Source organism: Haliotis rufescens, unplaced genomic scaffold, assembly GCF_023055435.1.
Source record: "Haliotis rufescens isolate VD_foot unplaced genomic scaffold, xgHalRufe1.0.p SCAF_11, whole genome shotgun sequence".
Classification (NCBI taxonomy): domain Eukaryota; kingdom Metazoa; phylum Mollusca; class Gastropoda; order Lepetellida; family Haliotidae; genus Haliotis; species Haliotis rufescens.
In genome coordinates, this window is record NW_025963791.1 from 12,707,656 (window position 1) to 12,851,834 (window position 144,179).

The 144,179-nt window shown below is 40.2% G+C and overlaps 5 protein-coding genes and 1 long non-coding RNA gene across 8 annotated transcripts; 3 read left to right on the forward strand and 3 right to left on the reverse strand.

Annotated features, from left to right (window-relative positions):
* Window positions 1-26,535: 26,535 nt before the first annotated feature.
* LOC124141146 (mitochondrial cardiolipin hydrolase-like) lies at window positions 26,536-31,146 on the reverse strand. The gene is made up of 2 exons (XM_046509058.2): window positions 30,648-31,146; window positions 26,536-27,061 (listed from the first exon to the last, which is right to left on the reverse strand). Exons 1-2 carry the CDS (start codon window positions 31,075-31,077, stop codon window positions 26,781-26,783), a joined length of 711 nt encoding a protein of 236 aa, XP_046365014.2. The 5' UTR covers window positions 31,078-31,146; the 3' UTR covers window positions 26,536-26,780.
* Window positions 31,147-31,334: 188 nt separating this feature from the next.
* LOC124141145 (Golgi apparatus membrane protein TVP23 homolog B-like) lies at window positions 31,335-38,913 on the forward strand. Its single transcript, XM_046509057.2, has 7 exons — window positions 31,335-31,448; window positions 32,050-32,123; window positions 32,448-32,602; window positions 33,365-33,444; window positions 34,285-34,410; window positions 35,080-35,208; window positions 36,905-38,913. Exons 1-7 carry the CDS (start codon window positions 31,431-31,433, stop codon window positions 36,953-36,955), a joined length of 633 nt encoding a protein of 210 aa, XP_046365013.1. The 5' UTR covers window positions 31,335-31,430; the 3' UTR covers window positions 36,956-38,913.
* Window positions 38,914-39,285: 372 nt separating this feature from the next.
* Window positions 39,286-50,995, reverse strand: LOC124141144 (pentatricopeptide repeat-containing protein 1, mitochondrial-like). Its single transcript, XM_046509056.2, has 9 exons — window positions 50,875-50,995; window positions 49,361-49,950; window positions 46,755-46,872; window positions 46,071-46,211; window positions 44,759-45,076; window positions 42,597-43,325; window positions 41,509-41,625; window positions 40,805-40,987; window positions 39,286-39,648 (listed from the first exon to the last, which is right to left on the reverse strand). The coding sequence occupies exons 2-9, from the start codon at window positions 49,921-49,923 to the stop codon at window positions 39,469-39,471; spliced, it is 2,349 nt and encodes a 782-aa protein (XP_046365012.2). The 5' UTR covers window positions 49,924-49,950; window positions 50,875-50,995; the 3' UTR covers window positions 39,286-39,468.
* Window positions 50,996-55,060: 4,065 nt separating this feature from the next.
* LOC124141143 (40S ribosomal protein S24-like) lies at window positions 55,061-60,531 on the reverse strand. 2 transcript variants are annotated; one of them, XM_046509053.2, is made up of 6 exons: window positions 60,460-60,531; window positions 59,337-59,405; window positions 58,778-58,987; window positions 57,713-57,826; window positions 57,218-57,241; window positions 55,061-55,131 (listed from the first exon to the last, which is right to left on the reverse strand). In XM_046509053.2, exons 1-5 carry the CDS (start codon window positions 60,460-60,462, stop codon window positions 57,236-57,238), a joined length of 402 nt encoding a protein of 133 aa, XP_046365009.1. In that variant the 5' UTR covers window positions 60,463-60,531; the 3' UTR covers window positions 55,061-55,131; window positions 57,218-57,235. The 2 variants fall into 2 exon arrangements, with proteins under 2 accessions (XP_046365009.1, XP_046365011.1); XM_046509055.2 differs by lacking the exon at window positions 57,218-57,241 and having other exon boundaries at window positions 60,460-60,530.
* A 16-nt stretch (window positions 60,532-60,547) lies between these two features.
* LOC124141142 (poly(ADP-ribose) glycohydrolase-like) lies at window positions 60,548-95,073 on the forward strand. Of its 2 annotated transcripts, none has more exons than XM_048392251.1 (20): window positions 60,548-60,664; window positions 63,591-63,692; window positions 64,553-64,646; window positions 71,969-72,039; window positions 72,853-72,988; window positions 73,699-73,801; window positions 74,889-74,984; window positions 76,543-76,668; window positions 78,627-78,710; window positions 81,207-81,281; window positions 82,457-82,549; window positions 83,392-83,552; window positions 84,208-84,290; window positions 89,366-89,508; window positions 91,038-91,185; window positions 91,375-91,453; window positions 92,029-92,137; window positions 93,185-93,290; window positions 93,586-93,717; window positions 94,482-95,073. In XM_048392251.1, exons 2-20 carry the CDS (start codon window positions 63,608-63,610, stop codon window positions 94,742-94,744), a joined length of 2,187 nt encoding a protein of 728 aa, XP_048248208.1. In that variant the 5' UTR covers window positions 60,548-60,664; window positions 63,591-63,607; the 3' UTR covers window positions 94,745-95,073. The 2 variants fall into 2 exon arrangements, with proteins under 2 accessions (XP_048248208.1, XP_048248209.1); XM_048392252.1 differs by lacking the exon at window positions 60,548-60,664 and adding an exon at window positions 60,719-60,888.
* A 4,748-nt stretch (window positions 95,074-99,821) lies between these two features.
* LOC124141141 lies at window positions 99,822-103,521 on the forward strand. Its single transcript, XR_006862013.2, has 2 exons — window positions 99,822-102,067; window positions 102,258-103,521. It is a non-coding gene; the product is annotated as an uncharacterized LOC124141141 (long non-coding RNA).
* Window positions 103,522-144,179: the final 40,658 nt, after the last annotated feature.

Below are 144,179 nucleotides of genomic sequence, written 5' to 3' on the forward strand. Positions count from 1 at the left end.
GTGAAGCGCTAAATTGAATTCGGAACCGAACGCGCAGCGTGAGGTTTCAAATGTTAAATTTAGTGCGGTTAAATCTACAGGTAACCTAGCTCTACATTGAAAACACAGTATGTTTATCTCCTAATTACATGGGCCATTGAGAGCCTTATTATACATTGACCTTTCAGTACCGTCATCCCCGAATAATTGTGCTTTTTGTGTTCATGAAACGGCTGAGAATGCCTTGTCTATGTAGGTCAAGGTAACGGTATAGCCAGGAAATGTTCTTGGAACATTAAAACTAAATCCCACGAGAAATATATAACGAACAGTAACGGTTCGTACACATCACAGGTACAATGTGTGAAACCTATTTATGGTGTTCCCCGCCGTGATATTGCCGGAATATTGGTAATGGCGGCGAAAACTCACTCACTCACTCACTCACTCACTCACTCACTCACTCACTCACTCTTTGCCCAAACTCCTTGATCCTTTGTTATAACACTAACCGCTGTCATGTTTGTTACCTTACCTTATGGGTGGCCCATTTGTCTAAGTGAGTGAGTGAGTTGAAATGTATCGTAACATCAGCAGTATTTCAGCCCTATCGTGACTTTCAAATGTTATACAAAATAATTACATTTAAACTTACTATAAAAATCTGTAAAAAAGGACAGGGAAATAAAATCACAATTTTATATCTAAAACTGGCATAAGATCTTAAAAAATATATGACAATACATAACAAAACATTATATTATTTAAAAAATGGTTACTGATCACCCCCAACCACAGATAAGCAACCACACTAGGAATCATAACTTTGTACATCAAAATGTAGGAATTAGTTCAATTTCTTTTTTACAAAACGATAAATAAATGAGAAGTAACATTATTAAAAAGGTCCTTGACTGTTTTACATTGAAATAATTATCCCTTGTGATTGAAAAATCAAAACAGTCAAGCAGGACATGCTTGACCGTGATTCTGTCACCACAAGGGACACAAAATGGAGGACACCTTTTTAATAAATACTCATGTGTGTATCTATGTTCTCAACTAACTAACTGATAGTTGGTTTAATTTGATGTAATTTATTAAGACCTATTTGGATGTCCCACTTTTTTGCATTAGATCTCTGGTGTAACTTCTCATCACAGGTTTATAATCACTCTGTGAGATCAGAAGCGGTGTCACATATTTGTTGAGTGCTGCTTTGGCAGAAGCGTCGGATATTGTGTTACCAATGATATCAACATGGCTATGTAACCAACAAAAGACGATATGGATGCTGACACAAATTATTTTTAATAGTCTGACAACAGGACAGAGAGAGTCTATAATGAATTGGTTATGTATAGACTGTTTATTGAAATATTCTGGAGCTGGTAAAATCGCTATTGATTCGGCTGTAAAAATGGAAAAAATAGCTGTTAATGTAATCAAATTAATCTGGTAACAGTGCCACCATCCTTTGATTCATCTGTAAATATCGATATGTAAGTATTACAAGTACTTCTGAACTGATTATATTCTTGTTGATACCTATTTTACCAAGGTGCCCTGACTGCAGGTCGTGGTTTCATGTCCCAGATTTACTGAGTTTGATCAGCATTCATAAATGTCTTTCCAAACAAGGGGGAGAGTGTCCTTGTCGTCAAAGGCGCCGCACTTCGTTGCGCAGAGTTGGGTCCCTTAGGCGTCCCAGGAAGCTATGATCATGAGTTCGAATCCCAGATTATGCTTCTTGGTTTGTCAGCACCGTGCGTATTTGTTTCACCAAAGTTGTAAAAAGCATTTCATCCCTGATCAAGTTGACGCGCTGTGACGTAACTGAAGTACTGTTCAAAATCCACTCACTCACTCACTCACACATTAGTTGGACAAAATCACACAAGTAGACAAATCCCACTGAGAGCGAACAGCGTGAGATGATGCTCAGAGAGCGAGGAACGTCCACTATCTTTGTAAATGCCATGGATGGTAAGTAACGTGATATGTTCCAGATTTGTTTTCTGAGATGTTTCCGGACACGACATTCTTAAATGATTCTTGCACAAATACCGGACACTGCTTTCACGTATGAAAACAAAGGCTTCGGGCGTTCGAAAATAATCACTCTGTGGCTGAATGAAAATTGATAGCAAGATAACGTCATTAACGGAATAAGAAAGATGAGGAAATCTGACTCATTTGCAAGTTAATTACTTGTTGATGGGAAGAGAGTGTTTCGTTTATAAGTACTCGTGTCTGATTCAGGGCGGGGGTGAAGCCTAGAGGCTAAACCTTTTGCTCGACACGCTGAAGTCCTGGGTGCATTCCCTTGAATGTTTGAAGCCTATTATATTTATATTTAAAAGACTAACTCAACCAATCAATCAATCAACCAATCAGTCATGCTATGTAGCTTTGTCAAAGAATACGCAATTACCATTTTATTACTTGAGATATTAGCATTTAACGTACACAGGTCAGTGTATATTGTGTACTTTCTCCCTCTTGACAAATGAGGCGGTGAGGTAGTGGTTAAAGCATTCGCTCGTCGCACCGAAAGCCTGGGTTTGATTCCTGACATAGGTACAATGTGTGAAGCCATTTTCTGGTGTCCCCCGCCATGATAGGCTGGAATATTGCTAAAAGCGGCGTAAAAACATACTCACTCACACAACACAACACAACAAAACACAACACACAGTGTTTTCATGCCAAATTTATCACCATCCCTTGAGACCACAGAGGTTTGATACATGATTCCTGTTAATTACACCCCATAGAGTATTAGTATTCCTTATGAACTGTGATTAGAAGGGGGGGGGGGGGGGGTTATACTGACAGCAGTATTGTCTCACGCTGACCACATGGTTCCCATACCCACCTAGGGTCGCCCCGTAGGGGTTCCGGCTTAGATCGAGCCCCCAGCAACCTACGAACAACCCCGTATTCGTTTCGTTCGATGCGACTCAGTGCACTGGCGAATCCAGAGGGTGATGCAGTGAGTGCTGACACGCCCTCTTTTTTCAGACACCTGGCATGTTAACAGCATCCCGCACCCCACACACCTCACACCCACACCCACACCCACACCCACACCCACACCCACATCCCACCCTACCCCACCACAACCACCCCCACACCGATCCCCTTCACCCCAATTTCAAAATCCTGGATCTGCCTCTGCAGTGGATAGGCTCGGTAACATGGTTGCCTGCGTGTCATCGTAACCGGAAGGAGTAGATCGATGCTCATAATATCAACCACTGATTTGTATGGTCCAGGTCGGTTATTTATAGGCTGCTATCATATTACTGGAATATTGCTCAGCGCGGAGTCAAGCAGCAAACAAATTTACGGTTTTGACGCTGGTATTTCTGTTGATGTGGTCCGTATGGCGTTGGCCTCGCTGACCATGCTGAGGTGTCACTACTATTCCCAAGCTCGACAGTAGGAGGGATGCTCTACTGAATACAGAATGGAGGATTTGGACATGTTTGCCAGCCAGGGAAGAATTCACACTGTGAGAGGAACGAGGTGTTTTTCAAATAACTGGAAAGAACATGCGTTTGGTACTGGTGCCTTGATATTGTTACAGTGTTACAGATAAAAGGTTTATTCGATCGTTACTTGGAACCTAAATTTAAACCACCATCTGGGACCATACACACGTACTTCTGAACACAAGACTGATAATTGGACAGCGTTCAAACTTACACCAATAATTCCCTACCCACTTCAAAGATACACAATAATCGTTCCCGATTAAAGTTGGGCTGGTGACATTACCGTGGCTAATGTTATTATTGCTCTTCTGGATCGTCCGTATCTCAGCAGTCTCTGGGCTTTGTATTCAGTGACACCAATGGCGGATTATGCAGCTCAAACACGCTCCATGTTCAGACTAATTCCTGCAAGAGCGCCATGTTTCCTGCTGGATTCCCATAACGTGATATTTTGCTCTTTACTTTTTTGCAGAACAGAACCATTCATGCCAAATTCTCTGGAATCCAATTATTGAGTTTTAACGCTTCCCTAGTGAAGGGAAAACCCTCCCCACTGACTTTCCTTTGGCCAAAATAGCGATGTTGATATTAAATTTGTCGCGATCGATTTTGATCAATAGCATTCATTGTTGTGAAATAGACTGACGGCGATTCCGACCGAAATCGGGTCTTTCGTCGGCAGAAAAAATCTAAAAAGTAAGAGACGAGTAAACAGAAGTAGAATTGTATGCATGTTTTAAACAATGATTACTAACTGCAACCACGAGAATGTAAACATCGTCTATCGATGTGGGAAATACAAAAACTTAACTCCTGTAATGAGAATAAGACGAATGTGAAGCTGGGGATTGAGGAATGAAGAACGTCATTTCCTTGGATAAAAGTCGATGTAAGTACGTAATCCTTTTAAATGGGCACAGCACTGATACGGGTAATCACACATAAGCGTGACCAATATATTACAATAAATGCAGATGGGATTGCATAACGCGACCCTGTTTCACTAAGACTTCGTAGCGATACGACTGTCGTAATTCGTAGCTAAATATTGACGACAACCGTAGCACCAGATCCAGTTTTTGAGTAATTGAGTAATAATGTGCTTGATATGATGAAAAGCGCCAAACAAATGAACTATTATTAGTAGTATTAGTTTTGTGTACAGAATAAAATAAATAATGCAGCAAAGAGGGTTTAGGTGATCATGGCACAGTCACGCAGCCCACCCCCCACACGCAGCCCAGACAGCGAATGGGACTTCTCCCAGGAAGCGCTGCCTAGTCAAACCCACCCAGAACTTTTCGGAGAATGTGAAGACTCCCCAACACTGTAGCCTTCTGCATTACCCAGATTGTCAGAAGGGCTGTACTCCTGATAGCGAACCCGCGTACTCTCCCAATGTCAGTCAACAGATTGGAAGGTACCAAACCTAAGGTACCGAGAACAATGGGGAGTCGGACAACTTGGTACTTGGGATGCAAGCGTGACATTTCGAATGCGAGGTCTGCATATTTGCCATGTTTTTTCCTGAACCTTGTCAATCACATAAGCATCAAAAGGGATAGGAAATTCAATGATGTAAATTATTTCACGGGATTTATGAAAAAGGATAAGGTCAGGATTGTTGGCCTGGATACGTCTGAGGCTGTATACGGGTTTATTCCAAAGACTTTTGTGTTTATCATTTTCCTAATGCCCTCTACATATTCTGGGTCGTAACATGGATGGACCTCCGCGTTAAAACCACAAGCATTGCGAAGACGGCAATAAAATGATCGAGCCACTTCATCATGTCGCTTAAGATACTGTGTTTGTGCCAAAGCTGGGCATTCACTGACAATGTGTTGGACAGTCTCATTAAATGTATTGCATAATCTACATTTCATATTTACCTTCTGATGCAAAATCACACATTGGCGGTTTCGAGTGGGAAGTGACTAGTCCTGAGCAGCAAACGGAAAAAGCCTTCTGTTTCGCTTTTCAGGCCAGCCGACTTAACCCAAGCGAAGGACTCTGTAGGGTTGCTGATCTTCTCAACACATTGCGCATAAAATCGATGCAGTAGTCCTTCATACAGCCTCTCCTGGAAAACCTGAGGCTGGGCCGATTTAGGCACTTCGCTTGGTTGACACTTATTTCTGTACCGTCCAGCAGTACAGAATTATCAACAAAATCAACACTGATATTTAGATTATGTCCCACATCCTTGGCCAGTTTAAGGAAACTTTGGAATGCCTTGTTTTCATCAGGTGTCATGGCATGATTCCAAGAGGATCATCAGACCATTAAATGTGTGCAAAAGTGCACAATACGTTCTAGCATGAAGAGCTTCCGCGTTAATCAAACCAGGTCCTCACATTATAATTGGTAAATATAAGCGATTGAGAGAAGAGGGGGGGGGGGGGGGGGGGTCTAGTGTCTGACATTATTCTTCGTGTGAGTTTGTCAATATTAAAAGAACGGGTACAGCATAAGTACTTTAGGCTGTGACTTTATTGCGAGCGTTCAGCTCTGAACTCCATATTTTCTTTAGCCTACATTTTTATTCTGCAAGTTTTTCCTTGATATGGGCATTCTGAATTTGGTCCCTAACCTGCATCCATAAGTACATATAGGCCTGACCTTCAACGAGATGGTCAATTACCCCTCCCCCCAAATAAACTGACTGATCATTCCTCTTCTACCATGACACGTTTAAGAAGAAAAATGTTGCATTTGTCGAGCCCAAAGGACATGTAAAAAAAACTCTTTTGTTTGAGTATGGATCCTCCATTGGCAATAACCTCAAGGTCATCCATGTGAAGGAGGTGAGTAAGGGGTATTGGGGATCTGTAGTAGTAGTAGTAGTAGTAGTAGTAGTAGTAGTAGTAGTAGTGAGTGAGTGAGTAAGTTTGGTTTAACGCCGCTTTATCAGTATTCCAGTTATGTTGCGGCTTGTCAGCTTAATGTGGGAGGACAGCCCGAAGTGATGCAGGTCTTTACCACTTCGGTGAAACCCACGAACACGGGTATGGTGCTGACATACCTAGAAACATAATCGGGGCGAACCGGGATTCGAACCCACAATCATAGGTTTCTGGCGTGCCCAAGGGACGCAACAATTCAGTAACAGTAAGTGGGGTTCCGCTCTGGAGACTCCATCACTCAAAGCAAATCTCAAACTACAGCTGCCTTATAAATGGCTCTTATAATATCATATTTTATTTACTAGCGATTGAAATATCCACATATTTAAGATATAGCCAATCAATATATAACGACCACTGGCTATAGCAAAGGGGAGCTACTCCCCCAGAGACATGGTAGTCATGGGGATTAGTCTTGTGGTAAGATTTATGATTCCTTGTAGACACTAAGTCCACTCTACGTTATTTTTAATCGAGGGCTTTCGGAGAGACGCGTGTCATGCTTCACTCACGGTCTGGAAATATATGAGTACTTTACTTTTTGTTTACATGTTTGTGTAGTCCAAAATGTACATAAATTATGAAAATCTGACAAAATGAGGACTTGGAAGGGGCCGAAGATCACTGTTTGTAAGGTACCATGTCTGAGTGTACGAGAGAGTTGGCTGATGGCAAATGTTTTCTTTTCTCAAATTGAATGCCGTGAGCACTTAGTTAAAATCCGTGATACAACTCAATTTGTAAGCTTGGTAAGCGTGAGTCGGTGAGATAGGGTTAACGCTGCTTTGAACAGCATTCCACTTATATCACGGCGTGTCAGCTTTATGTGGGAGGAAACCCCGAAGCGACGTTTACCACTTTGGTGACACCAACGAACACGGGTATGGTGTTGACAAACCTAGAAACATAATCGGGGCGAACCGGGATTCGAACCCACAACCAAAGGTGTCTTGCGTGCCCAAGGGACAGCGAACCGCGACGCCTTAGGCAACTGGGCAAGCCGTGTTCACATCATGGCTGATGCTATGTTGACATCCATTCTACAGGAGACTGTATATTGTAAAGTCTGACCTCGTTCGCAGTGACATGTATTCAACAGGAGAATGTATGCTATACTGTCTGACCCGACCTCATTGACCTGTATTCACGAGAACACTGTATACCATCATGTCTGACATCACCCTTGTTGACATGTATTCTACAGGAGACTAACAACCTTGTCTGACATCAGCCTTATTGTTACATATTCTACAGGAGACAGTGCATCATCATGTCTGACCTCTACATGTACGCCAGAATTCACTTATTAAATACAAACGTTCTCAAATCTCATTTCAGTGCGTGGTCAATCGATACTGGACCTGTACACACGACAAAAGAGACAAATGTGTTCTGATAATGTGTACGTAGACTATGATTAATGTGCATCTATACGTAAGAGAGGGTTGGTAGGGAGAGGGTGTGGAGGGGGGTGAGCAGAAGCCTAACAGTCTACGGACAAAGACTACAAATCCGTTCTTCGGCATAGCGCTGCTTCTTACACTCAACACATTATGAGCATTTTCTGCTAAGTGAGAAAACGACAGAACTATGGCACAATCACATTTGTGGAAGTGGGCAGTTAAATTATAGAACTGCTCCGTCTTGCTGAGTGAAATCGATTCAAACCCATTAATACACAACACACGTAAGCCAAGACAATTTCTCAGACGCCCTAAGGTGAAAACTCAAACTCTCTTTTTAGACTGGTGAAGACAGAGAGATGTTTATGCTTATAGACAGAGGTGAGAAAGAAAGTCAATCAATTCTGATTCTTGGTGTCTTGCCTCCATGTTGGAGAGTGTAGTCACAGAGGCATAGGGAGGAACATGAGTAAAGATGGTTGCTAAAAAGCGGTTGAGCTGAATGAAAACACAACGGTCGGAGTGCCGGTCACACTTAATTACCTGCTAAGAAAACCACTTCCCTCTTCTATGCTTTGCTTTAGCCTTTTTCCAAGGCTCTGCTTATCAGAACTCGAATACACCAATTTCCGGCCAATTTGATGAAGATTAGGTCTGAAACGACAGGAGTTTTTGTATAAAGGACATAGGCGTACGTAGCTTGATGTTTAACCCTCATAAAGAGAGACATTTTCTCCAGAAGCTTGCTCTCCTAGACAAGAGAGTGTGCCAGCGTTGTGATCAGCGAGTTTGACGGTCTTGATGTGTTGGGGTACACTACACTATCACCAGCACTAACAGTACTACCACCACTACAATATGATTGGGAATCAAACCCGGATCTTCGGTATGCCAAGCCAACGCACTTTAACCTGTAGGCTACCCACATCGCAACGAATCCGGTAGTATGCAGATGTTTGTGGCAGTTAACTGGGGTAGTGGTTGTAGGTTGTGGTCGTTAACTGGGGTAGTGGTTATAGATTGTGGCGGTTAGCTGGGGTAGTGGTTGTAGGTTGTGGCGGTTAGCTGGGGTAGTGGTTGTAGGTTGTGGCGGTTAGCTGGGGTAGTGGTTGTAGGTTGTGGCGGTAAGCTGGGGTAGTGGTTGTAGGTCGTGGAGGTTTGCTGGGGTAGTGGCTGTAGGTCGTGGTGGTTAACTGGGGTAGTGGTTGTAGGTTGTGGTGGTTAACTGGGGTAGTGGTGTTTAACTGGGGTAGTGGTTGTAGGTTCTGGTCGTTAACTGGAGTAGTGGTTGTAGGTTGTGGTGGTTAACTGGGGTAGTGGTTGTAGGTTGTGGTCGTTAACTGGGGTAGTGGTTGTAGGTTGTGGTGGTTAACTGGGGTAGTGGTTGTAGGTTGTGGTGGTTAACTGGGGTAGTGGTTGTAGGTTGTGGTGGTTAAATGGGGTAGTGGTTGTAGGTTGTGGTGGTTAACTGGGGTAGTGGTTGTAAGTTGTGGTGGTTAACTGGGGTAGTGGTTGTGGTGGTTAACTGGGGTAGTGGTTGTACGTTGTGGTGGTTAACTGGGGTAGTGGTTGTTGGTTGTGGGGGTTAACTGGGATAGTGGTTGTAGGTTATGGTTGTTGGGTTCATGTGTCCTTTACGTTATCAGTGACATTTGCAACAAAGTTTTATTACATACCATTAACAAAGGCATATTCAAACCAATCAATTTAAATTTACACAAGTTATATAATATAAGTTTTCAAAGTTTTAAATTATATTGTCGCAATTCTAATGTTTTTTATATATATTTTAGGAGTGATTCTTTCACTTTTCGGCTCATTGAAAAACATTATTTTACATTGCAGTCACTGCGGTAAACAATATGGGGTGAAGAGAAAAGCCAGGAAGAAAATCACGCTCCATTATGAAGAATAATATTACAAACATAGGACCATTTAGAATCTTACCCTCGTGGGTTTTTTTATATCAAAACCTCGAAGCTTTAAATTGTTATCAACTCGTGTTGATATATTTGCTATCTAAAGACACAAATGTGATATTCACTATTCATTTAACGATTTCAGAGAACTGGGTTTGGCGTAAAAACTCTGTTTTAATATGTATGGGCATTACGTCCATTTTGATATTGAGAATAATGTTTGTTTGTTTGTTTGTTGTTTAACGCCGCACCTAGCAATACTCCAGCTATATGACGGCGGTCTGTAAATAATCGAGTCTGGACCAGACAATCCAGTGATTTACATCATGAACATCGATCCACGCAATTGGGATCGATGACATGCATCAACCAAGTCAGCGAGCCTGACCACGCGATCCCGTTAGTCGCCTTTTACGACATGCATAGTCGCCTTTTACGGCAAGTATGGGTTGCTGAAGACCTATTCTACCCCGGATCTTCATGGGGTCTTGAGAATAATGAAAATCTTACTTTGGAACAAATACATGTATGAATGATCTGCTGCGCGAATGACCTTTCTCGTTGTTTTGACAACATATATAGTTCTCGTGAACACCTGGTGTCATCACTGATTTACAGTGGTCCACTCATATAATTTTCATCACTATTTTGCCTTTTGCGCCCAGTCGTCTCTGTTTCCACAGACAGTCGAGACTGAAAATTCTCTGCCGTTGACGTTGTATATTGGATTCAGTGCTAACAGATGAACGGATAGAATATGCCAAGGTGCGCTAAAACATTTCAACGAGCAATGCGTCGATTATCACAGATGTCAAAGATTTGCTCCGGGCCAAATGACATTCGCATAACATTGACATCATTGATGGCATTTTTGAATTGATACTTCACATTTTGCAATAGTTTCTCAAGTATACGTCATCCTTGGTTGCATCACTTGATCACCTAATGGACATTTCAAAAGTTATCATATTAGAATACATTGCCCGTCACTGTAATAGCTGAAATCATGCATCAGTCCAGTCACCATTCACAAATTTGTGATTCTCTGCGGGCAATGTCGACCGAAAGATGCTCCATAATTTGAAAAGTGATTCGTCATAAGAATGACTTTTGATCTTTATGACCATCAGTAGAAATAATAAAAGATAGGAGGTGATTAATAATTCACCCTTGATGTTTTGGAAGGCATTGGCGCTTCGTCGCTTCCTACGAGAACCACAAATCCATTATCGTTGGTCTCTTGGGCAGCAACGTTTACCATCAAGAGAAGCAAATGTGTTCAATAAGAAATGAAAATAATGTGTTGCTGTTTCAGAGCCGACATTATACGAAACCGTTCCCTGGGGGCTCAAGTATAGAAGTTCCTTTTCAACCGAAGAATCTCACACATAATACTGTTTTAATGTATTTTTACAACGCAATTTCCAAGTTTGGTGAAATTTAACTTTTACGAATTTCAACAGACAACATATCGGGAATATAAAGTAACTCAAAGAATACTGGATATTTTTAAATAATTTTAATTTAACCTAAAAACAAAATTGTTTTAAAACTAACAAAAGTCGACCGTTATGGATTAGTTGACAAATGGCATCAAAGTGTGCGGTGTTTTTCTTTGATGAATCACATTTGTTAATGGCCTTCGGTGTTTTATCAGTTGTGCTTTGTTTGGCCCATTGAAATCCTAATTACAAGAAGTACGTACTCCATCAGTACGCTGGAAGTAACGTCAGTAATAATAACTTGTTGTACTGAGCAATCTTTCGGCGCAGCGGACCCTGAATTGATTCACAATTGGATGTTTTGTTTGTTGTTGTTATTATTATTAGTAGTAGTAGTAGTCAACCAAGTCAGCGAGGAAGATCAGTGGAGGCAATCCAGCACATGAAGATCAGTGGAGGCAATCCTGGACATGAAGATCAGTGGAGGCAATCCAGGACATGAATATCAGTGGAGGCAATCCAGGACATGAAGATCAGTGGAGACAATCCAGGACATGAAGAACAGTGGAGACAATCCAGGACATGAAGATCAGTGGAGATAATCCAGGACATGAAGATCAGTGGAGATAATCCAGGACATGAAGATCAGTGGAGGCAATCCAGGACATGAAGATCAGTGGAGACAATCCAGGACATGAAGATCAGTGGAGACAATCCAGGACATGAAGATAAGTGGAGATAATCCAGGACATGAAGATCAGTGGAGATAATCCAGGACATGAAGATCAGTGGAGACAATCCAGGACATGAAGATCAGTGGTGACAATCCAGGACATGAAGAACAGTGGAGACAATCCAGGACATGAAGATAAGTGGAGATAATCCAGGACATGAAGATCAGTGGAGATAATCCAGGACATGAAGATCAGTGGAGACAATCCAGGACATGAAGATCAGTGGAGGCAATCCAGAACATGAAGATCAGTGGAGACAATCCAGGACATGAAGATCAGTGGAGGCAATCCAGGACATGAAGATCACTGGATGCAGTCCAGGACATGAAGATCAGTGGAGATAATCCAGGACATGAAGATCAGTGGAGACAATCCAGGACATGAAGATCACTGGATGCAGTCCAGGACATGAAGATCAGTGGAGATAATCCAGGACATGAAGATCAGTGGAGACAATCCAGGACATGAAGATCACTGGATGCAGTCCAGGACATGAAGATCACTGGATGCAGTCCAGGACATGAAGATCACTGGAGACAATCCAGCACATGAAGATCAGTGGAGACAATCCAGGACATGAAGATCAGTGGAGACAATCCAGGACATGAAGATCACTGGATGCAGTCCAGGACATGAAGATCAGTGGAGATAATCCAGGACATGAAGATCAGTGGAGACAATCCAGGACATGAAGATCAGTGGAGACAATCCAGGACATGAAGATAAGTGGAGATAATCCAGGACATGAAGATCAGTGGAGACAATCCAGGACATGAAGATAAGTGGAGACAATCCAGGACATGAAGATTACTGGATGCAGTCCAGGACATGAAGATCAGTGGAGACAATCCAGCACATGAAGATCAGTGGAGACAATCCAGGACATGAAGATCAGTGGAGACAATCCAGCACATGAAGATCAGTGGAGACAATCCAGGACATGAAGATCAGTGGAGACAATCCAGGACATGAAGATCACTGGATGCAGTCCAGGACATGAAGATCAGTGGAGGCAATTCGGCACATAAATATCTGTGGAGGCAATCCAGCACATGAAGATCAGTGGAGGCAATCCAGCACATGAATATCAGTGGATGCAATTCAGCACGTGAAGATCAGTGGATGCAACCCAGCACATTAAGATCAGTGGAAGCCATTCAGCACATGAAGATCAGTGGATGCAACCCAGCACATGAAGATCAGTGGATGCAATCCAGCACATGAAGATCAGTGGATGCAACCCAGCACATGAAGATCAGTGGAGGCAATCCAGCACATGAAGATCAGTGGAAGCAATCCAGCACATGAAGATCAATGGAGACAATCCAGCACATGAAGATCAGTGGAGGCAATCCAGCACATGAAGATCAGTGGATGCAATCCAGCACATGAAGATCAGTGGAGGCAATCCTGGACATGAAGATCAGTGGAGGCAATCCAGGACATGAATATCAGTGGAGGCAATCCAGGACATGAAGATCAGTGGAGACAATCCAGGACATGAAGAACAGTGGAGACAATCCAGGACATGAAGATCAGTGGAGATAATCCAGGACATGAAGATCAGTGGAGATAATCCAGGACATGAAGATCAGTGGAGGCAATCCAGGACATGAAGATCAGTGGAGACAATCCAGGACATGAAGATCAGTGGAGACAATCCAGGACATGAAGATAAGTGGAGATAATCCAGGACATGAAGATCAGTGGAGATAATCCAGGACATGAAGATCAGTGGAGACAATCCAGGACATGAAGATCAGTGGTGACAATCCAGGACATGAAGAACAGTGGAGACAATCCAGGACATGAAGATAAGTGGAGATAATCCAGGACATGAAGATCAGTGGAGATAATCCAGGACATGAAGATCAGTGGAGACAATCCAGGACATGAAGATCAGTGGAGGCAATCCAGAACATGAAGATCAGTGGAGACAATCCAGGACATGAAGATCAGTGGAGGCAATCCAGGACATGAAGATCACTGGATGCAGTCCAGGACATGAAGATCAGTGGAGATAATCCAGGACATGAAGATCAGTGGAGACAATCCAGGACATGAAGATCACTGGATGCAGTCCAGGACATGAAGATCAGTGGAGATAATCCAGGACATGAAGATCAGTGGAGACAATCCAGGACATGAAGATCACTGGATGCAGTCCAGGACATGAAGATCACTGGATGCAGTCCAGGACATGAAGATCACTGGAGACAATCCAGCACATGAAGATCAGTGGAGACAATCCAGGACATGAAGATCAGTGGAGACAATCCAGGACATGAAGATCACTGGATGCAGTCCAGGACATGAAGATCAGTGGAGATAATCCAGGACATGAAGATCAGTGGAGACAATCCAGGACATGAAGATCAGTGGAGACAATCCAGGACATGAAGATAAGTGGAGACAATCCAGGACATGAAGATTACTGGATGCAGTCCAGGACATGAAGATCAGTGGAGACAATCCAGCACATGAAGATCAGTGGAGACAATCCAGGACATGAAGATCAGTGGAGACAATCCAGCACATGAAGATCAGTGGAGACAATCCAGGACATGAAGATCAGTGGAGACAATCCAGGACATGAAGATCACTGGATGCAGTCCAGGACATGAAGATCAGTGGAGGCAATTCGGCACATAAATATCTGTGGAGGCAATCCAGCACATGAAGATCAGTGGAGGCAATCCAGCACATGAATATCAGTGGATGCAATTCAGCACGTGAAGATCAGTGGATGCAACCCAGCACATTAAGATCAGTGGAAGCCATTCAGCACATGAAGATCAGTGGATGCAACCCAGCACATGAAGATCAGTGGATGCAATCCAGCACATGAAGATCAGTGGATGCAACCCAGCACATGAAGATCAGTGGAGGCAATCCAGCACATGAAGATCAGTGGAAGCAATCCAGCACATGAAGATCAATGGAGACAATCCAGCACATGAAGATCAGTGGAGGCAATCCAGCACATGAAGATCAGTGGATGCAATCCAGCACATGAAGATCAGTGGATGCAATCCAGCACATGAAGATCAGTGGAGACAATCCAGGACATGAAGATCAGTGGAGGCAATCCAGCACATGAAGATCAGTGGAGACAATCCAGGACATGAAGATCAGTGGAGGCAATCCAGCACATGAAGATCAGTGGAGGCAATCCAGCACATGAAGATCAGTGGAGACAATCCAGGACATGAAGATCAGTGGAGGCAATCCAGCACATGAAGATCAGTGGAGGCAATCCAGCACATGAAGATCAGTGGAGACAATCCAGGACATGAAGATCAGTGGAGGCAATCCAGCACATGAAGATATGATAACGGCGAGAAAAGCGATCGTGGGCATGACACATTTTCAAACTGTATTGTATTCCTAATACTCTGCCAAACGCAATCTACGGGCGTCGCGTCCTTGAAATTAAGAGTAACGTTTCAAGTAGCATTACATTTTCTAACAGGCTTTGACGGGATTAAGCTACACATTGAACAATCTTATTTTTCCAACTGTTTTCTGCGTTGCAAGTCTGTAGTAACGACGTCCACATTCAGTTTCTTATCAAAGCAAATACTCCCATCCTCGATTACCCAGTGTACTGCATCTCTATTCCGTTATGATCAATACCCTGGATCCATTCGCCGCCATGGCTTCGTTTGGGAAGTAATGTCGCCAGCTCAATCTCTCTTATCGTCAACTTCTGTCGTTCATGAGCTTCAAGAATTTAACCAATCTAAAGGTCTCATCTGAACGCGAGTTCGGCATTGTTCTATATTCAAAATCACAGCCGATAATCCGTTCCCCATTTATATCAGTGTTTTTATATGTCACCACTAAGGATTGTACCGTAAGAAAAGTCTGCCAATGCGCGCTGTTGGATTTACAGCGCTCGTCTACATCTCCGATTAGCTACAAGTCATAAAATACTTTGCAATCGATATACCAATCTCTTTCTTCATCACCTACCTCCAAATACGTATGTTTTATTTCATCGAAATGAACATTGAATAAGGGTTCCAGATTGAAAACAAAAAAGTAGATTTTTCGAGGGGGCCGCCATCTTGATTCCATACCCAGCACACAATGTCTCAATAACAATAAGAACAACTCTAGATAAAGACTTAAAATAAGTCCAAGGGAACATATATAGCCTTCCTTTAACTGACATATCTAAAATACTACAGAGTAGTTCCAACAGAATCAGGTTAGATGTGTCAATTTCATATCCCTAATGGCTATGTGGTGTTCATACTGAAATAGCAGCACTACACGGTCTTAATGGTAAATGACAGTAAGCATCATTCTCCCTCTAATACCTCTCTTCTGCATCCTCGGATGCCCATGCCTTTGATCCCGCCAGTCAACCTATCCTGGATCAGAGCCGTGAGCACTCAGGAATAAAACATCAAATTTCAAACAGTACCGATAAAGAAACCATAAAATTACGTGTGAGTGGAGACCACATATCTTCTTTGATGGGACGAGACAAAACGGGATTTAAATTTTTCTGAAATGCTCGCATAGAAAGTATTATTGAAGTTTCCTGGTTTACTTTGTAGTTTGCTTCTTGGGAATGGCTTCTAATGACCATGTATAACTTTTAATGGATATCTGCAGTGTAAGTACGTAATTATCCTATATAACTTCCCGGATATCTGCAGTGTAAGTACGTAATTATCCTATATAACTTCCCGGATATCTACAGTGTAAGTAAGTAATTATCCTATGTAACTTATAATGGATATCTGCAGTGTAAGTACGTAATTATCCTATATAACTTCCCGGATATCTGCAGTGTAAGTACGTTATTATCCTATATAACTGTATTTCAAACATTGAATGCCTTCAATGCATCTAAATCGAGGAGCGTGATTTCATTGGGTTCTTTTTATCAAGAACCTTAAAAATTATATATTACACCATATAATAGTTTTATTATTTCGTCATAATTACAGATAACTCCGAGTTTGATAATGACAAATATCGAAACAGGACTCAACAAATACATGAACGGCAATGTCGGAATGATTTGAACGTTAACTATGTAACATATATTTGAGAAACAAAATAATATACTATTCTTAAAACATAATTACATGATATTATGGACGGAGCAAAAGCAATGTGTTCACATAACCAATTCATTTCAATCCCTCTGAATGGAAATACGTTAGTTATGAAAATTCATGAGCAATGTTTCAATGGGAAGCCGTGACGCTTGTGTTCCCCACAGATCGAGCTGTTGTCGTAAAAGGGTAATTATTCATTACAGTTCTCAAATTGGATAGGGCTCTTCAGTTTTTTCCACATCAAGTTTTCAAATATTTTTGTTACGCAAAATGTCGAAAGTATTGCCTTCCCATTAAACACTACATCAATTATGTAAATTTTACAGCGAAATGGAAATCAGTTTCCAAAATAAAGTAATGTTTCCCAATCTCTGTGTATTAGCATATTTGCCTGCTCGTACATCCGGCGTCTTTCTTCTGATGTGTTTCTGGTTTAGGAAACCGACACGGTAACAATGGCCGCGTTGGGCCCACACGGCGATCTCCTTGTGCAAATCATGGGACGTATTGATAAGGTAAATTACATGAAAAGAAAACGAACGGTTATGATGTCAGATTTTCTAACACCGAGGAAGGCCAGCAGCGTGGATGGTTGGAGAGAGAACCCAAGAGATACGCGCACGTGACGACCTGGCTGTAACTATTTAGCCCAGAATACCAAGTGGTGTTAAAGTTCAGACTATAAAGATATATGGGAATCCGTTTGCCACTCTCGGTCTGAACCAAGGAAGGACAGAGAATGATGGGTTGCCATTGTCCATCACTCACCCTGGCATTGTTTTCTTCAATATTCATTGTCTGTTTACTGTCCCTGGCACGCAAGAAAGTGCTGTGTCTCCAGGCTTTGCCTATCGACCCAATACTATCTTCTGCATATTCATTGCGAATTTGAAGCTCAAATAACGCATTGATCTGCAACGTAAAATGAACTTTTTAACAGTGTTGGCACGCGTTCCTGCTTGCTGGCAAGTCCGACCCTGATATAGGAGAAGGCAGGGTGAATCACTTACAGTATCTCCCTCAATAACTGTCTACTATATGCAGTCTCCCTCTTGCAGTCAGTGTCTGCATTACTGGATCCTACGAAAGCCTATTAGGGCCACAAAATATATTTTGTCATCTTGAAAATTCAAGATGCTATCTTGATAATTTAAGTTGTTATCTGGCAGCTCAAAGCAGAAGGTGGAAGTTCATTTGTTGATTTCAGTTTATCTTGAATTTTCAAGATTGTTTTCACGAGTTAATGCTTCAACTTAGTTTCTTGAATTTTCAACTTATAAGTATCTTGGATTTTCAAGATAATAAATAATGGCATGGCCCTAATTCGTTTCCGTAGGGGCCACCAATGTATGGCAGGGTGTTCTTCCACATAGCGATCTGCCACCACTGTTACCATACACGGCAACAAGATCGCTTTGTGGTAAGAGTCCTAGGTCCCCGGTTTTCACATTCGTGACTCTTCGTGTCATCCCTGGACAAGCTGAATGTCGGAATTGGACTCGTGCCTCTCTCCGAATAGGGCCGAGTGGTGACGAATGCAGTATTCCGTTACACCGGATCTCCGATATACTGATACATCATTTCAAATACTTAATCAGCTACATAACATAAAGTAGTGGGCTATGTCACCTTAATAGCAAGGGGGGTGTATGAGATACGATGTATATTTGTGTGTGTGTGCTTGTACTAGTCCGGACTAATGACTTTATTGTGCTAGTCCAACGAGTTACCATATACTTACTTCGAGCCGACCAGTCCTTGTTTTAGCCCCTTAATGCCGAGCGCCAGACAGGGTAACAACAAGTGCCATCTTTTAATGTCTTTTCATATGACGCCGCTTTGTTCGAACCCCCGACCTTCCGCTCCCCGGGCGGACGCTCTACCACTAGACCACGGAGGCGGTCGCTCACTTCTGAAGTACCACAGGGGTCGGTATCTTATTTCTGTTTAATATCAATGACCTTGACAATATTCGGAAAAAAACTATTGAACTATTATGTCCTTACAAACAGTAAACGCTTTTTAAAAATCGGATCACATGAATCAGATTTCAATCAGAGTGTGTACAAGATCACGAAACTCTGAGGAATCACTTGAATCTGATGAAATCGAAATGGTCCATTCAAATAAACTGTGTCACGAAAACAACATCCAGCATTATTTTTATCCATGTGAAAAAGACCGCCTCCGTGGTGTAGTGGTAGAGCGTCCGCCCGGAGAGCGGAAGGTCGTGGGTTCGATCCCAGGCGGTGTCATACCAAAATACGTTAAAAGATGGTACTTGTTGTTGCCCTGCCTGGCGCTCGGCATTAAGGCATTAAGGGGCTTAAACAAGATCTGGTCGGCTCGGAGTCAGTATACTGTGTCTGAGTGGGGTATTCATGTTAAACTGCGGCATGGTATCTCAGTGGGCTAGCACTATAAATCGGCATTAGCCAGGACACACACATGTGCATCTACGTTGCTGTATAAGTGCAATAATCTTGGACGCGATATTAAACCCCATTTCATCTCACCTCCATGTGAAAACTATAGCATTTGCTGAAATGTTTATTAGAAACACAAACACCACTCTAATTTTCTGAATTCACACCGTCTCGAATATATACATTTGGGCTTTTTTTATAAGCCAGTCTGTATATTTTTATCAGAGGAACTACTGTATGTGGAAAGTACTGTGTGGGACGAGACAACTTGAGACGTCAGAGGCTGTCCCAGCGATGGAGGGAGAGCGCCAAAAAGCTTCTATATGTCACGCTTCAAGGCGCTCTGTGATAAGACCGCAATTCGATTAAGAATATTAGTGATAGAAAAAACGTGATAGGCTGCCTTACTGCTCTCCAAAGACCAGATGAAAGGCTTTTAATCCAAAATGGCAATGACATTGGCCCGTTCGTTGCGGGGCAACGTCAAGTAAAGAGATTATAAGGGCATTCTACTAATTTTAGGCGGTCACAAAACTGGCCACTAAAAACTCACTTTCGTGATAGGTTTTGAGGAATGAGGGAAACGAAATCCATTTGGGGGTAAGTATTGTCTCGGGGGGACCCTCGGCTGTTTCAACTTTTCACCAAAACGTTATATGATTTTGCAAGGGCAGTATGTTGTGACTAATCAAAACTGTCTTCCAGAAGACTACTCTCTACTCTGATGTTGGCGTTGTGTGGACATTCCATTGAATCTCGGTGAAATTGTCAGCAGGCTGAATATATCTATGATGGACCTTTGGGGGATTCTCCTATAGTTCCGATGCTTCATTGGTCGGAACTATAACATTGCGTGGATGCATGCCGAGCTGATCCATGAAATTAGAAAGTGAACATGTCTTTACCAAATCCCATTAGGAATAGGGTTACATGTAAAAGAAGGAAGAGGTGATATACAGGTCGTGTATGGCCTGTCATAAAAAGTCAATCTGTAAAGTTACGTAGAGCTTTAAAACATTGTGATGGAAATTATCTAACTTGTTAATATGCGCTGCGTGTACCATCTTGCCAAGGTTTGGAATATGCCATGAGACAGCAGTAGAGGATAGTGGAAACTTGGAGGAAAATAGCGATCTTTAAAACACCGATCATGTCCACGATGACTCCAGAAGGCATTTTCGCCAAGTTTCATCTGCCTTCACAGGGATCTGCTAAGAGACCCGTGAAGAATAGGTCTTCAGCAACCCATGCTTGCCGTAAAAGGCGACTATGCTTGTCGTAAGAGGCGACTAACGGGATTGGGTGGTCAGGCTCTCTGACTTGGTTGATGCATGTCATCGTATCCCAATTGCGTGGATCGATGCTCATGCTGTTAATCACTGGATTGTCTGGGCCAGACTCGATTATTTACAGACCGCCGTCATATAGCTGGAATATGGCTGAGTACGGCGTTAAACAACAGACACTCGCTCACACTGGATATGCTAAGAAAATCACCTTGGTTTGAGACTTGGTCATGTTCATACATAAACACGCTACATGAAGAGATATTCTATCAGTTTTGTTCATTCCTGATATACTGAATTCTGTATCTACACCCAGTGCTGTCATGAGTACTGAACGTGGGAATACAGAATATAGCCTAATTCTCGTTCATATGAACACATCTGATACGTTGCTTTAAGCTTTCTAAAGGTTTTGCTTGTTTCTCGAATTATAAAGGTTTGTGGGATCACGTCCTCAATACATGTTCCTTCATAACATAGCTTCAGCCTCTCTACACGTCACTTTCAATGGCAAATTGAAAATATGATTATTATTTTTTACATGAAACATTTTAAGAAGTCGAATAAGTTTCCATCGCTTGTCTAGCGAATCACGGAGTATTCCAATTTTTATAAGGTTTGAAGATGATGTTGGAGAAATGAAACAATTTACCATGAAACTGATTTCTCAGAGATGAGATATTTGTTGATGTCGCCTGTTGCTGTGGTTGACATATCAACTGGTATATCTTGTTTCAGTGAATATATCCCATGTCGATGGTTGAGCTATGGTTGAATATATCGTGTGTCGATGGTTGAGCTGTCAGTGAATATACCTTCTATCGACGGTTAAGCTATCAGTGAATATATCTTGTGTCGATGATTGAACTATCAGCGACTGTATCTTGAGAAGTATTAAATATCTTGTAACGATACTTGAACCATCGGTGAATATACCTTGTGTTGATGTTTGGGGTATGGTTGAATATATCTTGTGTCGATGGTTGAGCTATGGTTGAATATGTCTTGAGCTGATGGTTGAGGTATGGTTGAATATATCTTGTGTCGATGGATGAGGTATGGCTGAATATATCTGGTCTCGATGGCTGATGTATGGTTGAATATACCTTGTATCGACGGTTGAAGTATGGTTGAATATACCTTGTTGACCGTTGAGGTATGGTTGAATATATCTTGTTGATGGTTGAGGTATGGTTGAATATATCTTGTGTTGATGGTTGAGGTATGATGGAATATACCTTGTGTCGATGGTTGAGGTATGGTTGAATATAACTTGTTGATGGTTGAGGAATGGTTGAATATACCTTATATCGATGGATGAGGTATGGCTGAATATATCTGGTCTCGATGGCTGATGTATGGTTGAATATACCTCGTATCGATGGTTGAGCTATGGTTGAATATGTCTTGAGCTGATGGTTGAGGTGTGGTTGAATATACCTTGTATCGATGGTTGAGGTATGGTTGAATATAACTTGTTGATGGGTGAAGAATGGTTGAATATATCTTGTTGATGGTTGAGGAATGGTTGAATATATCTTGTGTCGATGGATGAGGTATGGTTGAATATACCTTATATCGATGGTTGAGGTATGGCTGAATATGGTAGAATTGGTATTCCTTGACTTCTTTTCAGTAGTATATATTCTGGGCTGTGGGTGAATATCTGTCATATGCCTCACATTGCGGTAACGGTTGTCTCTGTCGCTGTCATTAATCAATGACATGAAACAAACAGGACATGTCCATTGTGACAGCATACATTACAATCGGAACCCCGCTGTTCAAGAGTTGAACACAATGTTTTGCCACGGATTTTAACATGCATGCATGTCGATCAAAATAGAATCAATACAGTAGATGATGGTTTTCCTGCTCTGATGTACGACGTTACGTACAATGTGTCGCTGCATGGGTTTGTTCACTGGGAAGATTTCCAACGATAATTGATCGTTAAACGTAGATCGTGGTTTTACATATTTTGCTCCCAACAACATCAATAACGTATTTGTAGACCTGTGCCTGAGCAAAGTGCGCATAATATGGGATCTAGGACAACGTGTAGAACAGTCTAATATTTGATTATATGAAATTATATTTAATATGAGTTGGTTTACAAATGTTTTGGCCTTAAATTCAATTTAGTTTTTTTGTTTGTTGTTTAACGCTGTACTGAGCAATATTCCAGCTATATGATGGCGGTCTGTAAATAATCGAATCTGGACCAGACAATCCAGTGATTGACATCATGAGCATCTATCTATGCAGTTGGGATACGATGACATGCATCAACAAAGTCAGCGAGCCTGACCACCCGATCCCGTTAGTCGCCTCTTACGACAAATATAGTCACCTCTTACGACAAGCATGGGTTGCTGAAGACCTATTCTCTACCCTTCAATTTAGGTGGTCGGAATAAAATACTTTTCAACTACAAGATTAGTACTCCTACTAATGAATGGAAAACAAACAAGTTCTAATATGGCAAGATCCCGAAAGATAATTTATTGTGTTTTTGTTTTGTTAGAATAAAGATTTTGTATACGTATTTTTTTCCATTTCTTACGAACAGCGGTGATAAAATCTGGTAGGTTTTGTACGTATTTTATCTGATTTTAAAATAGTGTCTGGCAAAGGTCATTATATTCGAATTTCTGTTGGCTTTTGTCAGTCGGTTTCGTAAATCAACTAAAAGGTATAAGGCCTATTATATTTTTTTTTAAGTTACCCGGATCACCTCTTTTTCGTCATATTCTGTTTCACTGAAGCGCATAACTAGAATAGGCTCTCTATAGATTTTCATTTCTTTAAATTCAAACAAATTCAAAATCAGCCTATAGCAATTGTTGTCTTCTATAACACACATTACACTTAAATGCCTGGATATTTCCATCATCTAGCTATGTTCAGCAGTTTCAAATAGATAGAGACTTTATATGTCATTTTCCTTTGGTCGCCATCACGCATTAAATCGGCATGTGCAATGAACCAGAAGTATCTATAAATTTGTACGTTTTCTTATATGATGGCGGTCTGTCAATAATCGAGTCTGGACCAGACACTCCAGTGATTGATGCAATTTGGACACGATGACATGCACTGACCACCCGATCCTATTAGGCGCCTCTTAGGACAAGCATGGGTTGCTGAAGACCAACTGTAACCCGGATGTTCACATGTTTCTAACTTCATTGTTATCCTGCCTAGCGCTCGACATTAAGGGGACAAAACAAGGACTAGTCGGCTCGGTGTTTGAGTGGGTTGTCCATATTAAACTGCGATATGGTATCTCAGAGAGCAAGCACTATAAAACCGGCATAAACTAATAAAAAATAAAAGGCTTCCCTTGGCTACGGTGGTTGAATAAATCATTTTACAGCATCACTTCAAAGGGAAGTGAATTGCTCGGAATGATGACACGTTTGAATGATGTCTTGCTCAACGTTTGATGCACTTTGGCATGCACTCACAATACATTAAATATGTAGGTGAGGTGAGGTGAAATGTGGTTTAACGTCGCGGCCAAGATTATTGCACTTATATAGTGACGTGCATGCAGGTGTTTGTGTGTGCGGCTGCTTGTACCAGTCCGAACAGATGCCGATTTATAGTGCTAGCTCACTGAGATACCATGCCCAGTTTAACAGGAATACCCCACTCAGACACAGTATACTGACTATGAGCCGACCAGTCCTTATTTTAGCCCCTTAATGCCGAGCGCCAGACAGGGTAACAACAAGTACAATCTTTTACCATCTTTTGGAATGACACGGGCGGGGATCGAACCCCGGACCTTCCACTCTACAGGCGGACCCTCTACCACTAGACCACAGAGGCGGTCCATTAAATATGTACGTAGTAATAAGAAAATGTGTTGTTGGAGAACTTTCTGTCCATGAACAAGACTGGAGGAGTTATCTCCCTTGTCGTGGCTGGGATTTTTGTTTTGAGAAAGAGCAATCTCATTAATATCAGATCTTAGATCTCGTTATGCTAAACAAAGTTTCGCGGCAGCGAGAAGTTAGATCTGATTTTAATGAGATTGGAGATAGAGTGAGTGTGAGTGAGTTTGGTTTTACGCCGCTTTTAGCAATATTCCAGCAATATCTCGGCGGGGGACACCAGAAATGGGCTTCACACATTTTACCCATGTCGGGAATCGAACCCGGATCTTCGGAACCCGGATGAGCAAACGCTTTAGCCACTAGGCTACCTGAATATTTCAAAACTTACAAACGGTTAGCAATTATTTTTATCAGTTTTTTTCTAATATTAGAATATGAGCAAGTGTTTGACCCTCGCTGACTTTCTTTTGAAATGTAAACATAGCAGTACAAAAATGTTCAAATAGGGTCACAGATTTGATCATCTTTAGATGTTCTAAAGTGAAACAAAGAGCCCCTTTTTTAATACTTGTATAGTACAAAACTTGTCAGTGTAAGAAAGTGTAAAGAAATGTGTGATTTTTTTTTATTTCAATATGTCAAAGTTTTCTGCAATTTTACTATTCTCGTGAGCCAGTTAGGGCCCTTAATCTACCTAGTACTATTGACACACGCAGTACATAAATTTGCGAGGCGGTCAGGCAGCCTAGTGGTTAAAGCGTTCGCTCTTCACTCCACAGACCCGGGTTCGATTCCCGACATGGGTACAATGTGTGAAGCCCATTTCTAGTGTCCCCCACCTTGATATTGCTGGAATATTGTTAAAAGCGGCATAAAACTATATTCACTCACTCACTCACTCACATAAATTTGCAGTCTGGCTTTAAATAAATAAACCAACCATAGAATCAAAACAAAAAGAATAAATTAAGATTTTATTTGGCATTTTCAATGGTAAGTCAGTTAAAGATGATTGTGTTGTGTTCAGTGGAATATCTCATGGTTACTGTGGGTTCTCATTTAATAAAATGAACCCTTGGCATGATTATATATATTTAACAAATAAATTAACTTTTCCATGTTCTCAAGAAGACTAAAAAAACATTTACATGTGCCTGGTTTCTAAAACCTATTAAAAAAAGCCTATTGGCAATTTAAAATGAAATATAGAATTTGACAAAATTAACCATGGAAATTAAAAAGGTCCATGTAAAATGCTAAAGCAATTTGATAATCACCGACAGCTGTCAAATATGGATAAACTACTCAAAAGAAGTTAAAGAACACACAATCTGTTAATGACTATAGTTCATCTGACATGGTCAGGACCATGATAGCGGTCAACCATCATGATTAGGGTCATATGAAACAACTGGATGTTCTTTAAGTGCTCTGGAGTAGAATATATTACAAGTGATGCAAAACTGAACATCATCTTAATAGCATCATGTGAACCTATTTGGAAGTGCACCAGACGAAGCTGAGCCTAGAAGAAAATAATGCTGATGACTTCAGTAAACATAAAATGAAACTATCAGGTCACATTTAGACCTTAATTTCTTCTCTTTAACTCTGACACTTCTTTTGACATTCAATTCAATATTTGTTGAATAATACAACATGGAATATGGATTGGAATGTGTTAAATGATAAAACAACAGACATCTGGTTAATTCTGGCATGTGAGAAGCATAAGGCTGATTAAGCATGTTAAGTAGGGCTGGTATATTTCTATCAATCAATGACACTCCATTGTCACACAAGGACAATATCCCACCAATGCAAGTATATATTGTGTTTACCAGGTATTCATGAATTCCCCCAATGTTGGTTGGTTGGTTGGTTTGTTGTTTAACACCGCACTCAGCAATATTCCAGCTATATGACGGCGGTCTGTAAATAATCAAGTCTGGACCAGACAATCCAGTGATTAATGTCATGAGCATCGATCCACACAATTGGGATCGATGACATGCATCAACAAAGTCAGCGAGCCTGACCACCCGATCCATTTAGTCGCCTCTTACCACAAGCATAGTCGCCTTTCACAGCAAGCATGGGTTGCTGAAGACCTATTCTACCCCGGATCTTCACAGGTTCCTTCAATGTGATTAAAACAGGTAAAAATGGGTTAAAACATATAAAAATGAAGTGGCTGCAGTTGAATGATCATGTGATAAGAATTCTAAAAGGTGACAGCTAAAATTGCAGCTCAGCCTAGCATCAGTCCCAGCTAGCTGTTGAAGAGTTGGGCGGCTGATTTTTCCTTCTATGCAAGTCTGATTTATTAAAGTTTCTTGGATCAAATTCTTTCCAGAGTTTTTCAAACTCCTTCTGGTATGCTACGACAAAGTCAGGGTTGTTTGTGATGAGCAGATTCTCCTGGTTGCCTGTGATGGCGATCCTTGTCCAGTTGAAGGAACCATTGATGAGAATCTTCTTGTCCACAATAACAAACTTGTGGTGCATAAAGAATGATGAATGATCAGTCCGAACACTGATACCTGCAACAATAAAGGAACATCACATAAAACAAAGCTTCATCTTAAAATGCCTCCTAAACTTACATTGTTACAATAGCTTTACTGGGGCGGTCAGGTAGCCTTTTGGTTAAAGCGTTTTGCTCGTCACGCCGAAGACCCAGGATCGATTCCCAACATGGGTAAAATGCCCCCCCCCGCCGTGATATTGCTGGAATATTGCTCAAAGCGGCGTAAAACCATACTCACTAACTCACTCACTCATTAGCTTTACTTGCTATCATGTAATAGGTCTTCAGCAACCCTTGTTTGTCGAAAGAGGCGACTAACGGGATTGGGTGGTCAGGCTCGCTGACTTAGTTGATATATGTCATCATATCCCTATTGCTGAGATCGATGCACATGATGTCAATCACTCTATTGTCTGGTCCAGACTTGATTATTTACAGACCGTTGTGATATAGCTGGAATATTGTTGAGTGTGGCATTAAACAACAAACGAACAAAACACAGGAAGAGTTGAGTTGAAGATGGAGTTGGAAATCATGTGACATTGTGACATTCAAGAATATCAATAGGTAATGTCTAAATGACTAAGCAACATATAACCAAATTTTGTGGCCATTTTCACTAAAATATGGGGTCATTGCCTCCAAATTGTCTGGGGTCTTTTTCTCCTGCACCCCTAAGAAAAAACTCAAGCCCTTTGGTCACAGAACATGAGTCTATGCAGCAGCTATACTTCGGTATTCTCTCCCTTACAACATCAACAGTCTCCCTTCCTCTTTCAGTCAGTCCTAAAACCTATGTCTTCAGATGTCACTACTTCCAATCTATTCTTAATCTCTAGCTTTGCTTTCAATTTCATGCATTAATTAAAGGGGCACTGATCTAACGCAATTCCCCGGGACTGGTTGTTGCCTTTGTTATTGTTTTTTCCCAGTGAGTACCCGGATGTATAGCAGAAATCTAGACTAGTTCGCGACCTCTGCTGCGCCATTCGTAAGCGCATTAGTCACTTTTATGGGTAGTAATAAGGGCGTATGGTCACATTGATCAACAAAATGAAATACAGTTTTCGAGATAATAAGGAAATGTAGGTATCTTTGTGGGTAGCATCGGTAATGGTGACGAAGTTTTGATAAGTCACTTGCTTGGTAATTTTGCGATTTTCGTTTACACTATTTTGACTTGCATCACAAAGTAAATATTTCACCTGAGCATTGCTTTTTTTATAGTGTGTATATTTTTTTACTGTCAAATGGGTAACAAATTTATTAAACGTCTAAATATTCAGTTATTTTACAAAGTGACTGAAAAACATTTCCATCTGTATTATTATGATAACGAATTCCAAACATTTTGATGTATAATGTCATCACCAAGAGACTGAAAATGTTACGTTGAAAAGTACATTTCTATGTTGTTTGGCTTCTAATCCTACATAATAATCTGTTGTGATGTTTGTAGGCCCTTTTGATCGTCTTAATCAATCTGGGCAGATTTTTTAGTCAAAATGACTGAAATATTTACACATTTTATAAATTGCCTGAGAGAATCACATTTTACAAATTGACGGTAATATATACACGCTTACAAAGGAAAGGACCTGTGAAAACAACGTCTATCGCGCATTGAAGAATTTCCCAACCAAGACGTAGAGAAACAAGAACGAATCTGTTCAAATGAAGGAAAACAAAATGCAAATTTCATAATTACAACCTACCAAATTTATGTGTATAAATTTTAGGTAGCTTCCTTGTTCGAGGAATGTATCCGTGAATATCCACACAAAGCAACAATATCCCACTCGTCTGCAGCTGTACAAAGAAACTTATTCGATGTCACGTGTCTCAGTAACAATCAAATATTTTAAAAGATATATACCGTTTCGGGATATTATAAGCCGTGTTCGTTTCTCAACTGATCACTTGGATTGTTTCAGGTGTTTTACATAGGTGTCAAGTATCAATGGTCGGCTGAGAAAGCCCACGTGACAACTATTTTCATAACGTCCACGGTTCCTAAAAAATCCATTGAGTGATAGCTAACAATGATCAATCAATCAACGTATTATCAGTTAACCCTTTGAACAAAGTATGTTGTTTTTACATCGGCACTTCACACCATGATATGAGTGTATTCCCTTTGTTTTAGTAAACCTAGACATGTAAACAATCTCTCTTGACATATCCACTGTACAAGATAACAGTGATTAATCAATCAACGTATTTTCTGTTAATCCTTTGATGACTAGGAACGATCCGTTGATTTACAAAAAACGTAAATCAACTGATCATTCATCTCTCGCTGGGCTGCCACGTGCATATTACATAACACACATTTCACCTCACTTCAAACCTGGATTTAGATTGAATAATTACCCCAGACACAATAAATGCCAAATGGGAACCTTTGTCAGGTAATCTAAGTGGCGCTACCACTAATTGTACCTGTAATAAATTCATTAACTGAGCATCAAGTGAATGACGACAAATACACAAGTGTAGGGTTATACGAGAAAACGTGGATGACAACAAGGGAGTAGTAATCGTATTATCGCCGCAAGCCGAAATCCGAAAATGCTTTCACTGCATGGATACTTTTTTTAGTATTAAACTATAACCATCTGGGGTATTTCCAAAAGACGACATCCGATGAGCTCCGCTGTTCTTTTTGTCTGTTTGTTTAGGCTGAAGAAATTAATTAACATGCGCCCTTTGTCGAAATCTCTATAGATCACAGTTAACCAATCAGTGTTTATGCAAAAATGCGTAAAACAAATATTGCCTCCAGCCTCCAAGTTTATTTAGCTGTCCTTGCAGACGGTAGCCCAGTCTCTGGTCACGCTCAGTTGCGTTGCGTATCATCCGGGTACTCACGGGGGAAAAAACAATAACAAAGGCAACAACCAGTCCGGGGAATTGCGTTAGATCAGCGCCCCTTTAAGTAGTATTATAAGCATGCACTTGAGGGTGGATATGGAACAAAAGAAATATCCTTTATTATTGTGAAGAAATTATGTGTCGTATTTTATGGCTGTTTGATGATTAAAATTTCAATTTTATGATCCATACCAATCAGCAATAACTGCATCAGTACCCTAAAAGTGTAACATTTTACAAAAGGCATTAATTAGTCTTAGAAGGAAAATCCACTTGCCAAGTCATCTTACATATAAAAACATCACCTAAAATATACCTTTAACGATGAGGAAACTAGGTGCTAGTATCTACCCCTGTAATGTTTGAACCTGACACTTGAAATTATTGGGTGTGGCATTCTATGATCATGCTGATCGTGAGTGAGTTGGGTTTAACTCCGCTTTTAAAAGTATTCCAGTTATATCATGTTGTGTCAGCTTCATGTGGGAGGAAAGCCCAAAGTGATGCTGGTTTCAGACGTTTACCACTTTGGTGAAACCCAGGAGCACGAGTACGGTGCTGACAAACCTAGAACTGGGATTCAAACCCACATAGGTTTCTAACATGACAAAGGGACGAAACTCTGCATGGCGAAGCGCGGCGCCTTAGACGACTGGGCCCCCGATCATGCTGATATATGAAATTGATAACGTTGATAAATGTTAATCAAACTGTTGGATGCACACCTTCTTTCCTGAATCGCCATATTTGTGAACCCGGCATCTCCATCTGTTCATCATCCGTGATAATCCTGACCATCTTCCCTTGCTTGTGCAGCTGAATCAGTATGTCTGCCAGATCCTTACAACATATCACAAACACACACACATCTAGACTGTGTTCAGCCCTGCCAAGGTGCTTGTAGAGTTCACTGAGCGATGTGTCCTTGTGGGAATATCTGCAGTTTACATGACTACAGCCTTCTCTTGTTTGAAAGTGAGCCTTACAAGCTACTTCTCTGTCAGGGAAGAATAAAACTTTTGAAAATTGGTTCTTTTCTTTCCTTCGTGTTCTCCACCATGTCAAACCTTGATAGATAATCTCTGTTAACACTCCTATTGTCAGCGTCGTTCCAAAAACGAAAGCGCTTTGAATAATGAAGGATCGATCAGGCATTCTTAATGTGTGTATCACCCAGTGAGAAACAATATTTTTGACGTACTGTACAACCTTGTCACGTGGGAAAGGGGAAAGGGGATTTCCCACTCAAAACACGATTCGTACTAGATACGAAAAACAAATCGACTAGAAAAAGAAAGTTTATCTATTTGTTTGCAACTCTTACTAACATCCGCATTATAGTATTTTGCTATAGCATGGGACTATCATATGATTATGATTTTGGATATTTTGTAACATCTAGAAGAATACATATAAGCTATATATTCGTTTGTGTATACAATGGTATTTCGATAAGCTCTACTTCCGCTTTGAGGTGCTCACTTCCGGTGTGACGTTCACGGTTTACAATGACAGATTCAAGCTCTGTAAGTAACCGCTGATATTCTTTTATTGCATCTTGTAGACGTTCTTCCATTTTAACCGAAACGTGTAGTAAAAGGTCGTTGTGTCATATGTTTGTTGTCTTTAAATCGTGAAATAAACACTCACGATTATTTTGACTAGTGAATGGCGGCGAAAAAGAACCCCAGTTTTCGTGCACTTTTATTCAGTGCGCTATATTTCTTCTTAAAATCTCCAGTCCTACGTTACTCCTAAGTAAAGTGCCTTACTTTCGTGATAAATACTGAGGCATGAATAAACAATGTTGTCATGAAGGACATCTTGTTCTCCAAAATTATGAAGCAGGAAACCAAATCATTGTCAAGCAGATGTGACATGGCAGTCTTGTGAGTGTTGTGTTGTGAATGCTGAATGTTAGGAAAACGTGGTTACATGGACATGATGGATGTGAAACTTTTTCCTGAATCTTCCCACATAATGTCTGGGAAAGATTACCGAATCATAATAGAATGGAGATGTGATATAGTGGAAAATCAAGGATGAATTTTCTGAGGTATCCGGTAAAAGTCAAGCTATTCAGGAATTTTAGTGGTGATTTAATTGCTTTTCTGATTATTTATATAGGTTATTATGGAGGAAACAGAAGTTCCACTGAATTTCGGTGAAGAGGATGAACTGGATCGAAGAAAAAAGTTGAAGTGAGCTATGATCAGATTTTCATTAGCATGTATATCCAACTTTGACGTCATTTTAATAATGACAATGGTGATGTGAGGTGCAGACCTGAACCTTGCAAGGCTTGCTTGGTCTATTTTGAGTGTGCCCACTTCATCAGTTCATGTTGGCTTATAAAATAGCTGTCACTTTCACTGTCAGCCATATATGAGAGTAAAGTACATTTAGACACTGTTTAGGCATATATTTGTTTGGAGTCTATTATTATGTTTCCTGAATTCAAAAAGCCAACCCACTACAGATGTATTTATTGTATGTTTTGTCATTGTCATGGTCATGTTTTACAGGCATCCAGCGGCAGTGTTCTTCCACATGATATTCCGTGGCAGTGCTATTGTTGCATACCTGCTTTGTGGACTGTTCAGTACCAGTTTCATCACAAACTTTGTCGTCATTGTCATTCTACTCTCAATGGACTTCTGGACAGTGAAAAACATTACAGGTAGCTCTGACGTATTCATTGTAGTATCTCCCTGTGGGGATTTCAGGTTAGAATAGGTCCTCTGCAACCTATGCTGGTCATAAGACACAACTAAATGCTGGTCATAAGACTTGGCGACTTGTTGTCTTGTGTGTCATTGTACTCTGACAATGTTGGACGTTGCTTGTAATATCAATCACTGATGTGTCTGGTCAGACTTGATTATGTACAGGCTTCCTCCATGTAGCTGCAATGTTGTTGAGTGCAGCATTAAACAACAAACAAGTATGATCATGAAACACATTATTTTATTTGGCCTTACTTTTTCAGTGGAGGTGAATGTCAAATCATTTCTGCTTTCCATAAAAATAATGGAGCGAAGGCCCATTACTTAAAGGAATGGAGAGTTATGAGAAGATTCCCCTACTTAAAACACATCCCTACTCTTACACCTTGACAAAACATTCCAAAGAGCTATGTACCATGCATTGTAAAGATCATCCAGCGACAGAACTTGGCGCACATGCAACAGCTACAGAGTACGCAACCAACTGTCCATTCCGGAAATGTAGTGGAGCATTCAAACAATAGAATGACGTGACAGATGTGTTTTAAAGTTCCCTCATCAGTACTATTTGTATCATTCTGTATCATTCTGTTTTATGTACTTATCAAATCATCTTTCAAATAAACATAAGCTGTTAAAAATCCTCTTGAACGTGCTGCACATACAATAGAATGTCATCTGTTTTTTCTTTACCATGCATGCTATTCCTCTTTCAGGCAGACTCCTAGTTGGCCTAAGATGGTGGAATTATGTTGATGATGATGGGAAAAGTCACTGGATATATGAATCTCGGAAGGTCAGTTGACATTTGTAATGTACCAATGCGCGGACATCCCACCTAGTATTCAGCCTTTGAAATTCATGCCAGTCTATTAGCCTGAGACTACTAACGGGACAAGAAAAATCCAATAATGGTAGTCCTCATTGACTAGTAGTAGTACCATTTGAGGGTTATAATTCTCAACCAGTTTTCAGTGCTTCAATTTTGCTTCAGACTGGAATTGAATAAAACTGACGGATACTGTAAACATAGTCAACATTTTGTCTTGTTCAACTAGGACTAGGCACAAACTCTGAGGACTAGTGAAGTAAGGTTAACATGAGTCCAAATGGGCAGAAAAAGTAAACAGTAATCATTTGTGTCTTGTTCAAGCAGGATGGGTTACAAACTAGAGATTAGATTAGAGAAATAAAAGTGGACTATTCTTTAAAAAAAACATGCATTTCTGAGGTTGAAGACACCAACCTTGTGTGAAATAATCTTCTTGGTCAGATGTTGTCCTGGGAAGCATAATATCTGATCAAGTAGTACATTTTTAGCCAGATTAAGGTACCACAGACCGTGTGTTAAATATGACTGTGGTGACCATGCAAACTGCAAAATAGGATATTTAGGTATGACACTCACAGATATTGTATGAACACTTCAACAGGACATGTTGCACATATTGTGCAAAAATTACTCACTGGCTTCCCTTTTGCTGGAACCAGACCTTTGCTGATTCGTTTGTAGAAGCTAGCGACTACATCACAAAGCAGCCCTATGTTAGTAAGTATTGACGGGTGAGGGAGGAAATGGTGTACACAAGCCCATGAAGTACTGATGATGCTAACACCCAGACTGTTCACATTTCAGGACAAAGGTGGCAGCAAGGTGTCGGCAGTGGAGTCCAGGCTCTTCTGGCTGTCTCTAGTTATCAGCGAAGTTATTTGGATGATCCTTTTCTTTGGCACAATATTCACCTTTAACCTCAAATGGATTGTAAGTATTGTGTGTTTGTCAATGTTATAGAAAATTACCTTGTGGGAGTAAGTTCAACTGGAAAAAATGTTCATTTCTGTATTGTGTATTAGCTTTCTGTATATTATTCTAAAAAATGAAAAGTAGTAAGATTGTAAAATATTTAGAAATAATAAATTAAAATGTCAAGTCAGATGTGAGAATTTAACACACAAAGTGGCTGATACAGTGATAGTAATCACCATGATCATAGTAATCATAGATAGTATTTAGTTGTGTTTTTGGCAACTACATCTGTGATCACTTTTGGGATGGGTGACACACTAGTGTAAGGCACTGCAGTACACTGTGCAGAGTTGAGTCCCTTGGCTGTGCCAGGATATGATGATCAAGATTTTTGAGCCCAGGTGTTACCCTCATTATCATCTTTGTTCTCTTACATCATACCCAAGTTTGGTTCCAGCAGAAAATGTAACCAGTCCCTTTTAGCATTACTCACACATGAAGATGTCTTGCCATGATATATAACTGAAATATGGTTCAAATTGGAATCATTCTAACTCGGTCGATTGATGAAGCCCTGTTGTTTCCTGTGGAGATTCTCCAAGGAAAGACCTATAGTACCCCATTGTCCAGCTAGTTAAAAGAGGCAACTAGAATTAATTGTCTCACATTTTTGTTTGTTTTTAGATGGTTGTGATAGTGGGAATCATCATGAATGGAGCCAACCTTTATGGATACATCAGATGTAAACTTGGAGCCAAGAAGAAGCTGTCCTCTGTGGCATCAAACTTCCTTGGTGCTCAACTGTTTAGATCTGTAAGTAAACAATATTTGGGTTTGCTGGAGATTTAGCTGCTGTTTTCTGTAGTCTAACCACTGTCTGAATTCATTGCATTAATTGTCCACACCATAACACTGTTGTCAAGATGGTTTTGCAGGGTAACCTATGAGCAATGATGAGTACACACAAATGCTGGTCATAAAGGTGTGTTAAGGTGGTGCCAGGGCAGAGTACTGGTAAATCCCTGTACCTCATGCTTGTTACCATGGTTACAAGAGCTGGGATCGTTGTAACAATATGTGTCATGACTGATTGTGTGTCACACCCAAAACCATGGACAGCAGTACATTATTGCTATTGATTTTGTTTGTCTAAATGTGAATTGTCAAATTTCCTCAATGATGAGTACACACAAATGCTGGTCATAAAGGTGTGTTAAGGTGGTGCCAGGGCAGCGTACTGGTAAATCCCTGTACCTCATGCTTGTTACCATGGTTACAAGAGCTGGGATCGTTGTAACAATATGTGTCATGACTGATTGTGTGTCACACCCAAAACCATGGACAGCAGTACATTATTGCTATTGATTTTGTTTGTCTAAATGTGAATTGTCAAATTTCCTCAATGATGAGTACACACAAATGCTGGTCATAAAGGTGTGTTAAGGTGGTGCCAGGGCAGAGTACTGGTAAATCCCTGTACCTTATGCTTGTTACCATGGTTACAAGAGCTGGGATCGTTGTAACAATATGTGTCATGACTGATTGTGTGTCACACCCAAAACCATGGACAGCAGTACATTATTGCCATTGATTTTGTTTGTCTAAATGTAAATTGTCAAATTTCCTCCTTAAACAAATGCTTAAATTACATTCACTCACTCATAAGAGGCATGGGTGGCCCAGTCGACACACTGCAGAGTTATGTCACTTGGTCACACCAGAAACCTGATGAAAGCTGATGACCGTGGGTTCGAATACTGGTTCGTCCCCATTGTGTTTCTAGGTTTGTCAGTACCATACCCATGCTTGTGGATTTCACTAAAGTGGTAAATTCCTGATACCTGCATCACTTTGGACTTTCCTCACATGTTACACCATGATATAACTGGAATACTGTTAAAAGCAATGTTAAACCCAAATCACTCATAAGAGATTAATGTGTAACCATGGTAACTGTAAATATAAACATTGCTGGTCTGTGTCACATGTTAAAGTGTGTAACAGGATGACTCACTACCCATACTGTAATCATGATGTTTAATCACCAAGTTATTTACTCTCGGTACCATGACACATGTTGTCATGGCAATGCTGTAGTAATGATGTGACGGCAACCTAAATCTCTGCTCATTGCTTCACTCATATATATAGGTGGGGTGAAATGGAGTTTAACATCACGTTCAAGATTATTGCACTTATGCACACGTCTGAGGCTACTTGTCCTAGTCGTGACTAATGCCGGTTATATAGTGCTAGCCGGTTATATAGTGCTAGCCCATGAGATACCATACTCCCAGCCAACCAGACTTGGTTTTATCACCTTAGTGACAAGAACCAGGCAAGGTACCATCTTTTGACATATTGTGGTAAGACAGGGATCAAACCCCAACCTCCCATTGTCCGGGACGACGCTCTATCCACTAGACCTCAGATACGGTCTCACTCATCAGTCAGTGTAACAAGGGTAACTAACAGAAACAGTTGATATTGCAATACACATGTATTTCAGATGTTGTCAACAGCCACAAAGCCTGCAGAGTCATCAGGAGAACAGAAGTGAAGACGTCCGCAAGTGAATATCATGGGAATGTGACAGTTCTATCACTGATGGGCAGTCGTGATACTGTGGCAATGGGCAACAAGTGTTTTAAAAAATCTTGTAGTGGACATATTCCGAAATCCAAATTGGTAATGATGTCTGAAGAAATCTTGTTCCAGCTCAACTTGATTGTACCATCATCATCTATCCATGTTTGTTTGCATACAGAATAAACTACTCAAAAGAAATCAGAGAACACTCCACATGACAGAATAACTATATCGTATAAAAATAAGATTGTTCTTTAACTTCTTTTAAGTACTATGTATGTACTGCCATGTTTTTTGTTGGGAAATATTTTGTGACTTTGTAAATTGTTAATGTATGATTGAATATCACGTCTACTGCTAATCTAAATGTCGAGAACTATCTCCCATCTGTGATGAACAAATTCTGCAAACGCTGGTGTTTTACTCTGCCAACAACCAGTCCTGCAACATGCTGTGTGGAACAATCAGTGTCCAAAATAACTGCCTGGCTGCCTACCCATGGCTGGTAACCTTTCTGTTGGGCTGCATGAAATGTTCCTCCTTCTGTCTTGTAGATGCAATTATGACTACTTCCATATTCAGTTTTATGATGTATATTTATATCTAATACTTCTTGTATAGATTCTCAAGTGATTGTTTGCATTTTTTCAAATGAATCAAGACGTGATTTGTCTCTTATTTTTTGTGATTTTTTAATATTCATAATGTCTGAATACGGGCAGGCAACTTTGAAGATGGGCAGGCAACACTTAAAGGGTAACCTGCCTGACTGTCTTGTTGGGTTTTAAAATGATTTCAAACACACATCCAATTCAGGAACAAGGTAGACACAAGACACTGATAATCATGATGAACATGACATTAAATTGTGATGCAGAGATTGCATGTGAAGATTGATTGGGTGTCATGTATTACACCCCACATGTAGGTGTATTGCCTTGTAGGGAAGTATTGCAAACGAAGACACAAGTCTGACAGTGTCTGAACATGTGGGTGTCCAAAATAATTTCATCGGGATTAACTTGACCAAAAGTGGTGTAGAAATCCGTTATAGCCACACTTCCTTGTTGTATCTGTCATTATTAAGGGTGTGAGGTGTGACCAGTATATCGGTAAATTGAGGTTCATTCTTTCCACGATACATGTCAAAATATAATTTTTTCATGCTCGATAAATCAGGTGATTTCAAATTTGGATTTTTATCAGGTGTTTAATGTTATATACTTGCCAAATGCCTTCGTTGCCCAGGAGCGAGCATCTGGGGCCCCAAGATGGCTGCGTATTTATTGAATGAGTTATTATTTTGGACCAGCATCTTGTTTTGTTCCATTTATGAACTTCAATTCATACCTTAATGTATCAGATTGCTTCTTAATTAAAAGTTTAGAATTATAAATATATCTTGATATATATCACAACACAGCTTTGTGCATTGAAAAATATTGTATTTAATTAAAATTTAGAATTATAAATATATGATATATATCACAACACAGCTTTGTGCATTGAAAAATATTGTATTTATACACTTTAAACCTCCAGGACCCATCCCTAGTGATTGTCACTAGTTTTGGTTGACCAAAGTTGTAGGATATTGACAGGTACACCACGGAAAGCGTGGGTATTTCTGTCACATATCCATGACCTGTCAGGATACAAACAGTTGTGTGTAGGACCACCTGTTTGTGGTACCTGTCGGACCACCTATTTTCTGTATCTGTGCATGTGGGGTTTTGATGTTCATTTGGGGTTTTTGTGTTGTGTCACTGGTTGTATATGTTGTAAATATGTCATGACATCTGTAAATAGAGGACATTCCAGCTTGCATAATCTTGTCCATACTGTTTCACTTTCAAGATCCTTCTTGATTCTGTACATTGGGAGCTAATTTATAATGCTTTTGCATTCATTAAAGAGCAAGATAATGAACATGTGTCTGTGTTATATGCAGTGAAACACACCACACAATACACATGATAGCCTCTCATATGGCAATAGCAGATCTTTGCCGATTGCATGACAAGACACATTATTACAAACAAATTGTAATGGTCCCTTCCTGTCATGGTTTTAAAGCAAGAGCAGCTCAACCTTGCGGGGATCCAGATAGTTTTTGAGCCATTGAGTATTTACTCACGTTATTATTCTCATGTTAATGTATCCCAAATGCGCAGATCGATGTTCATGATGTCAGTCACTGGATTGTCTGGTCCAGACTCGATTATTTACAGACCGCCGTCATATAGCTGGAGTATTGCTGAGTGCGGTGTTAAACAACAAACAAAACAAAAAACTGTAATATACTGAACAAAACAATTTATTGTCATGATTGTAGTTCTATTTTATTTCTCTGACTAAATATACATGCAGACATGAACAGATATTCCAATTTCAAGGTGAAAAATTCAGTTTCATAAATAAATGGTGAAAACCAAATGGTTATTGCACTGCAACTGTCTTCAAGTATTTATCATCATGAACACGTCAGTTTCTGGCTTCGGACACATCACTTTTTTCAACTTTTTTCCTGAACTCATTCCATGGGTGCGGCTCTTGGTGGGGCCTCGTCTTCCTCAGCCATGTTTCATAGTAGTCCAGAAACTTCATAAATGTTGTCTGGAAGTACTGCGAGGAAAGGAAGTTATCTGTGGTGAGGCCTTTCTCCTGGAAGAAATTAGTATTTGGGTTGGAATTAAGCAGATAATTGCAGCATTATAAATTGGTAAGATAAATTAGTTGTAGCAAGTCCTCCAGCTCATGGTATAAATCCTAACACAGGACGCATAAAACCCCATGTACCCCTCGTGATTCTGCTACAACTTATATTAACCCACTAAAGCATCCGGGGTAGAATAGGTCTTCAGCAACCAATGCTTGCCGTAAAAGGCAACTATGCTTATCGTAAGAGGCAACTAACAGGATCAGGTAGTCAGGCTTTCTGACTTGGTTGATGGATGTCATCGATCCCAATTACGTGAATTGATGCTCATGATATTAATTACTGGATTGTCTGGTCCAGACTCCATTATTCACAGACCGCCGTCATACAGCTGGAATATTGCTGAGCGCGACTAAACAACCAACCAACCACTAAAATGCCTTCATCATTACTTAATGGGCTTGTATACATACATCAGCCCTGAATACATACAGCCAATATGTGGTGTAGTGGTGAAACACATCCATTGATAGTCCAGCAATGAAAGTAGGCCTTGTATAACACATGAAATTCAATGAAGCCCTACCCGGTACATGATAAACTTTGTGCAAACTGCATTGCTGCCTGATATTGTAGGTGGCTGAAAGGCTGTGGTACATGTTGCACGAGAAATATTGCTAATGTGATCTGAGCACACGCTGAAGTCGAGGCTTGATTGGTTGGTTGAAATAGCAAATACACTTCAAAGCAGTCGTATGCATTTATGAGTTAAGTGAAGTATTGATGATGATGTGCCCAATAATGTTTTACGGGGCACATCATTGTCAATATTTCACTTGACTCATCAATACATACAGCAACTTTGAAGTGTAGTTAGTGTTTGAATGTTTTACCAACCATGAAAATCAGGGTTAAAATAGGTCTCCAGCAACCCATGTTTGTCGAAAAAGGCGACTATAATTGTCTTAAGAGGTGACTAACGGGGTCGGGTGGTCAGGTCATGTCATCATATCCCAATTGCGTATACATATTGGTGCTTGATTATTTTCAGACCGCTATCATATAGCTGGAAGTGCGGTGTTAAACAAGTAACAAACAAACAATAGAATGTGTTTACATTGCGTGGCTCCACACGAAGAGGGTAATAAGGAGTTTACGTACCACTTGGACAATTCTTCGTTTGGCCTGAGCAATGCTGCGCTCCACGACCTCCACAAACTTGTCATTAGGGCTGAGGTCCCGCTTCTCCACTTCTCTCAAGATGGCCAACTTGTAACCAAAGTCCAGGCGACTTGCATATGCCAGTGTCCCCAAAACCTCGATGTTTGGTGATAGACCATAATGCTGTCATAAACAAGTAGAGTTACGCGACTTGCAAATAGTTTTTTGGTCCTTAAATACTTTTTTGGGGAAGTAAAGATGAACATTATTAGTATGGGAATCTTTGGACAATTCTCAAATGGCAGCATTAACTTTTTTCAAAGTTTTATTTAGGTAATTTCTCTTGGTAGATGTTCATATCTTATCTAATGGAACATGAGCTAAGGGTCAAAAGCCAACCCGAATGACTTCTTAAAGAGTGCTGGACAGAGATGCACGTTAAAACTTGCAGTCCTTGATATATATTTGTGTTAAAGATGTTTTCCTGAATATCAGGGTGAGGGGTTGGGGGAGCAACAACCTGAGTCAAATAATGGTTATAACGCTTCTAATTTCAATAATGTAATTTGATTGGAAGGCTATTTTCATTGTCATTCGAACCAGACTCAAAACAAGCTTGGTGAATCGGTCCAGGATGTTTATGAAAACGGAGTAATAATACCTTTACAATACAATTAAAGATATACAAATGAAAGACGACCCACCTCCATGTCCTTGAGGAACTGCATGCCATCTTTCTGGAAGCGACATGTCATCGCCAAAGTTCCGAACGTCATCATGTCTGGCTGGAGTCCAGACGCCATCATCTGCTCTAGTACCCTCTGTCAGAGGAAACAAGCATTAACTGATAGACAAAGCACAGATTGCAAATCTAAAGGTAATCACTGATACATATTGTGATTCTAAACAGTAAGATATAACCCTAATATTTATATAAATTGTTAAATAATTTACAAAAACATTTACAACATGGCTGCCAGTTTGAAAATCAGATCAGTGTTCTTAAACCTTTGATTGTGTAAGATGTTAAAATTACTTAAATTGATGTTAACGAAAAACATCAACGTAAAACATCAAAACATAAATATGTGTGTGAATAGAAATCCTTGTTGTCAATATGAAACGAGTTTTAAAATTTCAATTTTGGTAATATATGGTTAAAAGTGTGAAAAGAAAGGCAATGGTAATAAACAATAGTTTGGTACGAATGACACAGCAATTTTTGGTGTTTATAATACACCACAAGTGGATGTTATCTGTTTACATGCCTAAAAACAACAATGTTTTATAGATTTCTACACTTCAGATGACTACAGGTTACCGTATATCGCTGTGTATAAGGCAAGTTTTTCGTACCTCAAATTAGGGGGCTCTCAAGGGCTTACACACAGGGTTGAATACTATACGTTCCTTCATCACCCATGTATACACACAGCTGCTCTGTTGGATGGTAGTAATGCTCTATGTTCAATAGGCTAATGAAACAAGATCAGAAGGTCAAATGAAGCCTACTATGTGCATGATCTTTGTGCAAAGCCTACCACTGCCTGTTATTAAAGCAATGTACAGAGACGACGGCCACAACACTATGACATGCTGCACACTGGTTGATATAAAATCTCACTGGTTTCCTCCAGCACTGTTTGATTCGTTGGTAACAAATAGCTACCATACTGCAACAGCAGTCCTATATATTCAGGGGTGATGGGGGAATGTAGTGTATACAGACCTGAGAAGAACTGATGATGAACATGATGAACATTTAATACGATGAAGCTGTGGGACCACTCACCCTGGCACCTTCTGCATCTCTCCTGAAGCATCTCTTGCGGATGAGTGAGTTGTACAGGGCAATGTCTGGCCTCACCCCCAGGTCCTCCATCCGGTGCAGGAGGGCCATCTCCGCATCGACCGTGGGAGGGGCCACTTCTATCAGCTGGGTGAATGTCCGAACATCGGGTTGGACACCATCTGTTGCCATGGCATCCAGGATGCCATGCATTCCACCAATCACAGCCAATCTCTCGTCTGGATACTTTAATTCTCTAATGGAGATCACTTGGTCCAGTTTACAGTCAGCTCTTAACAGATTCGGTATCTCAGCCAATTTGAGATGTGAGATGTCAGAACTGGCATAATCCGCAGCCACTTCCCACCACTGAGCGTTGGTTGAAACAAGTGAGAGTCTCTCAAGCTGATGGATGTTAGGCTCACAATCTCCAGAGTCATGGGTATTTTGTTCTGTGTCAGAAACATTCCCGTTCCCGTGTCCTTGAACTGACCTTGCCTCATCACTGACACGGCCAATGACTTCATGTTTACCAGATGTCACAAACTTTGAACTGTTCTGGCTCAACATCTCAGGTGATTTTGGTGTGAGTTTGTCAACTTCCTGTTGACCCTGGAGAAGCAGATCGGAGAAGACATTGTCCCCCGCACCGCAGTCACGCACGCTTCTCAGCAGCAAGTTGTACAGAGGCAGGTCCGGGCTCACTTTAAACTGCTTCATCAAACGCCACACCTGACACACAACCAGATGCAGTAATCAGCAGCTGCATGGCTAGATACTCTTACACAAGCATTTACTTAAGAATTGACCTCAATATTTTTGTGTTCATGGAGGTATAAATGTAAAACCGGTGTGCACACTGTGTAAATCCTCATAACAACTTCACAGACTACTCATCTAATCATTACCACAAAAACATTGTAGACAACAATACGGAATCCACGTCATCATTCAGCGCAATAATACAACTCAAGCTCCACCCTCTCTCTTATCAGCCAATCAGGAATCAGTAGTCTGCTAGACTTTGAGACATAGCTTATAATATCAATCACTGATTTCTCTGGTATATTACTTACAGGCTGCCAAATAGACTCCCTTTATAGGACAAATAGGCTCCCTTTGTAGGACAAATAGGCTCCCCTTGTAGGAAAAATAGGCTCTCTTTGTAGGACACATACTGTCAAATAGGCTCCCTTTGTAGGACAAATAGGGCAGAGTTGACGCTAACCCCAATATACCAACATCTTGAGTGAGGGATAATATCCCAGTCAGTAATATTCCCCTCTACATAACTGCCACCAGCAAATAATGGAGCAGGATCCAGGCAAATCAGTGGTCGAGTGAGTGAGTGAGTGAGTGAGTATGGTTTTACGCCGCTTTTAGCAATATTCCAGCAATATCACGGCGGGGGACACCAGAAATGGGCTTCACACATTGTACCCATGTCGGGAATCGAACCTGGGTCTTTGGCGTGACGAGCGAACGCTTTAACCACTGATGCTGACAAACAACCAGGCAGAGAGAACACAGGAACATTGTTGTTGTTGTTGGTTTGTTGTTTAACACCGCACTCAGCAATATTCCAGCTATATGACAGCGGTCTCTAAATAATCAATCTGGACCAGACAATCCAGTGATTGATATCATGAGCATCGATCCACGCAATAGTGATTGATGACCGTGCATCAACTAAGTCAGCGAGCCTGACCACCCGATCCCGTTAGTCGCCTTTTAAGACAAGCATAGTTGCCTTTTACGGCAAGCATGGGTTGCTGAAGACCTATTCTACCCCGAATCTTCACGGGTCACAGGATCATTGAGTCAGATATTACCACAAGCTGGTGACCTATTCTAAAGTATTATCATGAGACTCATCAAAGTAAAGAAGAAGAGGCAAGGAAAATATACCAAGGTAAATCAATGCCACTTGTAATTCGCTGTTAGAAAAGCAACTACTTTTCTCTGACTTGGTTGATACATGCCATCGATCCCAATTGCGTGGATCGATGCCCATGATATCAATCACTGGATTGTCTGGTCCAGACTCGATTATTTACAGACCGCCGTCTTATAGCTGGAATGTTGCTGAGTGCGGCGTTAAACAACAAACCAACCAACTTTTCTCTGAATAATCATAATAAGAGATGTGAATATACAATGATCACCTTCAGCGTAAACTTAAATCCTGCCTTCCTGTCTGAGATACAAGCCATCAACAGGAAGCTGAAAGTCTCGGCAGTGGGTCGGAACGTTGCTGTCAGCTCATCCATCAGACGAAAGGCTGTCTGGATGTCTCCTTGCAGGGCGTAACATTTGATCATGGCTTGGTATGTGATCTGGTTGGGTTCATAATCCTTGCCTTGCATGAGATGTCTCAAGTTGTCTGCCCTTGACAAACCGTCCTCAGACCAAGGGGAGTTGGCACAGGCATTGAACAGGGATGTGTATGTCAGATCTACTGGTTGCAGGCCCATTTTCTTCATCTGAAAATAAATGTGAGGACAGGATCATATTTATCAGATAACAGGTATGGATGACTCCGTCTGACATGATTCACATAGCAAAAAGGTTATATTTAGGCTTAAAAAAATATAAGAAATGGTTCTCAGGCAATGGTTTTTGAAAAAAAGTGCTTCCGGGCGGAGTCTTTTTTTTTCATAATAATATGTAACAAAATAAACAAAGAATAATCAACCTGGGAAAGGGCCTCCCTACATAAATATATTCCTTGATGGGTAAAATACTGGAATACAGTATTTGACTACTGTTGGTTCTGGAATATTAAAGGATTTATTTTTTTTAAATTCAAATAAAATTAAAAATGAAGCGTGCGACGAACTTTATGATGATGCGAGCGGTGCCTGAGAACCAAGACTAATATTTTTTAGCCTTACGAAGATTTGCAATCCCTTAATAATTAATCAGGCTATCCTTACCTTACGGACGATTACAAAAACACTGCGCTAAATCTGATTGCACAATGCAGTTATCACTTGCCTAACTTTAGTGTTTCTGTTTACTGGAACGGCAGCACTTAGAAATACAGGTACATTCATTTTTTTGGACAAAAGGGTTCAATTTACTGGAACATGGACTATTTACAAGTAAAACACTAAAGCAAGAGACGGTTCCAAGTACTTGCAAATACAGAAGCAGTATCTGTATCGCCATTCCTCGGCTCCTAAAACCTAAACATGTCATTAACAACTTCTTAAGATTCAACAATTATCCAAGTTTTAGGATAATACAATCAAAACTGCTTTCAAAGTATCAAGGTTTGTTGGCAACATACCCATGCTCGTGGGTTTCATCAATATGATAAATGTCTGACACCTGCATCACCTGGGACATTCATCCCACATTGAGCTGACCATGATATAACTGGAATAGTGTTAAAATAGGCGTTAAACACTTCTTTCTAAACCACACTAAACTTTCAGTCCCCAAAAAGACCAGTTTAGACAGATTCTAGTGTACCTTGTTGAAGAGCTGGAATGCCTTCTTGGTATATCCCACCCTCCCGAGCACCCCGATGAGAACTGTGAATGTATATGCTGTTGGCATCACTCGGTCGTTCTGCAGCATCCATTCTTCCAAGACAGTTACAGCCTCTTTAATCTGAACAACATAAAACAGAAATGTTGATATCGAAATAAGTCATCTTTACACTCAATTCAAAGCTAAATGTAAGCATGAAAAGAATTGTCATTCCTCATCCTTAATATGTTTATCATATCTAAACCCTTAAGGCAAATAAAGTACCACAATCATAATTCTTCAATTACTGCAATTCAGCAAATCAGAAAATTCATAATTTTTCTTAACAATTTTTGAAAATCAAATACAGCAAAAATGATTTCATGCATAAATATTATCAGTGTAAATAGGGTAACAATCAACTATTAGAAATTAAAGATCTGCATAAAAAAATGAGATGGTAGACGGACAAAATTGTTTCTGAACAACTTGAATCAAACTTGCACAATCCAAGTCACCCTCAAGCCAATGTTAAATTTAACATGGACACCCACTCAGACATAGTATACTAACTACAAGCTGACAAGTCTCTATTTAACCAACTTTTAACGTCTTTTGGAATGACACCGACCTTCACCTCTCCAGGCGCTAAATCAGTCTACCATGGTATGTCAAATACCATACCTGTCCTGCCTTGCCAAACTTCTCTATCTTCCTTCCATACCAGTCCTGGCTGTGACGTCTGTTGCCAGCAGACAAGCGAATGTGACTCTTCCCTTCCTCATCCAGATCATCTTGAAAACTGATAAATAGAGTCATCTGGTCAATATTCTTCATGTGTTACAAAAGTATTTACTATTCCTGGAGGGGAACAGGTAACAAGACCAAGGTACCACCATGGGTTTACAGAGTTATCTCCCTTTACTGTGCCCGACCTTAAATCCTAGATTCGCCTTGCTCTGATTTGTGGGTTCTCCAAAGTGGCAAATATCAATGGTTTGCATCACCAATGGCATACAGTGAAAATAATGTTGAACCCTCTCAATCCCTCCCTCACTATTTCTGGTCAGAATCTTTCAATCATAATATACACACACATATGTTCAACATGCATGTGATGTCAAGTACCAGTATGTAAATACATGTGACCTTGAATAAATATGAACCTTCATAGTGTAATGCATGACAGGAAATTAATTTCTAACATGTGCTTCAGAAAAAGCATAATTCCATAAAATGTATAAATTGCCAAATTGGGTGAAAATCTCAACACCGTAACAATTTCCCACTTGACCTGTACATCAGTAGTTTGTTTGCAGAAATGTATTTTAAAATATTTGATTTCCTTTTCAAGACTATTTACAAGTAGATTACCTTTCTTTAAATGTAAAATGCAAAAAAAAATTACTTTCAAGTTAATATTTGTTTGTTTATAAGCAAATATTTTCTGGATTTACTAAAAACATGGCTGTCCCTCAGCTGGACCATAATAAAAAATAATACCTAATCTATATCTAAATATTCTAAAAATGTAACAAATTTTGTTTTTCACACTCTCAAATGAACATTAATTACATGTATCCTATCATTATTATCTAAAACCTAATTGAAAAAAAATAAATTAGGAAAAAAAAGATGTCCCTCAAAAGGCACTCAACTCCGTTACAACGTACCAATACTAAAAAAATAACTGTGCTATGGGAGATAACTCTCATACGCTTCCTCTTTTGGCAACATGTGTATTAAGTTCATCTGCTGGTGATAGATAGATGCCACATTTATGTACAATGTTCAAGCCAATGACATCAAGATATGTCTGTTAAGTACAGTATGTTTTCTAAGCCTCAACTCTGTAACACTGTCTATAGATCTATATCTCATTCTAATTTCCTTCACTTTTCCAAGAGAAATTGGTTAGCAAGACCATGTTAGCAGTGAGTATTTTAATTTCCATAAAAAGCAAAGCATGCTGGGATATGAGCCATTTATAGTAAGGTTTCTCAACTCGGTTACACTCAACTCTGTAATGCTGTACAGCGTAACGGAGAGGAAAAATTTGTGCATCTGCACAATTTCGATAGTTATTGTCAGTACATAGCTTTGTTCTTCACGAATATTTTATTTTATTTTAACCCTATACCTGACAAATAATTTTCCTACAGTCTGTAGTAAGAACTTTTTTTTAAAATAGTCACTCAGACTGCTCTGATGTTTCGGATGAACAAGATGTTAGGACCTGTGCAAATGTGGATTTGATACTATTGATAGCGCTCTTTCAGACAGTGGACTAATTATTGAAGACAGAACTGTTGTCTTTTACATTGATGGGAGTGCCCTGCTATTGTGTTTTGGCTGCAGAAAGCAATTTCATTATGCATGTATAAACAACATATTTTCTGACAGTGTTGATGATATGATTGATCTGAAATTTGATCTTGAAGTTTTGTAACTATATTACAGTGATCTAAAATGGCATTTTAAGCAACTTTGTGCTTATTTATTTCAACGTCTATACAAAGGGTTGAACATTAGTAATTTAGTAGACCCACTTTTGTATGCCATTACTGCAGTAACTGGCTCATAAACCATGAGTACCAAAGTCCTGACAAGTAACACAACACAGTGCATGTATTTTCACATTTCATCTCAAAAGGGATGAAAAGGTTGTTATTTTATGCTAGAGAGCAATAACAAAATATATGAGTTACAACTCCGTTACAACAAACTCAACTCTGTTACGTCAGGATTTTTTAAATAGATGACTTCTTTTGACAACTGACGAAAAACTTTGTTGTTTTTATGAGTTTTAACTTTAGATTAGGATTAATGATAATATATGTTGTGACAAAAGATGAAAAATACTATATTTTGGATACCGTCTTTCATGTAAATGACTTTGTTGTCTAGGCAAACTTTTGAAATATGGAGCGAGCACTTACAAATGTCCAATCATACATTTTATTTAGCCAGTTTGCATTTGTTTGACACTGAATTGTATTCACACTTAATGTTAATTGCTGAATACGATTTTATATTTCAAAGCAACCTAGCGCTATTAAAATTACTTTCCATTTTGTGATCCGTAACGGAGTTGAATGTCCTAGCAGATTAGGCTAATTCATTAATTATTTTCTAATTAATTAAACACATCACTGCACTGCATTGAACTAGAAAGTACTTCTCAAGTATCATATTCTCTAATACCAAGAGAAAAATTATATTGGGGACACTTTTATTTTTGCAAGTTGATATCAGAAAATTTGTCGGTTTTGAGATTTTTACCCCATTACCGTTCATTATGTGATCCAACCTCGGATGTGAGGGACTCTTTCCATAAGCTTCTCTCTTCATCAGCCAAAGTACCAAACGTGTCCCTTTCTTTCGTATTCCAACTCTTCTGAACTCTCTTCTTTTCTACTGGACTAAAGTGTGTTGGTTCCTTAAGACGAGCCCCCAAAGACTGCTCCATGTCCTGAACAGGCCTCCTTGACTTTACAAAACTTTCCACCTTTCCTAACTGACCAAACGTATCAGAGTCAACTGACATTACATCTTGCTCAAAATATTTTCTCTCATTTTCTTTGTCTTTGTTTGTGAAGACTCTATTATGAACTTTTGAAAAGTTATGTGGCCTTCTTCGTCTCGACTTAAATGTTTCTACAAAGTTTTCGTTCCTCTGGAGATCTCTTTCCGGACCAAATTCCTCACTGCTGTGAAGTTGTTGACCTGCATGCAGCTCCCTACACAACAAATTCTTGCCAACACCAAGTTTGCTTGACAATCCTTCTGTCTGTCTCAGCAAAGTGTGCACTCTCAGAGATAAACATGACAATCTCAAATGCATACTTGCCATTTTGTTTAGCTCCTATCAACTGGTTAACTGAAAATAAACAGGGATTTGTTTTGTTAAATAATAGATTCAGAAATATGTATATCGTCTACATTGCATGCATTATACTGCAGTATACAATGGTATAGTTCATAACATCTATGAAAATAGTCCTTAAAAATGTTACAGTTCGGTTCATCCCATAAAGAATAATCAAACGTTAATTCTTAGAATACGGACATTAATATTACAGGCTTTCTTGAAGTAGTTGAGCATGGATTTACGCCGCTTTTAGCGACCTTCCAGTAATATCACGGCGGGGACACCAGAAATGGTTTTCACACAGTGTTCCCACGTGGGAAATCCAAGTTTCAGTTATACAGTATATAAGGTCTGGGACGGGTAACTCGGGTACCCGGGTCGGGTGGGTACTGAGTAGGACCCGGGTACCCACAGGACTACCCGGACCCGTGGTTAGTCACGTGATATATTGTTTAATGACCAAAATTATATAGAACTCTATGGTTACGCTACTGTTTTTCATATGGTTGAATAAAGATATAACTTAATTCAACTTCAGTGCATGAATGACAAGATTGTTTAATACATGTGTCTTAATACGTTTTGCCAGGGCTATGCTATAAATGTTCCCATTCTGACATTTTGAGACATCTCCTGAGACCTACAGTGGGTACCTTGGTAGGGTCGGGTAATAGGGGGCTGGGTACCCGGGTAGTAAATTTGGACTCGTCCCAGCCCTACAGTATATAGTTAAAATTATTAAAAATAAACAGCAGGTTAGTTGATGTTCAATCATCACCACCGACACTGATCACATTCAGAGATCGAGGTCATATCTGTGAGCCTTGAACATGAAGTTCGGGTCTAACACCACTGCCTAGTTCAACAACCGATTTACTTCATGCATAGAGAGCGTACTACTGTCATCTAATACAAACACAAACGTAATCTTACACAATTCTAAAGTCATCTAACACGTTGTGATGGAGGACGCCATTTTGCGATTGGGTTTAGACTCCGTTCCGAGAAGTGCGGGGACTACTTAGTGTCTCCTAGATCGGCATCGAGAAATAAGCAATGCGCAGAGCCCTTTGTACAGCTCCATACAGCAACTACTTTTCAACACAGCGCGACGAGTGTACAAGTGAATCATATAATATCAACAATTGGTCTAGAATCTAAAGTATCACTTATGAAAATAAATGCCTTGAATATGACAGTGACCGATGTATTTACTTGCTGAGAATCATAAATCTTTGGTCAATCATCATATGAATATCTATTTAGTAGGGTACGTATTGACATGATAAGTCGTACCAGAGACCATATAACATGTTATGGTCTCTGGCCGTACGTAGGTCTATTCCGTGAAAAAAGTCGATGCTTTCAGGAAAACAGTCCAACAGCATAGATGAAGGATCTGGGGAATGGTTTTGTAATGGGGTTGTTACTTTTTTTCTCATTTCTATGGACTGGCGACATTTAAAAGGAAATTACAGCGATTAGCAGCAAGCTAAACACAACATAAAACGGAAAAAGTATATGAAAAAATACATTAAATTAAATTAGATAAATACCAAGATTGATCGATTTTTTATGGCTTCGGATCCGTAAACCAAGCACTATATTAACCGATTTCAATAAAAAATGACACCTAAATATACTAGATTTTTACAGTGCTGTAAAATGAACGATCATTACACAATGTACCCTAACCAAATTGTCCTTTAAATCTCTTTAATCCCAGAGAATTATTTTACGTTTGAATACATACTGGTATACCTAGGCCTGAAAGTTTATTAATGTTAAAATCTATAATGCGCCAAATCCAAACCCAAAAGCATGCCCAAAGCTCTAAATTATTACCTCGTCAGTGGATCAGCGTATACCCGATTTTAATTCTCGGCTCCCTTGGGACAGGACAGAGCCAGATTAATGGTCTCTGCTAGGGGGCTTACAACCAGGCGCTGAAAGCTTAACAGTCTCGTCCTGCCGTGTACCCATTTAAACACTACTACTGGATGAAGAGAGGCATATCTCTTGCTTAAGGAGACACCCAATTAGGGCTGGTAACTCGGGTACTCGGGTCGGGTGGGTCCGGGTACCCACAAGACTACCCGGACCCATGGTTAGTCACATGATATATTGTTTAATGACAAAAACTCACTATAGCTCAGTGGTTACACTACAAGTCGCTAATGTTCGCAATTCCTTCTGACGATGCACACATTCCATTTGACTTGTATATGTTTGAATAAAGATAACGCTTCAATCAACTTCAGTAAACGCATGATCTGATTTTTTTTATTCATGTTTCCAAACAGTTTTAGCCGGGGCTGCGGTAAAACAATTACCAATCAGACATTTTGTTCCCAACTCTTGAGACTTGCAGTGGGTACCCGGGTCGGGTCGGGTAATAGGGGGTCGGGTACCCGGGTAGTAAATTTGGACTCGTCCCAGCCCTACACCAAATGTAACACGACGTCGTGTTTCAGCGTATAAAGGCATGCCCTACAAACTCTCAGGAGTCAAGCTCGAACCATCCACCTGACCCCCGCGTCCAACGTTGCTTAATATAGCCTGATTTCTGCTCAGTGCGCTAAACATAACACCACCAGACTGAAGACTGAAAGATGTCAAAGACACAAAACAAATTCCAAATAAATTATCATAATTTGTGACTTCCAGAGAATGTCAGGTTGTCTTTCCATGTATAGCTGTCGAGCATTTCATTACTAAGAATAATAACGAATAAGGATGAATAGTTATGAAATGGCGGGCATATCATCCTAAAATACTTGAAAAAATGTGGTCTTTATCATAGGTTTTAAATATGTATTTGAATAACTAATTGCCTGTTTATATATTTGGTGTGATGTTTTTTTCAACGGAGATTATTGAATGCTTTGACCAGGATGTTAAAGTATATCATAAAATTATTGCCTCCGTGTTACATGTATTTCCTATCATAATCGATACAACTATCATCAACGAGACTGTGTTAAAAGCCAACTCGTAACTGAGCATTTTAAATGTTGGCTGGCATTGTGCACAACCACCAGTAGCTAAAGTGAAAACGTAATTTATTTCTTGGGTATCGTTCATGCAGGAAGCCGGGGAAAGTCCCCATGATCCCCAGCGAGATGGTTCAGGTTTGGCTGCTGGTGGCTAACATAGCCCGCGTTGTAAATGTTAGTTATGTTATTAAAGGTTTGACAAGATTTAACGTTGATGTAATTATAGGACATACTTCTGGCTATTTAAACTTGTTTTCTTTGCACTATGGCTATTAATCCTGATGCGACGTTAAATTTTAACTCACTCAATTCATTACTGAACAGATATTGTCTGACTGGGACAGTTCGTTGTTGTAAACATGTACAGGGGGAAACCAACGGGAACGATTCAAATCTAGTAAAATTGCGCGCATGATGTTTGATGCATAGTTTTGTTAGCTTTCAAACTTGCATCCCTTTGCCTTGCGAGGATACGCTGGTCGTGGGTTCACAGTTTGAGTCAAGGTGTAACGACAACAGTGTTCACTCACTCTCACAATCCAACATGTAGTAATGCTTTTCTCGTTAAGGTCCATTGATACCATATAACTCATAGTCTGTTCTTCTATGTGACCACCTCCATGGTCTAGTGGATTGAGCGTCTGTCAGCCCAGAGTTCGATCCCTGCCCGTATGATACCAAAATACGTTAACAGATGGTATTCCTATTGTTACCCTGCCTGGCTCTCGGCATTACGGGGACAAAACAAGGACTGGTGGTCTAGGAGCCAGGGGCGGATAATGTTTTTTTACAAACAAGATAATGTAAACAATTATTAATAATTTTACTTTGACAACCAAATATTATCAGACATGTTATCAGACCCGTGAAGATCCGGGGTATAGAATAGGTCTTCAGCAACCCATGCCGAAAAGGCAACTAAGGATCGCTGAATTGGTTGGTGCACGTCATCGTGTCTCAAATGCGTGGATAGATGCTCATGTCAATAACTGGATTGCCTGGCCCAGACTTGATTATTTACATTGGAATATTGCTGAGTGCAGCGTTAAACAACAAACATAATGATGGATTCGTAGCTTCCCGCATCTTTCCGGGGCAAGGGAGGTAACCTTCCGCTCTACCACTAGACCACGAAGACTGTCTTTGCTGTGGGGGCTGGGGGATTTGTCATTGGATTGAAAAGAAGGCGCAGGTGAAAGATTATTGCAACGTGCATGTACTTGTGTGTGTGTGTGCGGCTGCTTGTACTAGCCCAGACTGATGCCGCTTTATAGTGCTAGCCCACTGAGATACCATGCAGCAGCAGCAGCAGTTTAACATGAATGCCCCACTCAGAAACAGTATACTGTCTCTGAGACCTGTGAAGATCCCGTGTAGAATAGGTCTTCAGCAACCCATGCTTGCTGTAAAAGGTGAACATGCTTGTCCTAAAAGGCAACTAACGGGGTCGGGCTCAGGCTCAGGCTCGCTGACTTGGTTGATGCATGTCATCAATCCCAATTGTGTGGATCGATGTTCCTGATGTCAATCATTCACTGGATTGTCTGGTCCAGACTCGATTATTTACAGACCGCCATATAGCTGGGATATTGCTGAGTGCGGCATAAAACAACAAACCAAACCGACCAATCTGTCTTCGCCCCTAAATGACCAGGGCCAGACAGGGTAAGGACAAGTACCTTCTTTTAACGTCTTTGGTATCGAAACCCTGGACCTTCCGCTCTCGGGGCAGACGCTCTACCGCTAAACCACAGAGGAGGCGGATTGAAATGAAATACAAACAGACACTTATAAAAGAATGTATTCAGGCCCAGTTACTTTTGGGCTTCGAATCCCTTTTACTCATGTCTTTCCACCAGTCAGATTGCAGCATACATACACACACACACACACATTTGTTTTACAATGTAATATGTTCTTCACTGTTAATATTTGCCAAAACACAAATAGTCAAGCATGGTATCGATGTGAGCTATGAATATTTCAACTTGTCATCTACATGCTGCCATTCCCCCTTAGACAAATACAATGCATCTATCGTTAATGAGTCATCATTTCCATAAACTTCAAAACAATGGGTGTCAATTACACAAAATATCACAAACAACATTACTGCATCAGATTTTTCTTATTTTTTTTAATCCCAGACACATATATGACTGTACATATCAGGACAGGTCTTCTTACTTGATCACTGAAACACAAGAAAATACATTTGTTAGAAAGAATCCACAGTATCAAGCAATACACCAATCCTACACCTAGGCATCAGTGTACTACTGTATTGCTGTTCCCCTTGGAATACACCAAAATATAGCCACAAAAAAAAGCAGTTTTGTTCCAGTTTTCATTGACAGATCCTGGTGGTGGTTCATGACATAGGACCTGGGTGATACCATCCTGTAATTGATCATGTATAAGCCATGTTTATGTTGTTTAATGTTGCACTCAGCAATGTTCCAGCTACATGAGCGCAGCATGTAAAAAAACAAACCTTGACAACACAAACCAGTGACTGATATTAGATGCAATCAGGTCAGGGTACAATCATACTCAACAATTTAACCAAGTCTGATGACCCGAACCATCTAGCAGAAGTTGCCAGGCACCTATTCTAACACTGAACTCCCACAGGGTAACATACCCGGTACTTACCATGCTCACTGCATATCAATTTACATTGAATTAGATTATCATGGTAAACCTAAGAGCTGTCATTGATGGAGCATCTACATCAAAATATAGCAAGGAAACTACACATCATTCTTCATAAACTGATCTATTTTGATATCCCCCCATAATTCATATTTTGTATCAATATGTGTGTGTGCGCATTTGTTGTGTAACACTGCTCTCAGCAATATTCCAGCTATATGACAGTTGTCTGTTTTTGAGAAGAGCATCGATCCATGAGCAATAGGATACGATAACATGTAATAAACCAAGTCACCGAACCCAACACAATTAGTGGACTCTCAAGTCTTATTATAAGCACAGGTGATAACTGAATAAAAATTAAACAGAGTACTGCATAGTAAACATGTTTATCTTGTTCAAGCAGGACTACCTACAAGTCCTAGTGGAATAACGTTTCCACTTGTCCTCTGGACAAGTTTAATAAAAGAAAGAATTTCTAAGGCTGTCTTAGGGAAAATCACTAGAAAGTCACTGCAGTTTCAGAGGTGTCAGACAAAGAAGTTGATGATGGTGGCGGAAAGAAGAAAAGGCATTTGGTGGTAGAAATTTACAACACTAAAATAAATAACATCAAAAACTTAACGCTACTGGGATTACAATGTAATCTGCAATAAGCTGCTACATCAACTTAAACAAATAGTTACTACAGGATTGGATATTTTTCCACTCTGCTAAGGTGACCTTTTGACCAGTGGTTGACTCATTCCAGAGAAAAATTGCCTTGAATATTGTATCTGGTGTTAAAGACACACCTTAAATATTTATCTGGTATTGACGATACACATACTTGAATAGTGGATCTGGTTTTAATGATACACCATCTTGCACACTGGTTCTAGTATTAAAGATACACTCCTCGAGTATTGGATGTAGTATTAAATGATGATTTGAAGTAAAATAAAGCTACACAGACATAACATTTGAACATGCCATTTAACATGCTAGTCAATTAACATGCCAAAAAAACAATTCACACTAATTTGATATATACTTACAAATAATTGGTTGGCAGTTTTTGAAATTTAGCATGTAAGTCAAGGGGTACTTGTTTTAACCCTGATGTTAAAAGCACAAGAATTAGGGAGAGTCTACATTCAAATACTATAGAAGCAAACCCGAAGGACCCCCTCTGATCCACAAGTTTCGAACACTATATAAAACTACCAATACAATGAACATGTTCAAAGCATTCCAAACAAGTCATATCTAACATCACTTGTTATCAAACAGGCGTGCACATATTAAGCAGGCTGAACAGTAGGAGTGAGATACTTTGGATTGTACAAAACCTATTAAGCTGGGATAGAAACCATGAGCATAATTCAACTAGTCCATACCTCACTTTGGACTAGTGGTTAATAGAGTTAAATAAGTAGATCTTGCAAGAAAACAAGCCTTGCAGACTTTCACTGATGTCGGAACGGTGGACTAGTGTCTAACTTTATTAAGTCAACATGTTAGTGCATATTAGTGAAGTTGTGAAGGAACTAGATATGCATATTAACAGCAAGCATTAGTGCATTCCACATCACATCTAGACAAGCATTATATATCACAAGGGCTTAAACTATCAAACTTTGTACCTGGAGTGTGCACCATGTTTACTTCTGCAAAGTAAAATAGATACATACAACTATAACGGACAGTGACAATCCATACATGGACAATAATCATGAACTGATCCTACTTGTCAAAAGGCAATTGTGTCCTGCTCTCTTATACATGTTATAAACTGATCCAACAGAGCTCTTGCAGACAGGATCAAAATATTAATAATATGCTATAACAGAGGGAATATTAGACAGACACACGAAAAACAATGCCCTGATGTTATATAAATTCTTTGGGCCAATAAAACTTTCTTATACTTTGAATTATTCATTTGAAAAAGTCACCTTCCTACCATAAGTAACTGACCCTATGTATAAACTCTCCAATGTAAAACAACTAGTTGCAAATTCCGGTATTCTTTGTTTTCCATGAGGCTAATGGGAGACCAGCTGTTGAATAAACGAGCGTCAACCCCCACACCCCAAACCCCCAAATCCATAATACAGGATTATGTAGTGAGATGTTACCTTCTTCTTGTCTGCTCCTATCTTGGCCTTTGCTGTTCCTCGCACTTTCTTCTGTCTGTTCTTCCTCTCCTTCCTCTGTTTTCTCCCTGTCCTCTTCACCTCTACCAGGCCATGCTGTAACCACAAGATTGTAAAACATAGATGAACATTTTAGATAGGAACTTACAAACAAATGCACAGGTGTTTTCATTACTTATTATCACACAGAAGCATAACTGGTGTCATTTCACATCAATTATGAATACCATGACACTCTTAGCTAAGAAAAGATTTGGCATAAAGTGAGTGAGAACATATTGGCAATATTCAAGTTATTTCCAACAGTCAGTTAAGTCTGGGCTCTGCAAACTAATGAATGATAGGAAATCAATGCTCCTTATTGTTGGGGTATGACCAATTATCAGCCAGATCATATAACCATGAGCAACATGAAATAAATGCCCATGATTGCAAAGCATGAGTGAGTTTGAACAATATTCCAATTATATCATGGCATGACAGCTTCATGTGGGAGGAAAGCCCAAAACATGCCTGGATGAAACCAATGAACACTGGAATGGTACTGACAAAACCAGAAACCTAACTGGGGTTACCAGGATTCAAACCCACAAGGATAGGTTTCTGGCTTGCCCAAGGGATACACAGCACAATGCGGCACCGTAGACGACTGGGCCACCCATGCCTCATGGTTGATATTCAGTTTTAACAATAAGTGAATTGTTTTTGTTTTTTTTGTTTTGCATACTGTTTAACGCCTCACTCAGCAATATTCCAGCTATATGAAGGTGGTCTGTAAATTATCGAGTCTGGACCAGACAATCTGGTTATTGACATCATGAGCATCGATCCACGAAATTGGGATACTATGGCATGCATCAAGGTAGAGAGCCTGACCATGAGATCCTGTTAGTCACCTCTTACGACAAGCATAGTCACCTTTTACAGCAAGCATGGGTTGCTGAATACCTATTCTACACTGGATCTTCACTTGTCTGTCAAGACTGAAGTAATTACAATTCACGATTCATCAAACCTTTGATCAGAAAGAAACAAACATTTACTTACTCTTGCTAATCTGAATTTGGGCTCAAATTTCTTGGCATAATCTAGGGTGTCATAGATCAGGGCAAATCCTGAGGTTTTCCCACCTCCAAAGTGAGTAGTGAAACTGAAGCAGAAAATGACATCTGGGGTTGTCTTGTACATGCGGGCCAACTTCTCACGAATCTCAGTTTTTGGAACTGTGGCCCTGCCTGGATGGATTACATCCACAACCTAGAACAGATAGATATTTCAAATTAGAACATCTTACAAGCAACAGCAATGCTAGCTTCAAAGACATGGTCTAATTGTTCAACTAATGTAGCAAACCTGTACGTGTGCTAGCAGAGCAAACAAATCCCATATATGCTAAATGCAGCAAAACATAAGCTGATGAAACAATCCCCTAAATCTTTAACTCTTAGCGCTTGTGTTACGAACTACGACAAGGATCCCTTGACAATCATGCATCATTTCGAACACCGGATAGTCAGTATGAATTAAAAAGGAGTATCACCTTTCATAAGAGGCTTTAAATGATCCAAGAACTATTAATACAACTTCTAATATAAACAATTCATACCATCTGCTTCCTGCTTAGCAGGCGGTTGGTCATGAACTTCCGCGTTCTGATAGTGGCCGCACCTTCGCTCTGCAAAAAATAACAATATACAAATGCTGAACAACAAGAATACGAAGGTCACACAGACAATTCCCTTTGCCAGCGGGTAATCTGCGAGTGTAAGCAAGTTCAATGCTGCTGTATTTCAGTTATATCACAGAATATCAGCTTGATGTATAAAGGGGAAAGCCAAACCTGATGCGGATCTTACATGTTTACCATTTGGTGACACCCAGGAGAACGGTGTTGACAAACCAAGAAATATAATCATGGCAAACCAAATTCACAGTCACAGACATCTGTCACACCTACAGGACAAACCTAATTGAGCTGGAAGTCTGAGCAAGAGAAGCATGAGGTAATCATTGCTCTTGTCAAATTATCAAAAAATTTATCAGAGTGCATTAATTTTCATGGAGAGTCAGTTAATATCATGGAAAATGACTACATCTTCCTACCATGTTGTCATGGCAATCTGTATCAACAAAGGTATGAAAATACCAAACAAAATTTCATAAAGAAATGGTGTTGTACCTTAATATAGGCCTACTACTTCCATTCCAATAAGCTTACTGTTATTATAATAAATATTACAAAAATGTCAAGGAAATAGCTTTAAAAACCAAGGTTGCCGGCAAATGTCTGGTGATAAATTTGTTTTATATGTGAAATAATATTTCATGACTAGATAACGATACCCTTGTGCCTTTTCGCTTATTATAACGGGTTAGTTTACATACTAAAAGCCCCCATGACATTACGCTATTTTAGCTGGTTTGCGGAAACTAACACACGCCCTAATAAACCACATAATGAAGATCACAAGTTCCTTATATCCAAAATATACTAAATAAGTTTAGAGATGTCAGTTCATCTGCTTCTGCAATAACACATTGCGAAGTTCCCACTACCGATGTTGACATATTTGAGACGGTAAATTCAACGGTTATAAAATCATTTAACAAATCAAAACATCGCATATATTGCGTAAAGATGATAAACTATGTAGTGGGTGGTCTAAATAAGATGGATTATCCCTAAAGAAAGAGATTTATTTGGATGTTCAAGAGCACATCACATGTACCATTTTGAGGTCTTAATGGCCGCTAGGAAAAGACCGGAAGTAGAGAGTTATCGACGGAAGTCACACGCGAGATCTTGGTTTCTCTTCAAAGAGTGAAAATATGCTCTAAACAGAAAGTAACAGTTCCCAGTTACTACTACAATCATTCATTTATTGCTTCGAGTTGCATTTTGGCATCATAGGCGTGTGCTGTTCAGTTTGAAAAGTGAGTCAAGTGGTTACGATGATCACATTGTTTACATTGCTTTGGGGGCACCTGCGAGGTTTTCCGAGAATTTACACATCGATTAAACAAGAGTACGCAAGAATCGTCTTGTTTCAACTTCAAGTCAAGGCGAAAGACATATGATATCGCATTTAGCTTCGTCATCATTTATGATTGTACATGCTATGAAGTTAGATTCTTGGCCGTTTATGACAACTTGCATTGTAAGTTTACATTGTTTGGTATTCAGTGTATGGGTGGCCAGTGCAGATGATGGCGTATATAATATATATCATACTAACAGTGATAGTGTCAGTCACCAGAACCAATAGCTAGAAATACAGCATCTATTTAGGCTGCTAACGAATCATCTAGCACTGCTAAATCGGTATGATACGTTCATATGATCAAGGCTGATTGTGTTTAACAGTGCTTTGTTTATTATTAGCTGAAATGCAAGGTTTCTTTAAAAGTTTAGAAATATAGAAGCTAGAAGAACGGACCAACCATGTAATATAGTATATTCTGGGGAGCGGCTGGGATAGCATCTATATTCAGTCACCAATTTAAGACACACACTTATTTTCTCTGAAAGCAGGAGCCAGGCAATTCTTTTGACCCACAACACTAAGACATTCGGCATGTCAAGTGTATGTGATTGATATTATTATATATTATTATATAGTGTGTGTGTTAAACCTGAGAACAAATTTGTCACACACACACATGTCTCCACTCCCCTTTGCCCCTAATAAGAAGTGATGGAAGAGAGTGAACTGTCCAAACTGAATTCATCAACATGGCTATTACTTCCTCGTCCGAGATGTACACTGTCTTGTGACCACGACCAGGGTCCCAGTTAAGATTGTTTGTGGATCAAGAGGGACACAATTCTTGCAACCACACCACAGCACTGTTGGCTTTCAAATGGCTTGTTTTACTTCATTTCATTATTAATAAGTGAGATCCTGATTTCCAAATGTTTTGCTTAAATCAACTCACTGTGGGTAAATATATGAATCATGTGAGTTTCTTGTTTAGAATTAGCTGGTCAAAAGAGATAACATAATGGATCGGGTGGTCAGGCTTTGTGACTTGCTAGTGTGTCATCATAACCTGATGGCATGCTTTATTGCTCATAATATCCATCACTGAATTGTCTGCTCCAGACTTGATTTTTACAGGCAGTTATCACAATGCTTGAATATTGCTGAGTGTAGCATTAAACGAGAAACAAACACTAAAAAGCTCCCTTTATCAACTATGACTACTATAAATAACAAAATACTGCCTTTTGCTCCTCAAAGTGACACATTTCAAGGATGCAACTTAACCTGAATCACATATGCTAGCCAGAATATTGTTAACATTAAAGGAGCACCCCTTATAAAGCCTGAAAATGTACAATCTCCCAGGATACCTTAAAGCTTAGACAAAATGAGTCTTGGTCATCAATGGAGCTAGTCCCAATTTGCACCCCTGTATTTATATTTTTAACTTCTTCAGTTTATTGCCACATCAGTGCACATGCTAGAATTATCTATCACAAAACAAAGTTCGCAGTAACCAATGTAATTTAGCACTAGACTTTTTTGTCCTCGCCACTTGAAATAGAATCACGAAATATTGCAATGATTAATTAATCAAGATAGACTTAAAAAGTGAAAACAGTCCATTTGGGCACTGAGGAATATTACTTACAGTAATGTCAAAAATTGCAAAGTTCCCTTTTCAAGAAATATCCATTTTGCTAGCGATAAACGTCATTATGAGTTTTGATCACATGGTTACAATGGTTTCAGTTTGTGTTGGTAATGTACGTACGATGGACACTGCTAAATATAGCCGCTCACAGTCACATGACTGCAGGTCTTCAGTTGGATTGTAACCACATGATCTAAACATGTTGCTATCTTCACGAATTAATCATCGCGATATTTTCGTGATTCTATTTCAAATGGCAAGGACTATTTTGTTTTTCACTTGGTACTGTTCCCCATTCTTGTTGGGATGTCATTGTATATGGCAAGGTTGATGTATCAGTGCATTTTTAATGTCTGTACTGTATCGATACAAATTTATGAATATTGATAGTAAACGGATAAATATCTACACTAAACTGAACACAGAAATGTTTACATTTGCTGAGATTGCCATGGTTGATGGCACAGTAAGAAGGTTATTTTGAACATTAAATGGATCACCCTCATTCATACTTAGCATTATGCATGTTAATTTGATAAATTGCAGGTCCAGAAGGTATTCATACCTGTACAAATACAGAATAACTAACTTTTGTTATTAATTGATATATCAGGGCTACAGATAAGCAGCGTATTTGCGTAAAATACCCCCCAAAAATATTCAAGACCCAATTACTTTCAATTAACTTGCGTACAGAAATGAATGCATAAAATTAAAAACTCAGATGTATAAAAACAGCATGCATTAATACCCAATTAAGTTTTTTCAGCATGCGTACAAAGAGCTAATTTCCGAGACACAATTATGAGCTAATTTACTTTCTGAGTCAAGCCTATAAAATGTATATATTTAGTTATATACATCGAAAACATTTAATTTTTTTAAAATCTTGAACTGTTCACTAATTTTGGGAAAACCCAATAGAGTGACGAATAGATGAGTGAAAAAATATTGGTTACCCAATGAAAACGTAATAACCCAATTAAACTAGAAACCCTACATTTAAAACTCAATTGCTCAAAAAGGTATCTTGAGCTCTGTAAATCAGTGTATCATAATTTTGAATTGATTTATAGATAATCAATGACAGTCTAGTCACCTTATGTTTACACCAGTTAAATTGTTATTACATTTTGGTAAATGTTTAAGATGAATTGTTTTGGAGCCTGTGTTTTAAATATATGTAACCAAATTGTGAGATTTTTGTCACATCATTCGACAGGATGCCATTTGTTGACAATGAGTGAATCACCCCATAGGAAACTTCGACAATCTACGTTGCAGTTTAAGCCAAAACCAAGTTCACCAAAGAAAAGGAAAATGGGTAAATATTTATTCTTGTTATACCTCTATTAAGAGTCTTGCATTCTGTTGGTTAATCTGTACCACGTGACAAATGAAGTCATTTGAATGTTAACTCCCAAATCATGTGACTGACACTGATCTCGAATATTGACTTGTCACATGATCAGTTTTTACCTGTCACTTGATGAATATTGAAACATGGCGTCTGGTACTAACATTTCATGATTCGCAGCTAAATTACTATAATGAAACAGGATGGTTTAAAGGATTCATAAACTTAAAGTGAATTTCTGTATAACAAAGTGATTGAATCCTTTATGCAAAAACAAGTACCCTCGGACCCGACCCCTTCGTAGGTGTGACCTGACATGCATCCATGTTTTTGCATTTTGACCTCTTCCAAAGTAATCATTTGTATATTATTAGTAGGAGTAGGATTAGCAGTAAATGATATATGATTAATAATGTTTTACAGTCTGTGCCAAAGACTTTCCAAGTCTTAAACTTGGCCCTTAGCATCATCTGTTTGAACATTTCAAATTTATTATATGGACTTTCATTTGCTGAACAGAATTTTACTGGACCTGGGCTTCGAAACTAGTGGCTAAAATCGCAGACTGGTATTCCCATAAGCCCCCAAAGTCATGGTCACTGAGTTAATAGTGTATTTGTAATCCATGTTCTGTGGTCCATTTTGTATTAAATCATTCACGTCATGGAATTGCTCAAAGATGTGTAGAAATACAAGGTCAGGCTTAAGGTCTGGCCATTTAATATTCTTGGAGGGGTGGACAGGGGCTGGATAGTTGCTTGTGACTATACACTAAATCTTTTTTATATATTGAAAAATGACATCACATATTTCCCATGTTCTACCAGAACGGGAAAACCACGAACAAGAAGAGAAGAGGAAGAAGGCTGCCGATGCTGCAGAGAAGAGAGCGGCAAATTCGGCAGCTTCTCCTGAGCAAAGGTATGAGCAGTTATATCTGAATATGACCACTTCAGCTACCACTACCACAGGTCCCTGCCAAGAAGATCCATTACAGAATAGGTCTCCAGGAATCCATGCTTGTTGTATGAGGCGACTGACGGGATTGGGTGGCCTGACTCCCTGACTTGATAGATGCATGTTATGGTATCCCAAATGTGTAGATCCATGCTCATATCAATCAATGAATTGTCTGGTCTAGACCTGATTCCTTACATACTGCCATCAAACAGCAGGAATATTGCTGAGTGTGGTGTTAAACAACACAAAAACAAACTACAGGCCCAGGCTGAAAAACTGACCTTGGCGTTGACACAGACATGATTGATCAAGTCATAGACAATAGTGTTAAGGCCTATGGATATGAATGGTTAGAGCAAGGAGTTCGTGTACATTCACTTACTCCCTATTTAAAAGTCAATTTATATGTAAAAAGTATTTGCGCACAATAAGGAATGTGTAATCACAATGCAGTCGTATGTTTCACCTTTTACTCGGGTGACTTTTGGATTGCAAACACGCCATGTGCCTTCAAGATTCACAATTCAGATTAAATCCTCCTTGGGGCACTTATTGCATTTTCCTGGCTCAAGAAAATCTACATGACATAGTTGTAACCATTTTCCTTAATAAAAAATGTTACCACACAAAAAACTTCGTTTTTGTATGATATACGACCACCCTTATGGTGCCTCACCCTCCATGACGCGTCACGCCAAGCGATGCAACTCTCACCCAAATCACTTTCCTTATGTCATCTGACAAAGACAGACGTGCCTGTTTTTTTCAAGACTAACAAAAGTACAAGATTATCGTTCAAACAAGAACCATGGCTGACCAAACTGTATGTATGGTACATTTCTTTCATGCAAAGGCGTAATACCTCGCATTGTAAAGTTATAGAGTTGTAATTATATGACACGTGTACGATACCTTTGAAACAAAGGCCATCGTGGCGTCCATATTGTAGTGCCACGTATGGTACATGTAACACCAGGGCCATTTTTAATGTTATATCATCGGGCTTTGGCCTACAATCTTTTCCTTTAATAAACCCAAGGTGGTGTGTTAATTATATTTATATTACACTTACCTTTTTTACAGGTTTTTTACACCTTCGCGCATAACACGCCCACTTTGGTGTTATAATTATACTACAACATTGGCTATTAGTATCGCGTTACCAATCGCATTCTAAATTACGCCTTTGCTTCTAGTTTCACAATTTATGCACGTATCTTTCCGATCTTTCAATCGCACTGATACACTTTATTACCCTTCCCGCCCAACTCAGAAATTACGGTCTTTTTTACAGACCTTCAAACTGTGTACGGTGTGTTCCGCATCCATTCCCCCCCAAGACAGGCATGATACTTGCCTCAAGTGTCTGGCGGAAGACGGGCATGACGATGGGTCATGCCCGATCTGTATTGCTTTCACCCCCCGGGCTCAGAAAAAGAGACAAGTGGATCTCTTGCACTTTAAGGGTTTCTTGAAGGCGGGGGTGGATATAAGATCGGCAAAGACCGTCCCCCCCCCCCACCCCTCTAAAAAATCAAAAAAGGGTAAAAATGCAGCAGAGACTGTCTCCTCCGCTCCCTCCCCGGGGGCCGGGGGAGAAGGCTCTAGGGTTCCCGTAACAATCACTGCACCCTCTCCTGCACCGTCTTTGGCGGACATCTCTGCCTTGTTGAGGTCGCAGATGGCGTCGATGATGGAGGAGGTAAAGTCTCAGCTCCGAGAGGAGATGTGGACAGAGCCTTCCCCGTTGTCGGCGCCGGACGCGGCTTTGAGACCTCGTGATATGCCCGGCGTCGGCTGAGGCAGGCCACTTGGTCTCAGGGACGATCTCAGACTGGGCTTCGGCGCTGGCTGGAGGTCGCTCCCCAGCGGAGGGGTGGCGGGCGCTGGCCCGTTCACTTCCGAGGCACAGTTCTTCCTAGCGGAGCCAGACGCCTCTTCCAAGGCCGAAGCTTCCTCTAGCGGATTCCTAGCCCAGAGCCAGGTGGGTTCCCTTGAACCCCCGGCACCTTGGGACCGGGACTCCGCTTCGGGCCGGGTGCAGCCCGGGGATGCGAAGTCCCAGGCCTTCGGGTGTCCCCTTCCGACTTCGTCTGCCTCAGGGGCGGTCGGGTAGCCTAGTCAAAGCGTTCGCTCGTCACGTCGAAGACCCTGGTTCGAATCCCGACATGGGTACAATGTGTGAAGCCCATTTCTGGTGTTCCCCGCCGTGATATTGCTAAAATATTGCTAAAAGCGGCGTAAAACTATACTCACTCACTCACTCGTCTGCCTCATCTCTCGGGGAAGAGTCGATTAATTTAGGCTCGGAATGGAGAGAGGAGGAGTGGATGGAGGAGGGGGGGAGACATTTTCCTTCGCTTCCTCGTTGAGGCTTGTACAGGACAAGATTGTCCAGGTACTGCCTCAGGTGGCTGCGCCCATGCCCCAGTCGGATCCGACTGAGTTCCGCCTTCCGGGGGACGCTTTTGCTCCGAGCAAGGCGCCCCAGGTGCGGCTCCGTGTTCTATCCTCACTGGTGCATGAAGTCATCAACCCTCTGTTGTCGGTTGCCCGCAGGAAGTTTGACCTGCCCGAACTTATTAAGCGGTACTCGTTAGCAGAGGATGGTGACTTTGAGGTACCGGTGGTGGATGAATGCGTCTGGACCTCCGTTACCCTGGGGGGGGTCTTCGACCCCCAACTTGACTAAGGTCAAGCAGGGCCGGCGGTTGCCACCCTATCCCGCGTGCGGTGCGGAGTTGAAGGCTGCTCACGTTTGCTTCGAGGAGCAATATCGTAACGCATGTCAGCAGCTCCGTGTGTCCGTACACTCCTCATATCTGTCGGCGGTACAGAGGGAGTTAGCGGGAGAGGGGCCGGCTGACTCCTCGGAGTTGGCCGCGCAACTTACGGAGGTCCATAGTCATCTTGCGAGGGACGCTATTCATAGCTGTGCCTCGCAGATGATGTGCGCAGTCATGGGCATGCGCAGGCTGTGGATGTCAGTATCCAAATACTCGGCTTCCACACGCCAGGATCTACTTGCTTTGCCATATAAGATGGGTGCCACCCTCTTCCCTGGGGCTCAGCAGGTGGTCCGAGAGGCCGCACAGTTGTATGCCTCCATCAAGGATTCTAAGGCCTTGTTGGAGGTACCATGCGTTAAACCTCGTAAGCGAACCTCTCCACTTGACTCCTCCTACGCTGACGCGCCGGGTCAGAAGTTTGCACCTGCTTGGAAACAGCCGCTTCCTTCAGGTAAGGGCGCCGGGAGGAGCAAGAGAGGCAGGGGCCGGGGCAAGGCAGCTGGTCAAGGCCAGCAGCCTTTTCGCGGAGCCGGGAACCCATCAGGTTCCTATTAGCGCACGAAGTGCCCCGGGCAGACCCACGGTCGCATGTTATCGAACTGCCGACAGCTGGGGTCCACTGCCTCAGGCCGGATGTCCCCGTAGGCGGCCAACTGGCTCTATTCCTGAAGGAATGGGAGACAGTCACATCCAATCCCTGGACCCTGTCCACTCTAAGGAATGGCCATTTGCCTCGGTGGAAACATCATCTGCCCCCCTTCTCCGGGATAAAGCACACTCCGGTGCCTGCTACTCGAGAGAAGGCGGAATTCCTCCGTGCCGAGGTCGACGCACTTCTTATGAAGGCTGCGATCGAACCGGTTCCCGTGGGACAGGAAAGCGAGGGCTTCTACTCGACATATTTCCTAGTCACCAAAAAAGACAGAGGGTTCAGGCCTATTCTCAATCTGAGAAGGCTGTACAAACTTATAGAGGTACCGTTCTTCAGGATGGAGACACTGAGCTCGGTGATCTCAGCTGTCGAGACAGGAGAATGGCTAACGTCAATAGACCTAAAAGACGCCTATCTCCACGTACCCATACACCCCGAGTTCAAGAAATACCTGAGGTTTTCTTTCGACGGGAGGTGTTATCAGTTCAGGGTTCTACCATTCAGGATCTCCATGGCCCCGAGGGTGTTCGCCAAGCTGATGTTGATTCCCGCCCAAGTGGGCAGGTCAAAAGGTCGGTTCTGCCATCCGTACCTCAACGACTGGTTACTAGGAGCTCTATCGCAATCCCTGAGTCAGATAGCTACACAAGAAGTGATAGACATTCTGATCACTCTAGGGTGGATAATCAATCTCAAGAAGTCAGATCTGAACCCTACTCAGAATCTAGTCTTCCTAGGGGCGAATTTCAACACGGTGAGCGGACTTGTATCTCTGTCACAAGATCTCATTACCAAGGTCAGAAGTGTTATTTCCCAGTTCCTTCTGTCCGCAAGTCACATGGCTCGTACATGGCTCCAGTTACTGGGCAACATGGCGGCGACAGTGGATGTGGTTTAGCGGGCGCGCTTGAGAATGAGACCCATTCAACAAGCGCTCAGTCGACTTTGGGTGAACTCGGAAGATCTCGAGACTCCGCAGTGGCTCAATGCACACCTTCAGTGGTGGACCGAGCTCGGGAATCTATCCGGCAGGCTCCCCCTCGACACTCCCGTTCCGTCTCTCACAGTTCAAACAGACGTGTCACTCTCCGGCTGGGGAGGAGTTCTGAACGATCACACTGCCTCGGGACTATGGTACCAGCAGGAGATCAAACTGCATATCAATGTTCTAGAACTGAGAGCGGTCAGGTTGGTGTTCCAACGCTTCCTGGATCTGCTTCGTAGCCAAGTGGTGCGTCTAGAGATGGACAACCAAACGGCGATGACTTACATCCGGAAGTAGGGGGGAACAGTGTCTCCGTCGCTTCTCCAAGAGATGTGGCAGTTCCTCCTATGGTGCGACTCACACGTTATCAGGGTGCTACCTGTTTATCTCGCGGGGGTGGACAACGTCCGTGCGGACGCTCTGTCTTGCCGGATACTCGCTCCTCACGAGTGGAGGCTCGACTCGGGGATATTCGGGATTATCTCCCAGTTATACGGGTCGTTCCAGGTGGATCTGTTTGCATCTGGGGTGAATCACCAGACACCAACGTTCTGCTCCCGAGTCCCCGACCAGAGGTCGATGTCACCGGACGCCTTCCAGCTAGATTACCGCCGTGATATTGCTGGAATATTGCTAAAAGCGGCGTAAAACCTCACTCACTCACTCACTCCAGCTAGATTGGACGGACAGAATTCTGTGGGCATTCCCCCCAATACCTCTGATTTCCAAGGTCCTGTCTCAGCTAGCCACTCAGCCTGCGCGACTACTTGTGCTCCTGGCACCCCTTTGGTCGGCGCAGAGTTGGTTTCCAGTAATACTCAGGTTTCTGGCTCAACCTCCTGTTCTATTACCTTTACGACCGGACCTCCTATCCCAGAACGGGGCCCTCCACCCAAATCCCAGGATTCAGTGGGTGGCTTGGCCACTGTCAGGAATCGCCTCCAGAAGAGCGGTATTCCTGCACGAGTTGCAGACACAATACTGGCCGCGGAGGGATTTGACAAACGTTCAGTACGAGGATAGATGGGCCTGCTATGCGCGCTGGTGTGTCGATTGAGGGATTGCAGATCCCTTTTCTGCAGATCTCGTAGCCGTGCTTGAGTTCCTCCAGTCGCGACTAGATGACGGCCTGGCATCGACAGTCCGGGGGAACTCTACAGCTATTGTAGCCTTTCACGTCCCTGTCGACGGGGCACTTCTGGGTGTGCACCCATTAGCGCAGCGCTTTTTAGCAGGTGTGGACAGGATCTGACCGCCTGTCCGGCGGATCAGTCCCCCTTTGGACTTGTCAATCGTTCTTGATTGGCTGTCCGGTCCTTCTTTTCGGGTTCTGTCGTCTCTCTCTCTTCAGCTGTTGAGCTGGAAGACGGCGTTCCTTGTGGCGGTAACGTCCGGCAGACGGGTAGGCGACATTCACGCAATGTCAGCCGATCCCGAACTAACTGTCTTTCACCGGGACAGGGTCAGTATTCGCCTGTCAGACTCTTACCGTCCTACGGTCGCACACGCCTTCTACGTGACGGCTCCTTTTGAGCTACCTGCTCTCTCACAGCCTTCCTCGTCGGGGACCACTACAAGACATGCTCATGTCATGGATGTCTGTAGGACCCTCAAGTCCTATATGAGCGGACTAAGGGTATCCATAAGGATAATCAACTATTTTGCTGTTATGGCGGTAGGAAGGCTGGCTCACCTGCGAGCAAACAAACTCCAGGTGGATAGTGTCTACTATCTGTACTTCGTACACCCTTCAAGGCAGGGACCCCCCTACCAAGTTGAAGGCTCATTCGGTTAGAGCAGTGGCTATGTCACAAGCTTACGCCGCGGCTCTGCCCATTGAGATCTGCTCCGCAGCTATTTGGAGCCAGCCGAGCACGTTCATCAAACATTACCAACTCGACAAACAGTCAAGCAAGCGTGCTCGGTTTGGTCAGTCAGTTCTCCGAACTGGGAAAAGTTCTGCATCTCTAGCTGATTGAGCGTTCGAGATTTTAGACCGCCCAGACTGGTTATAAAACTGCTCAGTAACGGTCCGGATTATATCTTCTACGGTCAATAAAAATACCAGCCCTTACTACTCGATAATAATCGTATTTGCACACGCACTCCTTCGATTCATGGGGACCCTCTGGCCTAGCTCTGCGCGGGTTTATAGTCTCTCGTGATCTGCGCCCCTATATCACTTGTTCAAAAAAGTGTGGGGGGGGGGGGGGGGGCTCGAGTTCTCGATATGATAAGCCACAAAGAATGGCTCTTTTCATTGTGTATGGTCGACCACGCCCTGTCTCTAGCCCACGCCTTTCGACGGTGGTGCCTCACGATAAGGTTGGTTCCATTTATTAAACTCTTGTTTATTCATTGAAATAATCAAAATACGATGTATTTATGCACACTTGTTGCTGACGGATGCCACTTCCTAGATTATCTTTAGGAGTCTATCTTGATGCAATGAGTGCCCCAAGGAGGATTTAATCTGAAAGAGAATTTTACAAACATGTAGATGTTATGAATTCTCTGATGAAATCCTCCTTGGGACACGGCCACCCACCTCCCCACATTCCGTCAGCATTAGACATATGGAAAGTGATTTGGGTGAGAGTTGCATCCCTTGGCGTGACGCGTCATGGAGGGTGAGGCACCATAAGGGTGGTCGTATATCATACAAAAACGAAGTTTTTTGTATGGTAACATTTTTTATTAAGGAAAATGGTTACAACTATGTCATGTAGATTTTCTTGAGCCAGGAAAATGCAATAAGTGCCCCAAGGAGGATTTCATGAGAGAATTCATAACCTCTACAGGTTTGTAAAAATATTTTTGTTTGTATATATGTATGAACTTTCTGTTGCTTGTATAGTGATGACAAGAAGCCTCAAACTTCGAAGTACTTTGACAATAAGGAAGGCACAGAACCAAAAGAAGATAAAGGTACTCAAGTAAATTTGTTGTTCAAAGTTATATGTTTACATTTATCATCATCATCATCATCATCATCATCATCATCACCATCATCGTCATCGTCATCATCATCATCATTCATTTTTGTGAAACCGACCTTAAGTGAGAACATTTCAGATGTATAGTTGCAGCTTAATGCCTCAAATATGTACACTAAATATAAAATTAACTGATTTGCAGCAAATAATTGCTCATTGACACCAATATGGTGCCTTGTAGTCATCACTGTTTCAACATTTACAAGGAAAACATTTAAGAAAGTTTGAAAGTTTCAAGTTTGCTGATGCTGTATCTGCTTCTAGCTATGGTGGGGACTAGGTGGCCCTCTTGTTTAAGTTGTGTCCCATTTGGCATACCAAATACAAAATGGGGGCGGTCGGGTAGCCTAGTGGTTAAAGCGTTTGCTTATCACGCCGAAGACCCGGGTTCGATTCCAGACATGGGTACAATGTGTGAAGCCCATTTCTGGTGTCCCCCGCCGTGATATTGCTGGAATATTGCTTAAAGCGTAAAAGGCATAAAAAAAGACTCACTCACTCACCAAATACTTATGACTGGGTTCGAATCCAAGATTCGCCCTTTATTATAGGTTTGTTCGCACCATACCTGTGTTCATCGATTTCACCAAAGTCTAAAAAGTCTAAGAAGGCATTTCAGCTTCATGTGAGAAGAAAGCTTGAATGCCGTAATATAACTTTAATACTGTTCGAAACAGCATCAAGCCAAACTGATTCACTCATCACATCCAAGGCGGGGGTGAATATGACTATGTTGTATGTTTAGAAATCAAACCCACAGAAAAGAAAGCTGGTGAAGGAATTTCTGAAACGGCTGGGAGTTCGGTGGATCCCCAAAAGGAGAAGCCTGACGAGGAAGCATCAACCCAGCCGTACAAGATGTCCCCGGAAGAACCAGGAGAGTATGTCTGCTTCTTGTACTCTACAATGCATGCATTACCACGCAACATACAGCCTTAGACAATTTCTAATCTCACACTATGCAATTCTTCCTTCTTGCAATCCTTATGTGGAAACGTGCTTGATCAAAGTTTCCAGCTTCTAAAAAACAATTCACCCAAACACCCATGGTCACCACCAAAACGATAGGGTCCGGCACTGAAATCCTGTGCACTGTGACCTACCACCACTACCAAATCATTCTCTTTCTCATTGCCAAATAGTGGAGACGTGCCCTGACATTCAAGAGAAGTTAGAATTTTTTTTGACAGGATTCCCTTACAGCAGCATTTAGATTACGTATTTAATTTGAGGGATTGTGGAAAGGTATATTATTATAAGCTGTAGAGTAATTGTACTGTATTAGCTAACATTAGGCATCAAAGATGAATATTGATAGATATTGCTTTCACCGGAAATTGTAAAGTCAAAATAATTCACGAGACATGTTTCTGGTGGAAAAGGTTTGTGGGAAATTGTGGGAATTGGCCTTGAGTCAATTATTTGCCATGATGTGGCTAGAAAATGGCTAACTATGGTGTAAAACAGCATTTACTCATTAATTCATAAAATCTGTTCATAACTGGTTTGGGTCACTGTTTCTGATGGGGCCATTGAGCTGATCATCTGGGCAGTTTGGTGGGTAAATGGTGCTGTACACTTGGACTTTCAGCTCGCAGAAGACAGAAGCATCTGATGACTCCCTGGATGGAGTGATGCAGATTGATATCCCAAACAAGAAACCCAGCATGCTGCAGCGAGAAAGCAGCTGGAGGGTGAGTACCTGCTTGTCTTGCATAAAGATCCAGGCTAGAATTGCAACCCATGCTTGTCATAAGAGGTGGCTAATGGGATCTGGGTGGTCAGACCCAATTGTGAAGATGATGCTCATGTCAATCACTGGATTGTCTGGTCCAGACTTGATTATTACAGATCGCCATCATGTAGCTGATATATTGCTGAGAGCAGCGTTAAACAACAATCAAGCAAACCTACTTGTCACAACAGCTTGATGGAGAAAACACAGAAATACATAGATTTGAGATGGAGATATTCACTCAGTTAGCATACTGTTGTAACAATGTCACATAGAATTGTCGGTGATGTCAGGAACAATGAATGACATCTTCTTTAAATCTTTCGACAATTTATTCATATGATGTCATAGGGTTGTCTGCACCATACTCATGCTTGTGGGTCTCACCAAAGTGGGAAACGTCTGAGACCTGCATCACTTCAGGCTATCCTCTCGCAGTAAGCTGACATGCCGTGACATAACTGGAATACTGTTCAAAGCTGTGTGAAAGCCAATTCACTAATATGACGGCATGTTCCAATGGCCCTCTTTGCTAACAATGGAACCATTGGACTGCACTGGCCAGTCGGCAGGAATAAAAACTGATAATGCTGAGTGAGAATTACTGAATATGATTGCACCAATACACTTGCCCCTTTTGGTAATATTAAAGAAATACACCCCTGGCCAAAATTGTAATGCAGACATTTTTACCCTTGCTGACGTCTGGAAGAGTCCATAATAGCAGAATGGGTCAACTAGTCAAACCTTTATTCAAACATGGGACCTACAAAGTATCATGCTTCATAATTGTTTGCTATTCTTCTGATTCTTTGGAAGTTCATTGTTGTGCATGGAATTGTTTGCCACAACAGTTCGTAAGTGATTGTCATGACTATTCAAAACTTTTTAATAAGTTAGTATATTGAATTTGCCAACCATAAAAATTGAAAAAGTGGAACAAAAATTAAGAGCTTTCCCTCGGAATGCAAACTCATTTGTTCTTTTGCATTGTGACCAATGTATCATGACCTTGTTGTATCATTTCACCTCTAATTTGTACACAGGGCATTAAGCTGAAAGACCTGAAGACAACTCCCAACTGTTTAGGTTCGGTGAAACCCCTCAGCAAGAAGGACCATACAGTGCTCATCAAACTGCCAGTAAGTTGCCAAATCACATTTTTGAAGCATGTTTCTTTAATGCAGAACCTGTACATGGGAAACCATGTTTATCAGGGTAGTCTGGAAACGCTGCCCTTCTGAAGATTGGCTCTGTGGAGAGTTTAGATCTGTGGTCGCCAGCAGCCTATTATGGTCATAAGAGGCGACACAAGGGATTGGGAGGTTAGGCTTGGTTGATGGTGTGTCCTCATACCTTGACCACCTGGAGCATTGCTCATAATATCAATCACGAGATTGTCTTGTCCAGACGATATAATATACAGAACGCTGCTCATATGGACGAAAAGGAACGTGATGTACTGTAAATGTGGAAAGTTTTACGAGCAGGAAAGTACTGCAAAAAAAGTGAGCAGCACACACTCGCAATAGCTTCATGACGCAGTTATTTAAGACCAAAACACCAAATACGGAGTGCAGCATGTTTCTTTTATTCCCTTTCCCACATTTTTAACCCAGTCAGATTAAATATATCATCCTTCACATCCTGTGTCACTCACTGTCCATAGCCTAATCAGGAAAGTTCAAGAACCTGCCACATCTTGTTAAGTTGCTTAACACTGAGTAGTCCAGACATGCACCAGTCAGTCTATACTGTTAGATACACATGCTACTCCAACAATTCCTGGTCAACTATAACACCTACAGCTTTAATTTTAAAATATCTTACAGACACCGAGTTACAATTTCATCACCCCACTCATGCAAAAGTAGCCCTGGCTTGGTTAAAACAAGAATTGCAATTACATCAGCTATCTGTCATAGATCTCCGAGACCACCTCCGTGGTCTAGTGGTAGAGCTTCTGCCTGGAGAGCGGAAGTTCCGGGGTTCGATCCCTTGTCATACCAAAAGAAGCTAAAAGAATGGTACTTGTTGTTACCCTGTCTCGCACTCGGCATTAAGGGGCTTAAACATGGACTGGTCGGCTCGGAGTCAGTGTACCGTGTGGGATAGTCAGTTATGCAACCTTAAACCCAGTTTCACCTCACCTCATCTGAAGCCAAGAGATGCAATAGCGAAGATCAAACTAGCTGTATTTCTGAGAGATGGACAGCTATTTGAACATATATAAACAAAGCAGCCAAAGATAAAAAATGAAATCATATCTTTATACGAAAGTAGAATTATTTTATCAATACAAAAACAGAATACTAAAACTCACAATTGATATGAGGACCCAAGGCAGAAAGCGACCTCTTAAACACTTAAAGCAACAAGTAGCTTTGAACTTTGGTAATTTTCATCAACGGACTTTCCAGCCACAGTTAATGTTATTGTTAACTAACATGGCGCTAAACTTAACAGATTTACAATATTCAAACCCATGTTCTAATACATGCTCAATATGTACTCTTAGCATATGACACACGTGGCATGGGTAAGAGCATAGTTTTCTGTTCAATTACAAGCCACACTATAGTGTGTCCAGCCTTGGGCAAATCAAGGCCAGGGTGTTTGAAATGTCAGGGGAAAAAAAAGGACTGCTGAGAAGGTTTTATGTACTGAAGAATATTTCAACTTTTGTGTCTTTTTTTTCAGTACATCTTCAGTGACAAAGATACATGTCCTCCATCGCCCTATCCAGCAGGCTTCTTGGACAAATGGGATCAGGATCATGTGCGCATGCCTTGTTCACCGCAGAATGAATACCCAGTTGAAACCAAGGTGAGACAACTCTTGCAGTGATGCCGACCTTTGCAATTTTGGTGGAATCATTACAAAATGTTGAACAAAATTCCCCAAAATGATTAAGTGAATTATGTTACAAATTATGTCCAAAAACTATTTCCTGTAATTTAAACTAGATATTGATCCCACGTCCACTCATTGTCAGACATACAACCATTTGATAATTAGTTAAAAAAAGAATTCCTTGTTTTAACTTGTGATGGGAAGGTTTACTGCTGAATTTTCTGAGAGATTTAGCTGATAACATGAGGTGATGTGAAATGTGGTTTAATGGCACTGTCAAGATTATTGCACTCTTGATGGTTTTGTAGTGCTAGGTCACTGAAATACCATACATCTGTTTAACATGGATATCCCACTCAGACACAGTATACTGACTCCAAACTGACTTGTCCTTGTTTTATAAACTTAATGCCACCCACCAGGCAGGGTAACGACAAGTGTCTTCTTTTAACGTCTATTGGTATGATGCAACTGGGGAATCAAACCGCTGACTTTCAGTTCTCCGGAACACACACTCTTTCAACTCGACCAAGGTGGCGGCCAGTCATCAAGACCGTCTTCAGCAACCCATGTTTGCCGTAAAAGGCGACTAACAGGATCGGGTGGTCAGGCTCGCTGACTTGGTTAATTCATGTTATCGATCCCAATTGCGTGAATCGATGTTCATGATGTCAGTCACTGGATTGTCCAATCCAGACTTGGTTATTTACAGACCGCCGTCATATAGCTGGAATATTGCTGAGTGCAGCGTTAAACAACAAACAAACATCATCAAGACCATATTATAGTCAGACATGCTAAAATTGATTACTGAGTTTAGATACCAAGTTTCCCAGATATTCCTAATTGCCTCAATGTGGGGAGGGCATCTCTGCTTTTGCTACCAAGGCAAAATATGTGCAAGTCACAAAATTACCTACCCGTGAAGATCCTGGTTAGAATAGGTCTTCAGCAACCCATGTTTGCGTAAAAGGCGACTATGCTTGTCATAAGAGACAGCTAACAGGTTTGCGTGCTCATGATGTCAGTCACTGGATTGTCTGGTCCTGACTCAATGATTTACAGACTGCCATCATGTAGCTGGAATATTGCTGAGTGCGGCGTTAAACAACCACAAACAACAAACAAACAACAAAATTTACATTGCGTAATATGATCACTGTTTTGTCATTTGTCTGTATTTTAGAAAATCATTTGCAATTAGGAAATGTTGGTTCTGAGTGTGTTGACATACATACAAGAGGCTGATTACCTGCAAAATCGTGTATAATCTGATCGGCAAATCACATCACCTCACCATGAACTCGCCTTGAAACGAACATTATGAAATTTATTTCTGTTATGATATTGGCCATGACATTAAGTATGTTTTAAACTAAATCACCAATAGATCGGGAGAAAATGTGTGATCAGCTGATTGCTATTTCCGGCTTATTTTACGAGACAAATACACAAGTAACCTTAATCCCTGCGTCTGAAACATTGTCAGGCTTACGGTACACAAATACCATTGTATTTGTAAATCATCATGTCTAGTGATGTTTCATTCAAAATTCATGTTTTCATTTACCATTTTTGCAAATGGCAAAACAAGCACAAAATCTCCTAATGCCGCCGTGTCCATAACACAAGTAAAGCCATGCACATGTAAAGGATTGTGTTGTTTTTAGGTATTGTAGCATTTCACTGTCGGGGTCGTGTTTGGGGAAAGTTTAAGGAATTTTTTTGGGAAAGCTTCCAAACCGTGATAATTGGAATACTGTTCAAAGAAGTGTAAAACTAACTTGCTTACTCACTCAGTATGGGCTTTGGGTATTTGGGTATGTGCCTAATATTTTTCATATTTCAGGAATACTGAAATTGTTTTTCCTGTGTTGAAAAGTGCATTGTTATGACATTTTTAGAGAGATTGTGTAATATTTCCACTGCAGACCAGCAAAACAACACTTCGTCGACGCTGGGAACTCATTGGAGAAGCTTTATCAGGAAAAATCAGTGGTCCTTTTGAGTTGGAGGTTTGCATATATTTTGAATACAAGAGAATTGTCCTCCTGTGTTGAAGGATAGCCTGCTGTAACAGCTATGTATAATGTAGAAAAGCAGGACGTTGTCCTTGTTGGCTAGAAATGTATTTATAATGTGGTTGGCATGATGTTCACACTGTTAGTTTAAGGAACTCTTCACTTCAACTTATTATTAACAATGGCTTTTAATCTCTTATCTTGTAGTTGTAATCATTCGTCACCACTCTCCCCTTTCCGTAACCTGCAAGAAGACTCACCCCCCTATCGATGAATGTTATGTGCGAAAATACGACAAACCAATCAGAATGTGTGTATGATTTCAAGTTCTTTGTCAAAGAATCCCTCAGAAATAATTTCTGTTTTTACATATGTCTTGCATCTAAAAATATACCCAAGACATAGTTAAATGTGTTCAACCATACTTTATAAATTCGTATGTCCTGATGTGCTTTAAATTGCATCTGAAATATAAATAATATATGGGGAAATATATGTGAACCATTGCACGAGTTGACAATTGTTTTAGGTATGCCCGTTTGTGCTAAGACGGAACCCGATTGCAAACATGGCCATGAGAGGGGCACGAGTCGCTATTCGACTTGTCCCGGAATAACACGAGTTGGACACAAATGAGTTGTAATATGCAGTAGGGTAGCCTAGTGGTCAGAGTGTTCACTTGATTCGTCTGCCCCGTGCTTGCTTACTTATCTTCTGTCCAGGGGTCCGGAAAATTTAAAATCCCAATCGGACATTTGCATTTAGGCCACGCCCCCTTCAAATAGCGTATTTTAGGACGAATTTTCACACACATTACAAGTTGTTACGTATTTTTATTTTATTTTAAACCAGACATTTGAGATTCCCAATCGGACATGTCCGGCGCATATGACGGTTTCCGGACCCCTGCTTCTGTCATATTTCATGTATTTCCCTCTCACTCAAAAACAAAGTCATGTGATTATTTGAAAGTGTTTCTGTCTGTGTGCTATGACAGTTGTGATTAGACTGGAAATTAGACTGTGTTGAAACCGAGTACCACTTCCTGCTTATTTGTCCATCGTATGTCAAGTTACGGCAACTATATCTCAAAGCAAAGTTCTATTGTGATCCTAACGTTCATAAATTTAATATGCTTCTGTCATCACCAGAGACATATATTATTACAAATCTAGCAAAATATCTATATTATGCAAATGAAGTAAGAAATGCGAAACTGAAAGCTTAAAACCTTTCTGTACTCAACTTTTGTACACAAAGGCCTGTGGCCTATATGTATTGGAAATAAAATGAAAATGACAGTTTTCATAATGGCACATACTGATGTTTTCACAACTGTGGAAACCATGAGCTTTGTTCCACCAATTCACAAGGAAAACTGCAGGGATTTTATCAACCAATTCTTGTGTCTCATTATTGAATTTGAAAATTACCATTTGGTAATGCCAAGGTAAAAAGAATAAAAGATCTTTAATAGATTGAATGGATGATTAAACCGTACTTAAAGAACTTACATGACATTAGTAACAAGGATGTTTACATTATTTGTCACAAGTCATGTATTTGTAGACTGCACAATCTCATTAAAAAAGGATCTTAGTTCTCGCTATTGCTGAACAAAGATCTGAGGACATCCCATCAGGACGACCTTTCATCTGACCAATCAAAGCGTAGCTTACCAATCGAAATGTGTTTTCTAATCATGCAACCTCGAAAACGTTAACATGGGGTATTCCGAATGACAGTTATGGCCCGTACGACTGATTCCGTCAAAATTATCGTCTGTCTCTCACTTCCGTGGGATAAACATTTGAATGGAGGATGCGTTGCACAGTACGTGGGAAGCACTGCCATACAATCTCAATCATATATTAGACATTCCGGAATGTTTGTTTGTTGAGTTTTCAAAATTTTAATCGAGAACTGTGTCAACATATTTTTCAAGCGTAGTCTGAAATGGAAGTCGCCAGGTTGAAACAAGTGTCATAAAGCTTGAGAAAGCTGCTTTCTAATTGGCTGATGTCGACTTCTTGTTAGTCATTTCAGTTGTCTGTCAAAGTTAGCGAAAGGTCGTTCTGACGTGACCCGTAATGGGATGTCCTCAGATCTTTGTTTAGCGGCAGTGAGAACTTAGAAATGTTTTTAAAGAGATTGGTAGACTGCAATACCGATGTAAAGGAATATTTTAGTGTTGATGTTGGATTAATACAAATTAATGAATGTTGACACTGAATTAATAAAAACATTAACATTTATTAAGATTTCCATGATCATGATGATGAGAAGGCAGAAAATTCAGTTTTAAACATTTAATGGATCAACCAAGTTCATATAGGTAATTTGTATCAAAACACATACAGAATAATTGATTTTATAATTAATCAATATTTCAATATATCATGATACTTTTGAGTCGATATATGGATACTAATATTTCCTATCGCAGACACTCCTATTTGTCAATATTGGGGTGTTTTTTTCTCTTTCTAGGATGCTATACTTACATACAACCAGAGGTATTCCAAGAAGTGGGATTTCACAGCTATGAAACAATACTTTATAGACGTATGTATCCTAGCTTTTTCTCATCATACAATATTACATTGAACAGCTGATTGCTGTCTGGGATTCCGGGATTGAATTACTTCCAGCATCCTATGTTTGTTGTAAGAGGAGACTAAATGGACCAGGGAGCCAGGCTTAGTGACGTGCTTAATAGCATGTCATTGTACCCTGACATTGTACCTTTGAAATATTACTCATAATATCAATCACTGGTTTGTCAGGTCCAGGCTTGATTATTTACAGGCCACAGTCATCTAGCTGGAATATTGCTGAGCATATTAATCTAGGAAGACAAAATCCCTATCTTAAGTCTTATGGTTGTCTTTCTCACACTATGCATTTCTTCCTTCTTCTTTTGATCCTGTGTGGTAACGTGTGTGAACAAAGTTTCCAGCTTCTAAAAACAAATCCCCTGAACACATCCCAGCATCACCATGGTCACTGCCATCCTGTGCAAAGTGACCTACACAACCCGATAACAAGAATACTACCTAATCCTTCTCTTTCTCACTGTGGAGACCTGCACTGAGACTTCAGAGAATACACTTTTTCGCTTTTTGGCTGGATTTCCCGCCAATATCGGATGGACTTTAGGTTAATGTTTGAGGGAAGATGAGTACAAATAAGAAACCTCACCCAGCCTGTCTTGAATGGAGAACGACCATTTCTACTCCTCTAGGAAGTGTTGTAGGTTATTTATTTGTGTCACTGCCTCGCACGAGCTTCCACTGTCTCAAGATTGTAGTCTACAACAGGGTAAGGTATCTGAGCCCCAACATCCAAGTGTGAGATAGAAAAGGTTTAAAATTTGTAAATTTTACATCAAATTGTATATGTATATACTTATCCTATTTCTAGCCATATGCCCTCCCGACCATCCCCGCACATCAGCCCCTCTAGCCTGTTAGCTCAGAAAATTAATGATGTCGCAGGAGTATTCACATGATCAGGTCGTGTAGGTCACTGTGCACGTATTACAGTGCATGACCCGTTTCTTTGGATGGTGACCATGGTGACGCCGGGATGTGTTTTGGTGATTTGTTTTGTAGAAGCTGGAAACTTTGTTCAAGCACATTTCCACATAGCATCGAAAGAAGAAGGAAGAAATGATTATTGTGAGATAGGATAAGTGAGTAAACAATTTCATATAAAATTTACAATATTTTTTATTACAGTATATGAGGAAAGAAGAACGTAATGACTTTTTTGCCAACACTCTTCCCAAGATGGTAAAACTAGCATTACAACTACCTTTGCTGTGCACAATGGTAAGTGGTCATTTAGTGATTACTGTTTTGATTCAGTGACGGAGTTGAGTGGCATGAGGGGAGGGGTTCATGATGGGGTTTCAAAGTCAAGCATTAATACTGTGTAGCATTGCATTTCAGATAAATTCATCAGTAAGTTGTCTGATTGATTTGAAACACACACTCTCTCACAGACACACAATCACACACAGACACACAATCACACACAGACACGCATGCCCACACCAACATGCAGACACGCACAGACAGAGGCACATGCAGACACACACATTTTACCTGGCCCTATAAGTAAATCACTTCTTTTGCAATAAATAAGTCGTTTTCAATTTGTCATTCAGGTGACTTAAAAATACATGACCTACTATTCTTTGTTTTATCATGTTTAACCGAGACTGTTTGTGTCTGTGCCCTTGATGGGGGGTTGAAGTAGTGTAAAACTATTATCCCCTTCAAGGGTATACCATAGTCATTCAAAGAATTTACCAGTATTATAATGCGCACCTAGAGAGTTGGTGTAAGTCCTGCTAGGGCACCATGCAGGTAGCAGAGGTATCATAAGCCCCCATAGTCCCTAGGAAGGTGGCGTACTTTTGATTGATGGAGAACTATGGCCTTTTTTATATTGTGCTGTTGTTTAAAAGGCTGTTCTTAATATTCTTATCAGAATAGTTTTAAATACAAATTTGCGATGTCACAAGTTGTTTTTACTGTTTAATGTTACTGTCCTTAGACAGGGTTTTTAGAAAATATGCATGCATTACTTCACCTAGTCACAATAAAGCTGACATATTGTCCTAACATTATGACTCACCCACTCACTTGTTGGTATCATGTATTCCCAGCCTATTCCACTGCTGAAGCAAGGCAAGCCACATTCTATAACCATGAGTCAACAGCAAGTAGCGTGTCTTCTTGCCAATGCCTTCTTCTGTACATTTCCCCGCCGGAATGCAAGACAGCGGCATGCAGAGTACTCAAATTACCCAGAGATCAACTTTAACATGTAAGTAAAAGCTATTTTATACTGGCATTTGAGAAATATCAAAGTAGGTTTTCATCTCAACACTCTGTACTTGTAAGAGCTGACTGAATCTGTAATCTGTAAATCATAACACGGTCTTCAGATGTATGTGATGCAAAGTGCCTAACATAGATAGAATCTTGTCTGGCAGTATTCCAGCAAGCAAACGCTTGTATCTCCATCTCTGTTTGTTTTCTAATTGTAGTAAAGGTAAATATGGCAGTAACATAAATTAGGGATTTTTAGTGGAGTGTTTCCATATTGTAATTATCATTTTTTATGAATAAAATTGTATTATATATGCTGTGGCAAGCACACAAGGGTAATACTGTAATAATCAATTCATCTTTTGTCATTCTGTCATCTCTGCCTATAAGACAATTTCACAAGTAACAGGAAGTTTGAAATGGGAAATCAATATGTCAATTCATGTTTTATCGCAAATTTCACATTTTCATTGACCATGTTTACTATCTCCTGTTCGTTCACCTGAAGCAAAACGATGTAGTTTTTTTTACTGTTCACGATACTTGAAATAGCAATTTTCCCAAAACTTGTACCCAAGAATGGAGGTGTGTATTTTACTCAAGTATGCACTGTACCCAACAAAACACGGTATGATAACTACTGCTTGCAGATTGTTCCAGGGCCACCCAAGTCGGAGGAAAATGGAGAAACTACGGTGTGTCATCCACTACTTTACACGAGTTACAGACAAAGGTAGGTGAGAAGTGGTGCCAAACTTGATGTATTGTGAATGCTTGTCATAACATTACCTGATGTTCCATTACAATCACCTGAGTACCAATGCAAGAATTGATGTTTAAACCCGGACTAATGGAAGGAATTAAATATATACTATCATCAGTTCTATTTGATGATAATATTCCCTCTATTCTATTGGTTTCATGCCACTTGTAGTGCCCCTAGGTACAGTAACTTGAACTGTTTCTCATAACCCTTGCAGTGCCCCTACGTACAGTAACCTGAACTGTCTCTCATTACCCTTGCAGTGCCCCTACGTACAGTAACTTGAACTGTTTCTCATAACCCTTGCAGTGCCCCTACGTACAGTAACTTGAACTGTTTCTCATAACCCTTGCAGTGCCCCTAGGTACAGTAACTTGAACTGTTTCTCATAACCCTTGCAGTGCCCCTACGTACAGTAACTTGAACTGTCTCTCATTACCCTTGCAGTGCCCCTACGTACAGTAACTTGAACTGTCTCGCATTACCCTTGCAGTGCCCCTAAGTACAGTATCTTGAACTGTCTCTCATAACCCTTGCAGTGCCCCTAAGTACAGTAACTTGAACTGTCTCTCATTACCCTTGCAGTGCCCCTACGTACATTAACTTGAACTGTCTCTCATAACCCTTGCAGTGCCCCTAAGTACAGTAACTTGAACTGTCATTCATAACCCTTGCAGTGCCCCTAGGTACAGTAACTTGAACTGTCTCTCATAACCCTTGTAGTGCTCCTACGTACAGTAACTTGAACTGTCTCTCATAACCCTTGCAGTGCCCCTAAGTACAGTAACTTGAACTGTCTCTCATTACCCTTGCAGTGCCCCTACGTACAGTAACTTGAACTGTCTCTCATTACCCTTGCAGTGCCCCTAGGTACAGTAACTTGAACTGTCTCTCATTACCCTTGCAGTGCCCCTACGTACAGTAACTTGAACTGTCTCTCATTACCCTTGCAGTGCCCCTACATACAGTAACTTGAACTGTCTCTCATTACCCTTGCAGTGCCCCTACGTACAGTAACTTGAACTGTCTCTCATTACCCTTGCAGTGCCCCTACGTACAGTAACTTGAACTGTCTCTCATTACCCTTGCAGTGCCCCTACGTACAGTAACTTGAACTGTTTCTCATAACCCTTGCAGTGCCCCAACGTACAGTAACCTGAACTGTCTCTCATTACCCTTGCAGTGCCCCTAAGTACAGTAACTTGAACTGTCTCTCATTACCCTTGCAGTGCCCCTACGTACAGTAACTTGAACTGTTTCTCATAACCCTTGCAGTGCCCCGACGTACAGTAACCTGAACTGTCTCTCATTACCCTTGCAGTGCCCCTACGTACAGTAACTTGAACTGTTTCTCATAACCCTTGCAGTGCCCCTACGTACAGTAACTTAAACTGTTTCTCATAACCCTTGCAGTGCCCCTAGGTACAGTAACTTGAACTGTTTCTCATAACCCTTGCAGTGCCCCTATGTACAGTAACCTGAACTGTCTCTCATTACCCTTGCAGTGCCCCCACATACAGTAACTTGAACTGTCTCTCATTACCCTTGCAGTGCCCCTACGTACAGTAACTTGAACTGTCTCTAATTACCCTTGCAGTGCCCCTATGTACAGTTACCTGAACTGTCTCTCATTACCCTTGCAGTGCCCCTACGTACAGTAACTTGAACTGTCTCTCATTACCCTTGCAGTGCCCCTACGTACAGTAACTTGAACTGTCTCTCATTACCCTTGCAGTGCCCCTACGTACAGTAACTTGAACTGTCTCTCATTACCCTTGCAGTGCCCCTAAGTACAGTAACTTGAACTGTCTCTCATTACCCTTGCAGTGCCCCTACATACAGTAACTTGAACTGTCTCTCATTACCCTTGCAGTGTTCCTAAGTACAGTAACTTGAACTGTCTCTCATTACCCTTGCAGTGCCCCTACATACAGTAACTTGAACTGTTTCTCATAACCCTTGTAGTGCCCCTACGTACAGTAACTTGAACTGTTTCTCATAACCCTTGCAGTGCCCCTACGTACAGTAACTTGAACTGTTTCTCATAACCCTTGCAGTGCCCCTAAGTACAATAACTTGAACTGTTTCTCATAACCCTTGCAGTGCCCCTACGTACAGTAACTTGAACTGTTTCTCATTACCCTTGCAGTGCCCCTATGTACAGTAACTTGAACTGTCTCTCATAACCCTTGCAGTGCCCCTACGTACAGTAACTTGAACTGTCTCTCATTACCCTTGCAGTGCCCCTAAGTACAATAACCTGAACTGTCTCTCATTACCCTTGCAGTGCCCCTACGTACAGTAACTTGAACTGTCTCTCATTACCCTTGCAGTGCCCCTACGTACAGTAACTTGAACTGTCTCTCATTACCCTTGCAGTGCCCCTACGTACAGTAACTTGAACTGTCTCTAATTACCCTTGCAGTGCTCCTACGTACAGTAACTTGAACTGTCTTTCACAATCCTTCCAGTGCCCTTAAGTACAGTAACTTGTTTCTGTCTTTCACAACCCTTGCAGTGCCCCTAAGGACAGTAACTTGAACTGTTTCTCATAACCCTTGCAGTGCCCCTATGTACAGTAACCTGAACTGTCTCTCATTACCCTTGCAGTGCCCCCACGTACAGTAACTTGAACTGTCTCTCATTACCCTTGCAGTGCCCCTACGTACAGTAACTTGAACTGTCTCTCATTACCCTTGCAGTGCCCCTACGTACAGTAACTTGAACTGTCTCTAATTACCCTTGCAGTGCCCCTACGTACAGTAACTTGAACTGTCTCTCATTACCCTTGCAGTGCCCCTAAGTACAGTAACTTGAACTGTCTCTCATTACCCTTGCAGTGCCCCTACATACAGTAACTTGAACTGTCTCTCATTACCCTTGCAGTGTTCCTAAGTACAGTAACTTGAACTGTCTCTCATTACCCTTGCAGTGCCCCTACATACAGTAACTTGAACTGTTTCTCATAACCCTTGTAGTGCCCCTACGTACAGTAACTTGAACTGTTTCTCATAACCCTTGCAGTGCCCCTACGTACAGTAACTTGAACTGTTTCTCATAACCCTTGCAGTGCCCCTAGGTACAATAACTTGAACTGTTTCTCATAACCCTTGCAGTGCCCCTACGTACAGTAACTTGAACTGTTTCTCATTACCCTTGCAGTGCCCCTAAGGACAGTAACTTGAACTGTCTCTCATTACCCTTGCAGTGCCCCTACGTACAGTAACTTGAACTGTCTCTCATTACCCTTGCAGTGCCCCTACGTACAGTAACTTGAACTGTCTCTCATTACCCTTGCAGTGCCCCTACGTACAGTAACTTGAACTGTCTCTCATTACCCTTGCAGTGCCCCTACGTACAGTAACTTGAACTGTCTCTCATTACCCTTGCAGTGCCCCTACGTACAGTAACTTGAACTGTCTCTCATTATCCCCCGCCGCGCGAAAGCGTCGCACCTGTTTGTTGCCGCGATATCTCAAGAACTAAACACTGGATTGTCTTCATATTTGGAACTATGGTGTATATACAGACACGGCAGACACCAGTCGGTTTTGGTCACCTTGACCCCATTTTCAAGGTCACAGCAGGCAAATCTACTTTTGGAGTTGGAAAACGGTGTTGCCGTGATATCTCAAGAACTAAACACTGGATTGTCTTCATATTTGGAACTATGGTGTATATACAGACACGGCAGACACCAGTCGGTTTTGGTCACCTTGACCCCATTTTCAAGGTCACAGCAGGCAAATCTGCTTTTGGAGTTGGAAAACGGTGTTGCCGCGATATCTCAAGAACTAAACACTGGATTGTCTTCATATTTGGAACTATAGTGTATATACAGACTCCGCAGACACCAGTCGGTTTTGGTGACCTTGATCCCATTTTCAAGGTCACAGCAGGCAAATCTGCTTTTAGAGTTGGAAAACGGTGTTGCCGCGATATCTCAAGAACTAAACCTCTCGATTGTCTTCATATTTGGAACTATGGTGTATATACAGACACCGCAGACACCAGTCGGTTTTGGTGACCTTGACCCCATTTTCAAGGTCACAGCAGGCAAATCTGCTTTTGGAGTTGGAAAACGGTGTTGCCGCGATATCTCAAGAACTAATCGCTGGATTGTCTTCATATTTGGAACTATAGTGTATATACAGACACCGCATACACCTGTCAGATTTGGTCACCTTGACCCCATTTTCAAGGTCACAGCAGGCAAATCTGTTTTTGGAGTTGGAAAACGGTGTTGCCACAATATCTCAAGAACTAATCGCTGGATTGTCTTCATATTTGGTACTATGGTGTATATGGCGGGGGATATTTCGTCACTCTGTGACAAATACTTGTTACCCTTGCAGTGCCCCTAGGTACAGTAACTTGAACTGTCTCTCATTACCCTTGCAGTGCCCCTACGTACAGTAACTTGAACTGTCTCTCATTACCATTGCAGTGCCCCTACGTACAGTAACTTGAACTGTCTCTCATTACCCTTGCAGTGCCCCTAGGTACAGTAACTTGAACTGTCTCTCATAACCCTTGCAGTGCTCCTACGTACAGTAACTTGAACTGTCTTTCACAATCCTTCCAGTGCCCTTAAGTACAGTAACTTGTTTCTGTCTTTCACAACCCTTGCAGTGCCCCTAAGGACAGTAACTTGAACTGTCATTCATAACCCTTACAGTGCCCCTAAGTTCAGTAACTTGAACTGTCTTTCATAACCCCTGCAGTACCCCTAAGGACAGTAACTTGAACTGTCTTTCATAACCCCTGCAGTGCCCCTAAATACAGTAACTTGAATGGTCTTTCATAACCCCTGTAGTGCCCCTAAATACAGTAACTTGAACTGTCTTTCATAATCCTGCAGTGCCCCTAAATACAGTAACTTGAATGGTCTTTCATAACCCCTGCAGTGCCCCTAAGGACAGTAACTTGAACTGTCTTTCATAACCTTTGCAGTGCCCCTAAGGACAGTAACTTGAATTGTCTTTCATAACCCCTGCAGTGCCCCTAAATACAGTAACTTGAATGGTCTTTCACAACCCTTGCAGTGCCCCTAGGTACAGTCACATTCCAGCGGAAAGTCATTGCCCCTGGAAGATTTCCCAAGTGGGATGAGCTCGGAACAGAGTTTAGCAATCTGCATGTGTCTTCAGCTGGAACCATAGAGGATGATGGGAAGGGGATGTTACAGGTGAGACAATAGAGGATGATTGGAAGGGGATGTTACAGGTGAGACAGTAGAGAATGATGGAAAGGGGATGTTACAGGTGAGACAATAGAGGATGATGGGAAGGGGATGTTACAGGTGAGACAAGAGGATGATGAGGAGGGGATGTTACAGGTGAGACAAGAGGATGATGGGAAGGGGATGTTACAGGTGAGACAAGAGGATGATGAGAAGGAGATGTTACAGGTGAGACAATAGAGGATGATGGGAAGGAGATGTTACAGGTGAGACAATAGAGGATGATGAGGAGGGGATGTTACAGGTGAGACTATAGAGGATGATGGAAAGGAGATGTTACAGGTGAGACAATAGAGGATGACGGGAAGGAGATGTTACAGGTGAGACAATAGAGGATGATGGGGAGGGGATGTTACAGGTGAGACTATAGAGGATGATGGAAAGGGGATGTTACAGGTGAGACAATAGAGGATGATGGGAAGGGGATGTTACAGGGGAGACAAGAGGATGATGGGAAGGGGATGTCACAGGTGAGACAAGAGGATGATGGAAAGGGGATGTTACGGGTGAGACAAGAGGATGATGGGAAGGGGATGTTACAGGTAAGACAGTAGAGGATATTGGGAAGGGGATGTCACAGGTGAGACAAGAGGATGATGGGAAGGGGATGTCACAGGTGAGACAATAGAGGATGATGGGAAGGGGGATGTTACAGGTGAAACCATAGGGGATGATGGGAAGGATTTTTTCAGGTGAGGTAGGGTTGAGACAACAGAAGTGGTGACTGCAATTTCACTATTCATCATGTTTACCTTTAACTCACCTGACTGAAAGTCCGTAAACATATTTAAAATCATATTACCTTGATTTGACCCTTTTCACCTTGACCATACTGGTTTTTTATTTCTGCTAAATATATAATGAAATTTATTGTATATGTAGTTAGTGGTGTGGCTCAACACATATATTCTGTTTTTCATAAAATCATTTTGTTTGTTTTGTTTGTTGACATTAACCAGGCTCCTATGTTCTCTTAAATGCATATCCTTGCACTGTAAACGTCATCTCCTCAGAATACACTGAAAAATGAAGCTAAAAAAAATCATGTGCATGTTTTCAACAATATGTTCAAGAGGTTCTAATCTTATTATCAGTATGGTTCCCATAGTAACCAAAATAAGTGAATTCAAATGTAAAAAAATCTATGCACACTATTGTGTTGTTGTTGAAATTTTATACATCCAAGTGCCGTAGTACTATTGAGGGTACTTTTGTGTTCCTTGACAATTTTCCAAAATCTCTGAATCGAGGTGGTAAAGAAATTAAGCCATATCATTTTAAGAAGCTGACATCTAATTGGCTCAAGAACCCACGCATCTTTCACTGAGATTGTGCAGCCAAAGTTCAGTCAGGGGTCATCTGACGTGACCTTCTGTGGAGGTGTCATCAGAAAGGTATATCGGAGTAAAAGATGGCTATAAAAATTGTGTGCAAATGTTTGACTGTTAAATATTGATAATGTGCATCTCCTGCAGGTGGATTTCGCCAACAAGTACATTGGGGGCGGAGTGCTGGGGATGGGGGCAGTACAGGAGGAGATCCGCTTCCTCATCTGCCCCGAGATGATAATCACACGACTCTTCACTGAGGTGCTGGATAAGAATGAGAGTCTTATCATGCTAGGTAAATTTCTATGCTGAATTATGTATACGCATATGTGACAAATATATGTACACAAATTCACACTGTGTACACGCCAAGTTCTATGTTTATTCCTCCATAAACACTAAAAATATTGAAGTAAATACTTAAGTACCTGAAGTGTTGAAAGCTGTGCTGCACCAACTCACTCACACACTGCCATACCTGCAGGTTGTGAACAGTTCAGCAAGTACGAGGGCTATGCAGACTCCTTCACCTGGGATGGAGACTTCCAAGATCAAACTCCCAGGTACGTCAACCTCTCTCTTGTATTTCTGTTATTTAGCTGTGACCATGGCACATGAACTATATGTAGAGCTGTCATAGAAAATATGTTGTAGTAAGTTAACATTGAGCTGATAACATTCCTGTTTTGATCAACACCATTTCAGGGATTTTTTTAGACCTGCTTAGAGGCCAATATTAAAAGTCTGCGGAATTTATGAAAATATCATTTGTAAAAAAATCCAATTTTGAACAATATCACAATTGTTTTTCCCATTTTGCCAGACAAAAACACTTATCTTGAAATCCTAAAAAAAGCCCATATCGTTTAGGACAGGCACCAAGAACATTTTTCCTACTGTTCAAGGTAGAATATGTCCCAAGAGCATTGGGAAGGATTGGGTGCTTACAGTGTGGAACCTGGCTGATTGCGTGTCATGTTACGCCAACAGTGTGGATCCTTCCTAATGCTACCAACCACCATTTTGCCTGGCCTAGATTTGATTATTTAGAGCATTCGCTCACCTTCTGATTGTGACATTGCTTACAGCCTTTACCTCTTTGCCTGCTAAAATTGGAGATGTATTTCTCCTTTAACAGGGACGTAAATGGCCGTCTTCATACAGAGGTGGTTGCTATAGATGCGTTGGTTATCCGAGACAGGAAGAAACAGTTCCAGAAGTGGTGTGTGCAGAGAGAACTCAACAAGGTTCGTTTATCCCACAGCTTTCACCATGTAGCCTCAAGGTCACCAGGGGGATCAAAGCTTGTCAATATTAAAGTGATATATTATTCCCTACCATGTTAGCCGGGATCCCCCTTATTTCCCACCCTTTTAGTCTGGATCCCCCTTAATCCCTATCCTGTTAGTCAGGATCCCCATTGTTCCCTATCCTGTTCATCAGGATCCCCTTATTCCCTACCCTGTTAGCCTGGAAACCCCCTTCATCCCTATCCTTTTAGTCAGGACTCCCCTTTGTCCCTATCCTGTTAGTCGGGATCCCCTTTAATCCCTATCCTGTTAGTCGGGATCCCCTTTAATCCCTATCCTGTTAGTCGGGATCCCCCTTATTCCCTACCCTGTTTGTTAGGATCCCCTTATTCCCTACCCTGTTAGCCGGGAACACCCTTATTCCCTACCTGTTAGCTGGGATCCTCTTAAATCGCTACCCTGTTAGCCGAGATCCCCCTTATTCCCCACCCTTTTAGTCAGGATCCCCCTTATTCCCTACCCTGTTAGTCAGGATCGCCCTTATTTCCCGCCCTTTTAGCGGGATCCCCCTTATTCCCTTCCCTGTTAGTCAGGATCCCCATTATACCCTACCCTTTTAGTTGGGATCCCTTATTCCCTTCCCTGTTAGTCAGGATCCCCCTTACTCCTAGCCCTGTTAGTCAGGATCCCCCTTTGTCTGTACCAAAAGGATCCTTTGTCCCAAGTCGGGAAGCTGTCTTCCGGAAGATTGCTATTGAACATCTCCACATACTCACAGGGACATTACTATGTACCCTTGATTTGGTAATTTGAAACTCAGCACTCAGCACTTCAAAGGCTGATGTGGATTAAGGTTTCAGTGTTCAAGTGAGCAACCAGTAACCTTGATGTTATTACGCCATTGAATCAGTCAGACAGGAAACCTGGAGTATTATGTTTGTCAGGGAGTGTTTTGTGTGATGGTATTCAAAGTCTTCATGATGAACAGTTACGGGGAATATCAGCAGCTATGTATCTCTACTCACCCAGTTCTTTATACCGCAGGCGTATGTGGGATTCCACTGTGGGGAGGAGTCCGCCAAAAACCTGTCAGCAGTCTGTACCGGCAACTGGGGGTGTGGCGCCTTTGGAGGGGACAAGAGTCTGAAAGGTAGGACTCCCACTTCAAGAGACTTGTACTGCATACAGTTTGGCAGGGATTTATCTGGGATTTCAAAGTTAGGGAAAATATTTGGTTAAACATTTGGGCACATTTCTAAATTCTTATTTTCTTCAACTGGGAGTTTTTTTACCATGTCTTTGCCACTCTAATGCAAGGAATAATCCCTGTTATTCTTAAAGATATCTTTCAATTTCACTTCCAGACCTGAAATGTAACCCATCGTGCTATCATTGGCTTGTACTTGTTTGAAAAGTTGCTCACAAAGTGTTCATGTTGTGTTCAGCTCTCATCCAAATGATTGCCGCATCCGTTGCCAAGCGAGATGTCTGCTACTTCACATTTGATGACGATCAGCTGACGGACCAGCTGTACAAAATACATGCCTTCATCAAGAATGAAAACGGGTTGGAAGTTGGTATGTATGTCAGTTATGTAGTTAGAAGTAAATGGGTTCTGCTGCTTGACTGTAGGGGACTTATGCATATATGATTGTCCTTCAGTTGTCCAGCCTGTCCGACATATTGGCCACAACCTTTAAAGTGGACTTCTCATGGTTAGCCTTGTTAGAATAGTTCCTACACCATCTGTTTACACCCATTTCACAGCCAAGTAAGGATGGTACTTGGAGAGTCTTGTACCTGTTAGAGGCGATCACCCGATTCTTTCTTATTAGTATCCCGTGGGATAGGGTTGTCCGATTTGCTGACTTGGTTGATGGTTGATCTTGTGTCCCAATGGCATAGTTTGATATTCATGATGTCAATCATGGTCCAGGTTTGATCATTTACAGACTGCCATCATGTAGCTTTAATATCGTTGAGTGTGGCGTTGAACAAGGGTCAGGCCAATTCACAGCAAGTTTAAGTCAACTTACTCTGCTAATTCAAATGTTATTCTAGCAGTAAACGATCACCGAAACATTAATAGTAACAATGTCAAAGATTCATACATAGTTCTAAACTTCTACTACAATCCAGACTCTTTGCATGTCATGATACATTTATGGCATGAAGCATTGCTTGGTCAAATGGATTCAATTATTTTTCTCTTTCTCAAAAACACACACGCATACATTCTCTCTCTCTCTCTCTCTCTCTCTCTCTCTCTCTCTCTCTCTCTCTCTCTCTCTCTCGCTCAGTCACTCACTCACTCACTCACTCTGTGTACTCTGTGTTTCAGGCAATGTGATGCAGCTCATTGATCAGTACAGCCGCAATGTTATGCAGAAGATATGGTGGAACGCTAAACCAAAGAAGAACCTGTTTGAATACATAGTGGCAGCATTTGAAGGCACCCTTGATTCAGACACTACAGGGGATGACTTCAGTGAGGGAAGTCTTGAAGCCCAAGGAGACCTTGACGACAGTAACCATGGCAACGAAGAAAAAATGGAGGTTGATGAAAAGGGAATTGAGCCTGATTACAAGGCAAATACACCATAAGTGACTGGCATCAAATGGAGTTTACGTCAGCCAGATTGAATGAAGCTGTGATAAACATAAACTTGTGAAGACATGTATCATAATCACCAAGGGAGTCAGTCGGCCATCTTATCCAACCCTGACCATATTTGTAGACTCCTGTGATGAGTGTTTGCGGTTGTCTGGCAATGTATCAACCATAACTACAGAAGTATAAGCAGTGTGTGGAATAGTCTCAAAATATTGCTGTCCAGTTTCAAATTTCACTCGCTTAAAAAAGTGGCATTCTTTTTTTTTTAACCAGAAATTTGATTCTGTGAAGGTATCTATAAAATAAATCCAAATTGCAATTCATGAGTCAAACGCTATGATGGTTGGTATTTCTGATCTCGCAACGTCAGTTCACTACCAATTTAATTTGATTAGATGGGTGAACTTTTTATTTCGGTCAACTAAGACGAGTGCATAAAACATTAACAGGATCAATAGCCAGTTTGGTTTGGAACATTTGAGAATATTTATCCTGACAAAATTTTGCTAGGCATGGGCTACCAGGTTGGCAGTTATTTTGCACTCTGACTATAGGTAAATGCTAATTTGTGAGCCTGAAAGTTAGACGAGACAGAGGTGGCGACGCCATTATGTGGGTACCTGTGCCAATCTGTGGTAGTGTAGTGATGTAGCAGCTAGATTGTTGTCGTGTACACAGTAGACTCCCCAGTCTTCCTTCCTCCATACAGAAAGGGTTAGATACAGGCTGTGTGAAGATATAATCAACAAGTAGGTTGTAAAAGCCAGTGTCTCCCACCTGTCTCCACACATACACAAGGGAGGCTGCAATATCCTCATGGAGTGTCACAGTTGATATAGATTGTCAGCCACTGACTGCACCAGTCCTTACTGTGGCTTCACTTCTGTCTTGATTACACCTTGTAGAGGGTGTGTCTTGATTAATTACATGCACCAAACATACCCCACTCCATCTTCCCGAGGCAAGGGAGTTAGCTGACTGCGAAAGTCCAGTTTCCACCCTTGCTGAACTTTGTTGGAATTTTGTTGATTAATTGTAGCACCACCAGTGGCTAGTACGAGTTGTGTCTCTTCCATGTCCCTGCTACTGACCAATCAGATTCCACCTCTCACATCATTTGCATTTGCTTCAAACAAAATGGGGGTGCCCAATCAAGACGATCTGATCGATAATCAAGATCTTTATTGCAATCTTACCTCGCAAAGTGCATTCGTCATGTTGTTTACAAACTAGATGTCAATTTTGTTACGTAAGTTTGATTGGATTTGGCAGCCCCAAAATAACTCCCATCTTTCCAGCTTAGTTCGGCAAGGGCGGAAACTGGAATGTTATAGTCAGTTAACTCCCTTGCCTTGGCAAGATGACTCCCCCACTCGCTACCCACCTCGACTCGCTACTAGAGAGCCTGTCATGATTACACCCAAAAAGAAACTGCCGTGATTAATTATATGGTTACATGCACCAAACTTACCCCCCGCCCCCCTACAAACTCCCACTCCCACTTTGACTCCCCCAACAAGGGAGCATAGCTTGATTGCGTACCCCCCTCCCACACCTCTAGGTATTTGCAGTAACATCCTTCATCGGCAGCTGGACGATGTGCAGAGATTTCACGTCTCAATATTAGTCAGCATCGCATAATAACCATGAAATAATTTACCATCTGCATGAAAGACAAAAAATTACCTATGTTGCAAACTTGTTCATACATGTTTTAGTAAAACACTGTATGGAAACAAGTTATTCCAATTGTGGGTGTTCTTACACTTGTTTTGAGTAGTATATATTTTCATCATAAACGATTATATCCGTTTCAGGAGTTTCTGTACTGTTGGTATACACTCTATCCAACTTGTCAACATCATGTAGAATCATTGTGTCAATCGATGAAATACCATCGTACACCACTTTGTTAAAAATTGTTTTAGTTTTAGTTGTTTATGTTGTGTGGGACATTTTAGTCAGTACTGTACAGTTTGTGTTATTTTATCCCTTCAGGCTTTCTCATGAACTATTTTACATGGAAAACAGTTCCTTAAGTGGGGGTAGGGAATAGCTATGCCCAATAACTAGTCACAGGTAATTCACACCACCTTTTCACAGATCACAGGTAATTTTTCCAACCTTTTCAAAATCATTGATAATTATCATGTAAATTAGTTCATACTTCATCGAAATAAGAATTGATCCATTTTTACTTCAATCTAATAGTAACTACCGTATTCGACGTAATAAGCGCCCCGCTCTAATAAGTGCCCACGGCGATATTTGCTAACATATTGGCTAGTGAACAATCCCAATTAGCACCCCTTCCAATTGATCAATGTACACAAAACTTATTTATTCGCGTATAATACGCACTCGTGTCTTACATGCACCCTTAATTATGGGCAATTAAATTCTGGAAAAATATATCTGTCGTATATAAACATTTCAGGCTGTCAGCATAAACCACGAAATTTATCCTTTAACTCTGTTTTTTTCACCAAAATAATATTCTAATAAGAGCCCCCTATTTCTAATTTTGAGAGCGCCCTGGGCGCTTATTACGTCGAATATGGTTAGCCATATCATTGACAAATTTATGTGTTTGTATGTATTAAGTAGGACTGCAGCTCATATTCTTGTGACATGTAAACTTGGTAACAACTTGTCAGACGGACCATAACGGGCGTTTCTTGATAGTTTGGGGCAGTTCTATAAATTCACAACATAGAATTCTGATTTTGATATAAAAATGATAATCATGAGGAAAAAAAGACATTTCAAATAAAATGTTCAATTTATTGGCAAATTTATGATATCAGTACTGTTGAGAAGTAACGTATCACAGCTAAGTGTTAGCGTGAGATATTGAACCACTGCAATTAAAAGCGCCAATAATGTGTAACAAAATAAGTATTCCCTACCCGCATAATAGTGTTTACCTCTGTTTGTTCTTCATTACTGGGAATATATTGTCAGCAGTCAACAGTCAACAACAGACACTGGGGACATGATAGTATGCAGATAGTGTAGTATGTCAGAAGTTGAAGGTGTACATTTCCACACATTTTTAGATCATTTGACTGCTTTGTCGTCTGGTTGTCCGTCCATTGTTAACTTTTATCTTTTTGACCTCTTCTCTGAATCTACAGGCCAATGGAGCTGAAACCTTGTATGAATGATCCCATCTATGGTATCTCTGACTAGTGCTCTCATAATTTATCATTTCTTCATAATTCAGGTGGATTATCAGTAGTTTTAATGTGTGAAGTTTGAAAGCTTGAGAATGGTGCAATGGCCGCTGGGAATGGAGTCTGAAACACAGAGCCACAAGGCCCTGTAGCTCACCTGACTTATGAAGATATAATGGCAGCCATATTTAGTATCTGAATTCTATATTATGTGTTTATTTGAATAGTCACTCGATGAGCAGGCAGTACACTAATTCATGAGTTGATTTTTGTAACTGAGTAAAAACATGTATCTGACAATCATCACATTTGTTATAGTGATGTCTCCATGCATTGGGTATGTGTGTTTACCAATGTTGGCCCACATCTTTGCAGTCAGCAAGCCCCAAATGAACACAAGGTGGTTGGGTAGCCTAGCGGTGTAAACATTCACTCCTCACACCGAAGACCCGTGTTTGATTCCCCACATGGGTACAATATCTGAAGCCCATATCTTGTCTCCCGCCAAGGTGTTGCTGGAACGAAATCAGCATAAAACACAACTCACTTATTCGTAATGAACACTGGGTAAGGGGTCTCAAAGCTTATGTGCCTACACAGTTTACAAGCGTTCACCTCATAGTAACCATGAACATAAGGAAGTATGGAGGGTGTTCAGTTGAGTGATTATTTTCAACCAGTGCTTTGAAACCATTTATTTCATTCTATTTGTCTTAATCTTACATCCAGTTACCAACAAAATCAAGTTATCTGAGGATTTTCATCCCATCAGTTGGTGAAATGTTAAAGAATCAGTTGTGTAATAGTATATTGTCCATCTCTGTTTTTGTCCCAGGTTGGTGCTGACAACACTTTAAATGACGTTTTCATGATCAATACATTTCATTAACGATTGTTCCATTTTATGAGAATCATCCAATCATTATGAGAAATCTATAGACGCAGTTTCATTTTGTCATTGAAACATGATTTATGGCACCCGATATTGCTACTGTGTTGCCCTGTGGAGATTCTGGGTTGAAATAAGGCCTCAGCAGTCTATGCTTATTGACTGAATGGATTAGGTTGTCAGGCTCGGTGACTTGGTTGACCAATGGCATGGATTGTTGCTTATATCAATCACTCGATTATTTACATGCCACCATGTTATTTCTGGAATGTTTCTGACTGCAGTGTGTACAACAAAAACAGCAATAGCACAGTGAGTGAGTGAGTGAGTTGGGTTTAATGCCGCTTTTAACAGTATTCCAGTTATATCACGGCGTGTCAGCTTAATGTGGGAGGAAAGCCCAAAGTGATGCAGGTCTCAGACGTTTACCACTTCGGTGAAACCCACGAGCATGGGTATGGTGCTGACAAACCTAGAAACATAATCGGGGCAAACCGGGATTTGAACCCACAATCATAGGTTTCAGGCGTGCCCAAGGGACGCAACTCTGCACAGCGAATTGCGGCCACCCATGCACCCCAATAGCACAGATGAATGGTCACACTCACATCAGTGGATGGAGACCTAAGCCACAGTCAGCTATGTTCCAGCAATATCACCACAGGCTGTAAATAGTCCTGGCAATATGAACCATTGGTCCATTAAGATGATCAATCAACATCAACATCCCGTTGACGTATATTGTAACCACTAGGGCCTACTTGCACAAAGCAGTCTTAACGCTATAACCATTGTAACAACCATATTTATTATAGACTTGGCACAAACACTGCTTTGTGCAAGAGGGCCCAGATCCTCATCAGATGACTTTTACAACAATTGGTTGGTTTGTTGTTTAACGCCGCACTCAGCAATATTCCAGCTATATGACGGCGGTCTGTAAATAATCGAGTCTTGACCAGACAATCCAGTGATTAATATCATGAGCATCGATCCATGCATCAACCAAGATCCTGTTAATCGCCTTTTACGACAAGCATAGTCACCTTTTACGGCAAGCATGGGTTGCTGAAGACCTCTTCTACCCAGGAATCTTCACGGGTCTTTTTACAACAAGCATGGGATACTGATGACTTGTTTATCCACAGATCCATAGGACAGTCTGATATCAAGGCTGTGCAACCTACAGGTCATCGTGATCTAAGGTAGCTGAAGTATTATAGACAAAGACACAATGCATTATGCACTCACTGAACCCTCATAAAGAAGGTAGCCAATATTACCCACCTGTGTTCCACAATAGTCCTCACCACTTGATATAGAATCACGAAATATCACAATGATTAATTAACAAAGATAGCAGCATGTGTGCTAATACTTATCAAATGAAAACAAGTCTTGACAGCAATAAGGAATATTACTTACAGCAATGTACAGTAATGATTAGAAATGAAAAGTGCGCTTTTAAAAAAACCAAACCATTTTGCTGGCGATAAACATCTTCATATGATCACATTTTGATCACATGGTTACAATCTGACTGAGGATCGTCAGTCATGTGATTCTACTTTGTGATTCTATTTCATGTGGCGAGGACTATAGTTAGGACGATGTCATTCTTCTAGCAGTGTCTTGGCGTACCAATAGTAATAAGTATACCATCCATACCAATTGGCTTGTTATTGTCATGTTGGTCTGTAAATGTGGCATGTTTTTGTAAATGACTTGAAAATGTAAATAAATGTGTGTATAATTCATAAGTTATGTAAAGATCACTTAATTATTGTCATGAATAACTTATTGTGGTAGACATTGTGTGATGTGTACGATTTGTTTATGATTTTATGTCACAAATAAACATGTCCCTTTGTAATCATTTTGTGAACAACATCCAATAATAGTGAAACCATGCATCTCCTGTTGTTTTATTTGGTATCTATGCTGTTCCAAGACATCATACTACACATGTACTCACAGATAGTGCTTATGCTTTTAACCAGGGGTGCATGGTAGAGTGAGATCTACGCTGTAGGTCTTCCCGTGGCAAGGGAGTTAACTGTAAGAGTCCAGTTTAAACCCTTGCCGAACTAGGCTGGAATTTCGTCGCACAAGCGCCACCAGTGGCAATTATGAATTATGTTCCTTCTATGTCCCTCCTGTTGACCAATCAGATTTCATCTCTCATACCACTTACATTTACCTCAAACAAAATGGCGGCGATCAGTCAAGACAATCAGATCAATAATCAATGTCTTTTCAGTGATAAAATGGGTGTTACACTGGAAAGTACATCAAATCACTTGAACACCTTGACTAAAAGCATGAAAAGATTTAGAAAACATCTGTTGACGCCCAGTTGACGGTACATATCATCTGCAAATCCCACAATCGACCAAAATCCTCATGGCAGTCACCATGTTGATTACGAACTAAATGTTGATTTTTTATGCGAGTTTTATTGGACTATGCATAGACTCATTAGTTAAGCAGAAACATAACTCCATAATCCCAGCCTAGTTCGGCAAGGGTGGAAACCAGACTTTTATAGTCTGTTAACTCCCTGACAAGCAGGCTTGTTTCATTGCCCAGTTGGGGCAAACCCTGATGTTTTAATGTAACTTTCTGCAGAAAACGTAGGTTTAGATTTTACTGTGAACTTAGATTTTACTGTGGAATCCAGTTCTTTGCACAAAACATGCAAACTACTGCTTATTTTCGTGGTTGATCATCTTTTAAATATTTTGGTTGTTGAACACATTTGTATGTACTGATGTTAACACACACACACACACACACACACACACACACGCTCACACACACACACACACACACACACACACACACACATTTTCTATGATTCCTACTTTCATGAGTAATGTTAATCTTAAATCTTTGATATCTTGGTGAAAGCTCCATGATATTTTTATTATTTTTTCATTATGAAGCTTGTGATTCTGTCAATCTGGAACAGTTTGTTTCTTCTGACTTAGCATCCAGTGCATCTCCCCGAGGCAAGGATGTTAGTTTCTTATATAAGTCGAGCATACACCCTTGCCAAACTAGTCAGGAATTCCGTGGCTCAATTGTAGCACCACCAGTGGCTATTACTAGATGCATCCCTTCTGTATCCCTCCTATTGACCAATCAGATTCCACCTATCATATTTCTGGCATTTGCTATAAATAAAATTGCAGAGCCCAGTCTAGACGATCTGATCGACAATCAAGATCTATATTGTAACAAAATGGGTCTTGCCTTGAGAATTGCATCACATTACTTGAGCACCTTGATTAAATCATGAAAAGATTTGATAAGATCTGTCGATGCCCAGTTGGCGGTAAACATGCTTTGCAAATCCTGCAGTCGACTCATATCTGCCCGTCAGTTTACGAACTGGATGTCCATTTCATTACATGATTTTGATTGGACTGTGCATAGACTCGTCAGTCCAGCCAAAACAGAACTCCGAAATTCCAACCTAGTTCGGCAAGGGTAACAGGGGTTCTCTAAGCTGCATCCAGAAACCAAATAATAAGCTACATACAGTGTAGCATCCTACAACATACATACATACAGAATGTTTAGTACAGATCATTATGTCATAGATGGAAGCCTGCTAAAAGTGGCCTGAAACCCTTTTCACTCTCTCATACATGTGGCATCCAGGGTTAGAAATTGGCACTAGTCCTATAGTCCTGGCCAAACTGCCCAAAAGTAAATTAAGGTATCATAAGGACTAGTAGAAATTTGCCATTTTTAAGGGTTTTGCTATATGTTATCATTATAAGGACTAGTGGACTGAAACTGTTAGTTTCTACCGCTGGGCATCAGGTAGTGTGGTACTTAATTACAGGAGTGTGCATTTCACTGCATAATGGGAATGCAGGTTTGATAGTCATCTGAATGGCTTAAGAAACTAGTGATCAGTGTGCAAATAATGTGCAGTGCAACATTGACATGTTCATATTTCCTGTTCAGCTGCTGTGCTGATAATATTGTAACTATATTTCATTTGGATGTCAAAAATATGACATGATCTGTTTAAGGCAATGAAAATTCCACTCACATTTTGAAGTGAAAAATCGTGTTAATCTGGATAGTAGCATTCCCCATAAAATCGCCCAGGTTAACCAATTTTTGGATTAAAGAATTATGGTATTGAGTAATATAACTTTGTATTCATGCCCAGCCGTAATGGTTCAGAAGGTGGGTTTTCTGGATTGACGAGGGTCTGGACTGTCAGTACATTTATTGACATAGTCTATCACTGCCACAAGTTATTGATATTGCGGTACTAATTTCCACACTTGCATGTATTAACCTTGGTTTGAGTGCCATATTGTTGTTATATGATGCAATGTGTTCAAAGGATTTCAAATAGTTCTTTTGAGTTAAAGATTTCCATCAGACAATTGTTTGTTTACTTTTCTATAAAATTTGTTTTCAACACTATTTACATTTGTAAGGAAATCATTGATTTTAAGTATGAAAATAACATGTTTGAATTTCTTTATCAGTATTCAGTAGGTTTACCGCCAGAATGTATGGGTATATGTATATTTCGAATGTCAGTTGTAAAATATAATGCAGAATTAAATTCAATAATGTTATTTCTAAGGACAGAACTAAGCTCTGTGATGAAATAATTTGTTGTCAAACCAGTCAGAGATAATGAGATGCTTCAATAAATATTTTTTTGAAATCTGTTTTTCTTGTCAGTTTGTTTCCCATGCATAGAGGATCTTTTCCTCCTTATAATAACCTGAGACAGCCCTTTATGTTTACTTGAAAAAGCCCTTTGTCCTCCTGAAGCAGCCCTTTTTGTCCAGCTGAAGCAGCCCTTTATGTCCTCCTGAAGCAAAACCTTTATGTCCATCTGAAGCACCCCTTTATGTCCTCCTAAAACAGCCCATTATGCTCTCCTGAAACAGCCCATTATGTCCTCCTGAAACAGCCCTTTATGTCCTCCTGAAACATCCCATTATGTTCTCCTGAAACAGCACTTTATGTCCTCCTCAAACAGCCCTTTAAGTTCTCCTGAAACAGCCCTTTATGTTCTCCTGAAACAGCCCATTATGTCCTCCTGAAACAGCCCATTATGCTCTCCTGAAACAGCCCTTTATGTCCTCCTGAAACAGCCCATTATGTTCTCCTGAAACAGCCCTTTAAGTTCTCCTGAAACAGCCCTTTATGTCCTCCTGAAACAGCCCTTTATGTTCTCCTGAAACCGACCTTTATGTCCTCCTGAAACAGACCTTTATGTCCTCCTAAAACAGACCATTATGTCCTCCTAAAACAGCCCTTTATGTTCTCCTGAAACAGCCCTTTATGTCCTCCTGAAACAGCCCTTTATGTTCTCCTGACACAGCCCTTTATGTCCATCGGAAGCAGCCCTTTTTGTCCTCCTGAGACAGCACTTTATGTCCTCCTGAAACATCCCATTATGTTCTCCTGAAACAGCACTTTATGTCCTCCTCAAACAGCCCTTTAAGTTCTCCTGAAACAGCCCTTTATGTTCTCCTGAAACAGCACTTTATGTCCTCCTGAAACAGCCCTTTATGTCCTCCTGAAACAGCCCTTTATGTCCATCGGAAGCAACCCTTTATGTCCTGAAACAGCCCTTTATGTCCTCCTGAAACAGCCCTTTATGTTCTCCTGAAACAGCCCTTTATGTCCATCGGAAGCAGCTCTTTTTGTCCTCCTAAAACAGCCCTTTATGTTCTCCTGAAACAGACCTTTATGTCCTCCTGAAACAGACCTTTATGTCCTCCTAAAACAGCCCATTATGTCCTCCTAAAACAGCCCTTTATGTTCTCCTGAAACAGCCCTTTATGTCCTCCTGAAACAGCCCTTTATGTTCTCCTGACACAGCCCTTTATGTCCATCGGAAGCAGCCCTTTGTGTCCTCCTGAAACAGGGCTTTATGTCCTCCTGAAACATCCCGTTATGTTCTCCTGAAACAGCACTTTATGTCCTCCTAAAACAGCCCTTTAAGTTCTCCTGAAACAGCCCTTTATGTTCTCCTGAAACAGCACTTTATGTCCTCCTGAAACAGCCCTTTATGTCCTCCTGAAACAGCCCTTTATGTCCATCGGAAGCAACCCTATATGTCCTGAAACAGCCCTTTATGTCCTCCTGAAACAGCCCTTTATGTCCTCCTGAAACAGCCCATTATGTCCTCCTGAAACAGCCCATTATGTTCTCCTGAAACAGCCCTTTTTGTCCTCCTAAAACAGCCCTTTATGTTCTCCTGAAACAGACCTTTATGTCCTCCTGAAACAGACCTTTATGTCCTCCTAAAACAGCCCATTATGTCCTCCTAAAACAGCCCTTTATGTTCTCCTGAAACAGCCCTTTATGTCCTCCTGAAACAGCCCTTTATGTTCTCCTGACACAGCCCTTTATGTCCATCGGAAGCAGCCCTTTGTGTCCTCCTGAAACAGGGCTTTATGTCCTCCTGAAACATCCCGTTATGTTCTCCTGAAACAGCACTTTATGTCCTCCTAAAACAGCCCTTTAAGTTCTCCTGAAACAGCCCTTTATGTTCTCCTGAAACAGCACTTTATGTCCTCCTGAAACAGCCCTTTATGTCCTCCTGAAACAGCCCTTTATGTCCATCGGAAGCAACCCTATATGTCCTGAAACAGCCCTTTATGTCCTCCTGAAACAGCCCTTTATGTCCTCCTGAAACAGCCCATTATGTCCTCCTGAAACAGCCCATTATGTTCTCCTGAAACAGCCCTTTATGTCCTCCTAAAACAGCCCTTTATGTTCTCCCGACACAGCCCTTTATGTCCATCGGAAGCAGCCCTTTTTGTCCTCCTGAAACAGCACTTTATGTCCTCCTGAAACAGCCCTTTATGTTCTCCTGAAACAGCACTTTATGTCCTCCTGAAACAGCCCTTTATGTCCTCCTGAAACAGCACTTTATGTCCTCCTGAAACAGCCCTTTATGTCCTCCTGAAACAGCCCTTTATGTCCTCCTGAAACAGCCCTTTATGTTCTCCTGACACAGCCCTTTATGTCCATCGGAAGCAGCCCTTTTTGTCCACCTGAAACATCCGTTATGTCCACCAAATCAAACTCTGCCTCACAAACACTTTGATTAGTAAGAACATGGACCAAGACCTTTAAATTACCAATGATAGCATGTTTTTACTGTATTTGCCATAACAAGTACATCAGCCGCTTAGAAAATTGTTCTAACATTCATGATACTAAAAGTTAGACAAGATGATTAACAAGTTAATTGCATCTTATAGTTACCATAAATACTGTAATAAATACAGTATTGTTGAGGGAGATTTTCTCATGATTATGACAACCTGGAATTGACAAAAACAGGCTATATATTTTACCCTTGATCCTGTGCACTTTCAGTGATTCAGTAAACAATGACCCACATCTTAATTCCTCGGTTGTGTAGTGCAACGATTGAAAGAAACTAATCTGAGACCATCATAATACCAAGAATAAAATTCTCAGACATGTCCGTTGTCAAGTTGCTTTTTTTTTTTGTAGATATGTATTTTAAAAAATTAAATACGACAAGGTAATTTTTCATGCATTGTATTTTATGTATAAATGTGGATTGTACACAAGAAAATACACGCTGTTTTTATGGTGCTTTCACAAATTACTTGCAAATTGGCATAAATATTGGTGGGCACTTATTGGCAAATACAGTACTTGGGAGTATTGCAGTTTACCTGATAATGATGTACAGCGATCCAGAGCAAGACCAGTCCCCTGACCTAACTCAGTGTTGGTGCATGATGAGGATCAATGGCAGCAAGCAGTGCAGTGTGCTGTGCAGAGTTGCATCACTTAGCCATGCCAGGATCCGATGATACAATAAGGTTTGCCAGTAATGATCCTTCGGCTGTCAGCCCCATACTAACACATTATTAAGTGTTGAGTTTTCTAGAAAGTAATTATGATGAAGGTCTGGTTACAATTAATTATCATTGTGACTTTAACATCTTTAACTAACTTTGTATTCAGGATCTCTAGGGTAAGTGTACAACTTTAACACTTAAGTTAAACATGAAGTTAAGGAGTATCCATAAATGGTAATTTCAAAGGTCAGTCATCCTTAAGGTCATAGCCTGAAGCAAAGTCTGTTTAACAATAACTACAAGCATTTACTGTATGCCAATGAAACTTGGTACATGTACGCTGTCAAGGACATTTACACATTGTATAATCACAATTAATGCATACTTAGCATCAGAGACTTCAAAATTATGTGAATGTATTCATCTGCTGGAAGGTTGGTGCAGATGCCCGGTGGTCTAGTTAATTCATCAGAACTCACTGCGCAGAAGTATGCCCCTTAGTTGTGCCAGGATATGCTGAGGATAGATTTAACTTTGCCCTGACTATGATCCTTGGTTTGTCAGCACTACACCAATGTTTGTGGGTTTCACCAAAGTGATAATTTACAAGCAGTAATGATCTGCCCTGTCACCTAACACACTACAATCTCCTTTGTAGAGTTGCGGGCCGGAAACCTATGATCATGGCTTTTGGATCCCAGTTCGCCTTGATTATCTTTCTAGGCATCTTCCCGAGGCAAGGGAGTTAACTGACTGTAGACGTCAAGTTTCCACCCTTGCCAAACTAGACTGGAATTTTCGTGGCTCGATCACAGCACCACCAGTAGCTATTATGTGTGATGTCCCTTCTATGTCCCTCCTTTTGATGAATCAGATTTCACCTCTCATATCACTTGCACTGCTGACAAAATGGGACCCAATCAAGACAATCTGTTCAGTAATCAAGATCTTTATTGTAATAAAATGGGTTCTACCTCACGAAGTACATCACATCACTTGAGCACCTTGATTAAAAGCATGAAACGATTTGGAAAACAATTGTCAATATCCAGTTGATGGTCCACATGATCTGCAATCTGCAATCGATTGAAATCTACACGGCAGACATGTTTATGGACCGAATGTCACTTTTGGTATGCGATTTTGATTGGACTATGCATTGACTCGTTAATCCTGCCAAACTTCATAATTCCAGCCTAGTTTGGCAAGGGTAGAAACTGAACTTTTTATAGTCAGTTAACTCCCTTGCCTCAGTGAAAACTGAACTTTTTATGGTCAGTTAACTCCCTTGCCTTGGGAGGATGCTTTCTAGGTTTGTCAGCACCATACTGTGCCCATGGGCTTCACCAAAGAGTTAAATGTCTTAGACCTGCATCACTTTGGACTTTCCTCCCACATTTATCTGACACAACCTCATATGACTCAGAGCCTCATTAAACCAAATTCACTCATTTTCCTCATTAAAATGTAATTGTAAAAACCCAAGTCCCAAAGTAAGACCATACAATATGTTACATGTCACAGTTATTAGACAGCCTCCGTGGTCTAGTGGATAGAACATCTGCCCAGAGAGTGGAATGTCAGTTCATTCCCCTCTTACCATCTCTTACTAAAACATGTAAAAAAAATGGTAGTTGTTGTTACCCTGCCTGGCACTCAACATTAAGGGGATTACACATGGACTGGTCGGCTTGGAATCAATACACTTTGTCTGAGTGGGGTATCCATGTCAAAGTGTGGCTAGCATCTCAGAGTGCTAGCACTATAAAAGGGATATTAGTCTGCACACACACTCACATGCATTCACGTTGCTATAAATGCAATAATCTTGAACATGACATTAAACCCCATGTCTACTCGCAGTGATTTCACCAGGCATCATTACTTGTGTGATAAGCAATACCATTGTTTTGCGAAATTGTTATACTTCATCAATTCATTTCAGATTGGAGTGAAATTTGGAATAACTCACTGTCACCTTCACATTGTCAATGTTAACTTTATGGCTCCATGTTTGGATTCCACTGATTAGAACCCAATTTCTTCTCATAAACTACATCTTCCTTAGGCAAGGGAGTTAACTGACTATAAAAGTCCAGTTGCACCCTTGCTGAACTAGGCTGGATTTCTGGGCTTAATCCTCGCGCCAGTGGCTATTATGAGTAACATGGGCGGATACAGAGGGGGGGTGCGCACCCCCCCTTTTTATTTCGAAAAAAATCTTTATTTCTGTATAAATTACCACCAAAGACAATAAATAGATCTTAATTGTGCACCCCCCCTTTTAAAAAAAGCTGTATCCGCCCATGAGTAATGTCCCTTCTATGTCCCTCCTATTGACCTATCAGATTCCACCTCTCACATCACTTGCATTTGCTTCAAACAAAAGGCGACTATGCTTGTTGTAAGAGGCGACTAACGGGATCGGGTGGTCAGGCTCGCTGACTTGGTTGATGCATGTCATTGATCCCAATTGCGAGGATCAATGCTCATGATGTCAATCACTGGATTGTCTGGTCCAGGCACAATTATTTACATATAGCTCGAATATTGCTGAGTGCAGCGTTAAACAGCAAACAAACAAACAATCAGTGATCATCCTGTTGTTTAGATTACTGGCTTCACTCTTTTGTTTATGCCAAATATCCATCTGTTTTCAACAATAGATTTCTCAGAAGTTTATTTATAAGGTCATGCCCAATGATACAGGTTTCATGTGGGACATAACGTTTTCAAGATAACCTTTTTCAATGTCACTGTTAATATGTTTCTGAGTGTCTGTTTACATGATTTAGACTGGAATTGTAGATATTTGGGAAATATGACTTTAAAAAAGCTGGTTTCTACATTGACAACAAACAACAAGGTCACTGAAAAAGGTTACCATAAATTAAGTGTTGTAAGAACTTGAAAAATAAAAATAACGGTGTCCAAGTGTTGGGTATATATCAAAGAATAAAGGTGAGCTTCTGAACCTGTGGTAGTCAGCTTAAACATTCCAGTTTAAGATTTAAATGTTTATCCAAATTAATTCTTATTGGTGGGGGAAAATATCTAACCCATACTATATTCACTACTCTGCTGAGAGCAAACAGTGGCTGTTTAACAAAAGGGAAAACACAATAGTTCTATGGCTAAATGTCTCCAACTCATAAAGATTCTGCAGCACAAGTACAGTAAGGAACCAGTCTATGTGAGAATAGTCCCCATGCAGACAATATAGATATTGAGGTGCAGAACTTAATGAAATCTGTGTCCACATGTTGGGTTGAACATTGCCTTAACATGCATGATAAAATATATGGATCTTCCATTCCTAGTGACATTTTTTTCACATGTCAGATATAAATCAATGGAACGATTTAACAAAGGAAATCACCTAAGACACCTTTCATTATTTGTTCATCGTTCAGAAAATTATTTTTCATGCCCGCCTTGTCAAGCGGTTGATATCTTAGGACAGAACTTTTCGTTAAAAGTCTTGTCCACTTTTCAAAAACCAACCTATAACTCTAGTTCTAGTTGCCTTGATCCTTACACAACCAGCTGATAACACATTTACATTTAGAGTACCAACGCGTTTACGTTTAAGTCTGTTTTAATTTTTTCGACATCAAAGACTGGACCCAGTGTTCGTTTTTGGTCGACAGAAAACGGTCGAGTCAGTATACGTCCCTTTCCCAGACCAGGCCTCAGCGCTACGTTTATCGAGAGGTATGCCTGTTGTACACGCGCGTGTAGTTCAACTATACTGTATTTAAGCTTCCGCACGCCAAAACGAAATGCGCGGCTAATAATAGACAGATCCCAGTCAAATTATAACAATTCCATACATTTTTGTCTGAATAAATATTACTCAAAAGCGAACGCCGTATTCTGGGACAAAAATTTTCATAACAAATAACGTTAAAGGAGAGTATTTTATGCTCTAAACCTTACAATTCGTACTGTAACGAGTTTTATAAATGTACATAAATTTATAACACATTTAAAGCCATTAATTTTCTTATCTGTACTGTTAGTGGGGTAACGATTGAGATCATCTGTGGTTTGATTCAGTCTCTTTAGACATCGTGGTAATGTATCACACTACCCTAAACTAATAAATACATGCACGTTTGTAAAATCCGTTTGACTAGGTACTAGAACGGACATACACATACATTTTCTTCATACGCATTCTCGCAGACACAAATATAGCTGACAAACGATAGCCGAACTTTCTTTTCAGAACACAGGCCACTTTATTTTACTCTGATCCCTATTTTTCCTTTTTCTAGAGACAAACGTTGCTATCAAAAGTGGTACCTCATCTGAGAGGAAAACAGATATACTGGTTGGCTCACTTCTTTACACAATATTTTCTGTTAACTATCGGATTTAGATCATTTCTATCAAAGGGGAATCTTGACTTAATATAAGCTTTTCCACTATATCATATATCGTCGAATTCTCATATAAATTATTAAATATATGGAAAAATACATTTTTACAGCTTGGGGATATTCGAAGCCAGTGGCATTGATGCTAACTCACTTTAATCTATTCAACGTTTTTCAGAATGTATTCTTTGTACCCACCCTACACATTATCAAAAAAAGAGCTTTGCATATTTTGCCACATTTTATACGGGGCGCGAACGGGCGTCTGGGAAAGGGACAACATAATCTTCATATTGCCTTGTAGCGTGTGCGTAAATCATCGCCGCAAGCCCGTACAACTAGTTTAATACAATTATCATTTGTATATTCAAGCCACTGATTGGTCACTATATATGTATGACTCCTACTGGTCACTCTACACATTTTTATATAATAGAAACATTCTTGCGTATTTCAGACATCAATGAAACGGGAGGCTTACGTTGGTCTGGGAAAGTGACAACTACAGACTCTTCATATTGCCTTTTTTGGTGTGTGTAAAAATCCTCAAAGGCTACCCCTACCATGGGTATAATACAATGCCTTTCTATTCGGTCCACTGACATGTCACCCTTACACAATATTATGAAAAAAAGAGCATTGGGTGTGTTTCATGTTATTTTATACCGGACGCGAACATTGGTCTGGGAAAGGGAAAACTACACACTGTTCATATTGGCAGGCATAGGTTGTGCTAAAATCATCGCCACTATACCGTTTAAATAGTATGATACAATTATTATTGTGTACGGGCTCGGGCATTGGTCTGGTAAAGGGACAACTACAGACTTTTCATATTGCTTGTCTATTGAGTGTAGGAAGTAATCGTCGCTACCTCCACAACTGTCGTATTATATTTATTATTTTTACTTTGTATGACTCCTACTGGTCACTCTACACATTATTATATAAAAGAAACATCCCTGTGTATTTCCCACTGTCAATAAACAGGAGACGGACACTCGTCGCGGAAAGGGACAACTACAGACTTTTCATATTGCTTGTATATAGCGTGTGGGTAATTAATCGTCGCTACTTCCACAACTGTTGTAATATATTTATTATTTTTCCTATGTATAACTCCTACTGGTCACTCTTTACTTTATTATATAAAAGAAACATCCATGTGTGTTTTCACTTATCAATTAAACGGGAGACGGACACTGGTCGCGGAAAGGGACATCTATAGACTTTTCATATTGCTTGTCTATTGAGTGTAGGTAATTAATCGTCGCAACCTCCACAACTGTTGTAATATATTTATTATTTTTACTATGTATGACTCCTACTGGTCACTCTACACATTATTATATAGAAGAAACATCGGTATGTGTTTTCCAATATCAATTAAACAGGAGACAAATAATGGTCGCGGAAAGGGACATCTATAGACTTTTCATATTGCTTGTATATGGCATGTGGGTAAAGAGTCGTCGCTACCTCCACAACTGTTGAAATATAACGATTATTTTGCTATGTATGACTCCTACTGGACCATCTACACATTATTATGTAGAAGAAACATCTCTGTGTGTTTTCACTTATCAATTAAATGGGAGACGAACACTGGTCGCGGAAAGGGACAACTACAGACTTTTCATATTACTTGTATATAGCATGTGGGTAAATAATCGTCGCTACCTCCACAGCTGTTGTAATATACTTTATTTTTACTATGAATGACTCCTACTGGACCATCTACACATTATTATATAAAAGAAACATCCCTGTGTGTTTTCCAATATCAATTAAATAGGAGACGAACACTGGTCGCGGAAAGGGACAACTACAGACTTTTCATATTGCTTGCATATAGCGTGTTGGTAAATAGTGGTCACTGCCTCCACAGCTGTTGTAATATATTTATTATTTTTACTATGTATGACTCCTACTGGTCACTCTACACATTATTATAAAGAAGAAACATCGCTATGTGTTTTCTAATATCAATTAAACGGGAGACGAACACTGGTCGCGGAAAGGGACATCTATAGACTTTTCATATTGCTTGCATATAAATAGTGGTCACTGCCTCCACAGCTGTTATAATATATTTATTATTTTTACTATGTATGACTCCTACTGGACCATCTACACATTATTATATAAAAGAAACACCCCTGTGTGTTTTCCAATATCAATTAAATGGGAGACGAAGACTGGTCGCGGAAAGGGACAACTACAGACTTTTCATATTGCTTGCATATAGCGTGTGGGTAAATAGTGGTCACTGCCTCCATAGCTGTTGTAATATATTTATTATTTTTACTATTTATGACTCCTACTGGACCGTCTACACATTATTACATAGAAGAAACATCGCTATGTGTTTTCCAATATCATTTAAACAGGAGACGAACACTGGTCGCGGAAAGGGACAACTACAGACTTTTCATATTGCTTGTATATAGCATGTGGGTAAATAATCGTCGCTACCTCCACAACTGTTAAAAAATTACGATTATGTTTACTATGTTTGACTCCTACTGGACCATCTACACATTATTATATAAAAGAAACACACCTGTGTGTTTTCCAATATCAATTAATTGGGAGACGAACACTGGTCGCGGAAAGGGACAACTACAGACTTTTCATATTGCTTGTATATAGCATGTGGGTAAATAATCGTTGCTAACCCCACAGCTGTTGTAATATACTTATTATTTTTACTATGTATGACTCCTACTGGTCACTCTACACATTATTATATAAAAGAAACACCCCTGTGTGTTTTCCAATATCAATTAAATGAGAGACGAACACTGGTCGCGGAAAGGGACAACTACAGACTTTTCATATTGCTTGCATATAGCGTGTGGGTAAATAGTGGTCACTACCTCCAAAGCTGTTGTAATATATCTATTATTTTTACAATGTATGACTCCTACTGGTCACTCGACACATTATTATATAGAAGAAACATCGGTATGTGTTTTCTAATATCAATTAAATGAGAGACGAACACTGGTCGCGGAAAGGGACAACTACAGACTTTTCATATTGCTTGCATATTGCGTGTTGGTAAATAGTGGTCACTGCCCCCACAGCTCTTGTAATATATCTATTATTTTTACTATGTATGACTCCTACTGGTCACTCTACACATTATTATATAGAAGAAACATCGGTATGTGTTTTCTAATATCAATTAAACGGGAGACGAACACTGGTCGCGGAAAGGGACATATGTAGACTTTTCATATTGCTTGCATATAAATAGTCGTCACTGCCTCCACAGCTGTTGTAATATATTTATTATTTTTACTATGTATGACTCCTACTGGACCATCTACACATTATTATATAAAAGAAACACCCCTGTGTGTTTTCCAATATCAATTAAATGGGAGACGAACACTGGTCGCGGAAAGGGACAACTACAGACTTTTCATATTGCTTGCATATAGCGTGTGGGTAAATAGTGGTCACTACCTCCACAACTGTTGTAATATATTTATTATTTTTACTATGTATGACTCCTACTGGTCACTCTACACATTATTATATAGAAGAAACATCGGTATGTGTTTTCTAATATCAATTAAATGGGACACGAACACTGGTCGCGGAATGGACATCTACAGACTTTTCATATTGCTTGTGTATAGCGTGTGGGTAAAGATTCGTCGCTACCTCCACAACTGTTGACATATAACGATTATTTTTACTATGTATGACTCCTACTGGTCACTCTACACATTATTATATAAAAGAAACATCCCTCAGTGTTTTCACTGATCAATTAAACAGGAGACGAACACTGGTCGCGGAAAGGGACATCTACAGATTTTTCATATTGTTTGGATATAGCGTGTGGGTAAATAGCGGTCACTACCTCCACAGCTGTTGTAATATATTTATTATTTTTACTATGTATGACTCCTACAGGACCGTCTACACATTATTACATAAAAGAAACATCGCTGTGTGTTTTCCAATATCATTTAAACAGGAGACGAACACTGGTCGCGGAAAGGGACAACTACAGACTTTTCATATTGCTTGTATATAGCATGTGGGTAAATAATCGTCGCAACCTCCACAACTGTTGAAAAATTACGATTATGTTTACTATGTATGACTCCTACTGGACCATCTACACATTATTACATAAAATAAACATCCCTGTGTGTTTTCCGATATCAATTAAATGGTAGACGAAGACTGGTCGCGGAAAGGGACAACTACAGACTTTTCATATTACTTGTATATAGCATGTGGGTAAATAATCGTTGCTAACCCCACAGCTGTTGTAATATATTTATTAGTTTTACTATGTATGACTCCTACTGGACCATCTACACATTATTATATCAAAGAAACACCGCTGTGTGTTTTCCAATATCAATTAAAGAGACGAACACTGGTCGCGGAAAGGGACAACTACAGACTTTTCATATTGCTTGCATATAGCGTGTGGGTAAATAGTCGTCACTGCCTCCACAGCTGTTGTAATATATTTATTATTTTTACTATGTATGACTCCTACTGGTCACTCTACACATTATTATATAAAAGAAACATCCCTGTGTGTTTTCCAATATCAATTGAATGGGAGACGAACACTGGTCGCGGAAAGGGACAACTACAGACTTTTCATATTGCTTGCATATTGCGTGTGGGTAAATAATCGTTGCTACCTCCACAACTGTTGAAAAATTACGATAATGTTTACTATGTATGACTCCTACTGGACTATCTACACATTATTATATAAAAGAAACATCCCTGTGTGTTTTCCAATATCAATTAAATGGGAGACGAACACTGGTCGCGGAAAGGGACAACTACAGACTTTTCATATTGCTTGCATATAGCGTGAGGGTAAATAGTGGTCACTGCCTCAAGAGCTGTTGTAATATATTTATCATTTTTACTCTGTATGACTCCTACTGGTCACTCTACACATTATTATATAAAAGAAACATCCCTGTGTGTTTTACATTATCATTTAAACAGGAGACGAACAGTGGTCGCGGAAAGGGACAAGTACAGACTTTTCATATTGCTTGTGTACAGAGTGTGTGTGTAAATAATCGTCGCTGCCTCCACAACTGTTGTAATATATCTATTATTTTTACTATGTATGACTCCTACTGGCCACACTACACATTATTAGATAAAAGAAACATACCTGTGTGTTTTCCATTATCCATTTAGCGGGAGACGAACAGTAGTCGCGGAAAGGGACAGCTACAGACTTTTCATATTGCTTGTGTATAGAGTGTATGTAAATAATCGTCGCTACCTCCACAACTGTTGTAATATATTTATTATTCGCACTATGTATGACCCCTACTGGCCACACTACACATTATTAGATAAAAGAAACATCCCTGTGTGTTTTACATTATCAATTTAGCGGGAGACGAACAGTGGTCGCGGAAAGGGACAGCTACAGACTTTTCCTATTGCTTGTATATAGCGTGTGGGTAAATAATCGTCGGTACCTCCACAACTGTTGTAATATATTTATTATTCGCACTATGTATGACCCCTACTGGCCACACTACACATTATTAAATAAAAGAAACATCCCTGTGTGTTTTCCATTATCCATTTAGCGGGATACGAACACTGGTCGCGGAAAGGGACAGCTACAGACTTTTCATATTGCTTGTGTATAGAGTGTGTGTGTAAATAATCGTCGCTACCTCCACAACTGTTGTAATATATTTATTATTCGCACTATGTATGACCCCTACTGGCCACACTACACAGTACTAGGTAAAAGAAACATCCCTGTGTGTTTTCCATTATCCATTTAGCGGGAGACGAACACTGGTCGCGGAAAGGGACAGCTGCAGACTTTTCCTATCACTTGTACATAGCGTGTGTGTAAATAATCGTCGCTGCCTCCACAACTGTTGTAATATATCTATTATCTTTACTTTTCATCACTCCTACTGGCCACACTACACATTATTAGATAAAAGAAACATCCCTGTGTGTTTTCCAATATCATTTAAACAGGAGACGAACACTGGTCGCGGAAAGGGACAACTACAGACTTTTCATATTGCTTGTACATAGAGTGTGTGTAAATAATCGTCGCTGCCTCCACAACTGTTGTAATATATCTATTATCTTTACTTTTCATCACTCCTACTGGCCACACTACACATTATTAGATAGAAGAAACATCCCTGTGTGTTTTCCATTATCCATTTAGCGGGAGACGAACAGTGGTCGCGGAAAGGGACAGCTACAGACTTTTCATATTGCTTGTGTATAGAGTGTGTGTGTAAATAATCGTCGCTGCCTGAACAACTGTTGTAATATATCTATTATTTTTACTATGTATGACTCCTACTGGCCACACTACACATTATTAGATAAAAGAAACATACCTGTGTGTTTTCCATTATCCACTTAGCGGGAGACGAACAGTAGTCGCGGAAAGGGACAGCTACAGACTTTTCATATTGCTTGTGTATAGAGAGTATGTAAATAATCGTCGCTACCTCCACAACTGTTGTAATATATTTATTATTCGCACTATGTATGACCCCTACTGGCCACACTACACAGTATTAGATAAAAGAAACATCCCTGTGTGTTTTACATTATCAATTTAGCGGGAGACGAACAGTGGTCGCGGAAAGGGACAGCTACAGACTTTTCATATTGCTTGTATATAGCGTGTGGGTAAATAATCGTCGCTACCTCCACAACTGTTGTAATATATTTATTATTCGCACTATGTATGACCCCTACTGGCCACACTACACATTATTAGATAAAAGAAACATCCCTGTGTGTTTTCCATTATCCCTTTAGCGGGAGACGAACAGTGGTCGCGGAAAGGGACAGCTACAGACTTTTCATATTGCTTGTGTATAGAGTGTGTGTGTAAATAATCGTCGCTACCTCCACAACTGTTGTAATATTTTTATTATTCGCACTATGTATGACCCCTACTGGCCACACTACACAGTACTAGATAAAAGAAACATCCCTGTGTGTTTTCCATTATCCATTTAGCGGGAGACGAACAGTGGTCGCGGAAAGGGACAGGTGCAGACTTTTCATATTGCTTGTGTATAGAGTGTGTGTGTAAATAATCGTCGCTACCTCCACAACTGTTGTAATATATTTATTATTCGCACTATGTATGACCCCTACTGGCCACACTACACAGTACTAGATAAAAGAAACACCCTTTGTGTTTTGCATTATCCATTTAGCGGGAGACGAACAGTGGTCGCGGAAAGGGACAGCTACAGACTTTTCATATTGCTTGTGTATAGAGTGTGTGTGTAAATAATCGTCGCTACCTCCACAACTGTTGTAATATATTTATTATTCGCACTATGTATGACCCCTACTGGCCACACTACACAGTACTAGATAAAAGAAACATCCCTGTGTGTTTTGCATTATCAATTTAGCGGGAGACGAACAGTGGTCGCGGAAAGGGACAGCTACAGACTTTTCATATTGCTTGCATATAGCGTGTGGGTAAATAGTGGTCACTACCTCCAAAGCTGTTGTAATATATCTATTATTTTTACAATGTATGACTCCTACTGGTCACTCGACACATTATTATATAGAAGAAACATCGGTATGTGTTTTCTAATATCAATTAAATGAGAGACGAACACTGGTCGCGGAAAGGGACAACTACAGACTTTTCATATTGCTTGCATATTGCGTGTTGGTAAATAGTGGTCACTGCCCCCACAGCTCTTGTAATATATCTATTATTTTTACTATGTATGACTCCTACTGGTCACTCTACACATTATTATATAGAAGAAACATCGGTATGTGTTTTCTAATATCAATTAAACGGGAGACGAACACTGGTCGCGGAAAGGGACATATGTAGACTTTTCATATTGCTTGCATATAAATAGTCGTCACTGCCTCCACAGCTGTTGTAATATATTTATTATTTTTACTATGTATGACTCCTACTGGACCATCTACACATTATTATATAAAAGAAACACCCCTGTGTGTTTTCCAATATCAATTAAATGGGAGACGAACACTGGTCGCGGAAAGGGACAACTACAGACTTTTCATATTGCTTGCATATAGCGTGTGGGTAAATAGTGGTCACTACCTCCACAACTGTTGTAATATATTTATTATTTTTACTATGTATGACTCCTACTGGTCACTCTACACATTATTATATAGAAGAAACATCGGTATGTGTTTTCTAATATCAATTAAATGGGACACGAACACTGGTCGCGGAATGGACATCTACAGACTTTTCATATTGCTTGTGTATAGCGTGTGGGTAAAGATTCGTCGCTACCTCCACAACTGTTGACATATAACGATTATTTTTACTATGTATGACTCCTACTGGTCACTCTACACATTATTATATAAAAGAAACATCCCTCAGTGTTTTCACTGATCAATTAAACAGGAGACGAACACTGGTCGCGGAAAGGGACATCTACAGATTTTTCATATTGTTTGGATATAGCGTGTGGGTAAATAGCGGTCACTACCTCCACAGCTGTTGTAATATATTTATTATTTTTACTATGTATGACTCCTACAGGACCGTCTACACATTATTACATAAAAGAAACATCGCTGTGTGTTTTCCAATATCATTTAAACAGGAGACGAACACTGGTCGCGGAAAGGGACAACTACAGACTTTTCATATTGCTTGTATATAGCATGTGGGTAAATAATCGTCGCAACCTCCACAACTGTTGAAAAATTACGATTATGTTTACTATGTATGACTCCTACTGGACCATCTACACATTATTACATAAAATAAACATCCCTGTGTGTTTTCCGATATCAATTAAATGGTAGACGAAGACTGGTCGCGGAAAGGGACAACTACAGACTTTTCATATTACTTGTATATAGCATGTGGGTAAATAATCGTTGCTAACCCCACAGCTGTTGTAATATATTTATTAGTTTTACTATGTATGACTCCTACTGGACCATCTACACATTATTATATCAAAGAAACACCGCTGTGTGTTTTCCAATATCAATTAAAGAGACGAACACTGGTCGCGGAAAGGGACAACTACAGACTTTTCATATTGCTTGCATATAGCGTGTGGGTAAATAGTCGTCACTGCCTCCACAGCTGTTGTAATATATTTATTATTTTTACTATGTATGACTCCTACTGGTCACTCTACACATTATTATATAAAAGAAACATCCCTGTGTGTTTTCCAATATCAATTGAATGGGAGACGAACACTGGTCGCGGAAAGGGACAACTACAGACTTTTCATATTGCTTGCATATTGCGTGTGGGTAAATAATCGTTGCTACCTCCACAACTGTTGAAAAATTACGATAATGTTTACTATGTATGACTCCTACTGGACTATCTACACATTATTATATAAAAGAAACATCCCTGTGTGTTTTCCAATATCAATTAAATGGGAGACGAACACTGGTCGCGGAAAGGGACAACTACAGACTTTTCATATTGCTTGCATATAGCGTGAGGGTAAATAGTGGTCACTGCCTCAAGAGCTGTTGTAATATATTTATCATTTTTACTCTGTATGACTCCTACTGGTCACTCTACACATTATTATATAAAAGAAACATCCCTGTGTGTTTTACATTATCATTTAAACAGGAGACGAACAGTGGTCGCGGAAAGGGACAAGTACAGACTTTTCATATTGCTTGTGTACAGAGTGTGTGTGTAAATAATCGTCGCTGCCTCCACAACTGTTGTAATATATCTATTATTTTTACTATGTATGACTCCTACTGGCCACACTACACATTATTAGATAAAAGAAACATACCTGTGTGTTTTCCATTATCCATTTAGCGGGAGACGAACAGTAGTCGCGGAAAGGGACAGCTACAGACTTTTCATATTGCTTGTGTATAGAGTGTATGTAAATAATCGTCGCTACCTCCACAACTGTTGTAATATATTTATTATTCGCACTATGTATGACCCCTACTGGCCACACTACACATTATTAGATAAAAGAAACATCCCTGTGTGTTTTACATTATCAATTTAGCGGGAGACGAACAGTGGTCGCGGAAAGGGACAGCTACAGACTTTTCCTATTGCTTGTATATAGCGTGTGGGTAAATAATCGTCGGTACCTCCACAACTGTTGTAATATATTTATTATTCGCACTATGTATGACCCCTACTGGCCACACTACACATTATTAAATAAAAGAAACATCCCTGTGTGTTTTCCATTATCCATTTAGCGGGATACGAACACTGGTCGCGGAAAGGGACAGCTACAGACTTTTCATATTGCTTGTGTATAGAGTGTGTGTGTAAATAATCGTCGCTACCTCCACAACTGTTGTAATATATTTATTATTCGCACTATGTATGACCCCTACTGGCCACACTACACAGTACTAGGTAAAAGAAACATCCCTGTGTGTTTTCCATTATCCATTTAGCGGGAGACGAACACTGGTCGCGGAAAGGGACAGCTGCAGACTTTTCCTATCACTTGTACATAGCGTGTGTGTAAATAATCGTCGCTGCCTCCACAACTGTTGTAATATATCTATTATCTTTACTTTTCATCACTCCTACTGGCCACACTACACATTATTAGATAAAAGAAACATCCCTGTGTGTTTTCCAATATCATTTAAACAGGAGACGAACACTGGTCGCGGAAAGGGACAACTACAGACTTTTCATATTGCTTGTACATAGAGTGTGTGTAAATAATCGTCGCTGCCTCCACAACTGTTGTAATATATCTATTATCTTTACTTTTCATCACTCCTACTGGCCACACTACACATTATTAGATAGAAGAAACATCCCTGTGTGTTTTCCATTATCCATTTAGCGGGAGACGAACAGTGGTCGCGGAAAGGGACAGCTACAGACTTTTCATATTGCTTGTGTATAGAGTGTGTGTGTAAATAATCGTCGCTGCCTGAACAACTGTTGTAATATATCTATTATTTTTACTATGTATGACTCCTACTGGCCACACTACACATTATTAGATAAAAGAAACATACCTGTGTGTTTTCCATTATCCACTTAGCGGGAGACGAACAGTAGTCGCGGAAAGGGACAGCTACAGACTTTTCATATTGCTTGTGTATAGAGAGTATGTAAATAATCGTCGCTACCTCCACAACTGTTGTAATATATTTATTATTCGCACTATGTATGACCCCTACTGGCCACACTACACAGTATTAGATAAAAGAAACATCCCTGTGTGTTTTACATTATCAATTTAGCGGGAGACGAACAGTGGTCGCGGAAAGGGACAGCTACAGACTTTTCATATTGCTTGTATATAGCGTGTGGGTAAATAATCGTCGCTACCTCCACAACTGTTGTAATATATTTATTATTCGCACTATGTATGACCCCTACTGGCCACACTACACATTATTAGATAAAAGAAACATCCCTGTGTGTTTTCCATTATCCCTTTAGCGGGAGACGAACAGTGGTCGCGGAAAGGGACAGCTACAGACTTTTCATATTGCTTGTGTATAGAGTGTGTGTGTAAATAATCGTCGCTACCTCCACAACTGTTGTAATATTTTTATTATTCGCACTATGTATGACCCCTACTGGCCACACTACACAGTACTAGATAAAAGAAACATCCCTGTGTGTTTTCCATTATCCATTTAGCGGGAGACGAACAGTGGTCGCGGAAAGGGACAGGTGCAGACTTTTCATATTGCTTGTGTATAGAGTGTGTGTGTAAATAATCGTCGCTACCTCCACAACTGTTGTAATATATTTATTATTCGCACTATGTATGACCCCTACTGGCCACACTACACAGTACTAGATAAAAGAAACACCCTTTGTGTTTTGCATTATCCATTTAGCGGGAGACGAACAGTGGTCGCGGAAAGGGACAGCTACAGACTTTTCATATTGCTTGTGTATAGAGTGTGTGTGTAAATAATCGTCGCTACCTCCACAACTGTTGTAATATATTTATTATTCGCACTATGTATGACCCCTACTGGCCACACTACACAGTACTAGATAAAAGAAACATCCCTGTGTGTTTTGCATTATCAATTTAGCGGGAGACGAACAGTGGTCGCGGAAAGGGACAGCTACAGACTTTTCCTATTGCTTGTATATAGCGTGTGTGTAAATAATCGTCGCTACCTCCACAACTGTTGTAATATATTTATTATTCGCACTATGTATGACCCCTACTGGCCACACTACACATTATTAGACAAAAGAAACATCCCTGTGTGTTTTCCATTATCCATTTAGCGGGAGACGAACAGTGGTCGCGGAAAGGGACAAGTACAGACTTTTCATATTGCTTGTGTACAGAGTGTGTGTGTAAATAATCGTCGCTGCCTCCACAACTGTTGTAATATATCTATTATTTTTACTATGTATGACTCCTACTGGCCACACTACACATTATTAGATAAAAGAAACATACCTGTGTGTTTTCCATTATCCATTTAGCGGGAGACGAACAGTAGTCGCGGAAAGGGACAGCTACAGACTTTTCATATTGCTTGTATATAGCGTGTGGGTAAATAATCGTCGCTACCTCCACAACTGTTGTAATATATTTATTATTCGCACTATGTATGACCCCTACTGGCCACACTACACAGTACTAGATAAAAGAAACATCCCTGTGTGTTTTCCATTATCCATTTAGCGGGAGACGAACAGTGGTCGCGGAAAGGGACAGGTGCAGACTTTTCATATTGCTTGTGTATAGAGTGTGTGTGTAAATAATCGTCGCTACCTCCACAACTGTTGTAATATATTTATTATTCGCACTATGTATGACCCCTACTGGCCACACTACACAGTATTAGATAAAAGAAACATCCCTGTGTGTTTTACATTATCAATTTAGCGGGAGACGAACAGTGGTCGCGGAAAGGGACAGCTACAGACTTTTCCTATTGCTTGTATATAGCGTGTGGGTAAATAATCGTCGGTACCTCCACAACTGTTGTAATATATTTATTATTCGCACTATGTATGACCCCTACTGGCCACACTACACAGTACTAGATAAAAGAAACACCCTTTGTGTTTTGCATTATCAATTTAGCGGGAGACGAACAGTGGTCGCGGAAAGGGACAGCTACAGACTTTTCATATTGCTTGTGTATAGAGTGTGTGTGTAAATAATCGTCGCTACCTCCACAACTGTTGTAATATATTTATTATTCGCACTATGTATGACCCCTACTGGCCACACTACACAGTACTAGATAAAAGAAACACCCTTTGTGTTTTGCATTATCAATTTAGCGGGAGACGAACAGTGGTCGCGGAAAGGGACAGCTACAGACTTTTCCTATTGCTTGTATATAGCGTGTGTGTAAATAATCGTCGCTACCTCCACAACTGTTGTAATATATTTATTATTCGCACTATGTATGACCCCTACTGGCCACACTACACATTATTAGATAAAAGAAACATCCCTGTGTGTTTTCCATTATCCATTTAGCGGGAGACGAACAGTGGTCGCGGAAAGGGACAGCTACAGACTTTTCATATTGCTTGTGTATAGAGTGTGTGTGTAAATAATCGTCGCTACCTCCACAACTGTTGTAATATATTTATTATTCGCACTATGTATGACCCCTACTGGCCACACTGCACAGTACTAGATAAAAGAAACATCCCTGTAGGTTTTCCATTATCCATTTAGCGGGAGACGAACAGTGGTCGCGGAAAGGGACAGGTGCAGACTTTTCATATTGCTTGTGTATAGAGTGTGTGTGTAAATAATCGTCGCTACCTCCACAACTGTTGTAATATATTTATTATTCGCACTATGTATGACCCCTACTGGCCACACTACACAGTACTAGATAAAAGAAACATCCCTGTGTGTTTTCCATTATCCATTTAGCGGGAGACGAACAGTGGTCGCGGAAAGGGACAGGTGCAGACTTTTCATATTGCTTGTGTATAGAGTGTGTGTGTAAATAATCGTCGCTACCTCCACAACTGTTGTAATATATTTATTATTCGCACTATGTATGACCCCTACTGGCCACACTACACAGTACTAGATAAAAGAAACACCCTTTGTGTTTTGCATTATCAATTTAGCGGGAGACGAACAGTGGTCGCGGAAAGGGACAGCTACAGACTTTTCATATTGCTTGTGTATAGAGTGTGTGTGTAAATAATCGTCGCTACCTCCACAACTGTTGTAATATATTTATTATTCGCACTATGTATGACCCCTACTGGCCACACTACACAGTACTAGATAAAAGAAACACCCTTTGTGTTTTGCATTATCAATTTAGCGGGAGACGAACAGTGGTCGCGGAAAGGGACAGCTACAGACTTTTCATATTGCTTGTGTATAGAGTGTGTGTGTAAATAATCGTCGCTACCTCCACAACTGTTGTAATATATTTATTATTCGCACTATGTATGACCCCTACTGGCCACACTACACAGTATTAGATAAAAGAAACACCCTTTGTGTTTTGCATTATCAATTTAGCGGGAGACGAACAGTGGTCGCGGAAAGGGACAGCTACAGACTTTTCCTATTGCTTGTATATAGAGTGTGGGTAAATAATCGTCGGTACCTCCACAACTGTTGTAATATATTTATTATTCGCACTATGTATGACCCCTACTGGCCACACTACACATTATTAGATAAAAGAAACATCCCTGTGTGTTTTCCATTATCCATTTAGCGGGAGACGAACAGTGGTCGCGGAAAGGGACAGCTACAGACTTTTCATATTGCTTGTGTATAGAGTGTGTGTGTAAATAATCGTCGCTACCTCCACAACTGTTGTAATATATTTATTATTCGCACTATGTATGACCCCTACTGGCCACACTACACAGTACTAGATAAAAGAAACATCCCTGTGTGTTTTCCATTATCCATTTAGCGGGAGACGAACAGTGGTCGCGGAAAGGGACAGGTGCAGACTTTTCATATTGCTTGTGTATAGAGTGTGTGTGTAAATAATCGTCGCTACCTCCACAACTGTTGTAATATATTTATTATTCGCACTATGTATGACCCCTACTGGCCACACTACACAGTACTAGATAAAAGAAACACCCTTTGTGTTTTGCATTATCAATTTAGCGGGAGACGAACAGTGGTCGCGGAAAGGGACAGCTACAGACTTTTCATATTGCTTGTGTATAGAGTGTGTGTGTAAATAATCGTCGCTACCTCCACAACTGTTGTAATATATTTATTATTCGCACTATGTATGACCCCTACTGGCCACACTACACAGTACTAGATAAAAGAAACATCCCTGTGTGTTTTCCATTATCCATTTAGCGGGAGACGAACAGTGGTCGCGGAAAGGGACAGCTACAGACTTTTCATATTGCTTGTGTATAGAGTGTGTGTGTAAATAATCGTCGCTACCTCCACAACTGTTGTAATATATTTATTATTCGCACTATGTATGACCCCTACTGGCCACACTACACAGTACTAGGTAAAAGAAACATCCCTGTGTGTTTTCCATTATCCATTTAGCGGGAGACGAACAGTGGTCGCGGAAAGGGACAGCTACAGACTTTTCATATTGCTTGTGTATAGAGTGTGTGTGTAAATAATCGTCGCTACCTCCACAACTGTTGTAATATATTTATTATTCGCACTCTGTATGACCCCTACTGGCCACACTACACAGTACTAGATAAAAGAAACATCCCTGTGTGTTTTCCATTATCCATTTAGCGGGAGACGAACAGTGGTCGCGGAAAGGGACAGCTGCAGACTTTTCCTATCACTTGTACATAGCGTGTGTGTAAATAATCGTCGCTGCCTCCACAACTGTTGTAATATATCTATTATCTTTACTTTTCATCACTCCTACTGGCCACACTACACATTATTAGATAAAAGAAACATTTCAGTGTGTTTTCCATTATCCATTTAGCGGGAGACGAACAGTGGTCGCGGAAAGGGACAAGTACAGACTTTTCATATTGCTTGTGTACAGAGAGTGTATGTAAATAATCGTCGCTACTTCCACAACTGTTGTAATATATTTATTATTCGCACTATGTATGACCCCTACTGGCCACACTACACATTATTAGATAAAAGAAACATCCCTGTGTGTTTTCCATTATCCATTTAGCGGGAGACGAACAGTGGTCGCGGAAAGGGACAGCTGCAGACTTTTCCTATCAGTTGTACATAGCGTGTGTGTAAATAATCGTCGCTGCCTCCACAACTGTTGTAATATATCTATTATTTTTACTTTGTATGACTCCTACTGGCCACACTACACATTATTAGATAAAAGAAACATCCCTGTGTGTTTTCAATTATCTATTTAACGGAAGACGAACAGTGGTCGCGGAAAGGGACAGCTACAGACTCTTCATATTACTTGTACATAGTGTGTGTGTAAATAATCGTCGCTGCCTCCACAGCTGTTGTAATATATCTATTATCTTTACTATGTATGACTCCTACTGGCCACACTTCCCATTATTAGATAAAAGAAACATCCCTGTGTGTTTTCCATTATCCATTTAGTGCGAGACGAACAGTGGTCGCGGAAAGGGACAGCTGCAGACTTTTCATATTGCTTACATAAGCGTGTGGGTAAATAATCGTCGCTACCTCCACAACTGTTGAAATATATTTATTATTTTTACTATGTATGACTCCTACTGATCACACTACACATTATTAGATAAAAGATACATCCCTGTGTGTTTTCAATTATCCATTTAGCGGGAGACGAACAGTGGTCGCGGAAAGGGACAGCTGCAGACTTTTCATATTGCATGCTTGTATATAGCGTGTGTGTGTAAATAATCGTCGCTACCTCCACAACTGTTGTAATATATCTATTATTTTTACTATGTATGACTCCTACTGGTCACTCTACACAGTACTTTATCAAAGAAACATCCCTGTGTGTTTTACATTATCCATTTAGCGGGACCCGAACAGTGGTCGCGGAAAGGGACAGGAACAGACTTTTCCTATTGCATGCTTGTATATAGCGTGTGTGTGTAAATAATCGTCGCTACCTCCACAACTGTTGTAATATATCTATTATTTTTCTTTTAATCACTCCTACTGGCAACACTACACATTATTAGATAGAAGATACATCACTGTGTGTTTTACATTATCCATTTAGCGGGAGACGAACAGTGGTCGCGGAAAGGGACAGCTGCAGACTTTTCCTATCAGTTGTACATAGCGTGTGTGTAAATAATCGTCGCTGCCTCCACAACTGTTGTAATATATATATTATTTTTACTTTGTATGACTCCTACTGGCCACACTACACATTATTAGATAAAAGAAACATCCCTGTGTGTTTTCAATTATCTATTTAACGGACGACGAACAGTGGTCGCGGAATGGGACAGCTACAGACTCTTCATATTACTTGTACATAGTGTGTGTGTAAATAATCGTCGCTGCCTCCACAGCTGTTGTAATATATCTATGATCTTTACTATGTATGACTCCTACTGGCCAGACTACACATTATTAGATAAAAGAAACATCCCTGTGTGTTTTCAATTATCTATTGAACTGAAGACGAACAGTGGTCGCGGAAAGGGACAGCTACAGACTCTTCATATTACTTGTACATAGTGTGTGTGTAAATAATCGTCGCTGCCTCCACAACTGTTGTAATATATCTATTATCTTTACTATGTATGACTCCTACTGGCCACACTACACATTATTAGATAAAAGAAACATCCCTGTGTGTTTTCCATTATCCATTTAGTGCGAGACGAACAGTGGTGGCGGAAACGGACAGCTGCAGACTTTTCATATTGCTTGTATAAAGCGTGTGTGTACATAATCGTCGCTACCTCCACAACTGTTGTAATATATTTATTATTCGCACTATGTATGACTCCTACTGGTCACTCTACACAGTACTTTATCAAAGAAACATCCCTGTGTGTTTTACATTATCCATTTAGCGGGACCCGAACAGTGGTCGCGGAAAGGGACAGGTACAGACTTTTCCTATTGCATGCTTGTATATAGCGTGTGTGTGTAAATAATCGTCGCTACCTCCACAACTGTTGTAATGTATCTATTATTTTTCTTTTAATCACTCCTACTGGCGACACTACACATTATTAGATAGAAGATACATCACTGTGTGTTTTACATTATCCATTTAGCGGGAGACGAACAGTGGTCGCGGAAAGGGACAGCTACAGACTTTTCCTATCAGTTGTACATAGCCTGTGTGGAAATAATCGTCGCTGCCTCCACAACTGTTGTAATATATCTATTATTTTTACTTTGTATGACTCCTACTGGCCACACTACACATTATTAGATAAAAGAAACATCCCTGTGTGTTTTCAATTATCTATTTAACGGAAGACGAACAGTGGTCGCGGAATGGGACAGCTACAGACTCTTCATATTACTTGTACATAGTGTGTGTGTAAATAATCGTCGCTGCCTCCACAGCTGTTGTAATATATCTATGATCTTTACTATGTATGACTCCTACTGGCCAGACTACACATTATTAGATAAAAGAAACATCCCTGTGTGTTTTCAATTATCTATTGAACTGAAGACGAACAGTGGTCGCGGAAAGGGACAGCTACAGACTCTTCATATTACTTGTACATAGTGTGTGTGTGTAAATAATCGTCGCTGCCTCCACAGCTGTTGTAATATATCTATTATCTTTACTATGTATGACTCCTACTGGCCACACTTCCCATTATTAGATAAAAGAAACATCCCTGTGTGTTTTCCATTATCCATTTAGTGCGAGACGAACAGTGGTCGCGGAAAGGGACAGCTGCAGACTTTTCATATTGCTTGTATAAAGCGTGTGTGTAAATAATCGTCGCTACCTCCACAACTGTTGTAATATATCTATTATTTTTACTATGTATGACTCCTACTGGTCACTCTACACAGTACTTTATCAAAGAAACATCCCTGTGTGTTTTCAATTATCCATTTAGCGGGAGACGAACAGTGGTCGCGGAAAGGGACAGGTACAGACTTTTCCTATTGCATGCTTTTTATAGCGTGTGTGTGTAAATAATCGTCGCTGCCTCCACAACTGTTGTAATATATTTATTATTTTTAATATGTATGACTCCTACTGGTCACACTACACATTATTAGATAAAAGATACATCCCTGTGTGTTTTCCATTATCCATTTAGCGCGAGACGAACAGTGGTCGCGGAAAGGGACAGCTGCAGACTTTTCATATTGCATGCTTGTATATAGCGTGTGTGTGTAAATAATCGTCGCTACCTCCACAACTGTTGTAATATATCTATTATTTTTACTATGTATGACTCCTACTGGTCACTCTACACAGTACTTTATCAAAGAAACATCCCTGTGTGTTTTCAATTATCCATTTAGCGGGAGACGAACAGTGGTCGCGGAAAGGGACAGGTACAGACTTTTCCTATTTCATGCTTTTTATAGCGTGTGTGTGTAAATAATCGTCGCTGCCTCCACAACTGTTGTAATGTATCTATTATTTTTCTTTTAATCACTCCTACTGGCGACACTACACATTATTAGATAGAAGATACATCACTGTGTGTTTTACATTATCCATTTAGCGGGAGACGAACAATGGTCGCGGAAAGGGACAGCTACAGACTTTTCCTATCAGTTGTACATAGCGTGTGTGTAAATAATCGTCGCTGCCTCCACAGCTGTTGTAATATATCTATTATCTTTACTATGTATGACTCCTACTGGCCACACTACACATTATTAGATAAAAGAAACATCCCTGTGTGTTTTCCATTATCCATTTAGCGGGAGACGAACAGTGGTCGCGGAAAGGGACAGCTGCAGACTTTTCATATTGCTTGTATAAAGCGTGTGGGTAAATAATCGTTGCTACCTCCACAACTGTTGTAATATATTTATTATTTTTACTATGTATGACTCCTACTGATCACACTACACATTATTAGATAAAAGAAACATCCCTGTGTGTTTTCCATGATCAATTAAGCGCGAAACGAACAGTGGTCGCTGAAAGGGACAGGAACAGACTTTTCATATTGCATTCTTGTATATAGCGTGTGTGTGTAAATAATCGTCGCTGGCTCCACAACTGTTGTAATATATCTATTATTTTTCTTTTCATCACTCCTACTGGCCACACTACACAGTATTAGATAAAAGATACATCACTGTGTGTTTTACATTATCCATTTAGCGCGAGACAAACAGTGGTCGCGGAAAGGGACTAGTACAGACTTTTCCTATTACTTGTATATAGCGTGTGTGTGTACATAATCGTCGCTGCCTTCACAACTGTTATAATATATTTATTATTTTTACTATGTATGACTCCTACTGGTCACTCTACACAGTACTTTATGAAAGAAACATCCCTGTGTGTTTTCAATTATCCATTTAGCGGGAGACGAACAGTGGTCGCGGAAAGGGACAGCTGCAGACTTTTCCTATTGCATGCTTGTATATAGCGTGTGTGTGTAAATAATCGTCGCTACCTCCACAACTGTTGTAATATATCTATTATTTTTACTATGTATGACTCCTACTGGTCACTCTACACAGTACTTTATCAAAGAAACATCCCGGTGTGTTTTCCATAATGCATTTAGCGGGAGACGAACACTGGTCGCGGAAAGGGACAGCTGCAGATTTTTCCTATTGTATGCTTGTATATAGCGTGTGTGTAAATAATCGTCGCTACCTCCACAACTGTTGTAATATATTTATTATTCGCACTATGTATGACTCCTACTGGCCACACGTCACACTATTAGATAAAAGAAACATCACTGTGTGTTTTACATTATCCATTTAGCGAGAGACGAACACTGGTCGCGGAAAGGGACAAGTACATACTTTTCCTATTACTTGTATATAGCGCGTGTGTGTAAATAATCGTCGCTACCTCCACAACTGTTGTAATATATCTATTTTTTTACTATGTATGACTCCTACTGGCCACACTACTCATTATTAGAGAAAAGAAACATCCCTGTGTGTTTTACATTATCAATTTAGCGGGAGACGAACAGTGGTCGCGGAAAGGGACAGCTACAGACTTTTCATATTGCTTGTATATAGCGTGTGTGTAAATAATCGTCGCTGGCTCCACAACTGTTGTAATATATTTATTATTCGCACTATTTATGACTCCTGCTAGCCACACTACACAGTATTAGATAAAAGAAACATCCCTGTGTTAATTCCATTATCCATTTAACGGGAGACGAACACTGGTCGCTGAAAGGGATAAGTACAGGCTTTTCATATTGCTTGTACATAGCGTGAGTGTAAATAATCGTCGCTACCTCCACAACTGTCGTAATATATCTATTATTTTAACTATGTATGACTTTTACTGGTCCTTCTACACATTATTACATAACAGAAACATCCCTGTGTGTTTTCCATTATCAATTAAACGGGGGACGAACACATGGGATACAAGTGTCAATACAATTTAATAAATTGATGATTTAATTACCGCACAAGACTGAAGCAATGACTGTTTGTTTATAATATCTGTGAGATAGGAAGATCCAGCGCTCAATGAATGTGACCCCCGAGTCACATCGTTAACTCCTAATTAAGAACTGTCGATTTAAATTTACATCATCATTATAATTACAGAAAACACCGGCGTTGCATTGGCCCTTGATGACAGGTCTTTCACCACGATGCCAGATGTCAGCGATACTATCAAAATTTCACAGGCAGCTATTTCTGAATGAAATAATCCAGAAAGGTGATGGTCTTTAACCAACCAGATTGCTACTTACTTTACTTAAGCGCCGCCTTTTTCAGTGAGTGACTCTTTTCCAAATACAGCAACAACCAATAAAAGATGTTGAATAATGCCTTATATGGCTTAAGATAGAAAAGTCACCGTTGAAAATACAGGGCAAAACTTATAAAAATTATAAAAAGAAAAATTATCATATAAACTGTAAGGAAAGAATCGGATACCACACACTGAACAGTTGTAATATTTATTATGTGTTAAAATTATAATAGACAGTGCATAACTGTCATAGTATAAGAATGGTATAATTTGTTTCCGACAAGTAAGTTTTAAGTAATAAAACTTGTCATAAGTAAAGTTTTTCGTTAGGAACTTAGAATCGTCTTTGAAGTAATATATATTTTTTATTCTTATAGATATACCTACTGCGTCCGATAATGCACGGGTAATGCAAAATGGCAAGAATGAGGACATTAGACCCATAGATGGTTCCCTGTTTGTGATTGTGTCTTCACAAACGTGGCTCTGCAAGTACGCGCATACATCTGTGAGGCAAAAGAAGGTAGTTGTCATGCCATTTGAGTATTGAATAGAACTGCATGCTTCTACTAAATTTACAATTGTCTACAGTTTATTATACTACAGAGAACAGAAGACCTTACTGAAACAAATGTCGGTCCAGTAGGAGTCATACATAGTAAAAATAATCATTATATTTCAACAGTTGTGGAGGTAGCGACGATTATTTACCCACACGCTACATACAAGCAATATGAAAAGTCTGTAGTTGTCTGTAGTTGTCCCTTTCCTCGACCAGTGTTCTTCTCCTGTTTAATTGATATTGGAAAATACACAGGGATGTTTCTTTGATCTAATAATGTGTAGAGTGACCAGTAGGAGTCATACATAGTAAAAATAGTAAAGATCTTACGACAGATGTGGAGGTAGCGATGATTATTTACCCACATGCTATATACAAGCAATATGAAACGTCTGTAGTTGTCCCTTTCCGCGACCAGTGTTCGTCTCCTGTTTAATTGATATTGGAAAACACACAGGGATGTTTCTGTTATATAATAATGTGTAGAGTGACCAGTAGGAGTCATACATAGTAAAAATAATAAATATATTACAACAGTTGTGGAGGTAGCGACGATTGCTTCCTACACTCAATAGACAAGCAATATGAAACGTCTGTAGTTGTCCCTTTCCGCGACCAGTGTTCGTCTCCTGTTTAATTGATATTGGAAAACACACAGGGATGTTTGTTTTATATAATAATGTGTAGACGGTCCAGTAGGAGTCATACATAGTAAAAATAATAAATATATGACAACAGCTGTGGACGTTGTGACCACTATTTACTGACACGCTATAGCCAAGCAATATGAAAAGTCTGTAGTTGTCCCTTTCCGCGACCAGTGTTCGTCTCCTGTTTAATTGATATTGGAAAACACACAGGGATGTTTCTTTTATATAATAATGTGTAGACGGTCCAGTAGGAGTCATATCATTATGTTTCAACAGTTGTGGAGGTAGTGACCACTATTTACCCACATGCTAGAAACAAGCAATATGAAAAGTCTGTAGTTGTCCCTTTCCGCGACCAGTGTTCGTCTCCCGTTTAATTGACAATGGAAAATACACATGGATGTTTCTTTTATATAATAATGTGTAAAGTGACCAGTAGGGGTCATGCATAGCAAAAATATTCTATATATTACAACAGCTGTGGAGGTAGTGACCACTATTTACCCACGCGCTATATCCAAGCAATATGAAAAGTCTGTAAATGTCCCTTTCCGCGACCAGTGTTCGTCTCCTGTTTAATTGCTATTGGAAAACACACAGGGATGTTTCTTTGATATAATAATGTGTAGAGTGACCAGTAGGGGTCATGCATAGTAAAAATAACATATATATATTACAACAGCTGTGGAGGTAGTGACCACTATTTACCCACGCGCTATATGCAAGCAATATGAAAAGTCTGTAGATGTCCCTTTCCGCGACCAGTGTTCGTCTCCTGTTTAATTGATATTGGAAAACACACAGCGATGGTTCTTTTATATAATAATGTGTATACTGACCAGTAGGAGTCATAAATAGTAAAAATAATCATTATATTTCAACAGTTGTGGAGGCAGCGATGATTTTTTACCCACGCGCTACATACAAGCAATATGAAAAGTCTGTAGGTGTCCCTTTCCGCGACCAGTGTTCGTCTCCTGTTTAATTGATATTGGAAAACACACAGCGATGGTTCTTTTATATAATAATGTGTATACTGACCAGTAGGAGTCATAAATAGTAAAAATAATCATTATATTTCAACAGTTGTGGAGGTAGCGATGATTTTTTACCCACGCGCTACATACAAGCAATATGAAAAGTCTGTAGTTGTCCCTTTCCGCGACCAGTGTTCGTCTCCTGTTTAATTGATATTGGAAAACACACATGGATGTTTTTGTTATATAATAATGTGTAGAGTAGCCAGTAGGGGTCATGCATAGTAAAAATAACATATATATATTACAGCAGCTGTGGAGGTAGTGACCACTATTTACCCACGCGCTATATGCAAGCAATATGAAAAGTCTGTAGATGTCCCTTTCCGCGACCAGTGTTCGTCTCCTGTTTAATTGATATTGGAAAACACACAGGCAGGTTTCTTTTATATAATAATGTGTAGACGGTCCAGTAGGAGTCATACATCGTAAAAATAATAAATATATTACAACAGCTGTGGACGTAGTGACCACTATTTACTGACACGCTATAAGCAAGCAATATGAAAAGTCTGTAGGTGTCCCTTTCCGCGACCACTGTTCGTCTCCTGTTTAACTGATTTTGGAAAACACACAGGGATGGTTCTTTTATATAATAATGCGTATACTGACCAGTAGGAGTCATAAATAGTAAAAATAATCATTATATTTCAACAGTTGTGGATGTAGCGATGATTTTTTACCCACGCGCTACATACAAGCAATATGAAAAGTCTGTAGGTGTCCCTTTCCGCGACCAGTGTTCGTCTCCTGTTTAATTGATATTGGAAAACACACATAGATGTTTTTGTTATATAATAATGTGTAGAGTGGCCAGTAGGGGTCATGCATAGTAAAAATAACATATATATATTACAACAGCTGTGGAGGTAGTGACCACTATTTACCCACGCGCTATATGCAAGCAATATGAAAAGTCTGTAGATGTCCCTTTCCGCGACCACTGTTCGTCTCCTGTTTAATTGATATTGGAAAACACACAGGGAGGTTTCTTTTATATAATAATGTGTAGACGGTCCAGTAGGAGTCATACATCGTAAAAATAATATATATATATTACAACAGCTGTGGAGGTAGTGACCACTATTTACCCACGCGCTATAAGCAAGCAATATGAAAAGTCTGTAGATGTCCCTTTCCGCGACCAGTGTTCGTCTCCTGTTTAATTGATATTGGAAAACACACAGGGAGGTTTCTTTTATATAATAATGTGTAGACGGTCCAGTAGGAGTCATACATGGTAAAAATAATAAATATATTACAACAGCTGTGGAGGTAGTGACCACTATTTACTGACACGCTATAAGCAAGCAATATGAAAAGTCTGTAGATGTCCCTTTCCGCGACCAGTGTTCGTCTCCTGTTTAATTGATATTGGAAAACACACAGCGATGGTTCTTTTATATAATAATGTGTATACTGACCAGTAGGAGTCATAAATAGTAAAAATAATCATTATATTTCAACAGTTGTGGAGGTAGCGATGATTTTTTACCCACGCGCTACATACAAGCAATATGAAAAGTCTGTAGATGTCCCTTTCCGCGACCAGTGTTCGTCTCCTGTTTAATTGATATTGGAAAACACACATGGATGTTTTTGTTATATAATAATGTGTAGAGTGGCCAGTAGGGGTCATGCATAGTAAAAATAACATATACATATTCCAACAGCTGTGGAGGTAGTGACCACTTTTTACCCACGCGCTATATGCAAGCAATATGAAAAGTCTGTAGGTGTCCCTTTCCGCGACCTGTGTTCGTCTCCTGTTTAATTGATATTGGAAAACACACAGGGATGGTTCTTTTATATAATAATGTGTATACTGACCAGTAGGAGTCATAAATAGTAAAAATAATCATTATATTTCAACAGTTGTGGAGGTAGCGATGATTTTTTACCCACGCGCTACATACAAGCAATATGAAAAGTCTGTAGTTGTCCCTTTCCGCGACCAGTGTTCGTCTCCTGTTTAATTGATATTGGAAAACACACATACATGTTTTTGTTATATAATAATGTGTAGAGTGGCCAGTAGGGGTCATGCATAGTAAAAATAATATATATATATTACAACAGCTGTGGAGGTAGTGACCACTATTTACCCACGCGCTATATGCAAGCAATATGAAAAGTCTGTAGATGTCCATTTCCGCGACCAGTGTTCGTCTCCTGTTTAATTGATATTGGAAAACACACAGGGAGGTTTCTTTTATATAATAATGTGTAGACGGTCCAGTAGGAGTCATACATCGTAAAAATAATAAATATATTACAACAGCTGTGGACGTAGTGACCACTATTTACTGACACGCTATAAGCAAGCAATGTGAAAAGTCTGTAGATGTCCCTTTCCGCGACCAGTGTTCGTCTCCTGTTTAATTGATACTGGAAAACACACAGGGATGTTTTTGTTATATAATAATGTGTAGAGTGGCCAGTAGGGGTCATGCATAGTAAAAATAACATATATATATATTACAACAGCTGTGGAGGTAGTGACCGCTATTTACCCACGCGCTATATGCAAGCAATATGAAAAGTCTGTAGATGTCCCTTTCCGCGACCAGTGTTCGTCTCCTGTTTAATTGATATTGGAAAACACACAGGGAGGTTTCTTTTATATAATAATGTGTAGACGGTCCAGTAGGAGTCATACATCGTAAAAATAACATATATATATTACAACAGCTGTGGAGGTAGTGACCACTATTTACCCACACGCTATATGCAAGCAATATGAAAAGTCTGTAGATGTCCCTTTCCGCGACCAGTGTTCGTCTCCTGTTTAATTGATATTGGAAAACACACAGGCAGGTTTCTTTTATATAATAATGTGTAGACGGTCCAGTAGGAGTCATACATCGTAAAAATAATAAATATATTACAACAGCTGTGGAGGTAGTGACCACTATTTACTGACACGCTATAAGCAAGCAATATGAAAAGTCTGTAGATGTCCCTTTCCGCGACCAGTGTTCGTCTCCTGTTTAATTGATATTGGAAAACACACAGCGATGGTTCTTTTATATAATAATGTGTATACTGACCAGTAGGAGTCATAAATAGTAAAAATAATCATTATATTTCAACAGTTGTGGAGGTAGCGATGATTTTTTACCCACGCGCTACATACAAGCAATATGAAAAGTCTGTAGATGTCCCTTTCCGCGACCAGTGTTCGTCTCCTGTTTAATTGATATTGGAAAACACACAGCGATGGTTCTTTTATATAATAATGTGTATACTGACCAGTAGGAGTCATAAATAGTAAAAATAATCATTATATTTCAACAGTTGTGGAGGTAGCGATGATTTTTTACCCACGCGCTACATACAAGCAATATGAAAAGTCTGTAGTTGTCCATTTCCGCGACCAGTGTTCGTCTCCTGTTTAATTGATATTGGAAAACACACATAGATGTTTTTGTTATATAATAATGTGTAGAGTAGCCAGTAGGGGTCATGCATAGTAAAAATAACATATATATATTACAGCAGCTGTGGAGGTAGTGACCACTATTTACCCACGCGCTATATGCAAGCAATATGAAAAGTCTGTAGATGTCCCTTTCCGCGACCAGTGTTCGTCTCCTGTTTAATTGATATTGGAAAACACACAGGCAGGTTTCTTTTATATAATAATGTGTAGACGGTCCAGTAGGAGTCATACATCGTAAAAATAATAAATATATTACAACAGCTGTGGACGTAGTGACCACTATTTACTGACACGCTATAAGCAAGCAATATGAAAAGTCTGTAGGTGTCCCTTTCCGCGACCACTGTTCGTCTCCTGTTTAACTGATTTTGGAAAACACACAGGGATGGTTCTTTTATATAATAATGTGTATACTGACCAGTAGGAGTCATAAATAGTAAAAATAATCATTATATTTCAACAGTTGTGGATGTAGCGATGATTTTTTACCCACGCGCTACATACAAGCAATATGAAAAGTCTGTAGGTGTCCCTTTCCGCGACCAGTATTCGTCTCCTGTTTAATTGATATTGGAAAACACACATGGATGTTTTTGTTATATAATAATGTGTAGAGTGGCCAGTAGGGGTCATGCATAGTAAAAATAACATATATATATTACAACAGCTGTGGAGGTAGTGACCACTATTTACCCACGCGCTATATGCAAGCAATATGAAAAGTCTGTAGATGTCCCTTTCCGCGACCACTGTTCGTCTCCTGTTTAATTGATATTGGAAAACACACAGGGAGGTTTCTTTTATATAATAATGTGTAGACGGTCCAGTAGGAGTCATACATCGTAAAAATAATATATATATATTACAACAGCTGTGGAGGTAGTGACCACTATTTACCCACACGCTATAAGCAAGCAATATGAAAAGTCTGTAGATGTCCCTTTCCGCGACCAGTGTTCGTCTCCTGTTTAATTGATATTGGAAAACACACAGGGATGGTTCTTTTATATAATAATGTGTATACTGACCAGTAGGAGTCATAAATAGTAAAAATAATCATTATATTTCAACAGTTGTGGAGGTAGCGATGATTTTTTACCCACGCGCTACATACAAGCAATATGAAAAGTCTGTAGTTGTCCCTTTCCGCGACCAGTGTTCGTCTCCTGTTTAATTGATATTGGAAAACACACATACATGTTTTTGTTATATAATAATGTGTAGAGTGGCCAGTAGGGGTCATGCATAGTAAAAATAATATATATATATTACAACAGCTGTGGAGGTAGTGACCACTATTTACCCACGCGCTATATGCAAGCAATATGAAAAGTCTGTAGATGTCCATTTCCGCGACCAGTGTTCGTCTCCTGTTTAATTGATATTGGAAAACACACAGGGAGGTTTCTTTTATATAATAATGTGTAGACGGTCCAGTAGGAGTCATACATCGTAAAAATAATAAATATATTACAACAGCTGTGGACGTAGTGACCACTATTTACTGACACGCTATAAGCAAGCAATGTGAAAAGTCTGTAGATGTCCCTTTCCGCGACCAGTGTTCGTCTCCTGTTTAATTGATACTGGAAAACACACAGGGATGTTTTTGTTATATAATAATGTGTAGAGTGGCCAGTAGGGGTCATGCATAGTAAAAATAACATATATATATATTACAACAGCTGTGGAGGTAGTGACCGCTATTTACCCACGCGCTATATGCAAGCAATATGAAAAGTCTGTAGATGTCCCTTTCCGCGACCAGTGTTCGTCTCCTGTTTAATTGATATTGGAAAACACACAGGGAGGTTTCTTTTATATAATAATGTGTAGACGGTCCAGTAGGAGTCATACATCGTAAAAATAACATATATATATTACAACAGCTGTGGAGGTAGTGACCACTATTTACCCACACGCTATGTGCAAGCAATATGAAAAGTCTGTAGATGTCCCTTTCCGCGACCAGTGTTCGTCTCCTGTTTAATTGATATTGGAAAACACACAGGCAGGTTTCTTTTATATAATAATGTGTAGACGGTCCAGTAGGAGTCATACATCGTAAAAATAATAAATATATTACAACAGCTGTGGAGGTAGTGACCACTATTTACTGACACGCTATAAGCAAGCAATATGAAAAGTCTGTAGATGTCCCTTTCCGCGACCACTGTTCGTCTCCTGTTTAATTGATATTGGAAAACACACAGCGATGGTTCTTTTATATAATAATGTGTATACTGACCAGTAGGAGTCATAAATGGTAAAAATAATCATTATATTTCAACAGTTGTGGAGGTAGCGATGATTTTTTACCCACGCGCTACATACAAGCAATATGAAAAGTCTGTAGATGTCCCTTTCCGCGACCAGTGTTCGTCTCCTGTTTAATTGATATTGGAAAACACACAGCGATGGTTCTTTTATATAATAATGTGTATACTGACCAGTAGGAGTCATAAATAGTAAAAATAATCATTATATTTCAACAGTTGTGGAGGTAGCGATGATTTTTTACCCACGCGCTACATACAAGCAATATGAAAAGTCTGTAGTTGTCCCTTTCCGCGACCAGTGTTCGTCTCCTGTTTAATTGATATTGGAAAACACACATAGACGTTTTTGTTATATAATAATGTGTAGAGTAGCCAGTAGGGGTCATGCATAGTAAAAATAACATATATATATTACAGCAGCTGTGGAGGTAGTGACCACTATTTACCCACGCGCTATATGCAAGCAATATGAAAAGTCTGTAGATGTCCCTTTCCGCGACCAGTGTTCGTCTCCTGTTTAATTGATATTGGAAAACACACAGGCAGGTTTCTTTTATATAATAATGTGTAGACGGTCCAGTAGGAGTCATACATCGTAAAAATAATAAATATATTACAACAGCTGTGGACGTAGTGACCACTATTTACTGACACGCTATAAGCAAGCAATATGAAAAGTCTGTAGGTGTCCCTTTCCGCGACCACTGTTCGTCTCCTGTTTAACTGATTTTGGAAAACACACAGGGATGGTTCTTTTATATAATAATGTGTATACTGACCAGTAGGAGTCATAAATAGTAAAAATAATCATTATATTTCAACAGTTGTGGATGTAGCAATGATTTTTTACCCACGCGCTACATACAAGCAATATGAAAAGTCTGTAGGTGTCCCTTTCCGCGACCAGTGTTCGTCTCCTGTTTAATTGATATTGGAAAACACACATGGATGTTTTTGTTATATAATAATGTGTAGAGTGGCCAGTAGGGGTCATGCATAGTAAAAATAACATATATATATTACAACAGCTGTGGAGGTAGTGACCACTATTTACCCACGCGCTATATGCAAGCAATATGAAAAGTCTGTAGATGTCCCTTTCCGCGACCAGTGTTCGTCTCCTGTTTAATTGATATTGGAAAACACACAGGGAGGTTTCTTTTATATAATAATGTGTAGACGGTCCAGTAGGAGTCATACATCGTAAAAATAATATATATATATTACAACAGCTGTGGAGGAAGTGACCACTATTTACCCACACGCTATAAGCAAGCAATATGAAAAGTCTGTAGATGTCCCTTTCCGCGACCAGTGTTCGTCTCCTGTTTAATTGATATTGGAAAACACACAGGGAGGTTTCTTTTATATAATAATGTGTAGACGGTCCAGTAGGAGTCATACATGGTAAAAATAATAAATATATTACAACAGCTGTGGAGGTAGTGACCACTATTTACTGACACGCTATAAGCAAGCAATATGAAAAGTCTGTAGATGTCCCTTTCCGCGACCAGTGTTCGTCTCCTGTTTAATTGATATTGGAAAACACACAGCGATGGTTCTTTTATATAATAATGTGTATACTGACCAGTAGGAGTCATAAATAGTAAAAATAATCATTATATTTCAACAGTTGTGGAGGTAGCGATGATTTTTTACCCACGCGCTACATACAAGCAATATGAAAAGTCTGTAGATGTCCCTTTCCGCGACCAGTGTTCGTCTCCTGTTTAATTGATATTGGAAAACACACATGGATGTTTTTGTTATATAATAATGTGTAGAGTGGCCAGTAGGGGTCATGCAAAGTAAAAATAACATATATATATTACAACAGCTGTGGAGGTAGTGACCCCTTTTATCCACGCGCTATATGCAAGCAATATGAAAAGTCTGTAGGTGTCCCTTTCCGCGACCAGTGTTCGTCTCCTGTTTAATTGATATTGGAAAACACACAGGGATGGTTCTTTTATATAATAATGTGTATACTGACCAGTAGGAGTCATAAATAGTAAAAATAATCATTATATTTCAACAGTTGTGGAGGTAGCGATGATTTTTTACCCACGCGCTACATACAAGCAATATGAAAAGTCTGTAGTTGTCCCTTTCCGCGACCAGTGTTCGTCTCCTGTTTAATTGATATTGGAAAACACACATAGATGTTTTTGTTATATAATAATGTGTAGAGTGGCCAGTAGGGGTCATGCATAGTAAAAATAATATATATATATGTTACAACAGCTGTGGAGGTAGTGACCACTATTTACCCACGCGCTATATGCAAGCAATATGAAAAGTCTGTAGATGTCCCTTTCCGCGACCAGTGTTCGTCTCCTGTTTAATTGATATTGGAAAACACACAGGGATGTGTTTGTTATATAACAACGGGTAGAGTGGCCAGTAGGGGTCATGCATAGTAAAAATAACATATATATATTACAACAGCTGTGGAGGTAGTGACCGCTATTTACCCACACGCTATATGCAAGCAATATGAAAAGTCTGTAGATGTCCCTTTCCGCGACCAGTGTTCGTCTCCTGTTTAATTGATATTGGAAAACACACAGGGAGGTTTCTTTTATATAATAATGTGTAGACGGTCCAGTAGGAGTCATACATCGTAAAAATAATAAAGATATTACAACAGCTGTGGAGGTAGTGACCACTATTTACTGACACGCTATAAGCAAGCAATATGAAAAGTCTGCAGATGTCCCTTTCCGCGACCAGTGTTCGTCTCCTGTTTAATTGATATTGGAAAACACACAGGGATGTTTTTGTTATATAATAATGTGTAGAGTGGCCAGTAGGGGTCATGCATAGTAAAAATAACATATATATGTTACAACAGCTGTGGAGCTAGTGACCACTATTTACCCACGCGCTATATGCAAGCAATATGAACAGTCTGTAGATGTCCCTTTCCGCGACCAGTGTTCGTCTCCTGTTTAATTGATATTGGAAACACACAGGGAGGTTTCTTTTATATAATAATGTGTAGACGGTCCAGCAGGAGTCATAAATAGTAAAAATAATAAATATATTACAACAGCTGTGGAGGTAGTGACCACTATTTACTGACACGCTATAAGCAAGCAATATGAAAAGTCTGTAGGTGTCCCTTTCCGCGACCAGTGTTCGTCTCCTGTTTAATTGATATTGGAAAACACACAGGGAGGTTTCTTTTATATAATAATGTGTAGACGGTCCAGTAGGAGTCATACATCGTAAAAATAATAAATATATTACAACAGCTGTGGACGTAGTGACCACTATTTACTGACACGCTATAAGCAAGCAATATGAAAAGTCTGTAGGTGTCCCTTTCCGCGACCAGTGTTCGTCTCCTGTTTAATTGATACTGGA

What these genes read in the sequence shown, in the direction of transcription:
- LOC124141146 (XM_046509058.2), bottom strand. Translation starts at nt 31,077, where the DNA reads ATGCCTGATCGATCCTTCATTATTCAAAGCGCTTTCGTTTTTGGAACG. An exon ending in ATGGCGATTCAGGAAAGAAG is followed by an intron (nt 27,062 to 30,647) that starts GTGTGCATCCAA and finishes TTATTGTTGCAG; the next exon opens with GTATCAGTGTTCGGACTGAT.
- LOC124141145 (XM_046509057.2), top strand. An exon ending in CCTTTAACCTCAAATGGATT is followed by an intron (nt 34,411 to 35,079) that starts GTAAGTATTGTG and finishes GTTTGTTTTTAG; the next exon opens with ATGGTTGTGATAGTGGGAAT. An exon ending in GTGCTCAACTGTTTAGATCT is followed by an intron (nt 35,209 to 36,904) that starts GTAAGTAAACAA and finishes CATGTATTTCAG; the next exon opens with ATGTTGTCAACAGCCACAAA.
- LOC124141144 (XM_046509056.2), bottom strand. Translation starts at nt 49,923, where the DNA reads ATGGCAAGTATGCATTTGAGATTGTCATGTTTATCTCTGAGAGTGCAC. An exon ending in GTTGGATCACATAATGAACG is followed by an intron (nt 46,873 to 49,360) that starts GTAATGGGGTAA and finishes TCTATTTATCAG; the next exon opens with TTTTCAAGATGATCTGGATG. An exon ending in AACGAAGAATTGTCCAAGTG is followed by an intron (nt 39,649 to 40,804) that starts GTACGTAAACTC and finishes AATTTCTTCCAG; the next exon opens with GAGAAAGGCCTCACCACAGA.
- LOC124141143 (XM_046509053.2), bottom strand. An exon ending in TGCTAAGCAGGAAGCAGATG is followed by an intron (nt 58,988 to 59,336) that starts GTATGAATTGTT and finishes TATCTGTTCTAG; the next exon opens with GTTGTGGATGTAATCCATCC. An exon ending in CCAAATTCAGATTAGCAAGA is followed by an intron (nt 57,827 to 58,777) that starts GTAAGTAAATGT and finishes TTGTGGTTACAG; the next exon opens with CATGGCCTGGTAGAGGTGAA.
- LOC124141142 (XM_048392251.1), top strand. Translation starts at nt 63,608, where the DNA reads ATGAGTGAATCACCCCATAGGAAACTTCGACAATCTACGTTGCAGTTT. An exon ending in TACCTTTGCTGTGCACAATG is followed by an intron (nt 82,550 to 83,391) that starts GTAAGTGGTCAT and finishes ATGTATTCCCAG; the next exon opens with CCTATTCCACTGCTGAAGCA. An exon ending in AGGGGACAAGAGTCTGAAAG is followed by an intron (nt 93,291 to 93,585) that starts GTAGGACTCCCA and finishes TGTTGTGTTCAG; the next exon opens with CTCTCATCCAAATGATTGCC.